Raw genomic sequence first — 141,414 nt, 5'->3', positions numbered from 1 at the left:
GGATCAACCGCTTCTACTCCCTTGGTGGTGGTAAGAACCCCACTTCCCTGGGGCTCTCCACCCAGCTCCATAGCTCCCTTCATCATCTAGACAAAGTGATTTTGGATTAAACTCCTGTGGATGCCCAAGGCTGCCCCCAACCTCAGGGTGTCAAGAAGAGACTCCCCACCCTCCCCAAAACCAAGCCAGTGCATCAACCATGAGCATACCTGGGTAATCGCAGTGATGGATTCTCCTCTTCTCCAGCTCAGGGTTGTTGCGTCTATTGTATTTTGGGGGCTGCATGACAATGTGCCCTTGGGAGAGGGTCCCAAGGCCGTTGGGGACTGGGGGGACCTGCGATGACTGGACCAACTTCAGTCCAAAAGTGGCTTCATAGGATGGTGGGGGAGAGATGGTGTTGATGAGCTCGGGTTGATTTTCTGGGCTGCCAGGCTGTGAGTTGGGGGGTGAAGGGGGCAGGTTCACCCCTGGAGCAGGGTAGAACTGCCCTGAGATGTTGAAGTTTCCCTGTCCTTGGGAGATATGTGGGTACTGCTTAACTGGCCCTCCTGGCTGGACAGGTCTGTGGACCACACTGGACATGGTGTTACCTGTGGACATGGTGACACCACTGAGACTGTTGATGGCTGTGGTGCTGTTGGAGGAGGATGTCAGAGTGGTAATGTCAGCACTTCCATTGCCAAGGGGCATCTGGTAAAGATGGGATTGCTGTGGATTGGTGGATAAGGGGATCTCAGAGGGCATCTCCTGCTTGATGAAGATGTTGTTCACTGCCACTGACTGGGGCATGCTGAAGACACTGGTGAAGTCGGGCAGGGTCTGTGTGGGGCCGGAGGCAGAAGAGCAGGGCTGGGCGAAGCTGGTGCCAGGCTCTGTTTTGATCTGTGGGAATGGTGTCATGGGTTTGGGTGGCCGGTAAAGTCCAGTGCGCAGGTGCGTTGTGTCTGGCAGAATCACGTTGATGTTCACGCTGTACGGTGTAGAAGTGGGCTTCTCTGTGGAGAAGAACTCATCCACCACTGAGGCACTCTCCCGCCGGTACTTCTTGTCTGGTATCATTGGGATGGGAGGCACCTCGTTTGAAAGGTACTTATCCATTTCGGACCGTGCCTGTGGCAAAAAATACAGACAAGACAACTTGTGAAGAGTGGCCTTGACACACTGGTGGTGGGAGTCCAACGTTCAACAAGTACCTAAGCCAGCAGGAAATGGAGAGAGCAGCAAGAAGAGCCCAAGAGGCACAGGCTGCCGTGATTTAGCTTCAGTCTCTGACTCAGGCACAGGCTCCCCAGGAGTGAGTCACTGTCCTCTGTCCCACTTCCCTCCTACCTATCTGCACTGATAACAGAGGGCAAGCTAGGCAGAGGATGCAGTTATAAGAGAAATATAGCCTGATAAAGAAGAGCCAAGCTTTGGGTACAAAGCTTTGGTCACACAAACAGGAGAAAGGAACACTAGAAATGGGATGAAGTCAGAAACTCTGCTCCCGTCAGCCTCACGCTTTGGGCACGTTGGATCTGCAGCCCACCTTGGACACGCTGACTCTGCTCTCCTTTAAACTCAACAGCCTGAGATGTATTGCATTTTATTCTCGCTCAATATCTTTAATTGACTGAGAATATTCTAGGACGATATCTTTAATTCATTGAGAATAATTTGGGCTATACCCCAAGAAATCTAAGTGACGTTGCCACTAATTCAGTGGACTGTGAGCCTGAAATGGAAACTGCCAGACGTACCATCACTGTCTTCTCTTGGGAAAGTGTCTCAGCCCTCACCTAACCTTTGGTTTAGTTGTAGTTTTGTAGAGCTGTTTTTACAAGCCTGGGTCCTCCCAGCTAACAGGACCTCTAGCTCAGACAATCACCGCTTGCCAGGTTTCTTCTCCTGGTTCATGTCTGATGTGGCATCCGACTGGATCCAGGCCCGATAATTCAGCAACCTGATGGAGCAATCCGCTAGGAAATTCATCCCCTGGCATTTGATGACTCAAGTTCTGCTCCTTGTGGTTAAAGATACCAGCGCTAATGCTCTTCCATAAAGCTACAGCCTTTAATTATGTGGTTATCCATGTGTCAAGCTCATTGCAAAGCCCTCGTAGACTCATTCATATGTAGAGGAGCTGGCAAAACCACCGGGTTTCCCTGGCAGGGCCTACGGTGCACTTCAGGAGAGCAAGCTGATCTCACCCCACACCCTGCACGCTTGAGCCACGGGTTTTACAGCTCTGAACTATGTCACCGGAGTGCAATGGGCCAAAGTCATCCCTGCTGCAACTTCATTGCTCTTAACAAAGCTGGACGGGACCCAAGAGATTTCCTCGCCCTTTCCAGCAAAACATATCACCTGTGCTTCCAGCTAATTCAAAGAGCCTTTGCACCTCTGCAAGCCATACTGGCAACGCATGGGTAAGCTGGCTTCCACCCAAACACAGGTACGTGCCACAAATACAGCCTCTTCTACACGGGTAGGAGCTCTGAGCAGCTGGACTTGGAAGTGCTAGGCTGCACTGGGACCGCGTTTTCTACGCTGTGCTCGCTGCACTGCTGTGTGTACACACTGTGCTGTAAATCCCGTCCGTCCCCATCCAATGTGCAGGCCCTGAAAAGTCCCTGCCCTCATTAAAGCAAGCCATGTGTTGTCACTAGAAGCTCACCTTTGTGTCACATCCTCACCTAACCTCTTCTGCTCAAGTGTTGCCTCCAGCAACAGCCCCGGCCACGCTGCAGGGACCCTGGAGTATACCCTAAAGCTAAGGCACCAGCGGGAGGCAGGGAAGAGCGTCAGAGACCCTCAACCCAGTCTCCACAGGCCGGTCCAAAGCCCCGATTTTCCTCCATGCTCCCCCCTGCAGTGTCCACCTTGGGTTCCTGCCCAAGAACCACGCCAAAGCTTTGGAGCCGAACCCCGGGTGCTGCTGCCCTGTGCACCCGACGCTGGGATTTCACTGTCACCCTTGGGAGTCAGCTTGCTGGAGGCAGCGCCGGAGGCTGCGAATGCCGGACATACCTGAGCAATGAAATGTCCCACTTGCCAGGAGCGGGGGCAGGGGGAAGGTGCTGGACGCCTTTTTACTTCTGCACTTCCCTTATCTCTGGCATTTAACTTTCTCACCTTGAGTTCCCAAGGGAAGGTCTCACTCCCCACAACTCCAGTGGGTCCTTACATGGCAGGTGACCAGGCAGGTATATTAAAGGTAGGAAGGCGTGGAGGGCCCTAATTTCAGATCCAAAACCTGCATTCTCAGCCAGAGTTGTCCCCCCCGTCCACTGCCTGCCCCTGCTCTTCGGTGTCCCCCAGCCTCCTTTGCCCTCGCAACCACCCCTACCTGCACAGAAAAGTCTGATAAAGCCCGATAAATCCACTGCTGACCCTGAGCAGCCCCAGGGTCCTGGGCAAAGGGGGTGTTAAGGGGCAGTTGGTCAGCAGAGCAAAAGCCATGGGCTTTCACCAGACTGCAGAGGATACCAACTCTGCTCATAGCTCCAGCCCCACCGGTGTGTGCAGGATGGGGACCGTGAGGGTTCTCCCCCCGCTGGAATCCAGACTGTCATAATGCTGCTGATTGTGTCACGGGTTCCACACCCCCCCAGAGTCCCAGCATCCTCCCAAGAGGGAGAAAGGGGCGCTTTTTGCTTGTTTGTGGTCCAGAAATGCCTAGCAACCCTAGTCCGCTCCGGCACTGCTCGTGATGGGTGCTGACACCTACTACCTACACACCTCCCAGCCAATGCTCTACCACAGAATCACAGAATGGTTTGGGTGGGAAGGGATCTTAAAGATCATCTCATTCCCACCCCCTGCCCTGGGCAGGGACACCTCCCACCAGCCCAGGTTGCTCCAAGCCCCGTCCAACCTGGCCTTGAACCCCTCCAGGGATGGGGCAGCCACAGCTTCTCTGGGCAACCTGGGCCAGGGGCTCACCACCCTCACAGCAAAGAGTTTCTTCCTCAGATCTCGTCTAAATCTTCCAGTTCAAAACCCTTTCCCCTCGTCTCATGGCTCCCCTCCCTGCTCCAGAGTCCCTCCCCAGCTTTCCTGGAGCCCCTTTAGGGACTGGCAGGGGCTGGAAGGTCTCCCCGGAGCCTTCTCTTCTCCAGGCTGAACCCCCCCAGCTCTCTCAGCCTGTCCCCACAGCAGAGGGGCTCCAGCCCTCCCAGCAGCTCCGGGGCCTCCTCCGGCCCCGCTCCGACAGCTCCGTGTCCTTCTGCTGTTGGTGCCTCAGAGCTGCAGTACTCCGGGGGGGTCTCACAATCCCAGACCAACTCCTCAGCCCACTGGGATGACTAAGTGCTGACATGTCTGGGAGGGATCCAACCCAAGTGTCCTGCATGCAGGTGACTCTACCTCTGGCTGTCACTCACGGCTCCTTTCACTGTTGGTGGGCATCCAGCTAATGGAGCCATGGAGGAGATAGCTACATGGGCACCCAGGTGGCTTGCAGAGATGGAGACACCACGAGCGGGAGGAATGCACCCCAGCTGGGGGGGAGCGGGAGGAGGGAGCGGAGGTGCTGCCATCTCCTCTCCTGTGGATCTGGGCAGCCTGCACTGGGGCTGGCTGGGGGGGCACAGCCCCCAGCACAGTCTCTCGGGGGCTTTAGAGGTACCTCTCACCAGCGGGGACAGGAGCGCGCAGAGGGAGGGATGAGGAAAGTGCTTCACCTCAAGAATGAGCGGCGGCATCCGCTGTTCCATCCTCATGGGGTGCAGCTGTGGGGCAGACAGGGATGGGTTAGTGGGGTTGCCACCCCCCGCCGGCCTCCCCAACCACCCCCGGCCATGGCGGGCCTCTCCCACCCTCTCCCCAGCCCCTCACGGCCTCCAGGACCTCAAGCTGCCCATCCCGTCAGCATACAGGTCCCCACCGCCACCACTCCTCCCATCCAGACGTGCCTTGACATCGCCATCTCTCTGTTCACTAACAGGGATTTTATTTTAATTATTTTTTGTTTTTTCTTTCCTGTTTAACACCTCCTGTCCCAGAGTGGGGTGGGAGGAGGGACAGAGCAGCCCTCTGTGGGGATGAGCAGGGGCTCGGTTCCCAGCTCACACCAACCAGTCTCTGGTTTTATGTCTTAATCCTCGCCAAGAGGCAGAGCGGGATCTGCCGTGGCCTTTGGAGCTTCCCCAAGGAGGACAGCCCCTTGGAGAACCCGGGCAGAAGCTCGGCTCAGCTGCCAGGTTTGGTGAACTCTGGGCTTCTCACAGGGAAAGAAACACAGAGCTTTCCAGAGGAGGCTTTGAGGCACGGCGCAAAGACCTTCAGAGATTTCCAGCCCAGTCAAACCAGTATGTTCTCCCAGTTCCCATGGGGCTTCCATCTACAAAGGCTACCTTAGGGTAGGCAAAAACGTTCATGCTGCGTCCTCGGAACAGTCTGGAAACCACCAGAGCAGGCAATGAAGGGCTGAGCCCCTATCACTCACTCACTCACTCACTCAAGTCATGCATGAGGGGTTTTTTGGTGCAGACCTGGGGCTGGGACTGTGCCGAGCCCCAGGCACCTTCCCCCTGGAACGGGCACCCACCACGAGGTGCTGTGATAGCCAGGAGACACCATGCTCAGCTGCACGACCAGGGCCTCAGGCGCAACTCCTCTCCCCCGCCTAACATCTAACAAGCTCCCCATGCCACAGGCCATGGTGTCTGCAAGAGCAAGGATAGGAGAAGCTTTCTCCAGGAGGAGCCTCAGCCATCCACCAGAGCCTGGAGAGACCATGCTTCCCGGCAGAAGCGTGGCAGCACCACAGGCTATATCCAGCCCCTCTGAGGCGAAGCTCTCAGCATCACACCACTGCCAGGCTCCTACAAAAAGGGGACTTGGGGAAATCCCGCCTCCTCAGACACCCCCGGCCAGCCCAAGGACCTTCTCTGCAGTTTACCTTCAGCTAGCCCATTCCTGTGCTTAGCAATCTCCAAGGTGGAAAGACTTTGCCAGGACTTAAATCTCCTTTATCTTTTCCCCCACACACTATAGCATGCTTGCAAATGTCCTGTATGCCTCTCTTCTCCTGCCTCCATTCCCCCCAGCTTCCCACAGAGGGCTGAGGGCTCTTCTCAGATCTCTCGCCCAGACCTGGATCCTTTCTCCAAGGTCAGGGCCCAAAACAGGCCACAGTCCTCCAGCACCAAGTAAGTTTAAAAAGAAGGTTTATCTCCAAATCCCAAAAAAGTATTTATTTGCCTTCTGTGGGTTCAGCATCCGCCTGTGCCCCATTCTCATTCCACATCCTTCTCCTGCAGCTGCTCCTGCTCACTTCCAGTGTGCCCATTTTCTCCTCCACAACCACCAGGTTTCACCCTAACCTCTGCCATTTCTCCAGTTCAACAAACTTGTGGTAAAGCCTTTTCTCACCCTCTTAGTCTGGGGTCACACACACATTGTCGGGCTGGTCAGTCAGACCAGCAAGGGCTAGAAACCAGCCCAAGCTTCCCTCTCTTTCAAAGAAAGCCAGCAAAACCAACACAATGGACTCAGCTTCTCCATTTTTGGGGTGTTCATATTCTGGGAGTTGCATCTAAATGGAGGATGTTCCTTGTGAGGCCACAATAGACCACAGAGACACACAGCCTTGATAGGACAGGTACAAACAGGCTGGCGATGCTGAGAGCTGCCATCCCTGGGGAGCCACTGGTCTCCACATGGTCTTCATGCCTGGAAGCATGAGGAGATGCTTAAACATGGAATCTCCAGGTCAGAGCTACAAGGGTTTGGGGGCTGAAAGTTGTGTCACATCACCCCATCAGCTGGAAGAAACAGCTGCAGAAGCACCTGCATACTTCTGCCAAGCTCCTTCGCAGGTAATGCTTGAGCCTACAAGGGGTGGTGCAGCTGCTGGATCCCTCATTTGGGGGTCAACCACACGAGGAGAGCGACAAAACCCTCTGCTCTGCCAGCCATCTGCATTCAAGACCTGCCATGGTAAGCAGCACAAATACGAAGGAGGCAATTGAGGGCAAAGCAGGCCCCACTAGGAGGAAGCCCCATAGACACTGGGTCTCTGCAGATTCCTTGGCCAGCCCCAAGCGGGTCCTGGCTGCAGCCCTGCCTGGGGCAGCTCCAGAGAGGGCAGCTGAGGACACTTCAGTGGGCTCACAGGAGACAGCAATGACTTGGAATGATCAGCCACAAGCTGTCTGCCAGCCACAAGCAGGGAATTAACCATTTTCTTCCCTTTTTGAGAAGGACTGGAGTCATCTTGTAGCCAGGGAGCTCGGTTCACCTCCATACCGCAAGAGATACCCACCGACTCTTGATGGAAAAAGCCGCCAGGGCCTTCTAGCTGACAGGCGACTACGTCTTTAGTGGGTTCAGTGGCCCAGTTTCCCCTATAGTCACTAGCAATGCCATTGCTGCAACAGCTGGAGATGAGGATGAGATACAAGGTCTGGAGGTGGGCATGCCCCAGACTCCACCAGCTGCATCAACGAGGGCTCCAGGAGGAGTCATAGGTCAGTAACTCAGGCAGAGAGTGAGCAACGGGGAGGTACAGGCAACGCAGACATCAACAAGACTTCTCTGATTTTAGAGGTGTCCAAACTGGGATCTTTGGTTTGGCGAGGAAGGGAAAGCCAATCAGAAAAGCCTGTCATGCAATAAAAGCACTGACCTCCTGTGGTATTTTCCCCTCAAAAATAGTGTCTATTTCTGACCATGGAGAAGGGTCTTTTCAACTTGCCAGAGAAAAGACTGACAAAAAAAACACCAAGCAGGAAAAGGAAAGGGTTTAGAAAGAGCACTCTGTCCTCTCCAGACAAGGCCACGGGACACCAGTTTGTGTCACTGGACCATCAGGACCGTGTTACGCTCAGCACTGGCACATCCAAACCTGGGACCTGGCGATCGACATTCCCTGGATGCCGAGATAACCTCAGCAGCCTCTGAAAGAGCACCCAGCACTGTGAAATCATCAAAAACCCAACCCTGAAGCCAGTCGCTCACTGAACAAAGCAGACCACGAAGCCCTGCTTCCCCCAGCTCTCCCCTGAGTGGATTCTCCTGTGGCTAATAGGCACGGCCACGGGTCTCCCCCCTCTACCATCTGCCAATTTTCATAAATCCTGCGGGAACATCCTGCCTTGGAGACCTCTATCTCTCTTTCAGATGTTGTCAAAGGCAGGGTGAGGCGTTATCAGGACATCGATTAATGCACGCAGAGTCCAAGACAAACATTTCTTGGGAGGATGCAGAAGAAACCGGCACTTGAGGCAACCGTGCCACTTTGCCGGCGATTAACCACGAGCATCGTTAGAAGAGCGCCAGGCACTGCAGGCTGTCGAGGCAGGAGGCGGGTCATGTCTTTCCCATGATTAAACGCTTTCTAATCTGAAGTTGATAAATAACAAACCGCCATAGAAACATCAGATGTTGTCACCACACGGGCAGCAGCAGAGAACAAGGAGAGAAATCAATGTTTGCTAAACAGGCAACGAGCTCGTAAAGTTGGCAGAGGGAGCGGTTGAGAGGGGGAAAGGGCTCGGGGGGAGAAGTTTCTTCAGTACTTGGCAGGTTCCAGCCCTGCCTGGCCACAGTTTCCCCCCCATCCCGCTCTGCAATGCTGGGGGGGTATCGAGCCCCCCCTTCACGGCTGGGTCTCCAGCTCCTGCTCAGATCCCAGCCGTGATGCTGGACGGGTCCCCACTGTGAAGAGCATTTTGGGGAGAGGGGTGCAAGCAAAATGCCAGCTTCACCACGGCAGGTCAGCCAGCGGCTCAACCCTGCCAGGTGGGGGTTCAAGGGATGGGGGGACGGCAGGGCACCCCCTCCAGCTGCAAGGGAGGGTCCTCTTCTCGGGGCGAGGGACCCTCCCCAAGCACAGGCATGTGTGGGACAACGGTTGCACCCGTTTTCTGGGCCCTGGGATTACGCGGAACAGCCTTTTTCTCATACGTGCACCTGCACGAAACTCCAACCTCCAAGGGAATCAGCAAACAATGGGGAGGATAATCATCAATCAAAAGCCATGGCAAGTACCTGGCAGTACCCCTTTAAAGGCACATGTTATAAATAGACCGTATTTATATACAGATTTGGTTCAATATCAGCATTTATTGTCTCCTAGTTAAATATTGACTTGAGTAAATATTTGTTTCTCTGATCATTTGGTTTTGATATTGACCTCGATCGACGTTATTTTCTGTTTGTTCCTCAAGTCTTCTGGAACTCTCTGCAAAACGGGATTAGCAAAGAAACCCCCGGGACTCTTCCTTTCAAGTACACACGGGGCCAAATGTTTCCCTGCTGTAAATAACAAAGCTCCATCGCAGGCAGCCAAGCCCAACTCCGTGCTTGCCGAGGTGGGCGCTGGGCTGCAGAAGACCCCGGGTGGACTCCTCTGCTTGCTCTGTCTCAAAGAGGTTAGGAGGAACTCCAAGAAACTAGTGCTGCCCTCGAAGCATTCAGCATGGCGTGCAGTGGGGCAAGATCCACCTTCACTAGCTTTGGCCACCTGGAAAGTGGGCATCTAAGCTGAAGTCTCTGTGCAAGTTCTCTTGATAGAAGTCCTTGGAGAAGACTGCCTGAGATGATCTATCCCACCTATCCCACCAGCTTTCCATCTTGAAGCTTTGACATTTTGCAAGAGCAGCGCCTGAACAAGGCCACAAAAATAAACCATGTTTCTGCCAGGAGCTCATGGATGGCCCAGGGGCTGAGCCACACTGCTCTGGAGGGTTATTCTGGTGCTCTTTTCTGCCCTTGTGTTTGACCGACCCAAGGTAATTATCACCTCTCCAAAACTAGGAATTGCCTTAAGGCCAAGAGTCACCATCAAGGCAGATGTGGGCAGCTGGGAGGCTGGCTGGCCTCTGGCTGAGCCAGTAGGCAACAACATTTCCAGCAGACTTGCTGACTCTGTTTGCTATTCCTTTCCTCCGACAACTGATAAAGACTCACTCAAAGGCAATCTACCTTGGTTATTTATTGCAGAAATCATGCCACTACAGTCAGCAATCCCAAAGGCCAAAGAAACCAGGAAGAACACCCTCATCCAACTCCAAGGTCAAGTGCCTGGAAGAGGAGCAGTTTGGAGCAGCCAGGCTTCAGCGGGTTTTAAGACAGCAAGCAGAAACCTTTCCAAAAATAAAGCCATAAATGGACTGAAAAATAACCGTCAGGGTAGACCTTGGAGAAAGCTCTGGCCCAGCTGCACCATCTCTCGGCCGTACTGAACACAGTGGCCATTCAGGCCATCTGGCCTTAGGCAGGTCTGGATGAGGGTGGGGGTGTCCCAGGTTGACATCAGAGTAGCTCCAAGTTGGTTTCCGCTTTTGCAGAACTACCACGCACAACCTCGGCACTGGAAGGAGCCCAAAGGCAGGTGGGGAAACGAGGACAGCCGTCTGTCCTCACCCATTGCTCCCCGCTCTGCACGGGCAGGAGGGCATCTCTCTCAAAGCGTGGGAGAGGAAGACATGAGGACTTGATGGAGTCACGCCTTCGTACACAGCTTTCTATTCCTGAGCTGTTCTTGCTCAGCGAAGGCTGGGGTCAAGCCCATCAAAGCCAACTGGAGGTTTTCCGTCAAGCTAAGTGGGCACACACTGTTGGAGGCAGGAGGCTGAGCTGGGTAGGACTTTTGGTGTGAGCTGGTACAGCCATTTGGATGGTTTGTCTGGAAAGATGAAACCACCTAATGTTGTTTCAACTCCTGGAAGATCAGGAGGCTTGGAGCTACCTCAGCCCCAGCCAAAACATGCAGCAGCTCAAGTGTTCCCCCGGTTTATGCATTGCACACAATCAAAAGTTGAATTTGGACAGCCATGCAGCCCCTGCTGGTACCATCAACTAGAAGCAGGCCCACCTGCCGCTCCATTTCTCCTTCTCGGTTGCAGCCTCTGCTCCAGCACACCGTCTCCCCTGAATCTGAGAGGACGGAGGCTCTCAGATGTCACCATTCCCCAGGATGACCTGGACAATTTTATCCACCTGTTTCTAGCTGTTGCTGGGCTTGTCCTTGAGCCTTCCAGCTCCCCTCTGGTTACATGCCACCCATCCTGAACTGAGTGTGACATGGGGGAGGCTGTTAGAGCTCGCAAGGAGCTTCCCCAGCTGCGTTAGGGGTGGGATTCATTCTGCCTCACTCAAACCATCTAAAAGCTCACACTCATCACCTCGCCTCCTCCGATCAGAAGCACATTCCCAGGGCAGGGTCTGACAAAGGCGGAGTGAGTCATCCACTGCTTGCTGGGGCTTGCGAAGTCCTCCTGGCATTCAGCAAGGGATGAAACAGGCCAAGAAGCCTGTTCTTCCCAGTACAAAGTGTAAGGCAGACCCATTACCCCGTGCACGACTGGGAAAAGCAAGGTCAGGTTTCACGTGCGGACAGCAAATCCCACCGCCCCTGTGGCCCTCCACTTCCTCGCCAAACCAGTTAGCAAAACAAAACAAAACAAAACAAACCCTAAGGCAGACAAAAACATTGTGTCTGAACCAGTAGGTCTTTGGGCCAACTCCCTTCTTGCAAGCTCGCACAGCACCTGGCACAGTACAAGGCCAAGAAGATACAGCCCGAATCAAGGGCCGAGGGGGAAGTTGGAGCAGGTCCACCTGCTGCAGCCCCTTCTGCCACGCCGCCCTATGTATTTCCTAGCATCTGTGCTGCTCGGAGGGTCCTTCTCTCGGCCTGAGAGCAGAAAGCCTCAAAGAGTTTCCTCAAGATCCGTTTCCTCCACTTAAACTTTCTCTTTCCACATTTTCCCTGTGTAGAAATTGGTTGATGGTTGGACTCGATGATCTGAAAGGTCCCTTCCAACCTAGGCAATTCTATGATTCTAAACGAATTGCCAATTGCTGTTAATTAAGGGCGACTGATGATGGCACGGGCTGATAACGGGCAATTGACAGTTCCCCTGGAGAAGCACCGAGCCCTGGAGAAGCTCCAGCCAGAGAATTTTGGAGCCTGGGGTTTGCCAGGCCCTGGGAAACATGAGGGCTGTGACGCTCGTGTCTCAGAGGAGATGTCAGTCAGCCAAGATAATGATTTTGAGTTCTCCCAAAGCCACGGTGCAGAACCACAAAAACATCAGATGTTGGAAGTTGCTCAGAATGAAAAGTTACATTCTAAAACATCAGCACTTTGAACGACCAGGGTTGGGAAGGGGAGATGCCCCAAATTTTTCCATTCAATTTAACAAACTTGGGTCATTTCCACATTTTAGAGAACACCATCAAACCCTCTATTCCTAAGAAGGGGTTTCAGTTGAATATATTCAGCCACCCCTGGGTTCAGCTCCCTAAACTGTCCCTGAGGAGCAGCAAAAAGGAAAAGGATAATTCTGTACAGGCAGCACTAAAACCATGGGCTGAATTGGCTGGTGGGTAGGTACCCACATACCTCCGCCCTCTCCAGGATGGGTTTGGATTCATGAAAGAAATTGCCTTAGATGTGATAGACGTGATAACCGGTGGATAATATCATTTTCTCCTCCAAGTGATAAGTACCTGCATTTTCAGACCAGCTATACTGGGACCAATTTCTTGCCATTCTCTTCTCCTGCTTGTACTGGAAACACTACAAAGAGCAAGGTCATTAACTGCATTTTAATACTTGCAAATCCTGTCCTTGGTGGAAACTGGAAGGTCCCCATCACATTTAAAAAAAAAATAAATAAATTAAAAATAATAATTTTCAAAGAATTCTCCAAGCATTTCTGAACTTTAATGAAAGATTCTTTGTTTGAGTTTCAACCTGAGCTTGGAAGGGGCTGAACCTCTTTGATGTGGTAAACAGCCCATGGGGGTTTTTTGAGAGTTTTCATGCTAGCTCAAGTTCTGAGAACATCTGAATTGTAAACACGAGTTATCCAATCCCCAAACACCAACCGTACCCTGTGACTCATGTAATTCACCAATGGAGCGCAAGAAAAGCAAATATTCTAATCAAGGGGCTCAGCTAACAAGACGGTCGTAAGTGTGATTATTTGCAGTGGATGGGTTAGATAAAAGAACTCACTGGACCAGGGAACGAGAACAAAATAGCGTAGGTAGCTGACCAAACAGGTTTGAGAGGGGAAAAATTCACAGTTGATGATGCACCAGCCAGAAATGCGCTACCCTAGACCTTCGTGAGTAATTTCAGATGACTGTGTTTGCTTCCCACAGACCGTTCAGGAAGAGCGATAAAGGGAAATCCGTTGCATTTATTATGGAGTCGGAGTCCCCTGCTCATTTCCTCCCTCAAATACCTGTGTTTTCAGTGTTCAGGGGAGAAAAAAAAAAAAAAAAAAAGGAAAACCAAAAGCCAACAACATGGGTTTCTAGCTAATTTGCAACCCCTCCCATGACGGCGAGAGGAAAACAGGTCCCAGCGAGGGCTGCGCGGGAGGACAAGGAGCAGCACACCTGTAATCTCCTTCTTTCTCGGCGCTGCCCCTTTCCCTCGCTCCCCACCGTGCCCGGCCAAACTTCCCCCCCACCCCCCCCCAGCAGAACAATCAGCCTTTGTACCACCCGGACAAAGCCATTGTGCTCCAACCAGCTCAAAGTTCGGCCAAGCCGTTCCATCCTACACCTCGGCGGCGGCTTCCAGCAGCGCCTGCGTGCGCACCCGCGCACACACACACACGCACGCACGCGGGCAAGCCTGCGGGTTTGGGGGAATAAAAAAAAAAAAAAATAAAATAACAAACACGGTGGCCGAGATCCCCAAATTCCCTGGTCTCTGGCTCACCGGTAGCACTGGTGTTGTCCAAAGCCTGCTGAGCAGTGGCAAGCTCCCCACTGCCTTCGGACCCGCTCCCACACCAGGATCTGGTCTGCAATGAGCCCCCCACCTTCCCCCCCGACACAGGGCTGTGGTGGGGAGTGTCCTGCCTGGGCACTGTCCCTGAGGGACTTCCCACAAGAGTAGAGGGACAAATTCATCCTTTCTGGGGGCTCCAGCTCAATTTCCAGTGGCCCTGCAGACACCTGCCAGACAGAAAGCCCATCGGACTTGCAAATCTGCGGGCCGGGCCTGAAAGCGTCAGGCTCCTGCTGATCCCAAAGCAAAACAGCCTGAAAGGATCCCTCCCTCGTGAGATCCCTCTAGAGCCACCAGCTGCCATCCCACCACCTTGGCTTGTGCTGAGAGGGATCAAGTGAGCCCGTTCCTCCTTGCCCAGCCTTTAACTCCACGTCTCTGCGTCACCAAACTCTTCCTGCACGCCCCTCGAGCCTGCTGGCCCGCTTTGAAAATGAATTTTGCACACTTCTGCGGGACGCATGGACATTTTTGAACCCTTCTGCAAAGCCGGGAGGATCCCAGAGGACAGAACTTCTCAGCCACCCAAGAGGGAGTGAAGGACCGCGACTTCAGACTGCCCACAAAAGCACCTGACGTGGACGGAGCAGCTCAGAAAGAGGAAGAAGGGGCTGAGTCACGGAGCCCTGGGCAGGTCACACCATCCCGCTCCATTTCCCCGCCTGCCTGCGCCGTTGTGGATGCGGGATGCTGGGGGGGGCCTGGGCCTAGCTCCCTGCTCAGCTGGTGGAGCAAAGGATGGGTGAGGACCGAGGGCGGCACACGCGGCTGCTGCCAGCGTCGTGAATCGCGGCTCCTCCGACACGTGGCGCTGCAAAGCCTGCGCCGTCCCCTTGCACTGTCACCCACCGGCAGAGATGGGCAGGGGAACACCTTCACCTTGCAACACCGTGAGCTCAAAGCCTGTCCTCAAACACCGGCACAGCCTTGAAAACTGTCACTACCCCGCTGAGCTCGTGCCTGTGGTGTCCCCATACCTGGGGCCACGTTCAGACCTTCTCCTCCTGCGCACAAGGAGGACCCCAGGAGAGGACAGAATATTTTCAGTCCCCTCTGAGCACAAAAGGAGTGACTTTAAACCCCAGTAAGATGCCCGGGCTCGGCCACCCCCATCCACAACAAGCTGTCAACATCTCATTGCAGGCCCAGAGCAAAAATCAAAAGCTGCCATCTCCCCTTTCCCCCAGAAAAGCTGAATTCGTTCATTGCATGCAACCCTCAACAGTGCAAGGAAATGAATCACTCCTTGACAGCTGTGCTATGGACTTGTACAGCTCCGCTAACAAATAAAGTGGAGCGGGACTCCTTCCTGGCCCCGGTACAAACCACATCTGTATGAACAAGACCCTTCACCCTGGTTCCAACTGAGCTGTGCAAGATGCTGGACCACCAGGGAGCCGGAAAGCCCATCCCTGGTCCAAGAGAGAGCCACCATCGAGTCACCAACCTGGCACAGCCACATTCATGACAAGGACATGGCCAAAGGGGCTCAGACCCATGAGATGCAGGACACAGCACGCAGGACCCCGCAGGGACAGAGCAGGACTGAAACAGCTCCTGCATTGTCCAGAAAGCTGGAGCACACCTAAAAATGCTTGGGCCGGCTTCTCCTGTGATACCAGAAGCAAAATCCTTGTCAGAATAAAGCCAGAGGAACACCACAGCACCTATGTCCACTCCGTTGAGTGAGTCTGTGAAATGCCATTCTTGGTACTGAGGATCTGAAGCTGTCGGGGAACAGCACCATCCTGATACCATCTAATCTCTTCAAGCACCTCCCAGATGCTGGAGCTCTTTTCTTCCTGCGTGAGCCCCCCACCCAGCCCTTGGGCAGGGCAGGAGGGAGGTGCACCAAGCACAGGGTTGAGAAACTGCCTGTGGGGTAGGACCTGGGCTTAGAGGACACAAGGGGAGCCGTTTGATTCCCATTTCTCAGCTTGCAGCAGTAGAGACCACCCAAGGAAAGGGAGGCAATGGAGGACGAGCTGCCTCGGGGCTATCCCCAGCCACTCTCACCAGGATCTGCCTCGTCACCCATGACAGCCTCTGTCCCCTCTGGGTGCTCACCAGCCTCAACACAACTGCCCTTGGGGCTCCTGATACAGGTAGGCAAGGGGTTAAACCAGGGGACAGGCTGTGGGTTTTGTCCATCTCTTCCCAGCAGCTTCTTCCCCAGGTCCTGACCTCACTCAACGCTGCCGCAAACCCAGGTGACCTCCAACATCAGACGGCAGCTCTGAATTCGTGGCCGGTATAACCCATTGAGGCAGGAACTGCCTTCCCCGAATCCTCGAGGACAGGCGATGGCGGGGCCGACACCCCCGATAGCCCCCATTCTCCCCACCGTTTAATTGTAGCCAACCCAACCATGGAGATGACCCTGGGCCACCCCTTCCACCTCACCAGCACCTGGTGCTCCTCACAACTGCAAGAAGGCCCATTAGGAGCCAGCTCCTGTCCTGCACGTGTTGGGCAGGGGAAGTGCCATCTCCTTCCCAACCATGCTGGCAACCTTCCTTCTAGAAACAGTTCCAGGACTGTGGAAACCTGGGTCTGTTCTCACCATCTCACTTTCCGACAGGTCTCACAAGAGGGCAAGGATCGGGCTTGCACCACTGAAGACCACACTTACACCCAAGAGAGACCATGGCATGAAGCCACGTGTGGCGCCAGGAGGCTCAGGAGTGATGGGGACTTAGAGGACTTGGCAGTGGGGTAGCTCATCTACCATGAGGTCAAGCCCAGCCCAGAGGGACACAGTCACCCGTCTGACAAGCAGCAGATGACCCCAGGAGGGCTCCCGAACAACAAGGTGCCTGGGAGCTGCTTCAGCTCATCAGACCTGGAGAACAAAGCGCAGCAAGGTGGGAGCAGCAGATGAACCCTGGTGGTCCCCAAGTCCCCTTGCTCATCGGGGGGTGCCTGACAGCCACACAAAGGGAACGTCTCCCCCTCTTCCAAAGTGCTTCCCTGGACGTGCTGTGCTTTTGATTTCATTTATTGTTATTTTTTACCCTTCCTTCTAGCACCGACCTCTTGAGATTTAAAGGGGAAAATTCTGTTTCTGGCCGTTTCTGTTTCAAATCAGAAAGGAAAAGTGCTTTTCTCTCGCAAATCCTTTTCCCTCCTCTTGTCTCTTTTTGTTTGTTTTTTTTTTTTTTTTTTAATTTGGGGCAGGGCGGCTGGAAAGGCAGAGAAAAGGGAAAAACTAAGCGTAAACTCCACAAAGGCTCTATTTCCAGCTGACTCGGATCGAATAAAATTTTCGACAGCAAATAGCCCCCACCTTCTACTCTTGTTTGAAAAGCGATTTGTGGAGGGAGGAGGGGGCGGGGGGGGGGGGGGACTTTGCAACCATCAAGATAAAGAGATTAACTGCAGAGTTCGCTCCTTTCTTTGCCGGAGACTCAGGTGGGGAGAGCTGGAGCAGCGGGAAATGCCCCATGGGCGATAGCCAGAGCTCTGACAGGTCACAGCCTTTTCCATAACTCTTGTCAAACTGCTCCGATAAACACCCTCCCGGCGCAAAGGCTTTCCCGGACCTGCAGCCATCCAGCTTTTCCACCCTCCAGCTACAGCGGCTTCTTCAGCAGCTCTTCTACAACGAGCCCGGCCTTTGACATGCCTTAACAGAAGGGGGGCCATCACATGGAAAACTGCTCCATGGGAGATGTGGGGTCCAGCCCTGGGCTCTCGGGGTTTTGCCACCCGTCACGCTTCGCCCCGGGTGGGTTTGCAAAGTTCTGCCGTGGCTGTTGGGGGCTGAGGGGGTGATGCAGGGAGCATGGGTGAGCTGGTGGAGCTCCAGCCGCCATCCCAGGGACCCCATTGTCCATAAAGGGACACAGGATGGTCTTATGGCAAAGGGGTGACGTCTCTGATCAGGCCACCCTTGGCTGCCTCCACCCCAGAGCAAACCAGCAGTGGGGTGGCATTGCCCCAGGGACCAAACTGGGGTGAGACACCCCTCTTCCCTTTGAAGGGCAGCAAGGAGGGTGTCGTGGCATGAAGGGGTTTCCAACCATGGGTGGGTTCTCCATCCCCACGTCCCCCACGAGGAGGACAAGGTGTGGCACGGGGCTGGCCACTGTCATGGCCAAGGTGTTGGGCAAGCACCAGCCCCACAGCCTAATCCCACCCAGCAGCCAGGGCTACAAAGGCGGAGAGAAAGCAAACCTTGCCCTCCCCCCAGACCAAACAGGGACCTGCCACCCTTTCCTACCAGGGACAGGCCCTAGAGATAACCCACACCTTTCTGAAGAGCCACCAGCCGACCCTCCGACTTCAGATAACCTCCGGCAGACCCGGGGTTATGGGGAGAGGCAGCGAGCCGGGACCACCGCAGGGGAAGGAGGAAGGTCCTGCATGGCCCTCTCCCCCAGGTTTTGACCCCCACATCCACGACCACCACTCGCGGACGCTGTGGATGCCAGATCGCCGGGGCGTCACATGGAAATACAGCAATGGGGACGCTGCCTTCATCTCACCACCTCCCTCTGAAGGACGGAGCCCCAAAACCGGCCCTTGGGACATCAGTGCCGCGGGGAGAGGGGAAGAGGGCAGTGGAGACAGCCCGCTCCACGCCAAACCGTGGCCGCCCACCATGGGGGTGCCCTCCCAGGGGTCCCAACCGGGACCAGGGGGTCCCTGCGGGGCGGCCGTGGAGCGAGGGGCCGGAGCCGCCCTCCCGTCCCAATCAAAATGGCGCTGGGGACGTGGGGCGCGGGGTTAATCATTAGCCACCGGCAGTGCTGGGCACCCCAGCTCGCCCCATTCCTCCAGGGGGAAAAGGGACTGAAGCGGCAGCAGCGGGGTGGGGGCAGGCCTGGATCACCCCCTTTTCCCACCAGGAAAAGCAGCTGAAGGCTCTTGGTGGTGGGACGAGGGGTCCGTCACCCAAAACACAGGCGAGGAGCCCTGCGTGGGGTGGGCAGCAGGGCCTGAACCTGCTTCTGCCATGGCCCATGGGTGGGTGACCAAAAGTGCCCCAAATCTGCTTATCAGGGTCTTTATCTCCGTGGTGCGAGGGGGGGATGCCGCCGCCGGGGAATTTCAAGGAGCATTCCTTCCCCGCCATGGCGGCGGAAAAAAATAAATATAATAAAATGGAATAGAACAGAAGGTCCTGTTCCCCCCCACACACCCTGCCATCACACACAGACACAGCCGTCCCGTTGCCCATGTCTTCCCCAGGGAGCCGGCGGCGGTGCAGAGCCCCTCGCACCCCCTCGCCTGCCAGCCCCGGGGGAGAGGGACCGAGCCCCGGCTCGTGGGGAGCCAGCAGCACCCGGGATCTCCCCCCAAAACGGGCGATGGGGCGTTCCGAAGAAAGGCAGGAGAAAGAAACAGAGAAAAGAGAAACAAAAAAAAAAAAAAAAAATGAAACCCAACACGCCCATGAGAAAATCCGGCGGAGGGGGAAGCACGAGCGTACAAAGCGACGGAGGTGTTTTAGCAAAGAGCGGAAAAACAAAGCAGAATTAAGTCGAAAATCCACCTTTGCCTTTGCAGGAGGCATCGAGAGCCTCCCGGCACCCGAACGGGCGAAGCTGGCCCCGTCCCGCGGCCCCCCGGCCAAGCGCCGGCCCCCGCCTTACCTGCGCCAGGTCGGGTGGGTTTTCCAGGGGCCGGGCGGGGGGTTTGATGTCCTCAAAGACGGGGGGGTCTTCGCCGGGTTCCCCCGACATGCTGACGGGCTTCAGGGGCGTAAACGCCGAGGCGTCCTCGGGGAGCGGGGTGCGCAGCACCAGCCCGCTGCTCATTCCTCCCGCGCCCCTCGCGCCCGCTCCCCCGGGGACGGGAAACAAACCGTATTTAAAAATAATATTAAAAAAAAAAAAAGGGTTGGGGAGGGGGGGGATAAAGGAAGAGGAGGGGAAAAAAAGAGAAAAAAGAGGCAGAGGCGAGCCGGAGCGAGTTGCTAATCCTGGAGGCCAGGTGCCGGGTCGCGGGAAGGCTTTACCTGGCTGCGGGAGGAGGAACGCCAACCTGGAAGCCAACCTGGAAGCGGCGGCGAGGCCGTGCCGAGCCAATCAGGCTCCCGCCGACAGCCCCACCGGCAGCTCCCGCGGGCCACCGGCCCATAAAAGGGTGACCGGGAGCTTCGTCGTCAGCCATGCTCTGCCACGGCACATCGGATCCCGCCGGGACGCAGGGACTCGGTCCCACCGGTGCCACCCCGAGCCCGGACCCTCCGCCGGGGCTGGAGCCCACCTGCGAGGCTGGGGAAGGGCCGAAACAACCCGCGGTGGGGAAACGCTCTCCCAAATCGAGCCCCCTGCACTGAAAACAAGGGGGTTATTTTAGATTTTTAAAGCAATGGCTTTTTTTTTTTTTTTTTTTTTTAAATGAGAAAATGCCGTTTTCCCAGGGATGGTTGAATTTTGCATGAAAACAGATTTTTAGAGACAAGGAGATTCCTGCTCGCTCGCACTTCTCGTTCCCAGGGGAGAAAAAGGGAAGGATCAAAAATAAGTAGATTAAGTGAAGGGGAAAAGGGATAAACTTTGTAAAAAAAACAAAAACCAACAACAAAGGAAAAGTTTAAAAGGTGCAGCTACGAGGGCACAGTGCTTTCCAGCTCGGCTTCTACGGAGAAATCAAGCGACTGTGTTTGGGTTTCTCTTTTTTTTTTTTTTTGGGGGGGGGGGGGGGGGGAGGGGCTGGGGGGAAAGGAGTGTAAAAAGCCAGAGCAACAAGGGAATAAAAATCACCTTTCTGGGAGAAAAAGAAAAAAGAAAAAAAAAACAAAAAAAAAGCCATTTCTTTTCCCGACACATCAGCCCCAACTGTCCCCAGCACCCTCCCGAGGAGCCGCACCGCGTCAGGCCAAGCGAGACCCCGGTCGCAGGGTCTTCTCTCCCCCTCCCCGCTCCTCCACCCCAAACCAGCCCCGAGACCTCCCTTCCCCACTTTCTGGTGCCTCGGGGGCAGGATCCCCCATAGGCCGTGCCCTTGCCGGGGGGGCTGCTTCTGTCACCCCCTTCCAGGACAATCCTGGCACCTTCAGCGGACTTGGGGACCACAGAAACTGGGGGGGGGGGGCTAAGGCTGCTTGACCTCCCCTGGGCAAAGGGAAGGGAGCGGAGCTCCTGCCAGGGAAGCGGAAAGCCCCTTCCCATGGGGTCGCTGCCACCCTGATGAGTGGGGGCGGGGGCCATGGGGACTTCCCAGCAGCCACACACATGGTCGAAGCTCGTGATCGTTCAATCAATGCCAGGAGCCATGGCCGGCGAGTCCTGGTGCCTCGCCGCCAGCGTTCCCCCATGCCGCATCCAAGCCAGGGTCCGAAAAGCATCAGCTGGGGGCTGAGCATCCCAGAGAGCGGGGCCAGGGGTGATGGCTCCAAAGCGCCGCTGGGAAAACACCTTCCCCGAGGGTGCCAGGTCTACGGAGTTGGCATAAAACATCCTCCAGTGGTGAGAAAACTTTGCCCCGAGCAGGATGAGGCCCTTAATAAACACAGGGAGAGCAGTGCGGGATAGGGATCAGCCAGGTTTTAACAACTTCTGGCAGCATAAACATGCAACGGATATGCCACATGAACAGTTTATATCCATGCAAGACTTTGGACCAACGTCCAGGTCCTTCCGAGGAGCCGCTTGTGCTGAACACGGGGAAGTTCAGCCCTCGTGGCGGGGGGACGGGGCAGTCAGAAATGCTGAGCCCCTGGAAAAGCAAAGAAGGGGGAACAGCTCAGGCTTTGCCAGGAGCATCTTCCCCGTGTGGCTTTGCTTTCCAGGGAAGCCGTGCCGCTGCTGGAGCAGATCCCTGGGACAGGATGGGCTCCTAAGGTGATGCCGGGGAGATGGAGGACACCTCCACCAAGCCTTGCAGAGCCACGCGTGGAAACCAAAACCCGCCAGGCAACAACCGCTTGCTGGTGGCAGCGCAGGGTGGGGGTCCTGGGTGCGAGGGGCACCGGCAGCAGGGATGCCCCGTGCGAAGGCAGGCGTGGGGCTGGCTCTGCAGCGCCTTCTTTCCGTCTTTGGAGGAGTTGGTCACAACAACTGGACCCCGTCGTGGAAAGCAGTTAGACAATAATGAACCTCACACTCCTCATACAGCCTTGAGGAACGCTCGGGTATGTTGTTATGAAATATAAGAAGTTTGGAGAGAAAACACTAGAGTTAATACCTGATGAAAGCCTAGCTGCTGAACTTATTCGATATTCAGGTGCAAATTTAGGTATTAGGCACAGGGGACAATTCTGGTTCTATTTATCTGCTTAGAATTTGGGGATAATAGCCTATGGAACCTGGATAAGAATTGCTGCATGTAGACCACTGAATGCACCCATTCGTTCATCCTTACCCGAGCACTGTCACAGACCAAGGAGGAGGAGATCAAGAACTCCATCTAGATCTCCTAGAAGCAGCAGGTAGTTCAAAGTCCCCACGCAGAAGGTCTCCTTCTCCCAAAAAGCAATCAGCCCACCTTACACATCCTTAAGGAATTTGGACAACTCTGTCACAACCCTGAATCAAAATTTAATAAGGACTGGAAAATTCCTCTGTTTCCTTCTTGTCATCTAGAAGAAAATTGTAAACGAGCCATACCAGGTAGAAGGTGGGCCCTACTGCTACCTGCACACTTATATGTATCTAGGGCGACTTATTTCCCATTTTTTTGGGCCTTCAAAAATAAATATGAGGTATCATTACTACGTCTGGTCATAGCCATATAATCTTTTTGAGTCTGGTATTGAAAAGGCAGTAGTAAGTCCTGGGAATGTTTGGGGAAAAATCTACGTTTGGGAGCGTAGCTTACGGCCTACGGATGGGAGGCACAACGGGGCACTCAGCCCCTCAACTTCACACCACAAAAAAATGGGTATCAACATCCACAAAGATACCAAGGAACTATTCCCAAGATTCCATCTCAGGAATGGGAACAGGCCAGAAGATGGCACCTCAGGGATACCTGGGTGCCTGATGAATCCCATGAACTTGGACTTGACCAGGGCAAGGACCCAACTGGTACAAGATGCAGCAAAGGTCCGTACTGGACTAAAGATGAGAGAACCTCCTCCAGCACCACCTCAACCGCAAGTACCTCCAGAGCAACCACCCCCACCCGTAGGGAACTGCCCGGGAACAGGGCGGGTGTTCCGGGATGCCCTAGCACAAGAAGCGGGTTTGGGATCTCAAGATTCTTTACAGGTTCCGGATCCGGCAGCATCCCGGAAACTGAAGCAAGAAATGGGAGACGCAAGAAACAAGGAGGAATCACAAGCAGCGATCAACGCAGCAAATGTGGCACGGGTAAAGGTAAAGCAGAGACCCCCAAGGAGTTCCCCGTCACAAAATGAGTCTGTAAGGCCTGTTGTCGCATCCAGGAACGGTTTGTCCTTACCAGCCTCTGGACCGGCATCCCACAGTGCCGTCCTCAGCGATACCACACCAGGAGAGAGGGTCTGCACACGCAGAACGCACACCCATCACGGTAGGATCAGAAGGGTCCCCGTGGCTGCTCGTGTTATTAACAGGGGTCCCGGGGGCTGCTTTCTTGGGGACAAAAATCCTAGAAACGCTACGAGCGGTGGGCTTCTCTCTGTTTTCAAGGAAACCCCATAAAGTGTCCTGGCCTGAGTTTGCTTGCCCAGACCTCAGGGCATTGCCCCGGTTATTGCCCCGAGGAGTCTCCGGGGCATCATTGGGTGCTTTTCATCCCATTTCTTTTATTCCTAACGCTGCTTGCTGTGGTACTGTTGGGGTACCAGCATTACGAGGGTTCTACACCTGCACGTCCCCCTCTGCCCGATGGGGATTTTCCCAGAGAATCACACCTCAGATCAGGGCTGCAAAAAACCCCAGAGTCGCACAAACAGCGAACCCTGTTGCTGTTCCAAAACTACGAGTGGGACTGACTCGTGGTGTTGCTGCACCCCACGATCACGGCATTCAGGAAGCTTCCCATGGGGATTGCCCTCAGCCCCTTTCTCTTGTCTTTATTGTCTACATTACTTCTTCAGTATCACGGGGGGGGGGGGGGGGGGCGGCACATAAAAGCCTTCTTCATGCAGCGTTCTGTCGTCTTGTTCATCATTTTTTGTCACCGGGAGTAAGTACAGGTAAAGATAAATGAAAGTTTTCAGGAAAATATTTATATTTTCTTGGTTGCCAAGTGGGAAGTCTTGGAATTTTACCTAGTGATGATAAAACGTATAAATCAAGAGAGTTACTTTACTTTTCTCTCCATCCCGTCGCCAGCGCGTGGGCTGGCAGCAATGGGGCGGGATGAGCCCGGCTGCTGGACACGGGACACGTGCAGAGACCAGCCTGGCCATGGCTTCCCGCGGCGGAGCAGCTTCTCCTTTCGGGAACAGACCGAAGCCTCCGCAGCGCCCTTATCTGCCGCCAGCCCCACGGGAAGGGGAATGGCCTTGAGTCTCTCACCGCCGCCGGGCACTTTGCTCCCTCTGCCCCACCGCAGCCTCCAAGGAACCAGGTGTACCCCGAGCGGCGCTGGTCTAAGGTCCCGTTTTGTCGCCACGTGCCACACGACGAGGACAGCACGTCTTGCATGAGCGAGATAACAGCGATAACAGCAGCTGTCCCACGACCCAGCTACACAACCCACTTTCCTCCTGCCGTTCCTTAGGTACGGAATCCTCCCCGGTGGGTGTCGTGGGTTAACCCCAGCTGGCAACCAGGACCCCGCAGCCACTGGCTCGCATCCCCCCAGCGGGATGGGGGAGAGAATCAGAAGAGTAGAAGTGAGGAAAAAACTCATGGGTTGAGTTAAAGACAATTTAATAGGTAGGGCAAAAGCCGCACACGCAAACAAAGCAGAACAAGGAATTCATTCCCTGCTTCCCGTGGGCAGGCGGGTGTTCAGCCATCCCCAGGAAAGCCGGGCTCCATCGTGCATAACGGTGACTTGGGAAGACAAACGCCATAACTCCGAATGTCCCTCCCCTTCCTTCTTCTTCCCCAGCTTTACGTACTGCCCATGACATCGTACGGAGTATCCCTTTGGTCAGTTGGGGTCAGCTGCTGTGTCTCCTCCCAATTCCTTGTGCCCCTGAGCCCACTCGCTGGCCGGGGGGTGTGAGGAGCAGAAGCAGCCTTGGGAGCTCAGCAACAGCCAAAGCCACCAGTGCCAATCGCACCATTCCCATCCCAAACCCAAAGCACAGCGCTACACCAGCTGCTGGCCAAAAAGTTAACTCCATCCCAGCTGAAACCACGGCAGCGGAGCAGAGCTGACACCGAGATGCTGAAGGGGGTTTGGGGAAGGGAGACCCTGTCAGGAGGGTGAGGGAGGGTCCGTGGTGGAGCCAAAAGGGCCTCTCAAACCAAGGGCCGTAGCTGAAGCCTCCTCTTTGCAACGCAAAGGGGGGGATGGGGCTCGCTGGTTGTCAGTGGGGAAGAGCTGGGGAGACAGACCCTGACCCCCCGCCCAGCACTGGGTGGGGATCGAGCACTGGGGTCCATGGGGATGGTGAGGAAGGACACCCAGGTCCTCCTCCCCGCAGCAAGCAGAGGCTGCAGGAGCCAGGAGGTAAAGCCCTGGGCTGAGTTACAGAAACTTGAGCTAAAAGGCAAGAAAGGCTCCAAACTTTGAGGAAATCTGGATGAGCTTGAGCAATGAATCTTGGCTCCCACCTCCCAAACCAGCCCAGGCACTGCTGGCAGCCAGAGGCACCCCCAGCTGGTCCCCAGCAGCGCTGGCTGAGCCCCAGGGGCTGACAGCCACCCTCAGACCTCACCAGTTGGTGGGGACCAGCCACCACTGGGTTGGGTCACATGGAGCCCCAGGAGCCACCCGCCATGGGTGACAGCCCAGCATGACGGCCTTGATCCCATCCCTGGCTGGGATGCAGCACGTGCCACCAAGGAGGAGGTGGCAGGCATGTGGGGCAGGGGAAGGGGGGACCAGACCCTGGCTGTGGGGTCGCTGAGCTTTGCTTTCCTCCTGGTACAGTCACCAAATTCCTCCACCCACCCCCCAAAGCGATGGCTGGAGCACTGACCTCTCGCCGCGCCGTGGTGGACATCCCCAGGTCCGCTCTGAATCTGCCTCCCTGGGACAAGACCACACCAGATTGGGGCCAGGAGCCACTGGCTCAGGCTCCGTGCTGGTTGGGAGCCTTATGGGCTAGCCAGGGGAGGGACGGGGACACACACACACACACAGCTTGTCTTTCACCAGGACCAGGAGACAAAGGTCCGCAAAGCTGCCGCAGCAATCCGCCAACCCGCTCCCCCCATCGAAACCCAAAACCACCTATTTTTTTGTCTTTTCCTTTCTCCTCCTTGGGAGGTTTCCAGCCATCAAATCCTTCCTGGGAGTCCTTCAAAGGGAAAGCGGCCACCCCATCCACTTGCTAAACCAGTCTGAGCGGTGCCGGGCTGGCAGGCGGGAGAGGCCCCCGGCACCCCCCTGCCTGCCGCAAACCGGGAGAGGACCCAGAAACCGGCCGGAGGGACCTTGGGTGACCCCGGAGCAAGGAGACGGATGAGCATCACACCCCACGGGACAAAGGCATTGCCACCCCATTGCACGCCCCAGGCGGGTGGAGATGCCGCCAGCCAAGTGGGGACACCCCCCTGGCAGGTTGCAGTCCCCCATCGCTCCTGCACGGGGGGGAAGCAATTTTAGGATTGCTAAATTTTTCAGCCTGGCCATGACATAAGGGGAAAAGGCAGCTGGGTGATGGGGAAAGAGCCCCGAGGAGGCCCCCAGTTGGGTGGTGCTGGAGCACGGGGAGGTATCGCACCCCCGGGCAGGGACATCCAGCAGCTACCCCAGGCCTTCTTGGGAGAGGAGGAGGGCGGTGAGGAAGCAGAAGGGGCCGAGGTACGTTTGCAGGACAAATGGCCGGGTGGAAGGGGAAGATTTCTGCCTTCCTCCCCCCAAAAACCCAGCTTGGACCTTTGCCAAACCCAGAAAACAACCCGGGGCGGGGGTTCCCTGTGCTCCCACCTGGGCTGCAGGGATGGACCTGGGGGTCCTGCGTTGGGGTCTGTCCCACCAGCCCCACACGAAGTGGGAATAAACCCAACCCAAGGGAGGCACAATATAGACAGAGGGGTTTCAGCTGTCTGCCCTCCCCGAGCCCCACCTGGAAGAGCGATGCCCAAGAAATAAAGGCAATTTCCAGAGGTGCGGCAAAGCCCAGGCCTGTCCCAACAGCACAGGGGACCCCCCCAGCACCCACCGAGGGAAAAGCCCAGCTACGAGCACAACCCCAGCCAGCCACCAAGGAATCCACCCAGAGGACACGGTGCTGGGTGACCCCCTGCCCACGGGGTCCTTGACGAAGCTCAGGCACTTTCCTCAAGGAAGGGGGTGGCACAGACGTTCCTGGGCTCCACCTTGCTCTCGGCCTGGGCACAAGTAGAGGCAAAGGTGAGATCTCAGGGGTGTTGGCTGGACATCACAAAGACACTGGAGGCTCTCAGACAGGTGGACAAGTTACCTGGGGGTGTCACAGGGTCAAGATTCTGTCCTCCAAAACAGGTCCTGGACAGCTTCTGGGTGAAGAAGCTTTGCCAACCACTGCGGGCAGCCTCACCATGGAGGTCACGAGAGGTATGTCCCCACGCGTGGGGCATGGTGAGGGTCAGCAGCTCCCATGGGAGTGACAACCCAGGGGGCAGGCCCAGGTTCACGGGGATGCGGCAAGACCAAGGTCAAGCTGAGGAGCCAGTAGAGTCCATCACTGCAGTGGAGCTGAGATGGGTACAACAGCTCAGAGAAGAGCTGGAGACCCCAGCCTGAGCTTAAATGGGCTCCTGGGCCCGTGGGTGTGGGGTGGAGGTCTCGGGTGAGGCTGTTTACAGCAATTAAAGCCAATTAACACCCTCAGGGCTTTACAAGGAGAGCGGGCTGGGAGGAAACAGAGCTTGGACCTCATGAGATGGTGATGCCAAGTCCTGGGCAGGGGTTAGCACCCTGCTGCCTTTTTGGCAGGACCTCAGGGTCTTCTTTAACCACAGGGCGATGCCCGTGCTGGAGACAGGACTAACATCTGTCTGATGCAGGACCTTGTGTGACGCCCACATGCACAACCCCACAACTTTGTGCTTCCTCCCAAGACCTGGGGGCTTCACCCCACCTTCCCACCACCCACCCCAGCCTACGCCGACAGCTCCCCCCACCCCCACGGCAGTGCCCTGCTAAGGGACCGGGGAACACTGAGGTCCAGCATCACAGAAGGTTTCCTAGAGGCAGGAGAAAGGATGAAGGGGGTGAAATCGGAGCTGGATGGAGCACGGGGGTCCCACAAAGGGGTGGGGTGGGGGGTCTGAGGGCTCCCCGAGCTCATCCGTCAGTGGTGACGAGGCGAGCGGGACCGGGCAGGAGGGATGTTTGCGCAGGGGCTGGAGCGTTTGCCCCGTCCCCGTAATGACACTCAGGCCATCACGGACCGGCCGACCACATGTGGGAGAGGCAAAGTGGGACAGAAAGACGGACAGATGGAGGGACAGAGGGACAGGCAGCTGGCGGCTCGTTCGGTGGCGGTGCAAGGGCAGGGCTGGCTTGGCAAGGTCCAAGAGCATCACCCCAGACACTGTCCCTGGGCCACCATGGGCTGGGGGAAGCAGCTCTGCACAGACTGGGGGGGGTGGGGGCGGCAGAGGGACAGGGGACAACCCCGTTCTCCCCCCTCGGGTCACCAGGGTAAATGTTTACAGCTCCCGGGGCCCGGCAGCGGCTCCTTGGGGACATTGCAAAACCCAGAGCACGTTCACAGGGAGCTGTAGCAGGTCTGGGTCAGCCTCCTCCTCCTCTTCCTCCTCCTCCTCCTGCCAGCCCACATCCACCACCCCACAGGGCTGTCAGGAAAACACGGGGAATGGGGCCGGACAGGGGAAAAAACAGGGAAAAAGACATTTTGCCCCAAAACCGCGTTCCCACCAATGTGAGCTCAGCCAGCTGAGAGAAGCAGCTGACATCGTTTTCCTCCCTGGGGGTACGACACAGCTGGGATGGGGCACATGGGGACACCCTGGGGCTACGTGCCACCCATTTGCAGCCGGAGCTGTCTCTGTCATCAGTGTGGCGAGTTTCTCCCCTGCCAGGTCTCAGCACCCCTTTCTGGGTGCGAGCTCTGTCTCGGCCACCGTCACCGCCAGCATCCCTGCACGGGGACACGGTTTCCCTTCGTTAACTTGGGAAACAAGCGCGTTTGGGGACGGGCCGAGGGGCCTGCGGGGCTGGAGGCCACTCTCAGCCCGGTGGCCACTCCTGGGCCGCTGCCGGTCTCGCCGTGACGGAGCTGCGGAGCCGAAGCCAAGCGGTTCCAGGCCACCATCCAGTGGAGGGTTTTCATGGACACGAAGGTGCTTTTTTCCTGGGGAAACAGCGCCTCGGTGCCGCCAGAGCTCTGCCACTGGACACCATCGCCGTGTGTCCCCTCGCACAGCCACCTCCCAGCGTCCCGTTCAGGTCTGGGGACAAAGCGCTTAAGGTTTGACACGCAAAGGGCAAAACCTCACACAACACCATCGCCAGGGTGTTTTTCTTGGACAAAAAAGTGCCTGTTCTTGTTGCTTTTTGCAATTTGTTCCTCCATGGGTGAAGCCAAGCAGCTGGCGGGAAGCAGCTTGTCCCCCCCCCCCGGCCGCTCCCACCGTGGTGGCTCTGGAGCATCGTGTCACCCAGCGCGGTCCATGGGCGCCACCGGCTGCACAAGCGCTGCGTGCAGGTGGAACACAGCACGGCGCCCGGGCCGCCAGCAGGACCCAAGGCGGTATTTTGGGATGCCCACCCCCTCACCTGCAGCATTGCCTGGTCACCCCCTGGGGGACAGCAAAGGGCACCCCACGGGGGTCACTACCGTGGGTGGGAGGGAGGTGCCCCCCGCCTGTGGCACCCTCCCACAGGCAGCGTGTGACTGCAGCCACCACCACGGCAGAGACCAGGGTCCCGGGGTGCCAGCCCTGGGGGTGCTAAGCAGGCCATGGGGGCACGGGGAGCCCCCACCGGCAGAGGGACCCCAGGGCGCTGGCGGGTGGCCAGGAGGGGGGAGCCCCAGCAGGGCCACCCGAGGGAGTGCCCCATAACCAGACCTGGAGGTGGGGAACAGGAGGGTCCTCGGGGCACGGCCTTGGGTACCAGCACCCCCAAAGGGCCAGCACAGAGCCCAAGTGCCCCCCAAGGCCTGCAGTGCTCCCAGAGCGCCCCCCAGCACCCAAGGGCCTCCATATACCAAGGCACAGGGTGCCAGCACACCCAAAGCCCCCCCCTCAGCAGCTGGCAGAGGGTGCCAGCACCCCCAAAGGGCCACCCAGAGACCCCAAAGGGCACCCCCAGTCTCTAGCACAGGGTGCCTGCACACCCACCCCCCACCCTGAGTGCCAGCATCCCCAAAGGGCCACCTCGAGCCCCCAAAGGGCACCCCCAGCCCCTGGCAGAGGGTGACAGCACCCCCAAATTGCCACCCTGAGACCCCAAGGGGTACCCCCAGTCTCTAGCATAAGGTGTTGGCACCCCCAAAGCACCCCCCTGAGTCCCCAAAGCCCCCCCTCAAGCCCTGACACAGGCTGCCAGCACCCCTAAAGACTCCTGAGCCCCCAAAGGACCCCCACAGGCCCTGGCAGAGGGTGATGGCACCCCCAAAGGACCTCTTGAGTCCCCACAGCCCCCTCAATCCCTGACACAGGCTGCCAGCACCCCTAAAGAGTCCTGAAACCCCTAAATCTGCCCCCCAGCCCCCGGCAGCACCCCAAAAAAGCCCCCCCAGCCCCTGAAGGACTACCCCCAGCTCTGGCACAGGGTGCCAGCACCCCCAAAGGGCCTCCTCGAGCCCCGGGACGGACCCCCATTGCCCCCCAGCCCACCCCCAGCTGCTGCCAGCCCATCAGGAGCCAGGGGCACTGATCCTGACCCTCCCGGGATGCCGAGAGATTGTCAGAAAACCTTCGCCTGCTCCCAGGCATTGGGGCGCATTCATCCAAACTCCTCTACAAGTCATTTTTCCCTTTAAAATGTGACTTTTAACGAGCCGCTGAGCCAACTGATGGCAGCAGGAGCCACGGTGGGACGGGAGAGCATCGGGGGGGGGGGGTTAGCCCCTCTCCCTGCCTGGGGCAGTGGGGGACCACCACCCCCCTTCATTGACCCCTCGGGGTGGGGGGGTTCATCCCCCTTCTCCACCTCGGGGGTCCGGGGTGCCGCAGCGGTGGATGCGGGGCTGGCCTCGAGGGGAGCCCCCCCCTCACAGGGGTCACTGCTGGAGCCAAAAGCCGGCCGAGACGCCGCAGAGTGTCCCGCTGGGGACATTTAAAAGGAAGGAAAAGCCACTTTTTTTTCCCACAGCTCTGAAATCTCTTCCGTTCCTGGGAAAGGGGAGATTATTAAACCAAAAGCGGCCGTTCTGCCCTGCTCAGCCCCTCTCCTTGGCACGGAAGAGGCAGGAGAGGCCCCGCTGCGCTGCGCCCCTCTCCCTGCCCCACCGCTGCGGCCAAGCAGAGACACACACGGAGGGAAATCATCGACTTCCAACATTGTTCCTGCGTAGAAAAAATGTCAAACAGTTTCGTATAAATATCACAGCTCCAGAGTTTAAAATTGCATGTTGGTGGGGTTGGGTTTGGTTTGGTTTTTTTGAACAAAATGGAAAACAGAAATACACCCCCCCAGCTGGGGGCGTAGGGAAGAGCAGGAGGGCAAGGTGGGGTCCCCGGCGGTCGGGTCCCCAAAGCCTCAGGGGAACAGAGTGGCCCCCAGACCCCTGGGGCGTTCACAGCCTCCCCCTCGGGGGTTTCTCGCCTTCTCTGGGCCAGGGTGTCCCCGGAGGGGTGGGGGCCATGCCGGGTGGAGGAAGGACACGGGGTGCAGCCCTGGGAGAAGCCGATCAGCTGGAGCACAGCCTTGGGAGAGGGGACACGCGGTGGGATGGGGACACACGCACAGACCTCGCTGGAATCACAATCTTTTAGGTTGGAAAAGAGCCTTAAGATCTTTAAGTCCAACCTCAAACCTCATGCTGCCATGTCCACCACTAAACCACGTCCCTCAGCGCCACGTCTACACGTCCTTAGATACCTCCAGGGATGGTGACTCCACCACTTCCCTGGGCAGCCTCTTCCAATGCTTGACAACCCTTTTAGGAAAGAAATGTTTCCTAATGTCCATCCTAAACCTCCCCTGGTGCAACTTGAGGCCGTTTCCTCTTGTCCCATGGCTTGTTCCTTGGGAGAAGAGCCCGACCCCCCCTGGCTGCCCCCTCCTTTCAGGGAGCTGTAGAGAACGAGAAGGTCTCCCCTCAGCCTCCTCTTCTCCAGGCTAAACACCCCCAGCTCCCTCAGCTGCTCCTCACCAGACTTGTGCTCCAGACCCCTCACCAGCTCCGGTGCCCTTCCCTGGACACACTCCAGCCCCTCAATGGCTTTTTTGTGGTGAGGGACCCAAAACTGGACACAGCACTCAAGGTGGGGCCTCACCAGTGCCCAGTACAGGGGGACGGTCACTGCCCCAGTCCTGCTGGCCACACTGTTCCTGATACAAGCCAGGATGCTGTTGGCCTTCTTGGCCACCTGGGCACACTGCTGGCTCATATTCAGCCAGATGTCAACCAACACCCCCATATCCTTTTCCGCGGGGCAGCTCTCCAGCCACTCTGCCCCCAGCCGGTGGCATTCATGGAGCTGGTGTGGCCCAAGTGCAGGACCCAGCACTTGGCCGTGTTGAACCTCACACCAGTGGCCTCAGTCCATGGATCCAGCCTGTCCAGATCCTTCTGCAGAGCCATCCTGCCCTCAGGCAGACCAACACTCCTGCCCAGCTTGCTGTCCTCTGCAAACTTGCTGAGGGTGGAATCAATCCCCTCACCCCAGATCACTGATGAAGACACTAAACAGAGCTGGCCCCGGCACAGAGCCCTGGGGAACACCAGCTGTGACTGGCCACCAAGGGGACTCAACCCCGGCCATGCCCAGCCCCAAGAGGGCCAGGGGCAACGCGGGGCTGGGGCCAAGCTCTGCCCCATGAAACACCTCAGCCGATGGATGGAAAGCAGAGGAAAAGGCATTTCCCAAACATTTGGCAGAGTTACTCCTAGGGGAGAGGGGTCTTTGTCCCCCCAGGCCCTCTCCACACTGGTTCCTCCTCCCCAGGCCCAAAGGCATGGGCTCAACAGGAGCTTTCGGGAAGCTCCCCCCACACCCAACCGGCCCCACAGGGACTGGGCGGGGACAGGGGTGTCACAGCTCCCCATCACCCTCCCTACCACCCCACAGCCGCGAAGCTCCAACCCCGAATCTTGACACCCTCCCACCGTGACAGTGGGGATGCCCCTACAGGTGGCGTGGGGGGTTGGCTGGAAGAGGGGCACTCCTCCAAAATAAAAATTACAATTAAAAAGAAAAGCGTGTGGGCACAGTCTGCCTTTTTAACTTAGAAATGGTTGAACTGTCCCATAGTCTTCAATAAAAACAGAGAGCTGGCGGCCCCCGCCCTCCCCACCCCGTCCCGCCCCCCTTAAAACTCCGTAAAATCACAGTTCCACGTTCCGCAAAGTTTCCTTTTTTCGGTGGTGGTGGTGGTCTTGTTTGGGGGGTTGCTGTTGGGTTGCTGTTTTGCCCCCCCTTCTTGCTTTTTCTGTTCTCCCTGGCCCTCCTGCGAGCCCCCGGCTCCTCCCATGCAGCCCAGCACATGCCGAGGGATGCAGAGAGGTAACGTGCCGGGGTCCCTTCTCCCGCAGGGACAGAGACACTGTGGCAGCAGCTTTCTGGAGAGGAAAGAGGCCAACAGCTATTGCTTGGGGGTGATGGCAGAGCACCCCCCTGCCTCTCTCCTTGCCGTGGCTCCCAGATTGTGTCCACAGGGACTGGGAGGGGACAGGGGACTGCAAGCACACGAGATGGAGATGGGCAAGAGGCTGAAGAGGCAAACGTGCAGGTCCGGAGGCCGCTGCTGGGTGAATCCTGGGCGAGGAGTCAAGGAGGAGCCTCCAGATGTTGCGAGCAGGGAGAAGCCCAGGAAAAACAAGAAACGGGTGCAAGGGAGAAGGAGGACCAGTCTGGAAACCATCTTTTGACATTTTGCATCGGTGGGGCTCCTGGAGCAGCCACAGTTCGCTCACCGCCGGGAGAGCTCAGCCTCTCCACTCCTGCAGTCCCTCCGCCAAGCGTGGGGGGGATGCACCCCCGTTTTCCACCGCCGTCCCCCCACCCTGATCCCAGCCAGGTGCCCCAGGGACTGGGGCTCCTCACATCATGATGTGCCGCCGGCGGTGCAGGGCCAAGTGGTCGGAGCGGGAGAAGCTGCGGTCGCAGTCCGAGCAGCGGAAGGGCTTGATGCCCGTGTGCTTGCGGAAGTGCCGGGTCAGCTCGTCGGAGCGGGCGAACTTCCAGGTGCAGCCTTCCCAGGTGCATTTGTAGGGCTTCTCGCCTGCGCAGGAGGAGCAGAGAGGGGTCAGCAGAAATTTCCACCACGCGCCGTACAGAAAAAAACAAGACCGGGTTTCTTGGCTGCAGCGAGATGGCCAGGGCCAGGGGAAGCCCTCAGCATCTCCATGCCAGCCCTCTCACACCTCGGCGGTCCATGGGCGCCACCGGCTGCACAAGCGCTGCGTGCAGGGGGGACGCAGCACGGCACCCAGACAGCCAGCAGGACCCAAGGCGGTATTTTGGGATGCCCACCCCCTCACCTGCAGTATTGCCTGGTCACCCCCTGGGAGACAGCAAAGGGCACCCCACAGGGGTCACTACCGTGGGTGGGAGGGAGGTGCCCCCCGCCTGTGGCACCCTCCCACAGGCAGCGTGTGACTGCAGTCACCACCACGGCAGAGACCAGGGTCCCGGGGTGCCAGCCCTGGGGGTGCTAAGCAGGCCATGGGGGCACGGGGAGCCCCCACCGGCAGAGGGACCCCAGGGCGCTGGCGGGTGGCCAGGAGGGGGGAGCCCCAGCAGGGCCACCCGAGGGAGTGCCCCATAACCAGACCTGGAGGTGGGGAACAGGAGGGTCCTCGGGGCACGGCCTTGGGTACCAGCACCCCCAAAGGGCCAGCACAGAGCCCAAGTGCCCCCCAAGGCCTGCAGTGCTCCCAGAGCGCCCCCCAGCACCCAAGGGCCTCCATATACCAAGGCACAGGGTGCCAGCACACCCAAAGGACGCCTCCAGGCCCTGGCAGAGGGTGATGGCACACCCAAAGGGCCCCACTGAGTCCCCAAAGGCCCCCCCAGCCCCTGACACAGGCTGCCAGCACCCCTACATACTCCTGATGCCCCAAAGGCTACTCCTCCAGCCCCTGGCAGCACCCTCAAAGAGCCTCCCCAAGCCCACAAAGGATGCCCCTAGGTCTGCCACAAGGTGCCAGCATCCCCAAAGGGTCTCCTCGAGCACCCAATGGACCCCCCCCAGCCACTGGCAGAGGGTGCCAACACCCCCAAAGGCAAACCTGAGCCCCCAAAGGATTCCCCCCATTTTTTGCAGAGAGTGCCAGCATTCCCAAAGAGCCTCCTCGAGCCCCTGAAGTGCCCCCCAGCCCTGGCAGAAGGTGCCAGCACCCCCAAAAGACACCCCCCCAAGCCCAGGGACGGACCGCCATTGCCCCCCAGCACATCCCTGGGTGCCCCCAGCCCATCGGGAGCCAGGGGCACTGATGCTGACCCTCGCAGGCAGGGGGTGCAGTGCTGGCCCCTACCTGTGTGTATCCGCCGGTGAGCTTTGAGGTGGGAGCTTTTTGTGTAGACCTTATTGCAGCCTTCGAAGTCGCACTGGTGGATGCGCCGCTTCTTCAGGTCGGGGGAATCAGCTCGCTGCCCCCGCGTCGCCGGCCTGCCGGGAGGAGGGAGGGATGGAGGGCATGGCCCCCACGCCCACGGACCCCGCAGGGCGCCCAGGGACATGGCCAGAGGAAGGGGGGTCAAGGAGGGGGACACACATCCAAGGAGACTCACTCTCTCTGGAGGTCCTGGAAAGGGGCTGGGCCGCTCTCGGAGGCACTGTCCTCACTGTCGCTGCTCATGGCCATAGGGTACATGGAGCCTGGGTCAATTTTCACTGGGGGGGGGCGGGAAAGAAGAGCTATTGAGAAACAAGGAAGAAGGGGGTGAGGCTTGTGAGCGAAGAACAGAAACACCCCACAAACAAAAAACCAAACCACCCCCGCAGCAGAGGACCAACCCTCCCCCTACTCCTGCAGCACCCCAAATGCTGCCCCCCCCCCCCCAAATAAAATATAAGTAAATTTTGGGAGATGGAGAAGCCCCCCACGCTGTCCAGTGCAGCAATACAGGGTGCACAACTTGGGGGGGTATCCCTTTCAGCTGTCTGCTCATGCTCGGAAGAGGGGAGATAGAGGGTCCCCACCCCGGATAAGGTCGGAAGCTGGGAATGTCCTGGGGAAGGGGATGGGAGGAACACGGTGGGGGGGCAGCTGAACTGAAACCAGAGCACTGGCAATGGGATGGGTGGCAGGCAGTGTCATGCCCCATGTGTCCCCTTTGAAGGCACAGGCTGGGAGGGGTCAGGGCGACTTTTGGGGACCCATCCTTTGGGTGAAGGTGGCAGATGTAGGGAGGCAGATGGTGGGTGAGGGGACAGCCCATGGTGGAACATCCCCCTTCCCCCAAAATGTCAGGGTTTCCCCTGCATGTGCCCTTACCAGACCCGGCATTCTTGCCGTCTCCCCCGATAAGGGGTACGGTGATGGCGGTGACGCCGTCGGTGGGCATGGTGGTGTAGACGACGGGGAGGGACTGGACCACCACGGGGATGGTCTGGAGGTTGCCCATCTTGCTGGGCAGGTTGACAGAGGGGATGGTGTGGATGACGTGGAGGATCTGCTGCCCTCCGCTGCCCTGCGTGGAGGCCAGGATGGAGCCGGGCGAGAGGACGGCTGGGATGGCTGAGGTGGAGCTGAGGCCGGAGGGCGAGATGGAGACAGTGGCGGGAGCGGGGAGCGGGGGAGCCACCAGCAAGGGGGAGGACTGGACTGAGGTGGGGGGCGGCGGCGGTGGGGCCGAGGCCGCTGCCACTTTGGACTTGTTGAGGGAGAGATCGACGGGCTCGGCCTGGGGCTGGCCGCAGTCGCTGGCCAGCAGCTCCTCGGGGGGCTCCGTCTTGATGTCAGACAGCAGCACCGGGGGGTCGAGGGGGCCCTCAGCCAGCAGCGCCGAAGAGCTCATGGCGGGCGTCACCTTCCCTGGGCCCTGCAAGAGACCCCGCAGCCCGTGAGGAGACCTCGGTGCGTGAGGAAACGGGGAAACTGAGGCAGGGGTGGAGTGGGCGTGTGAAGGGCTTTGGCCGGCCTCCCCCCCACAGGTGGCCACCCGGGCTCCCCGGGGCGGTACCTCAGGGCGGGGTGAGGGGACGCCGGAGGCGGCTGTCCCGGCGCAGCGGGAGAAGTCGGAGGCGCCGGGCGATGGCCGCCGGGGCCGGCCCGGCCCTCACGACGGTCCCCTCAGCGCGAGCCGAAAGCGGGAAGGGGAGGCCCCGCCCCCGCCCCGCGCGCGGGCCCCGCCCCCGGCCCCGCCCCCCGCCGCCTTTGTGCCGCCGCCCGACCCCGCCCCGCCCGCGCGCCCCGGAGGGCAGGGCGGGGCCGCGGAGGGGGCGTGGCCGCCGCGGGGCGGTGGCGGGCCCCGCCACGCTCCCCTCCCCCGCGCCTTAAAGGGGCCGCGTCGCCGTTCCGCGACCACCACCACCCCCCCCCCGCGGTGTAAGGGGAGGGGGCGGCGGCGGGTCACTCACCGCCCCGGCGGCGCGGGGGGGGCTCCTCGGCGGGTGCGCGGCGCTCATCCCCTCCGCGGGCAGGATCATGCTCCCGCCGCGCTCCGCCGGCCGGGCCGGGCCGGGCCGAGCCGAACGAGGTGTGAAGGGCCCCGCGGCTCCACCCTGGCTCGGCCCGGGGTGGAGCTCCTTAAAAGGGCCCGGCCGCCGCAGGGAGGGGCTGCGGGCACGGCCCCGCCCGGCCCCCGCGGGAGGCACCCGGGAAGGGCCCCACCCGGGACACCTTCACCCCCCACCCCCCCCCCATCCCCCCTTCGGACACCTTTCCCCCCCCCCCGGACACCTTCACACACACTCCCCGCTCCGGGATACCTCCCCCCCTCCCCCGACACGCTGCGGAACCGATGGACGCCCCCCCCCACCCCCAAAAACGTTAAGGTTCCCCCAGCACCCTCACACGGTTCCCCCTTGCTGGGGTCCCACCGGTACCTGGGCACGCGTGGGGGTGCCCGGCACGCAGACACACACACACACACCCCCCCCGAGCAGCACTTTTATCACCCCAGCACGGACACCGGCTCCCCCCGCCTCCCCGCCACGGGCCCGGACCCCCACGGGCAGGGACCCCCGGCACGTACCTGAGTGCGGGCTGAGACCTTTCCCCCCCCCACCCGAGACGGGCACTCGGAGCCCCCCACGCACACTCACACAGGCGCGGCCCGGGCCGGCCCCTCCCCGGGCACACCCAGCGCACACGCCCTGCACACACACACCCCCCCGCACACACACACGCACCCCCCCCGCACACACCCCCCCTGCGCGCACACACACACACACACCCCGCGGCAGGAGCCTCCCAGCCCTCTCATGCAACGGGGTGGGGTGGAGGGAGGGGGGGGGGACCCTAAAACACAGGCACGGCCAGGGACCGCCCCCCCCCAAGACCCACACTCAGGCAGGGACCCCCCAAAACACACACCAACCCACACTCAGACATCGCCTGGACCCCCAAAGCACCCCCAGACTGAGCCAGGGACACCCCCCACCCCCCCCAACACCCTCACATATCACCGGGACCCCCAAAGCACCCCAACACTCAAACAGGGACCCCCCCTTGACACCCTCACACACAGCCAAGGACCCCCCCAACGCACCGACACATCACCGGGACCCCAAAAGCACCAGGAACCCCCCCAGAAACCCTCACATACAACCAGGGACCCCCCAACACCTCCCCACACACATATCACTGGGGACACACCCCCCAAACACCCCCACTGCAAGCCAAGAACCCCCCCATACCCCCACACAAAGCCAGGGACACCCAAAACACACACCCCCACACTCACACATCACCAGGACCCCCATAACAACCCCCCCAAAAGCAGGGACCCCCCCAAGCACCCCCACTCTCAGCCAGGGACCCCCCACAGAGCCAAAGACACCCCCCCCGTACCCCCATATTCAGCTGGGGACCTCCCCAACACACACACTCAGCCAAGGACCCCCCCAGCACACCCCCACACAGAGCCAAGAACCCCCCCATACCCCCACACAAAGCCAGGGACCCCCAAAACACACACCCCAAAAGTAAGGACGCCACAAACACCCCCACTCTCAGCCAAGGACCCCCAAACACACCCCCCCACACACATACCCCCGGGGACCCCCCCCAGCACACCCCTCTACAGAGCCAGGGACCCCCCCCAGTACCCAGATATTCATCTGGGGACCCCCCCCAACACACACACACAACCATCGACCCCCCCAAACACCCCCATTCCGAGCCAAGAACACCCCCAATACCCCCCCACAAAGCCAGGGACCCCCAAAACACACACCCCCACACTCACACATCACCAGGACCCCCAAAACACCACCCCCCAAAAGCAGAGGCCCCCCCAAACACCCCCACTCTCACCCAAGAACCCCCCAACACACCCACACACATTCACACACCACCGGGACCCCCAAAACACCCCCCCGAGCTGTGACCCCCCCAAACACACCCACATCCAGGTACCATCCCCTCCCCGGGGACACCCCCAGACGGCCACACGACTGCTCCCCCCCCAAAAGGGGATCCCCACCCCCAGCACACACTCCCCGACCCCCCCCAGGACTCCAAGACCCGCCTCCTCACACCTGGTGGCGTCCCCACAACCAGGCCCATTTTACGAGGGGGGGCCACAAAGGAAGGGACTCCCCCCCGGGGCCCTCCCCAGCCCCGCTTTGCGGGGCGGGGGGACGACTTGCATCCCAAAGCCCCCCCGGGGCCCCTCGCTGCCCCCCCCCTTGCACCCCACTGGGCTTTCATCAGTGAACTGAATTCCTCCGTCCTCAGCCCGGGCGCAGCCGAAATCCACCCAGGCCGGGGGGGGGCTGAGGGGACCCAGCCGCCCCCCCCCCGCAAAGCCCCATGTCGTGGGGGGGTCGCTGTACACCTCCACCCCCACCGGGAATAACTAACGACCCCCCCTTTTTGCCCTAAAGTGGCTCCGGGAGGGGACGTGGGGCGCCCCCAAACCACGGCGTGACTTCGCGGGGGGGGGGGCGACAGGCGTGGGAAAACACAGGCAGCTGCCTTCCATCGGCCTGGTGTGTGTGTCCCCCCTCGGGGTCCGTGTCCCCCCCCCCCACACCGCGGGCGGGGGGGGGGGGGGGGGGGGCACACCCCGCCGCTGTCACACCCCCCCCGAGGAATTTCCTCCTCTCTCCACCCTCCGCGATGCCGGGGGGGGGGGGGGTCACCAAGAATGGGAGGGGACGGACACACGACACATTTTAGGGGTGGGGGACGACTCCCCCAAAACCAAGATGGTCCCTCGCTCCCCCCCCCCCCCCCTTTACTCCCCCTCCGGCTGGGGATGGGGGGGAGGGGGGGGCTATTTGAGACCGTGTCCGCTCCCGACTCGCTCGGCCGTGCCTGCAGGCAGCCATCTGCTCCACCCCCCCACACCCCCCCTCGGTTAACACCCCCCCCCCACCCGGTTAACCCCCCCACACCCGGACACTGCCGGGGGGGGGACACACACGCACACACGCAGACGGACACCCACGAGGAGGGTCGGGCCCTTTAAGAGCAAAGGGCGTGGGAGGGGGGGGGGAGGGGAAGGGCGGGGCTCAACGCGACGTCGCCCCACCGGCCCCCCCCCCACCCCCCTCCCATCGTTCCCCCCCCCCCACAACGGCCGTGACCTCCCAAGCTCGCACCGCCCCGGAAGCCGCCACGATGGGGGGGGGCCCAGCGGGGGGAGGGGGGGGGGAGAGGGGGAGGGAAGGGCGGGGGGGGGGCGGTTCCCGCCCCCCCCCCGCCCTTCCCTCCCCCTCTCCCCCCCCCCCTCCCCCCCCCCCACGCCGGGCCCCGCTCTCCCAATTCCCCCCCCCCCAGCAGGTCCGTTCCCACCCGTGGGCGCTGCCCCTTTAAGAACCCCACGCAAGATGGACGCGGGGCTTCGCCCCCCACACCCCACCCGCGGGTTTTCGGAGGTTGGGGGGGGGGGGGGAGGGGGAGGGGGGGGGGAGGTGTGTGTGTCCCCCCCCCCTCTCAGGACTCACTTTCCCCCGCGACTCCTCCGAGCGCATCCCCGCCGCCGCCCGACCGCCGCCGCTGCCCCCGGGGCGGTGCCGGGTGGGGCGGGTGGGGCCCCACGGGCGGGGAGGGGCGGGGCCGCGTGGGGCGGAGCTCTCCCCCCCCCTCCCCCACCCATTTTTGGGTGTGGGCACCCCCCCCCCCTCCCTTCCACCCCCCCACCCCCCCTTCATCCCTCCCACCCCCCCAAAATATAATCAAGGGGGTGCCCCGCCCTGCGGTGACATCATCAGCAGCCAATGGGCGGCTCCCCGCGCATCCGGCGTTGCCATGGAAACAGATACAGGATTTGGGGGGGGGGGTGTCCCATCCCCCCACACTCCACCCCCCACAGCCTCCCCCCCCCGTCAAATTTTAGGGGGGGGAAGGGCATGCCTGCTGGAGGGGCTGAGGCCTGGCGAACTCGTGTCAGCGATGGCTGGCCCCATTTTGGGGCCATGTCTCCCCCCCCACTCACAGGTGACGGGAAGGGGAGCGTGTGTCCCCCCCCTGCACCCACGCTCCCCCCCCACCCTCCAGGGACACGGAGCACCCCCAAAATCCCATGGCCGACCACCCGTGGGTGCCCCAGGGGGACATTCCCACAGGGGGGGACACACACCAGGCCCTGGCCACACCCCTGCCACCCACCTAACCCCCCCCCAAAATATCTGGGGGTCCCTCAGCTCCTGCCAAGGTGAGCCCCAGTCTCGGGGGGGGGGGGGGGGCCCACGGGCAAGAGCACGTGTGCTGAGTTAGCCAGGGCTCAGCTGCAGCCTGCGATGCTGGGCTGGCCAAGCCCCCCCCCCACACTGCACCCAGGGCAGAGCCAGGGTGGGGGTAACCACCCCGTGCCCCCCCCACAAACCACAGATCCCCACCCTGACCCCCACCTCAGCGTCACCAAGCTGCAAGTCCTGAAATGCCAGGGAACCCCCCCAAAAAAGAGACAGAGGATGACTTCGGGGGTCAGAGAAGGACCCCCCAGGGCAGGGGGTGACGCTGGGGGGGCCCTGCAGCTCCTGGGGGGGGCGGACACACCCCTCCCCACAGTGTCAGTGCCTCCTCCAGCAGCTCTGCCCCTAGGATGGACCCCACATTTATTTATGTTTATTTACATTTATTTACAGAGTCAACCCCTTTCCTTGGCCTCCTGCCCCCCTACCCCCGCCCCAGGAAAGGGCCCCCCCCCTCCGTGTCCCTTCTCCCAGGGGTCCCTTCAGCTTCGGGCATCTCAAGCCCCAAGGGGAAGGTCCAGCCCAGGGCCATGGGGACAGCCACCACTGCCAAACTGAAAAAGAAAAAAAAACAAACCCCGAAGTGTCTTAATTGTTATAAATTGCTGTGACAGTCCATCCGCCCCCCCAGGGAGGGGCTGGTTCTTCCCAGGTTCAGCGTTTTCCTGGAATCTTGGCCATTAACTGGGATCAAGTCTTATCGGTCATTGGCAAATTCTGGGTTTTCTGAAGGTAGTTTATGCGTCAAAGTAGGAAAAAATATTTAAACTTCAGAAGCGAATGGTACCTAGCTATTATTAAAGTAATTTCCTACCAAATTTCAGTTTTACTCAAAAGTTTCTGAATTACAGGAAAAAAAAAAAAAAGCGACAGAGTGTATTGGCCCAGTTTTGTCTTTATCTTCGTCCTTCGTTTGGCCGGGAACCTTTTTGAGAGAAAGATAGTAAATCAAAGCAAACCAGCACCCCACAGCATTTCTGCCCAAATAATTAAAATTTGGAAATTTTAAAAGCTGCTGCTTTAACGCCACCTTCGGCCACCCCCCAGGAAAGAGGAGGGCGGGTGGCAAACAGGGAAGGTCACTGGAGAAGGTGTGATGGACGCGCTGGTGGGTGCCGAGGGCCACCAGTAGCTCTCGAGTCTCTGGCGCAGCAGAACACGGGCCAGAAACATCTCCCCAGCTCCAGAAACGGCGCGCGTTGCTCTTGCCCACCCTGGGAAAAATCAAAGCGCCCCAGAAATGGGGGTGTGTTGCTGTTGGCCCCCCACCCTGAGGCGAGGAGCTTTTGTGGAGTACGTCCAGACCCCTCCTCGATGCAGTGAGCGGGCACAGCAGCTTCGTGTCACTGCTTTCAAGGTTAACCACGGGCGCCATCATCGATTCCACAAAGTAAAACCCACAGGATCTTGGCAACGCACCATCCCACCTCTCCTGCCCCATGAGCCTGACCCACCACTGCTGGCATCCTGAGGTGCCCAACGAGTCTGATCCACCACCACTGGCATCTTGAGATCCCTCATGAGCCTCATCCACCACTGTTGGCTTCTTGAGGCCCCCAACGTGCTTGATCCACCACCGTTGGCATCTTGAGGTCCACTTGGACAGAGGTGTTTATGCAAACGGCTTTGGCTCTGCACGGAGATGATCCGTTCCCACCGCTCTGTCCATGGAGCCAAGTCCCTCCATCACAGCCACAGCACCAGATTCTTCCAGCCATGGTTCCATCAAATGCCCAGTTGCTTCCCTCCCAGTGCAGGTCTCAGCCCCTTCCAGCCTGACCACTTCGTTCTTCATGTGCTGAACACTTGAGCAACCTCAAACATCAACACGGTCTTCTTCAGAAACGTATGGAAACATGGATGATAAGGTGGAAAATTGAAAGAACTATTGGATTCAAAGGGTTGAGATGAGCATTAGGAAGTCCCAGTGGTCACTGGTTATGGAGGAGGTGACTATTCCTCCTCTCTCCAGCACTTTTGAGACCACAGCTGGAGCCTGTGTCCAGTTTGGAGCTCCCGAGTACAGGAAAAGCGGGCATGGAGATACTGGAGCATGTCCAGGAGGTACAAGGAGAGGCCAAGGGCACTGGGTGAGTGCTTACCAGGAGGGTACCAGGCTCTTTGTGGAGATGGGTGGTGGTGACAGGACAAGAGGCAACAGCTCAAGCTGCAACATGGGAAGCTGCAATACATGGATTTTTATTATTCATTTTAAAGCCATGAGGGCAATCACCCATTGGAACAGTGCTCTTTGATAGAAACACCATCCTTGGAGACACTCAAGTCCCTGAGCTATCTACCCGGACCTGCCTGGAGCAGGACGACGGACGTGGAGACGGGGCCTTGCCTGCATAATGCTGTGGCAGGCCGCAATTGTTTGAGATACGGCACTGTACGATCTTAACCGCCCAAAATTATCCCTTCCCCACCTCACATATGGGGAAGATCCCTTGTCTGGCCAAAAGCATTCCCCAGAAGGTCCCTGAGGCTGTATGTGATTCAGATGCAAGATCTTCTGAACTCCAGGCCCTCCAGGATGGTGCAGATGCCTCTCATGAGGCACCTTGAAGCCACAATTAAGCAGAGCAAGGCTATTGTGAGGGAACTTGAGCTCAACCTGCAGAACCAACATCACCCACTGGAGGTGTCCGAGGAGCTCACTCCCAGGTGGAGAACAGGACCTGGTGTCCACCCCACCCAGCCACTTCTCTGGAGCCGGTGACACTACTGCTACTACGTACTGCTGAGGAGCTTTGGGAGAGCTCCAAAAGTTAAGCTGATGTGAACACAGCTCATCACGGGGTCACCCTCAAGTCGACCCTACTTGAGTGATCCACGGCAGCAAAGGAAACGGTTGGAAAAGCCATGAGCAGGGAGGCACAGCACAGATGGACACAGCAAGCCCAACCTGCCCAGACCCCTTTGGAGAGGGACAGCTGAGCTCACGGCCACCAGCCCATCTCGCCGGCCACACAGCAGCTCTACCAGGAAAGGAACAGGGCCAAGCAGGGGCCTTAATTCAGTTTCTTCATGCCAAGTGGCATCAAGTTCCTACCAGTTCCAAGAAGAAAAAAGGATGGACCTCTGCAATCTCACCAAGATTGTCCGGTTTGGCTCTTTGGGGCCAGACGTATCTTTGAGACAGCAATATCTGGAGCAGGCATCAACTTTTTTTTTTTTGGATAGCAAGAGCTGCCAGAGTCAGGTGGAAGAGTCCCCCAGAAGGTAGGGTGAGGGTGCTGGAGCCTGACCCACCAAGCCTTGTGCTGAGCGATGCCAGGGCAGGGTGGCCAGTGGCTGGAAGGATCCTGCCTGGCAGAGCTGGGGTCTGACTGACCCTCAGCTCCAAAAAAGGCCCCAAGGTTTGATTTTGGGAGAGAAACAGACAAAACACAACACCCTACTGTCGAAAAAGGGAAGGTGCTTGCCCTGAAATAAAGCCACCTGCGTATTTGGGCCCACACGGCGGGTGGTCACTTGGCAGTGTGTGCACAGAGCAGCGCCAGCAGCATCTCTGCCAGAGCAAAAGGAAAACGTTGGTTTCAAGAGCCACCCAAATTCATGTACTTTAGGAAAACAGATTTGTAGCACGAGAGAACAGCAGAACTTTAGCTCCCACCATCGTACCGCTGGTCCCGGAGAGGCTGCAGCAAGCCGGGCTACCTGCATGCAGGGTTTGGCTCCCGACCTCCTATCAAACTGCAGTTTGGTACCTCCCCATGTTTCCCCCCCTTAACATTATCCCACTTTCACACGTCAAAGTTTATCCCCCGAAGAAACACAACGGCAGCTCCTTGCAACCACGGAAGTAAGGCAGCGCTTCCCACTGTCCCGTCCTGCATCCCCGGCAGAAGAGCCGCCTGCTCCGAGAACCGGCCGCAGCAGAAGGTGCTTCAATCTGCGCTGGATCTTCTGCTCTCCTGAAGCCGTGACCGCTGCCTGTGCCCTCCAAGCAGAGCCCTTCCCAGTAATCCCTCGGAGGTGATGTTCCACAGCATACGGAGCGGCAGCGACTCATCCTCTTGCTCGGCAGTGCCGAGGCCACGCTTTGGGTGCAGAAAAACCATGAAGTTTCTCCACTGCCCGGAGTGAGAGCAGGGACCGACCTTGTCCAAGCGGTGGGGCAGCATCCGCAAGAGGAAACCGTCGTCACGTTTCAGCTTTGCTCCAGCCCAACGTCAGGGAAAAGTGAGATTTGCTGTTCCCACTCCAGGACCAGCACAGCGTTCCACACCTGCACGCACCGAAGACAAAGGCAAACCCTCCGCTGCATCTCCCGCCCATCCACAACTTCTCCAGGAACTCCGGCACCTGAATTGTTAATGGGAATCTCCGTGTGCTCCTCTCCCACGGGGATGCTGACTTGAGGATTCTCCCGGAGCACACACCCAGCCTGACCGAGCACCGACGCATCTGCTGCGAAGGCGGCGCGGGACGCGGGTGTCCCATACCCTGAAGATCCAGAGCGGATGGAGGATTCCGTGCAGACCCCACTCTCGGCTCTCCGGCCCCGATGTGCCCTTCAGCTCCCCCTTCTCACATAACAGGCTCAGAGTCTTTTTCCCCCCCGAGTACGTGTGTGGGCAGGGATACACGGGGACAGCACGATTTCCAGAATACAAAGAGCGGGGCTGTCACCACACCCTTTTTTATATAGTAATTTGATGCAGCAAGAGAGAAAAAAGGAAGAGAGATGCTGGCAAGCGTCAGCTCAGCTCCCACCCAGCAAGCCAGAGATTCCCCTAACTCACAGAGCTTTTGTTGGTTTAATGGAAACGCACACAAAAAAAATTAATTAAAAAAACACACAGTAATGGCAAATAACGTTGGTGCCAAACACCGTCCAACTGGCTCGTGGTGAACGCAACTAACACAGCTCACGCACACACCACCCGCAACTGCCACGGCCCAGGGCTCCTCCGTGCCCGCCCCAGCCCCTCCTGGCTCACCAGCACCATCCCGCCGCTCCCTCAATTGGGATCTTCCGCCCCTTTTATCTACCGAGATCTTTCCATCGCTTCGGCAAGCGTGAAGAAGTCAATGTCAGCCTGAGCGTTTCGCCCGCCGAGGGAATTAAGCCTCCGCGCAGCAAAAAAAAAAAATTATCTTAAATGAAACTCCGGAACGGCCTTCAGTCAACATCCCCCCAGTAACACGAGAGGAGAAATGCATCTGTTACGCACCCGCCTGCCAGCGCTGCCCTAGGTTTCAGGAGAAAGAAAACCCACTTTCCAAAGCTCTAGGATCTGAAATCCCTGGTAGCAAAAAATTTATTTTCATGACTGAAGACAAGGAGAAATTTATAAACGTATTCTAGCAACCAACCAATAAAACAGTAAATATTCCGATTCCTGTGACTTATATGAGATCACCCGGGAGCAAAACATCCAACACAGCTGTGCCACGTGCCACTACGACAACCAGGAGCATGACACCACGTGCACGTCACCTGTCCTTACTCCTTCCCAACCCCACATCCGCCAGGGAAGTCTCTTTGGAAGGTCCGCAGTGCATCCAGACATCCTCCGAGTGACTAGTGTCCAACGTTAAAAGGAGAAAAAATAAAGCAGCACACTCATTTCAAAGCCCAACAAAGACATCAACATTGTTAGATTCTCCTAAAAATAAGTAGTTCCAATTCATTTTTTCTCCCCCCAAAGACCGTGTGCCTTGGCCAACGTTCAGCGCATGAGCAGGCTGTGCTTTGGTCCATCCACTCTCTCCAGCTTCTCAAAGTGTTTTCTGGCGTTGCGGATGTTGATCAGCGTAGCCGCAGAAGCTGGGACGGAAAAAGGACCGGGGAGATAAAGAAAAAAAGTGAAAAGGGACATGAGTATCCAAGTCCTCAGGAGTTAAGCAGTGCCTAAAAGCAACCTCCCCGTCAGCAAGCTCTTATTTCACCCCCCCTGTTCCACAGTTGGGCAGAATTTAACGCTGGGAGGTCCGGGCCCTTCGCTGATCCCAGTGCAACAGCCAGGAAGGGTCAGAGCGAGCCACGGACAAGCAGTTTGCTCCCGGGGAGAGCCACACGAGTCACCCCGGCCACCCCTCCGCTGCTCCTCCAGCACGGTAATACCCCAGCTGGTAACTCAGCCACGGGGTTTACACAGGTTCGCCCTAATTCAGTAAAATTCCAAAGAGGAGGAGAGGAAGCACCAAGGCCGTGAGCCACAAGGCTGTCCTGGACAGTGTCTCTGAAGCACCTCAAATCCCAACAGGAGCAGTTTCAGCTGGAGCTGTGTAAACGGTTAAACAGTCACATGATGCCCGTCAGGGCTGGCGCTGCTGCTGCAGTTGCTTCTTTAAGATAAATAGACGCTACTATAATTAGAGGCCTTGCCCACCAAGACAGTCCAGGCAGCAAGAGCAAAAACTCCACTGCGATCCATCGCTGCTTCCTCTCGAAAAAAAAAAATCAGCGGGGCTGCCAGATCAGACCAGCCCAAAATAGGTTATTAGACATGACCTACTAAATCAGGTCACATCTGTTAGAGTGGTTCCCCACCGCCGCTGCCATCCTCCACCCGGCAGCAGCAAACAGCTCCGCTCTCAAAGGCGCACGGCTCTCGCCTTCCCAAAAGTCACTTTTTAACCGCCCTCCCCCCCCTTTCTGCTCAGACACAGCAGATCCCGCTCTATCGTTTAATTACGCTCATTTTTATTGCTCTGCCTGCTGTTTGTCATTTTCTAAGAGAAACAGAGTTTAAACTAGACTTATCCGGCTTTTTGTCCCTGCAAGCAAAAACAGGCCAGAGGTTCATCTTTGCTTTGACTTACGTATTGAAGGGTCTGACATAACCACCATCACGTATGTATTTGACGTAAAGATGTCAATGAAAGCAGCAAAGTTAGAGTTCCTGACCTCCATGCTCTGGAAAGAAGCTGCCAGCTTACTAAGAGGGGAGGAGGAGAAAAAAAAAAAAAAGAAAGAAAAAAGTAAATGAACTACTACTGTAACATCGCTCAAACAGCTTTTGCGCCCACAGAGGCGACATCCCAGGATCTGAGTTGTCGGTAACGAAGCAGCGCTGGAGTCCCCACTTGGCAAGCAACACCAGGCACTACAAGTCCGGTTGTTTGGGTTTTGGTGGTGGTTTGTTTGTTTTTTTTTTTTTTTTAAAAGAAAAAAACCTCTTTAACTTTAGGCTAAATGAGAAGAATATAGACCGATTTGCACATTGAATGGCGAAGGTGACTCGAGATGCACAACCCCACGACACTGTCGGTGACAAGGTGAGAGCTTGGCCACTCCGCAGGACAGTTGTGCACTGTGGGTAACCAGGAGAAATAAGTATAAACCCGAAACGCGTGGAGACGGCTCTGTAACCCATGCAGCCCCGTCTCCATCCTCGTCAGGCTCCCAACACTTGCAGATATTACCAACCGACTGCGGACCCTGGAGCCTGTTCAGAAGCCAAGCGACTCCAAAGCCAGCTTTCCACTTTTCCAGAGGGAATATTGGTAAGTAGAGCCTGCAAGCCTCTTCCTCCTGACTGCCACCAATTTATCGGCTCAGTCCTGGAACTTCCCTACCTTGCCCAGGAGAATGAGGCCCAGAAGAAAATGGTTGTTTCAAAACAAACCTCTTTCAAGCATGGGCAAAGGAGGAAGTTACAAAATATAACAATTAAGTCAGTTGTGTTTAAACACAGGGCAGTTTGACTACAGCAACTCAGCCTGAGGAGTCACAGAACTAGCATTAACTTGGAGAGCCTTCGTGCTTCTGGAGGAAGCCGAAATACCTGCTGAGGCATCTTCCCCACCTAATAATTAAACCAACTCACCTGCAACTTAGCTTGAATTGTTTAATAATGTTGCTGATTTTCTCAAATCTGTGGACATCCCGCTGTTCTTTGCATTGATAGTGAGAAATGACCTGGAAGGCAGGAGGAGAGAGAGGGCAGAGCCAGTTAGTAACCGATTTCAGCGCAGGTTTCTCGGGCTCGACAGCAATGATGGGAAACGGGTGGTGACCGGGACAGGGATTCCCTTTGCCTTTTGCTGATTGAAACTACTTGCAGCAACACTCGTGGTGCTTTCAGGGTAAAACAAGCCTCAGTAATACAATCACCAGGAGGCCTTTCACAAGCGCAGACGCAAGTATGCAAGAGACACTATTGTCCGCCTGAGGTCTGAACACTCCAACTTAGCAGCAATTCAAATCTTGATTCAAAGGAAAAGAAAGTAAAAAAAAAAAAAAAAGCAAAAGCATCACCTCAGGTAGGGGAAACACATTTGATAAATGCTGGAATAGCTTTTCCTTCCTAAGTCTATCCTGCTGCAGATTCTCAAGGGCTGAACCGGAGAAATTCCCCACTCCGTGCAGGTAGGACGCCCAGCTCCGCTCTCGGAGCCACAGCAAGCCCTTCCTCCCTCAGAAAAGCAGAACCAAGGCAGCTGGTTTCCCTGGGAGCTCTCTCTCCACCCGTGAACCGAGTCAGACCCAGGCTGCGCTAAACTGCCAGCCTTTGGAGCGGCTGCCCTCCTCTTCCTCCCGCCGAGCCATCCAGCACCAACCCTCTCTCCCTGGCCACCAAGCCCGGTAGCCTACGGATCTCTGCCCTTCACCCACATTAGCTACCGGGCCGAGAACTGCATTTACTGGGCAACGGGACACAACCAAATAGTTACATCATCTTTGTTCCCACAGAAAACCAAAACGGAATATTTTTTAAAAAGCCTCGTGCCCTGTGCTTTAAGCTCTTTAGAATTATGAAGCCAACTGCTGAAGTGTCAGACGCCCCTGAACAAGGATATTAAACTCTTTTCTACCTATGGAGCCACATTTAACAGCCTTGGGAGAACTAAGTTTTTTGGGTGGTGTTTTGTTTTTGTTTTTGTTTTTGTTTTTTTTCCCTTGAGTACCTTAAAAAGATCATCATGTGCTTCCTACTTTTTAAAGCTGCCCGATTATTCATACGAGTACAGGTTTAGCCAGATTCAAGGATTACATTCATACCAGCCTTCATTGTATGCAAGTTCGTTCCTTAACTTTCCAGAGAGGTTTTTCTGTTACTGTGATTTGAATACAATTTCAGAGTAAGATTTCACTTTGGGAGAAAAGAGTCCTGGGGGAAGTTTAAATACATGAATAAAGTGAGAAGAGTCTTTTTAAAAGTCACCATTACTCTGAAAATAAGTAGAGAATTTTTGTAGCAAAGATTGTTCTTTTTCAGTGAAAAAAAAAAAAAAAGTACTTACAATGAAAGTACTGTTACATACTGCTAAGGTGGAACTATTTATTATCTACAAAAAGTCAAAAAGCAGAACTTGCCAGAAATGGCAGGTGTTTACTTCTGAGAGGTTAAAAAGTGAGAAAAGTAATGGCTCCCTTTTCACGTTCCCTCCCTCATTTCAAAAATCAGACATCTAGCCATCAAGAACAGCACTGAAAAAAGTCAAAATCCTTCTTTCAGGTCAGCAAGAGTTACGGTGCAAAGTCTGACGAGACCAACCCAGAAACCGAGAGTACGGACAGACGAGCAGCACCGGTGGTTTTAACCGACACATTTTACCTTGCAGAGACAAGGGCCTGGGAGCAGTTACCACACAGCCGGTAACTTTGAAAGCCATTGCAATCCAACTGCTCGCGATCCTCTATCCGTACTCTGGGTTTGTAGAGCATCAGATAAAAAAATAAATTAAAAAATAATATCAAGACCAGTTAAAATACCGGGCCAGGAGGAACTGAAAAGGCTTATTTCAAGCTAAAGACGGTTCTTGCCCTGTGCAGAAAGGAATTCTCAAAAAACTCCCACGGCTGAATGGGGATATGAAACCCTCTCACAGCTTGGAAGAGGGAAATACCGATCAAGCCCTCAGTTCAACTGCTAGAAGTGGAAATTTTGGGAAGGTCCCGTGTGCCACGGAGTCACGTCAGCTACTTTCAGTATCACAAGGCCTGGATCAACGCATTCTGCCACCTGGCGCTGGCACCTCTCTTTGGGCTACTGCCACAACAGCACTTTCCAGCCAGGGGACTCCGTCCTAGGCTGGGCAGAGGAACCCGAAGGGCAGAACTGCGGTATTCACCAGGAAAGTGGCTCTCTCAAACAGAAGCACTTCATCTGCCTCGATGATCTGAGCAAAGTTCCTCAGGTTCATTTCCAGCTGCTGGACATTGGGGATCAGCTGATAGACTATACTGGACCAAGCCTGCCAATAAAGAAAGACACAACATAAGGGCTGCATTAGCACTTCTCTGCTCCATCCTCTTATTACAAAATGTGCTCAAAAACTGACTATTTGCCGTTCTGGGTGTTGACAGTCTAGGCAAGGCTGAGAAGCTTCTCCCGCCTCTGTGTCCAGTTATCTCTACTACAATGGAGACAACGAGTGGTACCCCAGACCTCTTCATGAGGTCAAGTTCTTCTCCACATCAGTCACAGGGAAACTAGAATATTATTAAACAGGCTTAAATCATCCAAATTTTAAGCTGGCAATGCTTCTATCTACTGCTCCCAGATAAACTCAACTCAAGCTTTCAGAGTTTTTTTTAAATCTTGAGCAAGGTCGATGTGCAGATGGATACTCGGCAGCTCGTCACTGATGCAAACAGAAAGCTGCAATCTGACCCAGTGAGTCAGGAATGAGCCCAGAAGGGACTGGGGACGCTGTAATGGGCACCTGTCCCCATCCAGGCTCAGGTCGTCCAGGCTCAGCTTCACCTCACTGCCCCGGGTTTGTGTCAGCGCCTGACCACACGCTTCCCCCAGGAGTGAGGGTGGATATTTGTGTCTCCCATTTACCAAGTAGCTGGTATCTACCGAACACTCCCACCATTGCACTTGCCAAGCGCCAAGTTAAAAGCCCAAGCCAAAGGTGGGAGCTCTGAAGAGCTCTGGCAGGGCTGTGTCTAGAATAGCGCAGGTCTGCTGCTGGATAAACTGCTCAGAGTAGCCAGCTAACTGATGAATGTTAGGGATGCCTGCAAGAAAACAGGGAATGCCACCACTTGGGAAGGCTGATTTCCAGAGGGAGCTGGGTAGGCGTTTTGTGAGGAGTGATGTCTGGCGTACGGTGCTGCATCAGTCTCAGCCAAACACACCATACCCTGAAGGCAGGGGAATTTGCTACGGCTTTGGACAGATTTGCCAGGACAGAGAAACCTACCACGTGAAGCCCCACTCAAGTCAAGAGAAAGAGCCAAATGGTCCTCACCTTCAGCTATTCATTGACCTTCACCAGTCATTCTTCATCAGCAACCCAGCCACTACGCTACCACCACTGCTCATTAGCTGGCAATTATAACGATCATTTGCTACCAGCGTAGCCCAGGTAGCACTCACCACTCCCACACCTGGAAGACCTCTGACACTACAGTCAAGGGTAACAACAAAAAAACCCATTCCCTCCTGAAAGCAAAGCAAATTCCCAGAAGGGTAAATGCTCGTCTTTTAACAGTGCTGCAGAGAAACACAGGAAACAATTCCCTGCTGGATAAACACAACTGGAAAATGCACAAACTCTTTCTAAAGTAGCCAGGCAAAGCGTTTCAGCAGTATTAGCACACTGACACCACAACTCCAACAAGTGGAGGGGTTTTACTTTTTCTAATTAAAACCAGGATGCTCTGATGGCATTTACAACGGCGAGTCTCCAGAAGGAGTTGCTGCAGAACTAAAAAGGGCCAGTCACTAACAAACCAGTAGCAACTAACCACTCGCCTTCCTCATGCTCTTCTTTTCCAAGAGGGAGGGGGGAAGCCAGATACGGAGAGGAACCCGTACAAACCTTGTAAAGTGTTTCATCCCAGATGGAAGTTCTAAAACAAACACATTCCAAGGGCCGGGAAAGGCGCTTCAAGTCTTCCTCACGCTCTTTAAAAATCTGGGAAATAAAAAGATTAGCAGTTGAGTGTAAATATCTCTGCCTTTGGCGTGGTTGCTGTATGGCACTTACATCATGCATTTCAAACAAGTCTCGAGTACCTACGGCGCTGGAGAAAAGACAAGAGCAGCACAGGCTGGCCAGGCCAGGCTGGCAGAAACCCCTTCCGCCGGAGCAGCAGGGACAGGCAGACGACGGCTGTCTTGCAATACATCTGACTGGGACTGAAAGCTGAAATAACTACGGGTGTTGCGGAGCAGGGGTAGAAGCAGACACGCCTGAGTGTCTCTGAAGACCTGAATTTTGACAAGGTCACAAGCAAAAAGCCCCGTCACTGAGAGCAGGACAGGAAGAAAGCACTTGAGGTTCATCAGTACGAGCAGCTCTGAGGTACGTACTTACAGAGCCTTCTCTTCTCACACCATGCTCTGCCATTAGAAGTTACAAAAAAGGGGGGAACAGCAGAAACCAGACAGCCTTGCGCCAGGCTCCTACAGAAGAGCTAAAAAAGCAGCAGGACTTGCACCAACGCGCCTTCGCAGCGGAAGACACAACGACCACCTTCTCCTCAGCTTACTGTTTGTATGAACATTTAGGAACATTAACCGATCCCCATGAAATGCTGCGTAGCCCAACACTTACCACTTGGGTCCTGGGACACCAAAGGCTTCAGTGAGATTTACAGAGATAGTGATTTGGCCCAGTATTTGCATGTCCTTCAAGTAGCACATACGTTAAAACAGATCTTGACTGGTGTGCAATGATACACATTGAAAGCACATCTGAAGAAAGGCCCCTCTTCTGCCTACCCCTCACTTCAGGGCCTCGCTACATCTGCACAAGTATGTAAAACCAGCATTTGTCCACCAGTCCCAAAACAAAGATGGACAGGACAGTATCGAGAAGATTTTAGACTCATGCTTCAGTGTGGAGGGAAGGCAGACGGAAGTGAGGAAAAGCTCCTTGAATGAACCCTATGAACAAGCTCTTTGAGCTATTTCTGCACCGAGCTGGAGGGCAGAACTCAAACTGGAAGAGGAGGATCACGACATTCAGGCAGCATGAGTGATGTGAAGCCAGCCTGTGATGTGGAAGAAGCCCATCTGTGCAGGGAGGTCAGGGGGTGGTTTCAGCCACAGGACCTCGCACGGCCTCCTTTGCAGCTGCCCAGGCACATGCTCACCAGGAATCCTAAGAAAGTTTAAGACGACTTCTTACTTTGGACAAAAGCTAACAGCCTAAAGGGGCCTCCAAACTTGCTGCAAGCCAGGGATGTGCTGGTCTAACCCACAGAGCTGATTCTTCTTTTGGTATCAGGCGTTGGTTGCTTTTCAGTCCAAGCTGATAAAGCAAAGCTGGTAGGAACTCAACATCTTCCAAGCTCCCTTCAACCTTTCAAAAGCTCCAAAAAGAACAGAACACACCAAACATCTCTGAAAGGTTGATCCCCAGCCTTTGCTGGGGCAGAGGAGTGCTAAAGAGGTGATGTCTGGGCAGGCAGGCCACAGTGTTCTCTGACGGAGAATCAGTCAGAGATTGATCAATCCATAGAATCAACCCATAGAAACCACCTTCTGGGTAATGGGGAAAGTTTCAGCTCTTGTTTTTGGGGTTTTTTTTGGGTTATGTTTTAGAACAGAGCCTATACTGGACTGAAAGCAGCAGCTAACGAGAAACCAACCATCACTGTCACCACCACCATCCGCAAAGTCATCCAAACGGCGAGCAGTGAATTTAAGGTCACTGGATTTCTTGAAAGAAATTCTTTCCTTCTACGTCCCTCTCAGTTCAACCTCCCTTCTGGAGCCAAGGTCTGGTGAAAGTACTAGAATTGGTGCTATAAAATAAAAGGCTTAGAGTGGTTGTCACTAAAAATCACGAGTTCTGTTTTCTACTAGATTATATGCAAGAGATAGTGATGACATACAATTTAGAAGAAGCAGAAAAAGCTTAGAGGGCTTTGACAATTCTTAATATCCGAGAAACCCTTCTAGGAACAGTGCTGACGGGGCTGTACTTGAAGCAGGAAATCGCAATGCTAGCACAGTCAAAAGATGTTCTATTTGAAAGCATTTCTATGGCAACTATCAGCCTCTCACCAAATCCCGCTGATCCTCCTGCACCAAGTCCATCTTGTGCACTAAACAAAAGATCTTTGCATCAGGAGAGTTCTGAAGAATTGCCTCCAAGCATGACTGGTAGTAGTGCATGTCCTTCTCCAGTTCACGGCTCTCTACATCAAAGACATAGATGAGGACTTCTACGTTGCGGAAGATGTTGTCCCGCTGACTGGTGAAGTAGTTCTCCATAAATGTGTCCTGTCTGAGGAGCAGAGCAACAAAGCAAAGAGACTCCCGTTAATTAGAGCAACCAGGTCCTGCTTAGCGTTGTCAGGAAAGGTGCTACATGTAAAATACCTCCTGCGAGAAAGGCAAGGTTTGCGTTTTGAGCTAGAGACGCCACCGGAGGAGTCTAGACAAGAGCCCCACAGGTGGCTACATTCCCCCTGACATCAGGCTCCCTAAGCATTTCCAAGCCAAGTTGGATGCTGCTGAAGAGCTCACCAGCCCCACAGGAAGCTGAAGCTTCCCTCCTGTCACAGCTGCCTGCTCAGGGTCCTCTGCAAACGGAGCTACATTGCATCTGGACCCACTGGCTTTTGGAGAGTTGGATATAAAAGAGCTGCGTCAGCAGAAGCTAAAACATAACCAAAACCATCAGTGTGGCCTCTTCTTACAGGATTTAAATCTCCCTGAGCTTTTGCTGAACACGGCTCAGACAACGCATGAGGCCACGAGCGCTGCTGAAGCTTAGCGAAGTTGCACGGCTCTGCTGAGGCTCTGCCAGCGCAAAAGCGTTCTTCAAAAAGCTGCTTCCAGGAGCCACAGGATCACTGTCAGCCTTCAGCGTCGCTTCTCAGCACACACCCACTTTGGATCAAGCTGGTGATAAGCAACTCTGAAACCAGCGTCACCTCCTGCCACCTCAGGAGAAAGTCCAGGTGAAGGGCTCAGGCTTTGTACCAGCAGAAGAAAGCAGCCAGCGAGGGAAGGGTGGACCTACGCACGGCTCCTTTCATGTAGGGATAACTCAAGAGACAGCGTAATCGTGCCAACCCCTTCCACCCACCTCCACACACATTCTATTCCCTTCATACACAAGCAACATACTCATCCCTCCGGGGCAGGAGGGCCTCTGTTACCTCCCCAGCGCTATTCCCCAGAGCTAACCCCCAACGGTTTCAAAAGCAGAAGAACAAACAGTACCTACCCTCCGCAGTCCCACAGGTTTAATACCAGGTTTCCTAGAAATCTAACATGGGAGTGCTCCACATCAACTGGAAAGAGACAACAGGAGTTTACTGACTGTACCACGCGCCCAGATCAGAGCTACCTGCGCGGGCAGCCGAAAATGTCATTCTTTGTAACACAGCCCACAATTTGTAAAATCCCATCTGAACAACACTGTAGCTGAAGACACTACGGAGAAAGACAGTTCCCAAAGGAATTCAAGCCTTCCTACTCTCTACCCAGGACACTATTCTCCTGAGAAGCACAGCAGGTGGTTCCTCTTTAACAACATGTTCTGTGATCTTTGTGATATTTTAAGAACGACGCTAGTTCCAGCACACTCCGCAAGGCCTTAAGCAAGCCTTAAAAATAAATCAGTAACACAAAGACTGTAAACTTTATGAAGAGGCCAAGTTTACAGCAAAGAAGAAACGTACACCAATGCGTGACACTAAGTCCTCGCAGGTGCTTCCCAATGAGGAGCATTAGATCCTGACAATTCAGAGGAATCACTTGCTGCTTTTTCAGATCAGTGGCTTTGGAAAAAAAAAAGAGGCAGAAGACACTAATTAAGCCTAATGCATCATCCTGCCAAACCCACGGGCGCACAGCAAGATCGCTGCATCTCCCACTGCGCTACTGATCAGCTGGCTAACAACCAGAAAGCTTCACCAACAAGGAGGACCACAAGGAAGCTCTGAACACTCCTCCAATAACTGGTGGAGCTGCAGCAGAGGCTGCTTCCTGATAAAAAAAAAAAAAAAAAAAAAAAAAAAAAAAAAAAAAAAGAGTGAAGGATAAAAGTTCAACAATAAAGCAGCAAAAGTGAACCCAGCGCTGCCTTCCCTTTCACTCTGGCTTCCTACCCGCCCTCAGCTGAACGCAGGAGTGAAGCTCCCTGCGAGGTGTGGCCGCTGGAGGACCAGCAGACACCCACCTACCCCAGAGCGGAGGAGAGGCAGGGATTGCTGGAGGGAGCAGCCTCGCCCCTTTAATGAAGGGGCTTTGAGCCCTGAGAATTTGCAGTTCAAACAAGAGAAGTCTTACTTGTGGCACCCAGGCGCCGTGTGTCCCTGGCGATGTAGTTTGCAAAGATAATGGACCTCATGCTGGTTTTCCCAGACCCACTTTTACCCATCAGCAGCACCTGGGAAGAAGAAAAAAAAAATAAAGAAAGAATTAGCTACCACAGAATGCCAAGTCCTCCGTGGCTGTCTCTGGGTTAACGTCCTCCTGCCAAAGCCACCAAAACACAGGGCCAACATACTTGAGATGTGAATGCATCAGAAGAGAGGCAAAGAAGAGCACCACGCCTGGGAAAGGAGGAGACAGACATCCTCACCTCCTTGCTACGCACAGCCACTGAACGGTGGTCAGACCGAAAACCTCTCCACCTTGTTTGCATTCTTGAATTATGCCCCCCACCCTCTCAGCCATCCCTGCCCTTCCACGTACCACGTTCCTCGTCCTTCATCCCGCTGCTGAGTGCCCAGGAGGAAGGGCAGCAGCCCACCGCCACTGCCCACCAACCCCCTTTTCCCAGCGCACACTGGCAGAGGGCTCCTGGAGCTCACAACTGGCACTCGGGGAAGGGCAGGAGCTGCTCCCGAAGCTGCCTCCCCCATCCCCATCCCCTCACACCTGCATGCCTTCTAAACGCACCTGTGCCACAGGTGAAGGTGTGATGTTTTAGATGACAGCAAAGGACTTTGCCAAGACAAAAGAACAGCTCAAGGCCTTAAAGCCAGGCTGGAAGCAATCCCCAAAACAATCCCTCGCTCACTCACCACTGGGATTTTACACCCATTACTTCTCTCCTAATCTCACTCTTTTCCTTCTTGTAACATGATTTGGTTTCTCTTCCCTGACAGAAGTGAAATACGAGTTATATTTCAAGTCTCGTGTGTCAGAAGACCAGCAAAAAGTTAAAAGCAGTTGGGACAGCCCCGTTCAAGCGCACCAGGCTATCGTGCAGGGGAGACACCTGCCTCCAGAGTCCTGTTTGCAGATCATCACGCCAAAGGAGAGGTAACCATTCTGTGATTCTCTAACACCTTTGTAGACAAAACACTAGGGGATGATTTGGCGGGGCGGGGAAGAGGGGAGGCCGTCACACAAGGCAAGACTCTACATTGTGATCTAAAAATAAAAATTAAAAAAAAAAAAAACCAACAGTGACAGCTAACCCAGACTTGCTCACAAAACAGCTGTTAAACAAGTTCCGGTTACAGAGTCAAATTCAGCCTTTGGCAACAGCTCTGAAAATGTATCATCAAAGATAGGTTTAACGAGAGTGCAACTGGCTTGAGCGCCTGCCCAGCCCACGCCAGTGCCAGACGCTGGGAAGGCGCTCGCTCGACTCCCACCCTCACTCCGCAACTGCACGGCAACAGCTGCCAGACTCTCAGGGCAAAACAGGAGAGGCAGAATCGCACCATCCTGCTCGCACAAGTCACCCTTCTGAGAGCAACTGCAACGTTTCACAGGCTGGCGAGTGCCCTTTCCAAAAAGAAGCTGACCACACGCCTCAGTGATTCAGTAAAGAGGACTTTTCCTGAGAGGCAGGCTGGTCAGGTCACACCTTACAGCCTTTCTGGAGCAAACCCCCAGAAAGCTACTTTCTCTTTTCCCCTGAGCTACGCACAGAGAGAGAGAACATCAATATCTCTTATTTCATACTGCCTGCAGAAAAAGCACATGCAGAAACTCAATACGGCTCCAAGGCACAGCCCAAGGCAACCTACCAGCAAACCCAGTTCCCAAGTTTTAGACTGCGGAGGCCTTTCAAAGGGCTCAGACACCAACACGTAGGGCCCGGCAGGAAACCCAATCCTACCACACCACAGACAGGCAGCCATATAGTCTCTACACAGATGCTTTAATGGCTTTGAATATGCTTACTGCTGGAATATCCCCCCCGATCCTCAGTAAAAGCATTACTCCTTCCCTGTGTGTTAAGTTTCATCCTCCCAGAAGCCCCCACTTAATCACGGGCTCCTCACGCGAGTTTCTGTCACACAGCAGAAGGGTCTCCCCATGGGTCAGCGGAGTGGGTTGGATCGTTCCTCTTCTCTCGCACTGCCGGAGGCCAGCAGCAGGCAGAGGGTTTTGCAACGCGTACCAGAGACACTCACGCAGCCGTTATCGCGGACAGCTCTGCGGTGAGCCTGCCCTGCCACGAATGCCAGCAAATACACTCAAACCCAATATTGATTTCTAGCACTTTAGGCAAAGGATGCATCTGCTCACTCCGAGCGCCTTAGGAGGCACCTGACAGCCACAGAGCACAGTGAGGTACAGATGCAGACACACAGAGACATCAGGAAATGCAGGTGGGGAAGGAAAACCCAACTGCAAAGGATTCTCCTTTCCTTTCTTACCTTTTTCTTCATGGCTGTGCTTGGCATCACCCACCTACGAGAAAAGACCATCTTCTTACATTGCTCTATTCTGTTACAGGCTTCACTCCCCCACCCAAATCCCACCCGCAGAAGCACCCTGCAAAAGGGGAAGCGCTCCCACACCGACACAATTCCCCCCAGCCTCCGCCAGGCGCCTGACAGCTCCTGCTCCAGACGGCGGGGGGAGAGTCCAGCAGAAGCCCTCCCCGCTGCCAGAAAAGCCTCCAAGGCGCCCGTGATGGTCAACGCTCCCCTAAATACAGGGCCGACGCAGGCCTAAGCCGAGCCAGCGCTAGAAGGCGGCGAGAGACACTGGCTGGGCTCTCCCGGCACAGAGCTGCCAGGGCCGCCCTCACCCCCAGCCCCTTCCCCGTCCCCCCGGGATGCTCCGGAGGCCGCACCCAGCGACCCAGAGACCCGCCCCCCGCCCCGGGCCGGTGCCTCCGCCCGCCCCCCGGCCTCCCCCAGCCCCACCAGGCCCAGCTCGTCCAGCGCCGCCCCCCCGCCGCTACCTCTAGCCGCGATAGGCGCCTCCCGGCCCGGCTGGGCAGTGCCCGCGGGCGGCGGAGCTCGGCGGGTCGAACCGCCCACCGCCCCAGCTCCGGGATAGGCCTCAAAGCCGCGGCCTGGCGTGATGCCGCCGCCCCGCCGGGGTCTCGCCGCGCCCGGGGACCCCCCGCCCCGCCCCCCCCCAGCGGCGCTCACGAGACCCAGCGCTCGGCGGCCGCCGCCGGTCACGTGAGCACCTCCACCCCGCCCTCTCCCACGCGCCCCCCTCCTCCCGTCATGTGATGCGGGGCGGGGCGAAGGGGGCGGTGGCGACGCACCGGCCGCCATCTTGGGTACGGGCAGCACATTTCTGGCAGGCGCGGCGCCATGGCGGGGGTGGGGGATAAGGCGGAGTTATAGGGTTGTCTAACACAGTCATACCCAACACCTCCCATATGGTCTAGCGGTTAGGATTCCTGGTTTTCACCCAGGCGGCCCGGGTTCGACTCCCGGTATGGGAAGTTCTAATTTTTCCTCGCCTGGGAGCGGACAGAGCCGCCGTCTTTGTTAAGAGTCCGTTCAGAGTCCCTTGACTTTCTCTCACCGCATTTTTGCACCTTTGCGACCACGTTTCCCGGAGCCTCCTGAAGCTCCACCGCTGTAGACCCCCGCTCCCGCCTCCGCTTCAAATGTTCGACTACATCGGACGAGGGAGCGCCTCGCTGAACACGGGTTAATTGCCTTTTTCTCTAATGCGGGCGAGAAAACTGCTGCTCGCGCCCCACAGCCTGTTTTAAACCCTCCACCGAGCATCGCGCTGGGGCTGTACTGCAACTCTAGCAGCGGGAAGCTGCTAAAGATACACACACGTAAAAATACATACGTGTATACATAAATGTGCGCCTATGGCCAGCCATATACCAAGAAAACCCCTCAGCAACACCGGCTCCGTGCAACAACGTCTCCACTAGCAGACCGCGGGGGGGCGGAAGGCGGGAGAGCGCCCCGCGCGCTGCGCCGCCACTCTGCGCATGCGCGTGACACCGCCCCTAGATAAATTCGGCGGGCGGCGCGCGCTCCTTCAGAGACGTTGGAGCTGGGGGCGTTGGGGGTTTCTTGCTGTGGGGACAGGCTGAGAGAGCTGGGGGGGTTCAGCCTGGAGAAGAGAAGGCTCCAGGGAGACCTTCCAGCCCCTGCCAGTCCCTAAAGGGGCTCCAGGAAAGCTGGGGAGGGACTCTGGAGCAGGGAGGGGAGCCATGGGACGAGGGGGAATGGATTAAAACTTAAAGAGGGGAGATTGAGATGAGATCTGGGGAAGAAGCTCTTTGCTGTGAGGGGGGTGAGCCCCTGGCCCAGGTTGCCCAGAGAAGCTGTGGCTGCCCCATCCCTGGAGGGGTTCAAGGCCAGGTTGGGACGGGGCTTGGAGCCACCTGGGCTGGTGGGAGGTGTCCCTGCCCAGGGCAGGGGGTGCCACTGGGTGGCCTTTAAGGTCCCTTCCAACCCAAACCATTCTGTGATTTTATGTAAGAACAAGTACAAATGTGGTAATTCTGTAGTCTCAGGGCAGATAGATAAGAATGAAAATCTGTTCCATGTCAATTTTGATTGAAGTCAATACAGGTTGTGGAACCTGATCATGATCCTGGTGCAAACTCCCCTGTGCCCCTGTACAGGCTGACAGAATACCTGACAAAGAATGATCCCATAATCACAGTCAATATTGGAGTTTCCTTGTCAAGGCTGCAGTTTTTGTAACGTGTTTGTGTTACTCCCACATGCTGTTCAAATGGCAACACATGCCATGCTGATGCGCTCTAAGAATTGAATTAAAATCAACTAGTTGGCAACTTCTGAGGCAAAGGAACAGAACTGCTGTCCCAACGACAGTAAGTAATGCAGTATGGGGATCTGCTCCCAAGTCCAAAATAGTCATTGCCCTTTGAAGTGATTTAAAAGGAGCTCTGCAATCAGAGCTGTCAGGTTTCAGAGGAAGAAGCACGCTGACTCTAGGAATGGTTGAGATGAATCAGGCCAGCTTCTGGGTACTGTAAGCTGAAGGAAACTTGGAGCTCTGCACCAGATCTAGGGGCAGAGTGTGGGTCCTGCATCAGGAGAGGGGTCACAGCATATTGCCGTGCTGAAAGGGTTTAGAAGTGAGGAGAGAAACCAGCCGGGCCCGAGCTCCAGCGCTGCAGGAGTCCTCCTCTCACAATGGGAATGAAGATAATAGGAATTTACCTCGGGTAACTCGGGACAGCACCAGTAACAAACGCCTCATTCAGCGTCTGTACGTCAAACAGGATACAGAGAACTAAAAACAGCTCGGAGGAGACAGCTGGCAGCGCAGCCTGGAGTTCTGAGAGGGAAGAATGCCTGCAGCAGCCCAAAAGATGAATCTCTTAACCCGGAGAAGATGGGTTAGCCAGGAGAAGAGGTGCAGTCTTTCGTCTTAGACATCTTCAGGGCCAGGATTGTTGCTGCTAGATTAAATAACTGTCTGTCTAAAAGCCTACATTAGACAATTCTACATATTTAAATCAGGTGCTTTTTTAAAAAGAACTGGTAAAAAAATACCTAGCTTATTCCTCATAAGCTGAAGCTTTTAGTTCAAGGCTTGATTTCCTCAAAAAAAAAAAAAAAAGGAAGGGGGGAAAAAAAAGGTTGTCTTACATGAAAAATAGAATCTTTGATCTTTGTCAAGAATTTACTTCTGTCTTTCAAATTTATGCAGGAATGGATCTTTGAATATTTGAGAGTATCAGAGAGGGGAGGCACGGAATACATTGTTTTTTCTCTCTAGATACAGAAATTTAAATTTTCTCCCAACAGGCACAGCTGCACGAAGCCCTCCACTGATATTATGCTGTAGCTCTACACTTCCTTTTGCACCAGAATTCTGCTGCCAGGCTGATGCAGCTCCCCCAGCCGGAGAACGGACTGCTGAAATGGATGGTTCAAATGCAAAAGGAACATCCCAATCCCAGAATCAAGACAATTGTTTTAACATCTCAAAACAGTAAAGGTAACGTCTCAAAGGGGGCTCTGTGTGTGATATATCTTAAGAAAGTATTTCAGCCTACCAGGACAAACAGAGTATCAAAATTATTTAGTGTACAGTCTCCCAGGAGGACTCTTGGTACTCCCTGGGGAAGGTCAGCGCTCGCCCTCTCCCTCCTGCCCTGAGATACCTGGAACACTTTGGTTATTGACTGCTCTTACGTGCCTCCTTGTGACAGCGCACCAGCCTTAGCAGTACCTTCACAGCGCTGGTCTGTATTGACTTGGGAAGGTGTTTCCTTTTTTTCTTCATAAATAAAGGTGGCTCCTGGCAAGAACATCTGTGAAGAGAAGCCCCACAGTGTCATGTGCAATGAGAATGTTCTGTCCAGACCCCATTATGAAGAGTGGATACACAGCTACAAAATACAGAGAGGAAAGACAGGGCTGATGGACTGAAAGACAATCTGCGCTGGTAAGCTAAAGGCGTATGTCCTCATGGGTTTGAAAGCTACAGCAGTTGTTGCAGCCAGTTTCAGCTGAATGAACCCTGTAGAGAAGACATTAGCAGATACATTAGTGGGAAGAAAAGCACACTGCTGCTAAATCGGTGAATGTAGCAGCTAGGGCAGCTGAGGCAGAAAGCAATCCCGTTAGAGTCAAGGAGGATTTCCACGTGTGCAGTGTGTGCAATGTAATGGACGTTTAGCCAGTGAAGGGACTAGTTTCTTGGATACTGGATAAAAAGCGTCCACACAGCAGACAAAAGGGTTTTCCAAAGAGGGTAAATGACAGCTGAAGAGACCAGTTTCTAAGACAGACAACACCCAACTACCTGTGTTTATTGCAGAGTTGCTGAGGTTGGAAGGGACTTTGAGACTGCCTAGTGCCACCACCCTGCTCACAGCGAGGTCACCTAGAGCAGGTTCTCCAGGACTGCATCCAGTTGGGTTTTGAGTATCTCCAAGCATGTCCCACAACCTTTCTGGGCATCCTGTTGCAGTGCTTGATCACACTCACTATGGGTTTTTTGTTCAAGTGGCAATTCCTGTATTTCAAATTGTGTCCGCTACTTTTCCTTTCGCTAGGCACCACTCTGAAGAGTCTGGATCCATCTTTAGTCTGAGCAGCAGGTGTTCATACACACCGAGATTCCTCCTGGAGCTGTCTCTTCTCCAGGCTAAACAGTCCCAGCTCTCAGACTCTGCTGGTACGACAGACACTTAATATCTTCGTGGCCCTTTGCTGGACTCATGTCACTATGTCCCTGTCTTACCGTGGGGAGCCTAGACACCTCCAGGCGTCTCCCCAGTGCTCATCACCTCCCCGGACATGCTGGCAACGATTCTTAATGCAGCCTCTTGGCTGCCTTTGCTGCAAGGGCATGTTCCTGGCCCAGGGCTAGCGTCTAGCAGCAGCCCCAGGCCCTCTGCAAAGCTGCTTTCCAGCTGGTCAGCCCCAGCAGGTACTGGTGCCTGGGGTTATTCCAATTTACAAACTGGAATGGTACACAGTAAGTAACAGGCTGGTAGACTGCTAGGAGATTCCACTCCCTTCTCCTTAGGCGAGTAAGCTGAATTATTATTAGTTTAATTTAAAAAGCAGAAATTGTACAGTCAAAATACTTTGACATTTTTCACTCTGGCAAAATGACCCTTATCTATTTAACAGTGTTGGAATGCAACTGATTGCCCCAGAGATTTTAGGCTTTTACGCTTTAAGCTTTTTTTTAAGCTTTAAGCCTTTTTTTCACATTATTTAAGGCTTTTAAGAGCCAACACAGACATGAAGAATGGTTTTACATGTCTCCTTTTAAGACGGGGAAAGATGTAAAGAAAACAGCCACCCCACCTCCTTTTTATATTTGCTCAGTTCAAACATCTCGTACAACAGCCTTGTCAGACCCTGAACCTGGAATCGGAGAGCTCTGTGGTTTTGTCTGGCTCCGGGGTATATTCATTTGACACTCTCACAAAAGAGACTGCAGTGGCAGCTGCGACAATGACTCTGCGTTCTGTAACAACGTGCCAAGGTCCACCTTTGCCGTGGGAATTCAGCAGCGTTTCAGCTCTTCATTTCTCTTGCTGAACTCTCAGATATCCTAATTAAGCAGAAAAAGTTAAAAGTGTGATTAGTTGTGAAATGGCATGTGAGCGAGCCTCTTTGCCAAATTTGTTCTGAAAAGTACTATGCTGGTTAGCAGTTGGTGGAAAGTCATAACACATTATTTTGCATAACCACTGTTCCAAGCTGCTGCTACTGGATAGCTGTTCGCTATTCATTGTAAAATATGTTTTTTCTCCCCCCTGCCCCCTTCCTGCTGTACACCTCCCCTATTTTTAAAGCGTATTTTCAAAGAAAAATGTGCAGATTATTCTGATAAAATCCTTCTAATTCCCGGATATCGTAATAGGAGAGAAACTTGCCTGAAATTTTGGAAGGGAGTAAGTTAATCACCGAACTGCACGATACCAGCATTCACGTACTGCCAGCACTTAAATCTGAACTATCGTTATTTATGAAGTGCCTTCTGCTACACAGATTCTGTACGTTGTACACTCAAGTTATTAATGCTAGAAGCTTTATTGGCAAAACTTTCACTTGAACAATCCAAAAGGCTCTAAAGCTATAAAAATTACAGCTCAGGGCCTGTACAGAAATAACACCACCACTCCATGAGACAATCTGCAAGCACTGAACGAGCAATCACACTTCTTGGGACTTTCAACCTCTTGCTTTTACGGTTGTTACGCACTGTAAATCGCCCAAAGAGATCTAGCTGCGCCATTTCCTTGACAGCCTGCCCCCGTTTTTGTATTGAGCACTAAGGGCTGTTTGCACAGAGACACAACACGATGATACCAGTACTCTGATCATCTTCCGCAGTAGTACAGGAAACCAGCTAGGAAGACTTGCTCAGTTCCAGAAATATCTGGACTTTTCTAATTGTGATCCCAGCCTAAGTGCCTTTACCATTAGAAAAAGACTAAATTAGCTTCATTGCCTACCTATTGTTAAGTTGGCTTCGTCATTGCTGCAGCTGTTGCACTTAAACAAATCAGTGACTCCACAGAATTGTCATCATTGATCAGTCCCCACCTTCTTCAAACTGAGCTGCCAAAACTTAAAACCATTTTGTCTAAAAGTGAGAACTTCCTGCTCTTCAGGGTAAAAAAGCAGCCTGCGATTCACTGTTCTCTGGTAAAACTCGTATTACATGCTCAAGCAAACGACAAGATATTTTCTTCCAAGGGGTCTGACCACTGTATTGCCTTCACTGCAGGCTCTTTTTGCAGGCATTCACTCTTCTCCTTTGGCTGCAGGTCCTTCCGTGGACATAGGCAAAGATGTTGTCTTCACGCTCCACTGGAAGGGCCTTCCCAGCATCGCCTGCAAGTACCTTATGGGTGACATCGAAAAGGTAGAAGTTTGGTACCACCCCGAGCTGCCAAGATTAAGACAAACTGCTCTAAGTAGAACGGATTTGCACAGAAACCACAGACCTTTTCATACAGGCACAAAGGTAATTGGGTATTGATAACTATCCATGTCAAAGGAAATAAGATACCTTTGGAGCTAATGCAATTTTGTTTTAAAAAAAGAAGTAGACAGGCAGCCCTCCCTTCTCCCCCCGCCCCGAACCTAATCAAAGGGCATCAATAAATCCCATTTAAATGAACGGGAACACCGTGCACTGCGCAGCTCTCCGTCTTTAGAAAAACCCAAGCTGTAGGTTAACAGTAAAACTCCCCGAAGCAGCCGAGGTGGGCGGAAGAGGCAATTTCTTTGTGCCTGTAGGGAAACAGCTGCCTCTCCTCGCTCCAGTGGCACCCAGAGTCACTCAGTCGGTGAACCACAGCATTACCAGAAGCGTTTCCAATACAGTGAGGGACCAATGCAAGAGGAGAATCACTCAGAGGATGTAACAAGAAAAAAATACCCTGCACAAAGGCGTGAACTGACCCATCACACCCAGGGGGTGGCTCAAGGCCACATGGATTGCAAAGCCCATTTCCACAGCGTGAATTCTTATGTTCTTATTGAATATATCACCGCTTGTGAAGTGTGGTACACGACAGTAATGCTTTTCTCCAGGGCGTGAGCCCGGAATAAGGGAGAGAGGAAAAAAAACCATACACAGAAGACAAATATGAATAGAAGCCATTTGGAACTCAGCCACTCAGCCATTCTTCTCAATTTACTGCCCGTGAAGTCACAGATTGAGAATTCTGTACATTTATTTTCCCAGAAGCCTGACACCAGGCTGCAACACATACCAGCGGAAAGCACCGCACAGCTGCCTCGGCCTGTGAATTACTGGCGTTGGAGCAGCGGTGCTGGCCGGCGGGCTCAGAGCATCAGAGCAGCACGATAAAGCAGCTCACGGTTCTGGAAGTGGGCACAAAGGAGCCTGTTTTGCAGCTGTGAGCTGAGATCTCACTAACCAGCCGCTGCAGAGACCGGCAGCTGTACAGTGGCTTCCCTACAACACCAAGGAGCTGGGTGCTGATTAAATACTGTGTTTGGAGCATGGGATGACTCACCTGAACACACATCTTCAACCAAACGCTCGTGACGTAGTGGAGATCTAGTGTGCTTGTCAGGTTTGCTGCAGATAGGCTGTTCCAGCTGCCGTATTTGGCAGGTGACAGACACCCTATAAGAAAATAAATAAAGCAAAAAGTACAAAATTTGAAATAAACACATCAGAGAGAGTCTCACAGAGTTTCACTGCACCTCTCCCCCACCACCTTTTGAAGTGTGTGTCTCTACTTGTAGCTCTGTCATCACACACAGACTTGAGAGGCTGGTAACAGATGGTGCTCGTTAAACTGGAATGAAATTGTAACACTGAAGTTTAACAATCCCAAAGGGATTTGCCACAGGGACATTATGATAAACCAAAAGGGAGAAGTAAAATACTTTTGAAAGGTGTTGAGAGCTTTCAACCACTTCATGCTATCCTACCTCAGCCGCACCTTCACTCCGTCCCCTGGACCGAGCGCACGTCTGCGTTCAGCTGGTTACGGAAATCCACCTCCATTAGGCTCAATTTGTATCTGGACTCAGGGCTGATCCCCGCTCAGCCCGGAGGGCAAAGTTAATGCCCTGCCAAACTGCTTAGTTCAGTATTTTCCAAGAATATCTGGATGTCCTACAGCTGCGCATAAAACTCAAGCTGACAGAAAAGGAAGGCTCTTTGCTGAGAACTCCTGTCACTTTTCATATTGAACTGCTTTGTAGTCTCTGTGTAATCCACTTACCAGCTTTGTTGTTTTACGTCCCGTCTCTAATTACCTACAACAATCATGCAGTATGTGGAGGGAAAAAAAATAAATCAATGAATGGTTAGATGTGTTTGCACAGAGTGTCTTGTAAGATGTATCCTCAAGCTCCGTGCTGAGATCTCCCCTTCTATTCTTGGCTTTATTTTGGAAGCCAGACGTTGCCTTTGCTTTGTAAGTGATGCAGTCCGTCTCCCATACTAAGGCTTTGCTCTTCTCAGATTCTCGGCTGCAATCACACTTCTGTTTTCTGCAACATTCCTTTCTTATCTTCCACTTTGAAGGCAACGATTACCAAATCCTTTCTAAAACCTGTCAGGATTACGCAGCGCAAGTGGTCAAACTGTTAATGAGCTTGCAGGGCTCTGAATGCCAACTGGGATGCTGAGCCTCTCTGCATTAGCTCACAGATGCGCATTTAGCTCTAAATCAATACAATACACGCACTCTGTGGCAAGAACAGGAGTTACTCCTCCTCTCACCATGTAACTGGCCTGGGAAACGGGAGGAGTCTAACAGCCTGTGCCAGACAGCAGGCAAAACACAGCAGGAGCACAAACGGCAGCGATTTCGGGAAGCTCATCTCACACGCACCCCCATGGATAAATCACAGCTTGAAGCAGCTCTTGCTCTTTCCGTTTACCCAGCTGAGCCAGGGAGGCTCCTCCAGCCAGTGATTTTTCCCAGGATTCTCACAGCCTGGTGGGTGAGACCACCCCAACTCCCGCACATTAGAGGTGATTTTGGCCAGGGGTCACCACGGCCACTTGAGTTACGCCCCTCCTCCTACTGCTGCCTCTGAGCTCTACAACACAGACCGAATCACAGCCCGAAACACCCAAGCAGCCACCGCTCTCACATTCCTCAACTCCATCTGTTCTGGTAAAGCCACAACTGGCATCAGCACAACTCTGGCCTCTTTTCACGTGCTTTCTCTCAACCAAGATTTTTAACCCAGAAGTGGCGACGCTTTCGCTTACCCCTCCTGAAGACCAAGAAAGCTCTCAGGTAGCTCCCCCTCAGACAGCCCCGCAAGCTACACTGGTGAAGACAAATTCACTTCAGATTATTTTAGCTCTTCTTTCAAGTAAAAAAGAAGACATTGTGTGCTCTAACAATCTCTTTCACCTTGGGAGACCAAACATCTTTAAGCACTTACACCTTCCAAAAGGTTTGCTTAATACAATATTTTTATTCTTTAGCAGGAATCCATAAGGCAGAGCCTTTTGGTTCATTGGTCCGCCAGAACCATTCCTCCAAGGAATTTCAAAAGCCATTGCTGAGACTGGTGGAACTCATCGCTCCCCGTTTCCCCTCATTGTTTTGTCCCCCTGTGGTTTTACTTCACTGTTAGAACTGGCTTTCACCCAGGCTCCAAGGCCAGGACAGCTGCAGCCTGTAAAGAAAACTCTTTGGTGCAGCAAAGCAACGCACAAGCCACAAGTTCCAAAAAAATAAAAGCTGTGCCGTGAGCAAGGGAGATGACAAAATGCAACGCCTGAACTCGCTGCGCTCACCAGACACCTCCCCTATTCTGTATCACATGCCCAGCCCACCAGCATACCCTCTGTCCCCACTCCGCAACAAAATACACAGGAAAGGAGAAAAAAGTATATTAAGCATTAGACAAGACAAGGTGAAGATGCACCTGAAAGCAGAAATCACGTTATTCCGCCTTAAACACCTTGAAACTACTGGGGGAGGAAACATGGGCTGAAGAAATGTGGCGGTGCCAAACTTGTGGGGAAATACAGGGAAAACAGAGCCAGGGACAACACTGTCATGACTGTGGTGTCAGCGGGATTCAACTACACATGGTACAGCAGCGACTCCAGAAACGCCTGTAGATTTTCTACCACTGAAATCTCTACAGGGGTAATTCACTAGGCAGCGCCCCCCCTCCCAAAACACACAAAAGCCCCCAACTCTGACCACCTAAGCAACACATTCTGTCTAACTTCTGTCGTGAGCTGCAATTCCCAGCCCCCAGAAACACCACTTACCATGAATTCTGCTTCATGTTTCGGCAGCAGCTGCCACCACACGGACCTTTTCTTCAGTTGTTCTATAACCCGATGCAAAAATTTTGGATAGGAACAGCAACAGCACCAAAAAAAAGGAAATAAAATTACTTTACAAATAACAGGAATCTCACCTGTTTACCAAATAATGGCTCACATATGTACCATCCACCGCTGTAAGTATATAGATTTTCTTCTACATGAAATATAACCAAGGGAAAGGATTACAACAACTGAGAGGAAAAAACTACCTGCTGTCAGCTTGCTCTTGTTACAAATTAGAACATTTTCCTCTGTTTGAAGATGACGTTTCAAGGTATTAACTTGCAGGAACAACATGAAAAATGTGAGATTTCCTTAGGATTTACCCAGTCACCCCAGAGAGACCGCAAACCACCCGAGGGCGTTTGGGGTGTTTGTTTCTCTTCCAAAGGGTTGTGCGATGAGACACTTAGTTTGACTTCAATCACTGCTTTATTCAGCTATTTGTTGCAATTAGAGGCTGTAAAATTATACAAAATTGGGGGTGGGGTGGAGACGGATGAGAGTAAATAGACAAAATATTTCTGCAAAAAGAACAAAACGTAAAATACACAGACAGAAGTGACCGCAACTCTTTACACTGAGCATGCTGGTCCCAGAGAACTGGATAAATAAAACGAAGTGTAAAAAGCAGCAGTACCAGCCTGAGATGACGTCATTTAAAGCCAGGCACCCTTCCGCCGGCAAGGCCGGGGGCGCCGCGAGCCTGTGGGGGTGAGCGGGATGGGAAACTGGGCTGCGCCGGGACGGACGAGGCTCCGTCCCCCCGCGCCGGGGGGACACCGAGCCCGCCGGACGTTCACCCAACCGCTGCTCGTCCCTGGGTTCTTCTTGTCGGCGACCATCTGAGCTCTGGGGAAAAAACGTGATCTTTAGGTACAAACATCCCCTTCCCCCAAACAGAAAGTAGGAGCACGGCCCGGCATGTCAGACAGCGCCCACAGGCGCCCCGCGGCGCCGCTGCTCTGAGGGTAAAACACGCCTTTACAGGGGATGTGTGGGCCTGCGGGCTCCCGCTCCCGGCTCCCCGCCCTCCCGCCGAGCCCTCCCCAGCCCCGCGGGCAGACCCCGCCTCGCCGCCCCCCGAGCCCCGGCCCCGAACCGCCTCCGAGCCCCCACTGGCGCTCCCGCTCCCTCACCCAAGCCGCCATGACAGCCCGACCAGCCGGAAGTGGCGTCACAGCGCTTCCGGTGGCGACATCAGCGCGCCGCCCGTCACTTCTGTCCTGCCGCCTGCGCGCTGTTGCCGTTGCCGCCGCCGCCTGGCGGCGCCGCCCCGCGGGGTCTCTGGGGAGGCCGGTGGGGCCGGGCCGGGCCGGCCTGTGTGGGCCGTCGGAGGCCGCCGCAAGGACGCACGGCGCATGCGTGAAGCGCGCGGCTCGCTGGCGCCCCCTGCCGGCCGGCCCGCGCACACCCCGCCCTGACGCATGCGCTGGGGCCGGGCCCTGGGGCCGCAGCCGGGCCCTTCCCCCGGCACCGGGCACCGCCGGCCGGGCCCCTTCCCCCGGCACCCAACTGGCCGCGGGCCCCGCTCCAAGGGCCCCGCCAGCCCCCAGGGCTGCCCCCAGCAGCGACCCCGGCCTCCCCTCAGCCGCCCCCTGTTGACGGTGGCGCCTCGATGTTGTCAGTGGTAGATTCATTTCTGGAAAGTGCTTAAGGAATACGTTACAAGATCTCCCTCCGTTACAGAAAAGGGAGTTTTTTCAGCATCTTTTGGTGCGCAAAGGGATGAGGGGTGGTGGGGACGGCAACCAGATTTTATTTTCTTTCAAAACCTGCCGCAGGTGGAAGGTGCTGCTCTCGCTGTGGCAGGTCGGGCACAGCAGCGCACTGCGGAACGTGTAATCGGGGCACAAAGGTAAAAATTCAGGGTGAGGAATAGCCTGAGAAAAGAAAAGCAGCAGGAAAAGCCAAGGAGGACGCTGAGGGGCTGTGGGAGCCCCGGCCCGGCTGGAAGGAACAGCCTGGGCTTTAGGCACGGCCTCGGGGATGGAGAAATGTGTTCCTCCAGCCCACAGCAGAACAGGTGCTTCTAATCACCACCTTTAATTACCGAAACTGGTGTCAAAGCAGAAGGGACTAGAGGTGTCTACCTATAGCACAGCACACTATGGAGCATCTGCAAAGTTAAAAAAACTCCACAAAAAAATTGAACAACAATAAAAAGCCCTGAGAACGAATGTAAAGGAAACTTGGCTTCAGGAAGAGCGATGTGGCTCTGAGGAAGGTGGAGTGGATCCATCAGTCACAGTCGCAGCTTGGGAACGTGCTCTGCCGACACGGCAGCGGCCTCGGCGCTTCTGGCTGGCTGGGCAGGGTGATCCTCCCAGGAAGGACAACGCGGAGAGGAGCTGCCTGATCCAGCAGTAGGGTTGGGTTCATTTTAGTTGTTTTCTTTAAGGCAAGCGTTCAAGTACAGAAGGAATCGGGTGTCAAAAAGCACTAGGTTGGAAACAGAGGGAAGATGAAGTGCTGTCCCTCTTCTAGGCAGTGAAAGATTGAGAGAACTATGGGATAAGCATGTGTATAATGCACCTTTTATGATGAACTACCATGACTGAAGTGAAACAGCAAATTGTAAGCAAACAAAGGGAGAAGCAGAAAGACATGGGTCTAACTCAAAGATGCCTCCACCTCCACACAAGAGAAATCCTGTTTCGCTAAGCATAAATGTCCTTCCTCTTGTTATTGTCTACGGTGGTTTACAGATCACCAGCATCGCTGTATGTAACAAAACATATAGAGAGAGAAATAACTTTATGGACCTACAAAATATTATATTTTTGAGCTCTAGGAGAAGCTCAGGCAAATCACATAAGTCTACCAACGCTTTCCACAGCACACTGTACTTAGGCAGACGGTATCCCCCTCGATGTAGCTTTTCAGCGCGGGCACCAGCAGGACGGCACCTGCATCCACCCGTGCCTTGGAAGAGCAGAAAATTACCCTCAGTGGAAGCCAGAGGTCCCTCAATTACCGGCATTGCAAAGCGCTGGGAGTACATGATGATATTCACTCATCAAGTTGATGACAGAGGTTTTTGCTACTGAGGCGATGACGAGTAAATGGTCGAAAAATGTGCAACTACAGTGTTCCTGTCCTGGGGAAAACAGCAGCAGCCATCAGTCCCTGCGAGGACGTCGGCTGATCTAAGGAGCGTTTTTCTGAGTCAGGGAAAAGCAGAGGCAGCGGCTCCACTGAAGGGAATGCGCTGTGAAGCTGAAAACCCTGCTCCACACAAAGGAGCTGGCTGTTCTGCACGGCCGGTCAGAGCTGGACTCGGGTGCATAACAGCAGCATGTCAAAAGTGGCATTCAGTGATTTTTAATGAAAACAACCACCTTTCAGTGATGCATCAGGTGTTGTAGGACTGTTTTTGTCCAGTTATTGTGCTGCGAGCGCTGCAGGCTGCGGTGTTATTGTGTGCTACCACACGGTTGCTGGTCTATGTGTGACCCCGAGTCTCTGCCATCGCACAGCTGGTGTTGTAGCTGGATAAGCAGTAACTCATGAGAGCGAAATCCAGAGCATAAAACCACGTAACACACCGGTTGTAACAGCCCTTTGCCCCCAGAGTACAAATAATACTGGAACCTGCTGAATTCAAGGAAACCTCTGGAGCAACTTACAGCCTAATATTAATAATACTGGAGGCAGAAACTGTCTGGAGAAGCCGGAACAGCAGAGAAAGGTGCTCCAGGAAGAGGAGCACTGGGGACCTGTTGCCCTGACCCCCATTACTGGCAGTACGAATAACAGCACGCCTCCTCGCCACGAGAAACGGGGTTTCTCCGGTTTGGAGAGACGAAGGCAGCTGTCAGTTGGATCCATTTGATTTTACTACTTCAGTCAGTTTACCTTTCTGTCTTCTCTTGGAGTTACAAACGTTGTCTCTTTTCCTTTTCACACATGCAATCTGATAACAAAACAAAACAGAAACAGTGAAAGCAAAGCTAAGCCGGGAACAGTTCGCAATCTCCACGTGGTTGGAATGGCTTATTCATCCCCCTGTGCTAGCGTGAGGAGAGAGAAATAACAAACGATTGTTACCCAGTTACCCAGGCGGGGACACCTCCTTCTGGAGGGGTTTCTGGTGATATCAAGGGGCCCCTCAACTGCGCTCCTTTATTTTATCCAGTTCATTAGGTATTATTCAGAAGAACCTGTTCACCCATCCTCTCTCATGTCACCTGCCACCAGTTGTTGTTGTTGGTTCCATCTCTATAGCAAATGGATAAACTTTGCATTTAATTTAAATGAGCTACTGTAACATTTAAGCATAATTTTTTTACCACCGTCTTTTTCTTTTTTGTTTTCCTTAAAGGAAAGGTCTTAGTACACCACTTGCTGTAATGCATTGCAGCCAAAACTTTCTGGAAACGGTAGACGTAGTGTTTAAGCTTTGGTTATTAGGTAGGGAGTCCCCTAATACCTCACTATACCATCATCCGTTGGAGTTTTGTTCTGGGTCAATCATGTTATTGCTTGCAATAATTCTAATGGGAAGAAAGGGAAATGTGTGTGTGATTCACTACTAGGCATTATTCAGCACTTGGTAAACATCCAGCACACGGCTCTTTCCTTGCTTCTCGGGAGCACTGGCGTGAGGCACCGCGAATCAACATTTTGGGGATGAGAATTTCATTCATCCAGCCCGTCCCCGGTCATCAGAACCCGCTTCGTGCAAAGCAGAGCAGCTTGAGAGCCCGAGCCTCAGAACCTGCCCAGCTGCCGGGTATGTTCATTTGGAAACCATCGGCCTAAATCAGCCTCCACGGAGGAGAAAAGCAGCGCTGAGCTCTGCCCCGGCCTGCGTTGCCGTGCCAAGTCATCGTGCTCCAAAAAAACAACTGGAGGAGACCCAGCCCTTCCGTAACAGTCTGGTGAGGGCTATCAGGAATCCGGTATTTATATCTTGCAGCAGAAGGAAGTGGTGGAAGAGTGAGGATTCGGAAAACGTGCAGGACATAAAATCGCATGTTCTTTTAGAGGGTGGTGGCACCACACTCGCCCACGGAACGCAGCTTCTTAATGACATTCTTAGGTGTCATTGAGACAAGCCCCTCAGCGAGGGCTGGGTGGCATCAGTTGTGTCATTTTATAGAAAAAATAGGTCAGATCTATTCCTGTGACTCACACTTATTTCTAAAAAATACAGGCTTGGTTATCGAGGGTTCAAGTTCCACCTTCTTTGCTGAGGAACAAAAGACTATCAGACAAATCCATAAGGTTTTCCTGGCTGAAAAATCATAGAATCACAGAATGGTTTGGGTGGGAAGGGACCTTACAGGCCACCCAGTGGCACCCCCTGCCCTGGGCAGGGACACCTCCCACCAGCCCAGGTGGCTCCAAGCCCCGTCCAACCTGGCCTTGAAGTGAAAAATGCACACTCTTACCTGTGTAAGTGCTGTGCTGTGCCACGGTAAACCCTGGGAAAATCGGGCATTAATGGCGAGAAATTGTCTGTAAAATATTCCCTGACGTGCTGGGTTATGTTAGCACGCATCGGCCGAAACAGGTCTTCAGGCCGTGGCTGCAGCGTCACATTACCAGGGTATGAAGATATCAGTGTATCGCTTTGTCCAAGCAAACTTTCAAGCTAAAAAGCCCCTTTGGTGTTTCCCCTCCCATCAAAAAAAAACAAAAGACCCCCAAACAGGATTAGTTGCATCAGTCAGGATTATTCTTAGAAAATCGCATTCAGGGCATTTGTGTCTTAACAAGTTTGGGTGAAATCAGAAACTAATGAATTCAGCGAGTTTTGCTACTGGCATTCTCCCCTCCTCCCCCCCACATTCCCCTGAGGGAAAAGCTCCGTATAGGCACCGGATCCTGCGGAGACACAGTGCTGTGGTTACATCCCTGTGCTCAGCAGCCGTCACTCCTCTCTTTATATATGCACACGTATTTGGAGCCAAAAAGGGTGACTGAACTCGCACAAAGAAAAAGCTTCTCTGGCTTTTGTATTTTCTTGTGCCGACACACGCGTCCATAGGCCCTGCAGAAAGCACTCTGAGCGTTTCTGGGCTATTGCTCATTACAGCAAGTATTAAAAAGAAAAAAAAAAAAGAAAAAAAAAACCCAACCCAAACTGTCAGACACAAGAAATATTTGCCTCGGCCCAGTATCGGCGTTGCGGCAGGAGAGGATGGGATTAATGGCTGCTGGCAGGCTGCGCGGCTCAGCTGAAGCAAGTGCTGCGGGAAGACGGAGGGCTCCAGCAGGCCCAGAGACATAGCGCGCAGCAGATGCCTTTGCTCTGGGTTCTCTTTCTCTCCCCTGGTGTGATAACGATCCTGATTTATTAGCGAAGATACAGCAGCACCCTCTTCCCAAGCGGTGTGCTGTCTCTGCAGCCTGCCTGGGTTCTTATTAATACTCTTCATCCCTCCCCTTTCAGAACGAGCAACAGTACGAGGCGGAGGAGAAGCTGTTGCCTAGAGATCAGACCGTGACGTTGATACCCAGGCCATGCTGTTTTGCCAAGCATTGTTAACCAAACCCGTGCGATTTGGGCGTGGATTATTTGGTTGTAAGCAGGTTTATAGGGTGGCAGTATTAAAACAGGCAGGAAGGACACACGGCATCGGTATTCCTTCGCACGCAGGCACGATCGGTTCAGGTTTGTGATCTGCACGCTTTAAGGTGCAGCAGTTTTCACATCCCGGGCTCACTGTAAAAGTGTGAAATATTTTCCAGAATCAGATTTGGATTTTAAACTTTGGCTTTCCTAGCAGTATTGTTTTGCTTCTCCCATCCTTTGGTGAATCCCAGCCAGCCGTGGGCTGCTGTCTGGAACCGAAGTGTTGCACGACATTCAGGACCAGTGACAAACCCTGCCGTGCGGCCAGCTCGCTCGGCTTTCGGCACGCGGCAGCGTGTACACCAACAGCACCCGGCTTCTAAACTGCACTGTTTGCATCCAGCACTTCGCACACACAGGATGAGCCTGTAACACAAATGACAGCGCCCCGTCTCCCGCTCCTTTATGTAATCTCTGCCTCCACACAAACTCGCGGCGGAACAGGCTCCAAAGGGACGCCCCAGTCACTCAGGACTTGCATCTTGCTCTCCGGCCATGGGCTAAATCAAACCCTGAGGCACAGAACACGTGTCGGGTGATGCAGACCGGCTCCCTCTCGTCTGGTGCAAAGCTAATCTTGCTGATTTTCTGGGCAGGATCCCTGGCATCCCTCCGGTCTGTCACTAAGCATCAAGCCCAGGCCCGTGAACCAGCCAAGCTTTAGCATCGTGAAGTTACCAAAGGATAATCCAAAGCATCACCCAAAATGCCTCTTCTGTCGGACAAATCCAGTTCTACATCCGTATACCCCGTTCTTAATGTTCTTACCCTGGGCCAAGTTTAGGCTGGTGGAGCCTTTCTTGAGGAAAGCAGGGTGACGGCTGGCATCTGACAAGGGAGACAGAGCCCGAGAGCATCCAAGCTGAACAGCGACTTGATCTCCACCGGCGGAAGCTCCTTCCCAGGCACGAACCACTCGGGATTCATTCACGTCACTGGGTAAGATTTTGGTTTCGGGTATATTTAAGCTAATTGCTTGCTCTGGCAGTGCGTTTCTCTCACTAAGCTCAGGTTGTTAAAGGTCTGGAATGAAATTTAGATGCAGCTTTTGTAGACAGCTCATTATGAGAAAACAAGAAGTACAAGGACGCTGAGCCATTTGAAAGTTGGGAAAAGCAGGCACATTTTTACTAAATTATTAATTGTAATTACTAAATATACACACCGTCCTAAGCGCAGGGCGCTAGCCCAGACTTTTGTTGAAGAAAAGCTGCCTGGGTGGGACAGCAGGATGGAGGCCACATAGCAACCCCCACCCGCAGTGCAACAGAACACACACCTGAAAGCTCCTTCTGGAGCACCTACAAAAGGCGTCACGAGCTGCAGGTATCCCGCAGACACGCGCTGGGACCCCCTGCCTCCACAGGGATCTCGCTGCGACCAGCCATTTTTGTCAGCTCGAGATTTTTTCAGCTCGAGAATGTCAGCGCATTCTTTGTGGGACTGCGCCTCGAAACTGCTGGGGAGCAAAAGGCGATGTGAGATCCTGCTTCCCGAGCGACGTGTCACCGCGAGAAAACACCACGCAACTGCTCTGGGCCCTGCACGCACTGCCAGCAAGCTCCAGGTGGAATTCAAGATGTTCCCTTTTCATCCGTAAAGCACCGAGTTCGTTAGCAGCAGTGGCTGCCCTTTCCCTGCGCCAAAACGCTGCAGCTGAGAGCAGAGAGAGAGAAATGAGTTTGGGGCATTGTTGGTGTGAGGAGGAGGGAGCTGATGGCAGAGAATTCTTCATGGAGCTGCCGCAGCCCTCCGATTCCTAGCCAAGTTGGCTAAAGCCAAAAGGTAATAGTCTCTACGTGTGCTGAAATACTCATCAATATTTCATCGGTTGTAGGAAAGTATGGCCCAAGGGAAAAAAAAAAAAGTAAGTATTCCAACACCAACATTGGGTTGATACAAAAATACAAAAGCTGTTATGTATTTTAATGTATGGCACAGGCCTTTCCACACTTGCAGAACTTAACTGTCACCGCTTAAATCACAACTACATTTGCACTGTTGTTAAAGTTGGGCCAGAGCCCTACCTCTGAGTCTTAAATTGTCTCACGTCCAAACCGTTCAGGGTGCAAACACGCCTTAGAGCACTCCCAGCCTCAACATTGCTGGAGCTGAACAGGCCTGTAGTGGCTGCCACATTGGGAAGCTGCCTGGATGCAGAGCGAACAGGTATGTAACGATGTTCCTTAGCTCCAAATGTCTATTTAAAGACTGTCCCTGTTCTAGAGGGTTTTGGCTTCTTTGTACTTTCTCCGCCTCCACCCATTTCTCCCTGTCTAACCATGCCCTGTCTCTAACGGGAAGGAATTTTCTCCGCTGTCAAAGTCCCTTCTTTTGTCCTTATGCTAAACCTTCATTATTGCGTTATTCTCTGCCGATGCGCTTGTCTCCAGACCCGCACTCTGCCTGCTACCCACATCACCCAGCTGCTAATCCCCACCGGTCCCAATTCACCGTCCCACTCACAATTGCGCTCTGGGCGTCCGTCGCGAGCTGCTCGGTGCCGTCAGACCCCGCAGCCGCCTGGCCCCGGCTCCTGCTGGCCCCCGGGCAGTTTGAGCTCTCGCTATGCAGCATCGGAGTCCAGTGAGACGCACCCCGTGTCGCAGGCCAGGCGTGATGCAGAGTGTCGGCGTTCTGGTGCAGGTCTCCGCGCGGTCTCGGAGGAGTGGGAAATGCCGGGGAGCTCCGGAGCACTCCCAGCTCTCCCAGCCTCACTCTCCCAGCTGGCAGAAGGGGAAGCAGGAGGCATCTAGAGGGAATTTGGGAGGACGGAAGGGAGGGAAGAACAGGGCAATGAGATGGCAGAACTGAACCCAGTGAAAGGCAGAACCTTCCCTGTTCTCTAACATGCAGCTATTTAAAAAAAAGGGGGGGGAGTCATTACATTCCCCAATGCCCAAACTCCTTCCCACGCAGCAAGACACCTGCTTCAGAGGGACACCCCTGGGACGAGTCCAAAGAGGCTACTCCTGCCTACACTGGCTGTGGCCAAAGTATATTTTTAAACAAATTGCAAGAAACTGTTGTTCATTCACAATTTTTTTTTTTTCATTAACAGGCAAGAGAAAATAAGCGTTCATCTGTCTAAGGGGAAGAAAAGCTGGTAATAAACTGTCCCATTAAAACAAATTACCTGGATCTGCTCTCCAAAGCTGGCAGCCCAGCAGTGTTTAAGTCTCCTATCTGCCCGTGCTTGGCTTGTTATTTCATTACGACAGAGATAGGGATGACAATCTAATTACATTGAAATGTGAATCTGGGCTTGGAACAGCACATCCCATACATGACCCAGGAGATACTGAGGGAAGAAAGAGTTTCTAGCATGGAAAGAGACAGCCACTTTCATTTATTAATGGTTTTTCAAACAAGGGACGTCTTGGAACCTGTTGAGGAGAGATATACCCGAACCGTAGCGACTGTGTCTAACGGGGTTGTGTGTAAAGCACTCAACTGACCACGAGCCAAGGAGAGAATCAAAGGTTTGACCTTCTTCAGTCCTGCTGCCTGCCTCGATCATGGTCTCGTTCCTGAGCAGATGGAGAGGAACACACGTCTCCGAACTACCTCGTGACTGGGAAAAGGTGCCTTTTTCTCTCCACTATCATTACCTGTCGATGCCTCAAAAACAGTAAGGCCTTAAACAAGGTGTTTAGTTAAAGTAACATGCCCTCGTTATTGAAACGGGGGCAAACAGAGCGCTGAGCAGCCAGCGGGTACAGCAGCAATCCTCTGTCACCTCCATCCTCCTTTCCACGGTTAGACCACAGTCACTCCCGTTAGAAGTGCAAGAACCATGAAAGCCTCCAGGGAGCCTCCTGCACAGTCTGTTAAATGCAGCTGCTCCAAAGTCTCAGCCCATCCCACGGCTGCAGTGGCGGCTTCCCTGCCCGCAGCACCCCTGCTGCCCGCAGAAAACAGGAGGGAGAAGATCTCCTCTCTGCCAGCCCTTACCTGGGCAGTGCTCACGCTGCCCAGGTGCCACCTCGCTGCCGGCAGTCTGCTGCTTACCTCCGGTCCTTGTCGTCCCTCTCCTCTGTTTGAGCACCGCGCAAGTCTTCTGCCGTGCTTGACTCCGGGTTCGTTATGGGGAGACAGCTACTTACACCAGCGCCGGCGCTGCCAAGGGCTAACAGAATAAACCTGATGTGCGCAAGCCCGGGCTGAAGTGAGAGGAAGACAGCTAAGGCTCAGGATACTGGAAGTTATGTTTAAAAATAAGAAACAAAAGCAAAGCCTTTCCTGTCAGCTCTTACAGTGCTTCAGGAGAACCAAACGTTTCCCTGGGCAATAGGAGACGAAGGGGTGTTTCTTACGGCAGCGCTCCCACGTTGGCGGGAGGCAGCCCTGTAACCAGCTCTTGGTGTTACCTTTGGGGATGTCAAGGCCTGAGGGAGCTGAACAGCTTAAAAGTCACTTTCTGATTCTTTGCACCATCAGATTCCTCTCCGACTCGGGGCCGAGGTACACTGAGAAGAGATCACAGAAGACAGTTTGATTTCCTGAAGCTATTGGTGAACCTGCCCTGTTGATTAGCGGAGATGCAATATCCCAAACCGCAAAGTTGGTTCAGTTTTCCAGCGTTAAATTCCCCCTCCCTTTTTTTTTTTAAATAGGAAAAAGGTAAGCTGAACACTACTCCAGCACCATTTCAAGTCTGTCTGTCCCAGGCTGGCAATCCTCTTAGCATTTACTGTCACGCCAGGAAAAGGATTTGACACATTCTATATAGGAAATGTATTTTTATGGCCAGGTAAAGAGCTGATAGCTGTTTGTCCCCTCGAAGATCCAGGCAAGCATTCGCGGCTCTGAGAAACCACCTTCTCGATTCCAGTCACAGCCATGCCAGACCGGAGCCCGCATCTATGTCGAAACATGTTTTCAGCTTCTGATTGAGACGGAAAGGCGCTGGGTCGCATTCGGCTGGATGTACGACTAAGGAGCCACACTGGGCCAGCAGCTACAGAAAGGCGTTAGGAGGGAGGACTGGAACCAAATTAATCTTTCCAAGAAATTAGCTTCCCGTCTTCTAATCAAAACTGGATTCAAGCCTTTGGGCTGGAAAAGGATCACGCTAATACATTTCTCACCCCTCTCACTTTTGAATAATTTCTAACCTCCAGATGAGGTGAAGGGTCTGACGGAAGCGGCGTTGTGCCATCGCAGAACTGACCCGCGCACAGCCATCGGACCTTCCCCCACTGCGACCCAGCTCCAGCCCGTTTGCAGGCGGGGGAGCAGGAAGAGGGAAAAGAAGTAGGTAAAAAAGTTACATGAGAACCATCACAGTCGGACACAGACTCGCGAAGCAGGCAGGGTTCAAGTCACATTTATTGCTGTTTGGGGCAGGACTCTCAGGCGGCCGTTAGCAAAGCCCTGAGTACGCCGATACTTTGAACGGGAGACTTCAGACAGAATTTTTTGAATGTTTAGATACAAAACGTGCCATCACCGCAAACGCACAACCACTTGCTCCCGACCCAGCTCCGACGCTTGCGTGACCTCTGCTTCTTTTTTAGGGGGTGGAGAGGGGGGGCTGGGTTTCCAAGAAATGTGGGATGCAAAAGGAGTCCCGTTATTCCGAGATTGTACTGGGATAATTTCCAATGACCTTTAACCTTTTCAGACCAAGGGACTTACGTCTGCTTACACTAACAATAAATTTTGATCTCGGTCTCCGGTTTGGCAAATTAGGAATCTGAAATCCGAATTACTCTAACGAAAAGCAAAATGTTTGTTGATGCAGTTTGTGGTCGGAGCCTGGCCATTGAAGCCAGTGGAGCCCCAGTGCCCTGCGCAAAGGAACTTCCGCGGTAGAGTAAAGGCGAATTAAGGGGAGGCAGCTTCCAGCTCAGCTGAGGAGCGCAAAGGACCAAAATGCCTGTTTCTAGTACATAAGAGCTGCGATTACAAGCTCATTATTTAAGCAGTGTACTTCTGATGTTTAATCTTCCTGGGTTCATTCAGACACTTGTAAATCTTTCTGAAAGGATCCTCAAAAACTCGGCAGGCCTGAGTAATTTTGAATATTTTATTCTACGTTCCTCGGAACAGATTTAAATAAATTACATTATAACCTCTGTATTTTAATAATTGTAAAACCTGCAGGGAAAGAAGTAAAACCACTTCCCACTTAATATGAGTTTACCAACATAATCCATAACGTTTAAAAAAAACCAACACCAATAAACCCATGCAAACACTCTCCCCCTTGATTTTGAGAACAATTTACGTTTCTTAGCATAGCTTTTTTTCTGATTTAGCAAGGTAATGATATGGAGATGAAATCAGCAGAAATACTACAATAACATTATTTTCTGTGTTGTTTATGAGCTAATGGCTTGAGGCTGTGAAACAGCTTTTATGTCGGGCAAGATGGAGCCTGGCTTCCAAGCAGGGAAAAGCACAATGTCGTTCATCAGATTAAGCAGCTCCTACCTGCTAGTGAGGTATTCAGCTCCTTATTTATTCTTCTTCCAGGAACTTTGTTTCCTTGTATTATAGTTGGTACCCTTGTGGTCAATGAAATCCGCCACACTTAACCCTCCTGCTAGGTTCTTTCTTCTCGCCATTATCCTGCCCAGCAATTTAGTTCTTTCTTAGGCAATAAATTGCTATAGAATTAAATTAGTATTTCTGTAGAAATTAGTCATAGAGTACAGGTAATATTATATGGGGCCTGATTAAAATATTCTTCTGAACAGAGCACGACAGCTATATTCAACTCAATAAAAGCGATATAGTTCTCTTCAGTCTCTTGGGGCCAAATTCTATTACCTGAGTGTACAACTAGAATGATTGTGCTGGCCCCGGAGCTGCTGGGAGGGCTGGAGCCCCTCTGCTGTGGGGACAGGCTGAGAGAGCTGGGGGGGTTCAGCCTGGAGAAGAGAAGGCTCCAGGGAGACCTTCCAGCCCCTGCCAGTCCCTAAAGGGGCTCCAGGAAAGCTGGGGAGGGACTCTGGAGCAGGGAGGGGAGCCATGGGACAAGAGGGAAGGGTTTTCCACTGAAAGAGGGGAGATTGAGATGAGATCTGGGGAAGAAACTCTTTGCTGTGAGGGCGGTGAGCCCCTGGCCCAGGTTGCCCAGAGAAGCTGTGGCTGCCCCATCCCTGGAGGGGTTCAAGGCCAGGTTGGACGGGGCTTGGAGCAACCTGGGCTGGTGGGAGGTGTCCCTGCCCAGGGCAGGGGGTGCCACTGGGTGGCCTTTAAGGTCCCTTCCCACCCAAACCATTCTGTGATTCTATGATTCCACTGAAATCCCTACATGTTTTACTCTTAAGAATTACTCTAAAGAATATGCATTTGCATTAGTCTCATTGTTAATTCTGAGATTCAGTGGGACTTGTCCAACCCTTGCTAATGTCGCAAAATGTCTCAAAAACATAACAAAATAAACCAGCTCTTTCATTTCTAGGAATTGCACATCTTTTTCTTCTTTACTAGTACGATCGCACTGACCTGACGGCCGGTACTTCAGTTTTAGCTTTAACCCCCCGAGCCTGAAAGCTGGCCCACAATGGCTGAAGGGCTGTTATTAAACAACCAGCAGTAACTAAAGGAACGCATCTGTCTCCCGGGAAGATGCTGGGTTTGAAATAAAGGCGGTGGGAGAGGAAGAGGCACACAAAGCAGTGGCTCCGTTCACCACGGCTGTGGTGTGGTCAGGCTGCTGCCCCCCAGCAAACATGGTGACCTTTTATCTTGTGCTGTGACGTGAAGGTCTCTCCCGCTCCCCGATGCTGCAGACTAAGGGATCTACCAGTCTTCTGCGTGCTTCTAAAACTCTTCTATCAACAGGGGTGAACTCTGAAGGTTTACAATTACTAGCGGGACCCAGAGGCCTGGCCATAAGGAATTACTGCAATTTTGCTGTTTCCATGGCACTGTGACAAGGGGAATATAGAGTTAAGATTTAAGGGGGTGAGAACAGACTTCTCATATCTCAATGGTTTACTCACCTAAGAGTGACCACAGCCCACGGCCACCTGGCACCAGGATCCCAAATCCAGCAGTTCTTGGGCAGTCCCGGAATGGAGATTCACTTGTGCAACACCTATAAACTGATGCGTTTGTACCGTCTGTTAGCTTTGTTCTCCAGGAAAAGTAAAACCCCAAATTGTTTCACTGGGTGATGAAAATCAGCACTGAATGAGACACAAATGAGGAATTGAGGAATGTAATAGAACTGCAGATTTAATTGTCCAGGGAACTGCCTGAAGTGTAATGGGAAGCAGGTTCCAGGTAAGCGTCCGCAGCACGCTGGAATACATCCCTGCTTTTCTTAAACAATGATGCCCTGCATATCTCACACCTTACTCTTACACAACTGCCACCTCACACAACCATATTAAATAACTTGGTTACTTAAATGTGGGTTTGGAGCAGATTTATTTTCTCTCTTTTTGCATATTTTCATTGTATTTCTCTGCAATGACCAGACAATAATGATAAAAGGTTTGTGACTGTGTCCGAGAGGAAAGAAAAGGAGTCTGTGATTATTTCCCCATTTTTCCTAAAAGGGGATGTCTGCGTCGCTTCTTAACCCTTGCAAGCAACCCCAAAATATATTTAGGCAGAAGCAAGTCAAAGTGAAGGCTATAAATAGCTTCCATTTCAAACATATGAAATGATAAACTGGAAAAAATAATGATTTGCCAAAAGATAATTAAGATATATAACCCTCTGTCAGAAAAAGAAAAAAAAAATGAGTAGGATGTAGTAAAAATATCACGAGAAGGTTCCAGTATGGTATTCTTTCTGTTCCCTCCTAATATGGGGACAAAGACTCCTTGAGAGACATCAGCTCTGTATTCAAATTAAAAACAACAGCTGCTCCCTTCTGTAACACAGCCATTAAATTAATAACTACGCAGGGGGCAGGGGTGCAAGAAAGCCCCCAAGCTCACGCCAGGACTTGACTTGCCAACAACGTCCCAGTGGCAAATAGTGACGCTGAGTCAGATGCGAAATGGATCTGCGCAAGCGACACAGGGCAGCGAAGAGCCTGGTGACGAACGGCGACAGCAAAGAGCCTGGTGACGAACGGCGCCGTGCTCCGCGCTGCTTGCTCTGCCTGGCAGGCGAGGGCTGGGCAAGGTCTCCAGAGGAACAGCCCACCTTTGGGGGTCCACGACAAGGACAGATCGAGTATCACCAATAGCTTTAATAATAGGACATACCTAGAATGTGCTGAGAAGTATTTCTGCTTCAACACTGCTTTTGTTGCCGAACAGTAAAACCAGAGTCCAGACCAACTTAAGGTGACCCCCATAAAACCTGAGAGGGGACAAAAAAATAAATCAGCTACCTGATTCTTCTCCTTGTCACCAGCAGTGGTTAATCTGCATTTTATGGTCATTCATCATCTTAAAAGTACAAGCACACAGCTGAAAACGAAAACATTACTGCAAATTGCCACCTGCCCACTAACTCGTGTAAGGAAGTGCATCTTCACTCTTAGCCCATCGCACGATGTTCTCTCACCACGGGAGCGGACTGAAAACCTGCACAGGAACTGCTGCTGCCGCTCACTCCACAGGAGATCATTTGCTAAGGCACTTCATTTCTCCTGATCACACACTAATATATTGGTTTAGTTTCCCTTTGTATTTATAGTTTGCCTCGCTTCTTGGCTTTTCAGGCACCGGTCCAGTATTACCTTGCTCGGTTCATGTTTTGCACATAAATAAGGCAATATTTTAACCTTTCCATCCCCTTTCAACCCATTTTTGGTCTACCAAAATAGACTTCAGCCTGGCCCGCTTCCAGTACAATCTTTAATCAGGGAGTTGAACTGCGTCCTGCAGAAAAATCCACGATAAGTATGTTACGTACAACCTTCAGGAGAAAACTTATGATTTAAGGTTATTTCATGGCACATTTTCTTAGCTTCAGAAGAGCTAGATTTACCTGGACAACTTTAACCTTCCACCTAAGTGAAGAATGAGCTGAAGTCCTTTCCTCTGGTTTGATTTATTGGGTGGTTTTTAGCCTGGTGTGTGGTGAGAGACAGGATTTCCTGAGCGCAGAGTAGCTTCAGGACAGGAGATCAGGACAGACCGAGCCCTTTTGAGCATCTCGACACCAGCGGAATTCTCGTTGGTAAACGGACCTGTAAATAAGGTGTGAAGAGACCAGTTTGTCTGCAGTTCTGCAGAGCAAGAGCACCAAGAGAGCTGGAAATGGTTTACATTTCCAGAGGACTTCATACCCATAGAAACAACCCCCTCAACCCCTCCAATATCCTTCAGCCGCTCCTTCACCATGCCGACAGACCCGCCTGGACTCTCCTGGTTTAATTCTTGCTGTCAGTGGTGCACATAATGATGTACAGTTTAAAACAGTGACACTGGAATATTTAGGTCTTTGAAAATAAGCTTAACATTAAAGAAGCTTTTCAGAGTATGCCACAAACGGTGGTTTCTGAAAACTTGTAAAAACATGAGCATTCCCCAGAATTCAGGGGACCCCAGAAGGTTAAATTAGCAAAACCGAACCCAGAAACTGAAGTGGCTGAAAACAGCAAGGAAAATAAACAACCAGCATTTCACCTTTCAGTCCAAGAGATGGAGACAAATAGGATACGCACAAATATGACCTTTGAAGTGAAGTTATGCAGACACTTCCACTCAGCTCGGTGAGTACGCCAAGAAGAAAACTGTACAGAAAGAAAAGTTTTGGCCATTTCTATTTTTAGGCTGGGAAGTTTATCAATGCTAGTTACTCCTGATCCTAAATGTGATCCATCAAGACTGAAACAGACCAAAACCTGTTGGTTTGAGCTAGCAGTCTTGTACTCTAGTACACGCACTCAATAAATTAACATTTCGGAGACATGGTAATTCTACTGTCTCCTAATTTCCGAGTTCTTGGCCTTAAAATACTAGCATTTCTTTCAAATTCCTTGCACTGACCTGTAAGTATAAGTGACCTTAATCCGATGGGTTATGGTGTTGGATGGTGATCAGCTAAACTCATTCTTAGGTTTATTTACTTCCAAAAATAAAGTCTGGTCTGTACCTGGTTTTATTTGTTGCCAGAAACAGAACAAAACCAGGGCTCCTGAATGCTTTTGTGAATCTTGCTCCCATCCAACACGTTCCCTGGCCACCTAAGGACAAAAGGCAGTGCTGACCCTGGCAGCCTTCGCTGCAGTGACGGAACCGTCCTGCCCTCCCCACACCCCCGAGGCAGGCAATGCTTCTCCCACCCCAACTACCCGGAGTGCTGGGGCTCGCTGAAGCACTGACGCGCTCTCTAATGTGCTAAACGTGTTCTAAATAATACCGGTGCGTTCGCATGTCATCCTGAATTGTTGCCAGTTTTGATTCTCTTACGAGATGATATTTAATCTCTCTGCCACTCGTACTTTTTCTCGGTGCTACCTTTCAGAGCTTCTGAACAATTTTACGGATGTTTAGCTTAAATTTTTTCTGCCTTAGCTTCAGGTCATCCTTCTCTGTCCTATCACCAGATGAAATGGATTACGCTATCCCACAGGAAAGGAATTAAGAAAGGAAGGGATATGCACTAGGTTACCTTGAAGACAGTCAGAGCCTCCGGTTATGTCTCCTCAGAGAAATCTCTTTCCTAAATTATATAAATGTAGTTGTCACTGTCATTCTGTTGCCAAAGTCTTTATTCCAATGCCCTCAAAGACAGAACCGGTCCAACAAATAGCACGGTTTATTATTGATCACCAGTGATTAAGTTGCTTTGAATAGCACAAGAGTGCTAATTTTCTCTCAAGAGTTTCACATTCTCTAACCTAAACAGTCACATCCTTGGGCTTCAAAAGAAAGTTTGGGCTGCTTCAAGAGAAAATTCTCCTAAGGATTGAAGCTGAGACTCTCATTACCATCTCCACGAACACCAGCTTCTCCCTAGCACGCTCAGAGCAGCAAGAAAGAGAAGAGGACGTCTTTTACAAGACGGATGACCCAATCAAGAAAAACTAATCTGAGCCTGATGCTACAAGTCCTTGTATAAAGGACAGAGAGCAACTAATCGGAGCAGAGACGCTGCAAAGCTGCCGACAATTTATTTCTCTCAGAGCTCATACTGCGGGGATACGTACTTCAGAGCTGTATCTTCCAGTAAGGAGAGAAGTATGAAAGACAGAGCTAATCCAATTGGCAATGAAAATAAATGCCGAGTAAACAACCTCACAGAATGTATAAGGCTTCTGAAAAGAGCCACAAATGAAGGGGCCTCATTGCTGTTCTCCCGAAAAATCAACTGGTTGTAGCAGAAGGATGGCAAGAAGAAGAGGGCCTTAAAAGAAGCCCTAATCCTGAGAAAATGGATCGAGTTGCAACTCAAACAGCTGAATGAGAAAGAAGTTATGGATTCTTTACTTGCATCAGATGATAAGGGAATTTCATACATTTTTTTACCCTAAGGAAAAAATGAGGCTCAGCAACCTCATTTGAACATATAAACAAAATCATTTGTTACAAACAGCGTGAGATCTACCTTATCAGGGTTTCAAGAAGTTGAAAAACTCCTCCTGATTGTTTTAGGATGAGATTAAGACTATCTAAATACCCCTCAGGTTTGTATTTGATGCAATCGTGACAGTTAAATCCCACAGAGGACTCCGAAACCTGATGCTCTGTGCAGCCCTGTCCTCGGAGGGACTTTACAGCCAGTCAGTTGTCCCTGGATCTCCTGCTGATGCAGCGTCCTGGCGTGCAGCCCTGTCTCAGGCACACGAGGTCCAGAGAGAGACGTGAAGACACATTGCTGGTGGGTCGCACAGCCCATCTCAAGTTGGTGAACCAGACCAAAGCAAGAACCCCCAAACTACCTTCTGATACCACATAGGGCCCCTCCGCAGCCAGCGGGGAGAGGATGGTGCCTCCCTTCCACGCGCTGGATCCCCCGTCGGTGGTAACCAATTCTGTCCGCAGACTGGAGAGGAAATTCCTTCTGAGGACGGTTCTGATGCCTAAATCATGTGCCTCAATCAAGTTGTCTGAATCTCAGCATATGAGGTCAGGAGATGAGAGCCCTGTCCTTCCATGGACTGAGAACTGCACAAGAGCTGGAAAGGCGAGGGGCTTTCAGGAACAGACTGTTGCGGAGAGCGCAGAGCAGGCTCTCGGAGGGATTAACTGTCATAGCTCCTCTGAAGCCGCTGGAGCGATGACAAGTGACTGACCATTTACCTCAGAGAGAACATCTATAGTTCTATGAACAGGACAAAAGAGATGTGTAAATGTGGCCTGTGTCAGACACACAGGTACCTCCGTAATGGTTCTCTACAAGAGCCCTCAAAAGGCAGGTGGATACTCTTAGAGACCGGAGAAAGGATGAGATGAGGCTCTTGCTATAACCCCCTGCAGCAATTCCCATCTTCCTACATCCAAAACTACCTGAAGAAAACAGAACCATAGGATTCCACGCTCTGGACGCAGCTTTTTGTGCTGCCTGCCAGTCCCACTGCTTACATAAATGTGCAAAACTGGCCAGAAAATTCATCTTCCAGCCAGCAGAAGGGCTACATTTTTGCCGGTGCTATCCCTCTTTTAATTCTGTGAATAGAATAGGAAAATATGAAATTCCTTTCTAGAACTGTGAAATCAAATGAAAATTCTTCCCATCAATTCCAGCAAACCCAGGATTTACCCTTAGAAGTGCTTAAAAAGCATGCAGGGTCTTTGTCCGTACACTGGATTGGATTTTCAGTTACTGAATGTAAGGTCTCTTATTAAGAAAGCAGGACATCCTCTGATAGCGTGTTCATGAAATATTCAGTTTATGACACAAAAGTAATACAAATCCGTAATGGTTCATGTGAGAACCACGACAGACAGTGATTACTATTAAATCAGTACTATTATTACTGAGACTAATAAACAAATAGTGTTTAGAATCAAAAGAAAACAATGAATTTTCGTAAGATGCTATTTAAGGGAAAATAGGCAATTTCTACATATGCCTTCTCCAGATAGGCCAGTCTGGCGGCAGGTGCTCTTGTCCCATACGCCTGTGGATTGGTAACGTTTGTATTATTATTCTGTGTGTCTGTAACTATCCTGCCACTTCCAAAATAGATCCATTTCTTTTTTTCTTTTTACACTGATACGAGCTTACAAGCTCCTTCTTCCTAGTTAAAATGAAACACAACCCTCATATGTTCTTTGATGTGATGCCCCAAACCAAGCTACAAGTTTGCATGCTAAAACAAAAAACATCGAACAGTAAGAAACTGTCCTGAGCCGGTTACCGACACTGACGTATTTGGTCATGAAGGCTCCAAAGCTGTTGATTTCCCCAACTGCAGCTCAGCCGATCCAGGTATCTCCAGCCAAGAACTCTTCTCAGCGGTAGAACCTGCCTTGCTCAGAGGACCCTGCCAAGGTGTACTAGTCATTAGAGAAATGCCCCGCTTTTGCAAAACCACCGTTTAACTTAGTCCAATAAATGACATATATTTAGCAATTGTTAAATAGGTATAAAAACCGCCAGGTCCAAGGTCAACCGAGGAAGAAGAGACAGTAACTCAGGAGGAGGGCTGGGACGGGCTCAGGGAAGGACACGGTGCCCGGGGCTGAGCTGGACCCACAGGGCTCCTGCACCACGGGGGGGGCAGGCGAGATGGATCAGAGCCCTCAGGGCCCGACACAGGTCTGAGGGGTTATTTGTAAGTCCAGTCGCTTCATCTAAGCCTTTACCTTGGAACGTGTGGGAAGAATTTTCCCACGTGTTGTAGCTACGTCTAAAATGTACTGGGGGAGAAGAATGAAAAGAAACGGTGCAAGCCGAGGTCTGGGGATCAGGACATCCAAGTTCCAAACCCAAACTGGACACAGACTTTACCACCTCCTTGGGGGGAAAAAGACATCTGGAGGAATTTCGAACCTTCACAAATAGATGTTTGTCAGGGCTTCACTAACACTACTAACAGCCCCTATGCCCACGCTCCTCTCGCTCCCACAGGTACCAGTTCACAACAGTGCCCAGATGAAATAACCATTTCAATTTTTTTTTTGTTTTACCGCTTTGCCTTGATATTGCATCTCAGAAAAAGCTCCATGCAATTTTCTTAGGTGTTTTACTCTCTGCACTTCAGCCCTTTCGCGGCAGCTCTGAAAGAGGGATCGCCGAGCCGGTGTTTCTCAGCTCCTAAGGAAAGCACAAAGAGCGACAGAGACGCTCATAGAAATAGGTCTCCCAAAACCAACAGGCATAAAGAACAAACTGAAATTTGGCTCTCGACAGACATATATCTAAAACAAGGACTGGTGAGATGAAAGGACAAAATGATGAGTGAAAGAGAATCTCCAGGGCCTTGTCCTCCTTTTATTTATGCCATCCCAAGACATTCCAGACAACAACGTTACACTGATAGAAAAAAGCCAAGTTTTTGTTTTCTTTGTGATTGTATGTGTCAGGCAAAGGGATGAGTTGTATACAAGAAATGTACAATTCTGCCTGAAATAGCCCATTTTCTTGCCTTTGAACAAGGCTGCAAGGTATTCGTTTAAGAGAAAAAAAGAATCACCAACTTCTGTTTATTAAAACAAAAAATGTTCAGCATCTTGGGACTGTAATGAGAACAAGAGGTTTATTAGCAAGCCTATTTTCTACTCAACAGTCTAACTAGTTTCCTGCTGCGCTGCTTCCCTAATAGGCCTGTGGATTAAATGCAAAGTTTCCTCTACTAAATGAGACTTCAGACTAATGCTGGAAAAGACGATGTATTTCGATGAAGAGAAAGGGTTTTTTTTAAAAAAAGTTGTTGTTTAAGCCCTTTGCTGCCCTCTGGTCCCCCTGGAGAATTCAGAGCCAGAAACAAAGACACAGAGAAACAGACTAAATCACTGGAGGCTGCGCTGGAACTTTCTCTGCGTATTTTGAAGACTGACATGGACAAAGCGGCGGTACGAGCGGCACACGAGAGGCCAACAGCAGAGTAAGTGCTGCAGCAAGTGCTATTAACTCCTTCTTCCTCCTGATACCAATCGAGCTCTGCCAGCCTTTTCGGGCTTTTATCAGACCCGGTATTTCATTTGCTTCCATAGACACTTGCCTTCTGCTTTTCCTCCTCCTCTCTTCTATTGCCTCTACAAATCTACAGGCTTTCATCTTGATGTTCTGCGGTTTGCCCCCCTCGACGCTCTGCCACTTCCCTGCTGTTCTCCCTTCACGCAGCCCAAATCTCTCTAGAGAAGTCTCGCACGCTCCATTTCTGTCTGGCACACCCATATTGGATTGCCTCACTTTCTCTCTTGGCAATGCCAAACCTCAGACCCACAAATAGTCCCCGGCATCATAATACCTATCGATAAAAGAATTTGTGCCACAAAACTATTAAGTGATTTTCATGACAGCTGAACCCGTAACTCCTGACTGTTGCCTGCAGGAACTATATGGATAAGATGGATGAAATATTAAGGTAAGTTTTAAAGAAAAGCTGTTGTGAACTGCACAGACTGCAGACTTTTCTATGCGGTATCACAATTAAGGGAGCTCCTCTCCAATTTTTTCCCATTTTGCTTTCTTAGTTGTACACGGCGCTGCTTGGCCAGGGAGGGGGTCCACCAACATCAAATTCGGCTTTTCCCAAAGTGGCAGAACACGTGCCATTGACTCTGCAGCTCCAGAAGACCGTTCCACAGACTCCTCCAAACAGCCACTGCAGGGAAAACAAACAGTTTACATCAATATACTCTGGAAAATGTTTGGTTTGATTACTGCTACTACTAGCAAGGAATTAATTCCAGGCTAACCCCTGGAATCGAGACACAGCTCCCTCTTTCTCTTTGCGCTCATATTCCTTTTTATGCCCTTATCATCCTAAAAACTCTCCTTGTGACTGTGCACCGAGAGCAAGGATTAAAGTTGCTTTCTGTGATGGTCTTTAAATCCGCCTCCGAAGCGCTGCTGCCCAGAGCAGACTCTGCCGCCCCGCAGACACAAACTCTCTCTCTGGTGGAGCCAGACACTTGGCTGCAGTGGGATTTTCAGCTCCCTCCTACATCAGCACCAAACTCCGAGACAAATCAGGGAACAGAGGGCATTCTTCCCCTTTACCTCTACCACAGCAATCGTTGTACGGCCAGTAAAATGTAACACCCAACATTTGTACCATCACAAAGATGAAGGGTTTTTGCTTACAGCCCGCAGAAGAGACCTGCTTTTTGTCTCTCCTGCTTCTGTCGCGTTTTCAGTCTGTGTAATGTGTCTCCTTAATTCAACACAATGCGATGAAAACGATACTAAGACAAATGCCATGGAGAAATCCTAAACCAGCCTGTGAACCAGCGGTGGCCCACACTGGCTGTACAGCAAAAGGACCATTATAAACTTCTATATTACTATTTCAGCCATAATTGGGGAAAAATTTTGTTGCATTTGAAGTTCCTGGAAGGGTTTGCTGCTTTCAGTGACCACAGTTTCAGCCCAGCGAGAGCTGACCTAAATCTAGAGTAAGGTGTAGAGAAGGAAACAGATTAAGATTCTAGTCTCAACTCCATCACGGATTTTCTTCATTAGTTCTGGTAAATCACTTTCATTTTTATTACTTCTACTTCCCATTCTCCATCTGCGAGATAAGCATCAGCTCTTTTTCACAAGGCACTGCAAGGCTTTTTTTTTTTTTTAATGTAAAATACAATGACACCTTCTGAGGGAAGACGGACAGACAATTGAATATATTTTCTTTCAGGAAAACAGCTTTAAAGAGCCAGAAAAATCTCTCTTTATGCCCACATGAAACGTTTCCTTTAGCTGAAAACCTACGTAGACTTTAGAACAGGCTGCAATGTGTGCTTAGATCTGCCAAGAAAGTCCTGGACAAACGAGAGTTTCAGATTCGAGTACTAATTTTCAAAGATTTTGCTTTTAAAGACAAAGTCCGTATTAGTCATTACAGGGCCTTTACTTTACCCGCATCATGAATAACACAAAGAAAGGCTGAAAAGACTAATTTCAAGATTATCTGCAGAGTTGTTTTTTTCTAAAAACTTATTGGAAATTTAGAGAGGAAGAATAATCGAGCGTATCCATTTCTCCTGAGGGGTCTGAATCCATGGCAAGGAAAGCAAGAGTTGCGTTGAACCTGGTATTTTCCCAGGGAGAGCAGTACGGATTTCACATGTCGTATAGAAAGGGAGGAACCCAAGGTCACTGTCCGCAGTTAGGAACTTGGATGTGGGAATAAGAGCTGGTTTCCATGCAGTTATTTTACCTGGTCTCTGTAAAACTATTAATCAACTTCAAAAGGTTGATTAATCAATGTAGAGACTGTTGAGAGAAGGATACATAAGAACTTATAAATTATTTTGAGGCTAGAAGCTGGTGTGAATAATCAGGCAATTCCAGGAATGGTGAAGATGAACCAAATCTGTCTTCACAGCACTTGAGAAAAGAGAGAAGTACAAGACGTACTCGCAGCCACCATCACAAAACACTAAGAGCTCGCTGTAAATTGAATTTCTCTTGGGGAAGTGTCACAACAACTTCATGAAGCTCAAGTTGAAGGCGACTGTCAGAAAGGCTGAGTGGGGTAGAAGCCATCGAAAATAACGCTCCTAATCCTTTACCTAGGTCTTGATATATCCAGATTTGGACTACAAGCTGCACTGGTGCTGTGGAAGTGCAGCGGTACCTTTCCCATATCCTTCATTTTCCCACCAGGAGAGCACAGCAAAGTCACCCATTTTCCTTTATTCCCCCTCAGAGCACGTCCATACCCACTGCGGTCAAGAAGTACTCAATCGTGGCACCAACTCCAACCTCGAATTTATTTTTCTAGCCTGCTCGTAGGCAGCAGTCTTCAGCAAAGGGAACAAAAGGATTTCTTAAGCCCCGCTTTCCCTCCGCCTCCTCTCTGATAAGAGCACAGACCACAGCCATACTGGACCCATACACCAGATTTCCTCTGGCCACTGGGCAGCTATGGGGAGTACTGGGTACAGCCACCACGCTTGGCCATCTAACCACTTCTTTCCTTAGAACCAAGCTGTATTTGGGTGACGTATTTAAATTCCTCTCAATTTTGGAACAGACTTGGTGGGGGCGTTGGAAATCTTTTCCTAAATCCTGAGTGAGGAATACACTAGCACAGCAATTAGGGCTCAGTTTTCCACTGGAGTAGGCTTGTTATAAATTTCCTAGCAAAGTTATTGTTTAGGTGACTAAATCTAGTCTGCATGGGAAAGCTGACAGATATTTCTCGTCACACAGGTCTGTCAGTAGTTTACCATTTCAGAACCATTTCCTTCCAGTTCTCCTTTATGGTCTCAGATATGGAGAGCTCCTGTCAAAACACAGTTCTGCCAACGCACTTTATCCAGATTTACAGCGTTAGCTACGCTGTAATCCCCCGCCCAAACACTCACTGGGCAGCGCACTTCCATCCACACAACTCCTGTCTTTGCCTGTCCACTTCTTGAGCCACCCCAGAGCTCTGCAGTTCCATTTTAGTCCCTATTTGGACTATGCAATTTATTCCAGGAGCAAAGATCTTGCACGCAGAAAGCCAGGTGTGTCCATTTGGCAGGATTCAGGAACTGATGTGGACTGAGGCTGGAACGGGATCTCCCAAATGAGCTGGACCTTGGACTTGCAGCCCCAACACTGAAAAGCCAGTGCTGTCCCTAAAAATAAGGGTTCTTCACCCGGTGTGTGGAAGCCAATCAACACACTGAGTCAAGATATTTGTCTTTATTTCAATTCTGCAGAACAGGCTGCCGGGCATCTGAGAGAGCCATGTTAGGAAATGCACAGGGTCTTTTACACAAAAAGATAACGAAGGAAAATCATATCAAAATAGCTGATTGGTCACTTGTAATTATAAAACAAAACCTCATTTGTGCATGTCCCAATTTCTGTCTGGGTCATTGCACTAAGGTGGTCTTACATTTACGTGTAAAATCTCCTCCTAGAGGTGTGATTTTCAGTATTAAAATTATCTAAGGTAACTAGAGGTTATACCTTCATCCTGTCAGCTACCACTAGGTTACTATTTAACTTGCTATTCTGTTGGGGCTCCACTTGGAACAACGGCCAGATCCAGGATTGGATTATTTATGTTTACGGGCTTTTTGTTTTAGGGACTTTCCATTCCTGTTGCTATGGTTTCAGAGTAGGCCATCACGGTTGCTCAATTTTGTGGATTTTTAACTCTCTTTGACATCACTAGGGCTCTAGCACGCTGCCCATGAGCTGCTCTCTACCTGTTGATAGAATCACAGAATCATAGAATGGTTTGGGTGGGAAGGGATCTTAAACATCACCTCATTCCCACCCCCTGCCCTGGGCAGGGACACCTCCCACCAGCCCAGGTTGCTCCAAGCCCCGTCCAACCTGGCCTTGAACCCCTCCAGGGATGGGGCAGCCACAGCTTCTCTGGGCAACCTGGGACAGGGGCTCACCGCCCTCACAGCAAAGAGTTTCTTCCCCAGATCTCATCTAAATCTTCCAGTTCAAAACCCTTCCCCCTCGTCCCATGGCTCCCCTCCCTCATACTGTCACACTCACTAGAAGCACTGACTATCAATCCCTGCTTCACAAGAACATGTCCTCCTGGATCCAGCCTTCAGAGAAGACCCTCAAGGACTTCTTCTCAAGGAGGTTGTTGCTTCCATCCTACCGTGGAATGAGCATTTCTCCCCACACAAGCCATTGCAGCTCAAACCTCTCCACACACCCAATACCAAGGCCGGTATCTGGCGCGGTTGGCCCTGCAATATTCCATCCAACCCATCAGAGCTCATTTTCCATCTCATTGTTCCGGGGGCTGGCCCCCCCGCCAACTCATCTCCGATGGTTCGGCAGCACCAGCTCCCCTGGGGGGCACTTTGTTTTCAAACGTCTCTCTCCAGCCTTACACAACACCAAGCTCTGTCATAAAGCCAGCGCGCAGAGGAAGATTTCTCTGCCTGCCCGCCACAAACGAGCAGCAGGCGTGTCTGGGTCTGAAAGGAGATGCCAGCGTCGTCTGCCTGCCCTCGTAAGCATCTCTGCTCGGGCTGACAGTCCCGGATCCTGGCACGCGGAATGAATCAAAATATCCTTCCTATAGAGGGAAAATCCTTGGTGGAAATACAAGCTTCTATTTTTACTCTCCCTGTGTTGAACACTAAGTAAACACACAGGAGGTCAAATCAGCTGGAGTTGTTCTTAAACGTGTTTTCCCTCTCCTTTCCACCCTCTACCTCCTTTTCACCGTATCTTTTCTTGTAGTGTATTAATAGTAGTGTAAGAAATACTGTACATCTGTTACCTGTTTCTCCTGCTCCCCTCCTCTGCATGAACAGGCAGACATGCCACGTTGTACGGAGGAGCAGGCACCACGCAGAAATGTTTTCAGCTTCAGGTACCTTAAAAAGGAAAGGAGACAAGTTTAGGGCAGTTAAGTCTGGAAGCACACTGCGTCCCCTTAAAACAGTCCAAAGAATATAATGATTCATAAAATGTGTGCACAGGGAATATTGCTTGAAGTTGGAAAGTAAAGTAACAAGTTTCCACTCTTCCAAAAAGAAAGAAAAAAAAAAAAGAAAAAGATTACAAAAAATTGAGAATACATACAGTGTTTTCTTGCCTTGCTAGAAGCTTATGGCAGATTGCTGTAAATGCCATATTAGCGTTCCACCTGTGATAAGAAATATGCTCTTTTCTTGAAATGCAGTAGGAAAACCTACTTTCCATGAGTTAAGATGTGAAAGGCCTGAGATGCTAAAGTAAAGGAACAGTTACATGTCTCACCAGCAGAGCATGCTTCGGGCTTCATTACACACTGAATACAAATGCAAAATATGCAATGTAGAATTTAAAAGGAATCTCTTTAAGATAATAGGATCCCTCCTTTATCAGATTCTTTACCGTGTTTCAGGTCTTGAATGGTCTCAGTGTGGTGCATCTTCTTGGTTTGATGCCGATGTGAAAAGAAATGGATTTAAATACCAAATCTGGGACTAGACATTAACTTTCCCAGATTTCTAAGACTTTAAAAACTTGACCTGGATTTTCTGAAGAGCACCTCAGATGGGGTCTTAGCCTGAAAAATCAAGATAAGAGAGACCAAAAGAATGACCAGCAGGCTAAGACTCCTAATTACAACCCTGTAATCGATTGTATCCGTAGCCTTAGGCAACTACTTTCAGCCCTTTGCAGTCTGACGGTGGAGGAGGAGGAAGGACCAATAAGCAGCAGTACAGAGGCATTTTGATGTGCATTATAACTTGCCATTTCATGTGGAGAGAATAGTCAGTGAGCCCTGATGGACTGGTTAAGTTTAAAGTACTACAGAAATCTCAATATCCACTCTAAATCCCCTGCAGTCCATTGTCTTCCTGATCCGTATCCTTAAGCAGTATGCTCAAAAGTAGAATTTCTTCTGTGGCTGCCATTCTCCTCTTCCTATATATGAAACGAGAAAAAGCATGCCAAATGAACAGGGGTTAAAAAAAACCAACAGCAAAAACATACAAAAGTGCACTATCAGCATCACTAAGCACAGCCTAATTGGTAAAGACCTTCCAGAAGCAGTCAAAACTAAATCTGTGCTTTGAAACAAGAATAAAATTGTCTGCTTAACCAGTTATCGATCCCGTTTCTTTAAACTAATTACTTAAGCTATTTATTCATCCTGATCCTGGCAGCAAAAAATAAAAAGGAAATTATATGTCATCGTAACTGGTAACAGACATCCTTAAACTTCCTCCTCCCCATTCCCATCCTCAGGAAAGCCTGGCATTGCATCCATGCTCCTCTTCTCTCCCTTCCCTTCTGCTTCCCCAGGCAAGCCCCGTCCTGACTCCTTCGCTCTAGGTACAGTGCTGCTGAGCAGCTCATCAACCTCAGCGCGTGCCTTTACTCCCTTTGTAGCAAACTACATGCGCTGCATAATTTATGGCTTAAACATCTTTAAAAGTAGACAACCAGCGATGAGAAGTCTAGCTTCCCTTGGTTGTATTTTGTAACATCTTTAGCAGAACACGACGACACAAATAATTCTGACAAGCTTTCTTCTACTTTCTTCTACTGTTAGCAGGTTATAGCTAACAAAAAAGCATCACACTGTAAGATTTAGATATTCTTGAGAACACATTTGTCCCCAGCACAATAACACCACCAGCCCTGGGGCTTCCGTTAGCAGCTCAGCATGGTGCTGGGAGCCCCTGGGCTCAGCCCTGCTCGTGATCCAGCAGAGACTACAGGGTAAGCTTCAAATACAGGAAAGACCCCCGAGCTTATGTACATAAATCCCTCTAAAATACCTCAATATTTGACTCACCACTTGCATAGACAGCACTAAGGTGTCTGAAGTACACAGAACCACCTTACGGCTGTAAAAAAAGTAAGTCCTACTGAAAACTTTACGTGCTCACCTACTTTTCAGCGGTGGGAATATACTTCTGTCCTGAAATTGGCACCACTTCGCTCCCCAAAATCGGTTCGTATTAAGATTGCTGTGCCCAGGATGAATGCGGTCATTTGAAGAACTGGGAACAAAGAAAATGCTGCAGCTCCAAGACAGTCTTAGGTTTTCAGATGGAAATGCAGGTGGCCTCACCTAGATGGTCTCTGTTCGTACACAGACACGCACACACACGTCTATCAGCCCCTTGGAGAACACTGAACTGCTTGACGTGGGGAGGCTGCAAATGCTTTTTAATTAAACCCTCAGGTGAAGACACTGTTCAGATATGAGCTGTTCATACAGAACATCAAGCACAAGAGACTGACTTTTAGAGGAGGGACCCTGGAGGTCATTCTTGGAGTGTGCAAACCATCTCAGAAACTACTGAATCACTGAAAGATTGAGTGCGGTATTTCCAGATTCCTTGATTGCTTCCGCTTATACCTAAGCATGACCTCATCCTCCTGTTACGAGACTCAGATGTGATCAATTATTTTCACAGATGTGCCCCTAGGTGTCTGATACGGTGGAACACATGATGCAAAACACAGTGATGCATCAGACCCTGGGGTAGAAGTCAGCTGGCTCCGTAGTGCTGGCATTTGAGTTACAGGATAATATTATTTTAGATTGCTTTTGTGAAGTACAGTTTCAAACCCTATCTGAATGTGAAATAATCAGATATTTAATATTTTGACATGTCTGTGACCACCTTTGACTACTCTATCTACAATGACTGAAAAGATTTTGAATCCACCTGCTGCCAAAAATACCACTTACTGCTGCTCGGCCTCGCGCAGCATCTCTCCTTGCAATTTGCTGTCCCCGTTCAAGACACCTTAAACAACCCGGCAGTCCCACGGAGCCCTGCTGCAAACACGGACCTTCACCAGTTCTGTTCCAGCTTGGCCACCTTAGAAAATTCAGGTTCAAGAGAGAACTGTGCTCACTTGACAGTCACACAGACAGGTGACGTGCAACTGCCGATTTTAGTCCATAAAAATCATTCTCTCCTGGGAAGTCCGTAGCAAGAGCTTCAAGCAGTCAGTTAACCTTGCCAGGGCTCTGGGATATTCTTGAGGGTTTTTCTGAATGTTGATTGATAACTGTAATGGCTTGTACAATGCACGTACACCTGCTTTCCTTCTCTGGCTCGTTCTCTGAACGTTGATTTCTCTAAAGCAGGGGGATGCCAGCTAGACAGAGTTCAACAACCCTGCACGTTGTGCACTGAAACACAAGCCTGAGAGGAACAGGGAACAAACGTTCTGCATTTGCTGTCCTTCTTCAAGCCTTACCAAGCCAACAGGAAAGGATTCTTATTTCAATTATCATGCCGTTGCGTATCACAAGATTATTCTCTTCCATGGTGATGTCAGGTGCACTCACCGTTGCTTTCCAGCATCAGCACCTTGTCAGGGAGATGATCCCTGTCTAATGGATCTCATGAGTTTGCATTTTCACCTTGTATTTAACTTTCAACCCTTCATTTACCTACTACTCCTTGCTGTAACCCCAGGCCATGTAATTGCCACAAGAGCTGTAGTCTTAGATTTAGCAGCAGCGTATCTAGAAACACAGTTTACTACAATGCCTCGTGTTTGCCATGTATGAAACAATCATCTCAGACCGTATCTTTAAACATTCCAGCAATTCTAAAACATGATGCTAGCATATACAAACACTTTTTCATCCACAGAACTCAAAGCATCTCACAGATGTATTACCACCATAACTATTTTTTTCCGCAGAAAGGGTAATATTTAATGTACAGAGAAAAGACTCTTAATTAAATTCTTGTATTAGAATTGAAGGAGACAACACAGCAGCAGCCATCCAACTGTATGTGCTCTGACAACAATGTGGCTTCGGGACTCCGCCTAAAAGTTGTTCAGCGGCAACAAGAAATCAAGTTCCCAGCACTGTGCAAGAAGTGTGACAGCCAAATAAAGTAACTAACTTGTTCAAGATCAATCCAGAAATCAGCTTCAGTGCTGGGAACGGATCATACTTTGTCTGCTCTCCTGCTCTTTACTTTATTCGCTGACCCCCGTGCCTCCTCCATGAACAGCCTGTCTCTCCTTTGTCTTCATATCCTCCCAGTTCTTTACTCCCTCGCCGTACCCTCCCAGCTTGCCCTCGAGGCAAATGATGCACGTTGAGCAATTTTAACCACCTCTCCAAGTCAGTCCTTAGCCGTTTTTGTTAATCACTTTGACATGGAGGCAACAGAATTGAATGTAAATCCTGTGACTCCAAGTTTTCTGCAATTTAGAGTGATGGAGACTTGGCGGCACCCAAGTGATGACTCCTCCACCCCGCGCTCCCTGTGGGGCAGGGCAGGCAGCGCGGTCCCTCTGTCCCACACCGCCTGACACAGCTCCCATATAACCGAGATACTAATTACTAGTTTGTGCATAGTTTTGTCCTCCTGTACACCGAGCCCTCTGTTGCAGGAATACGTAACCCCAAATCAAAGCCAAAAGCTCCCATATGAAGACAGTCGGGGAGATTAGCATGACTTCCTGCAGCTCTGTTGATGGCATTAAAAATTAATTCATCTCAGTATATCAGCAAAGCTTGCCACAGACACTGAGGAATGCACTCTGCTCTGCTCCGTATGAGCCTTATTTTAGACTTATACCTGAGAAGAGAGCTGACCCACAGCAGACAATTCAAATTCCCGTTCTATATGGACGGATTTTTTTTGGCTGTCATCTACAGGCCAGTCCAGCTGCAGATCCCAGAAATGACGCGTTCACAGATGCTTCATTATAACACCTGGGAAGAAATCAGCAAGAGGTTTACAAAACATCTCAGCGAGAAGCTGCCCCTGCCTGTCAGTCTCATGATAAAAGGAGACCTAGGAAGTTCAAATGCAAAAAAAATTGGCTTTGGAGACTCACCGGCTTGCAGTGTCCTGCAATATATCCGGAGGCAACAAACCATGTCAAGATGAGTTCAAAGTGTGCAAGAGCCAAAGTGATCTGCAGACAAAAATCAATACAGGCAAACCTGCGTTGAGTAGCTACAGGAGAAATTAGCAAAGATCAGTACCTTAATGAAGAGAATCTTTCGAGAAAGAGGAGAATGAATTGTATTTATTATGCTTCACACTGCCTTTTGAGGCAGAGCTTGCCTAGCAGGGGTGCTGTATTTCCCAGATTTCCCCATAATGTCTGTGATTTGTGAAACATCAAGTAGCTGCATTGATAAATTCTTTGATGGAAGTCAGCTTTGCAAAAGTAAATGCATGCAACTAGTGTAAAGCAGAAGAAAAATGTAACGGACCATGATAGGGCAAGAAAAACAGCTCAGAACAAGATGCGAAGCCTGTAAAAGCAGGTTGTGTTAACAACAACCACGTTGAAAAGATTATGATAACATCTGCCAAGAATTTTGTCTGCCCGGGCAACCCTTCAAGCTCATGGTATTTGTGCAGAGCAGAGAGAGGGTGCCTTTATGGATGTTTATGTGTTCAGAGCAAAACAAAAGGGGAAAAGAGGAAGGAAACACTTTCCAGCTTCGGAAAGCTACATTGGAAAGGGACTATGGTGTTCCCTTAATAAAAAACATAAAAAAGCTGGTTTTACTCAGCTGCTGAAACCCTGTCCTCAATTTCAAAGCCTGATGTTATCTGGGGAGACAGAATGCCATTATCCTGCACGCGCTTTTGCCAGAACCCGCCACCTCTGGAGTGAATTGTGCCAGCGGTGTCACAAATGAGCCGCCGTCGCCACTGATGACATCTAGACAGAGCAACAGATACCGGAGCCTGGACCACTGCCTCTTGCAGGTCTCCTCCTTTGGGATACTCTTTCTTTCTCCCCCGTGCAAACCACATTCCCATTAGACTCGGGAGACGAACCGGGACTTCAAACACACTAAGAGTGACAAAGCTTCCCCCAAACACATACACACATCGTAAGTTTTTCAGTGTTTTCCAACCAGCAGACATTTGGCTAATTTTATTCAGTCAAAATGTTTTTGCTCAGAAGTGCCTTGATGGACGCTTTCTGTGGAAGAAATAACCCAGATTGAAGCCGCCAAAGCAAAACTACTGGCAGCCTTGTCCCAGCCTTCCTCTCTTTTACCACCAGCACAGAAACTTTCTTGATAGAAGCGCCTGGGTTTCCAGCTCTGCTGCATCCAGCTGGTATCCAACACCCCTGTGCAGATCGCCTAGCTTGAATTAAATATGAAACACAACAAAACTATCCCACCTTTTGCTTAGCTTTTAATCCCCTTCCACTCCATAAAATGGTCAGGGTGCGCCAGTCATAAAAAAAGATATAAAAATCCTAATAACCCGCAGCGTTTCTTCTCCAGAGGGGAATTCATTGTACACTCCCAGCCTACTCTTTGCCATTAGCCTTGTGATAGCATCCACCGAGCCCAGCAAGGGCAAGGTCTAAGCTACGTGGTAAAAACCAGACAACGCTGTTCACTACCTTGTTGTTCGCTCCCCAAGGCCTGAGCGTGATGAGGTTCGTTTTCTCTTCTGGGCTCCTTTGTTCCTCTGTACAGTCACATCTGTCCTGGCTTCACAGCTATTCCTTCAGCTGACGGATGAAGCAGACAGTGTCTGGGACGCAGAGGATCCCCCAGGATGCAGAGGGAGTGCCTGGGGTGGTGGCAGGAGGTGATGGGGGGACTTCGCTGACACATTTGCTCCGAGAAAGCATTCCTACAGCCTTTTTTTCTCTGCAAGGCTCTCCCCGTTTCACTCTTTGCAGCACCCCTTCCTTTAATTTTCAGCAGGAAGAATCCATTCCAGAAGTGCCTTTTATTTACTTCATTCAGAGCAGTCCAAGACACGGTGTTAAAAAGCACCACTTCCCTTCTTTCACCTGGGCGCCTGGCAGAACCTGTTGGCAGCGTACCAAACCCACGGAGAATTTCTAACTTGGCCATATCCGTACTGTACAGCAAAGACGACGGGAGTCCATATTCCCAATGTAGAAAGCAGAAGAAATTCTGCGTCATCTTGTTTTGAACTGGACAGAAAGGAACGCGCTGCTTTCCCTTCCTCAGCCCTTTGCGAGATGAAATACTGACACTTTCCCATAGGGCATAATCCCTCCTGAAATCCTGCCAAGGATTCTGGACTGACAGACATTAAGCCTGGGAGGAATTTCCACAGAGGCCACATCCAAAAGTTACAACACTAAAAAAATACTCTAATAAAGTGACATATTGGTACCCAGGCAATCACATACAAGAGTGCTGCATGGTGGCAAGTCCCAGACACTGTGCACCACCCTAATGCATGCGATCGAAGAAGAGTGAAGGACAAACATTTACACCATTTACACCTCTTTTGTGACCACGAAGACCAAACCTACGACCAAATTGCTGAGAGATGGATGTTCAAAGGAGACGAATTTCAACAAACAGCTGAGACTAAAGGATTTTCCAGCACCAGCTTTCTCCCGCTGTATCCACCTCCCTTCCTAAGTGAACTCGGCAGCCTGCGCCCAGCTCTCTGCTGCTGCAGCTGCCCCACCATCAGCACCCGTGCTCGCGAGTTTACGGCTACATCTGTGTCCTCCCAGTAGATACACCTTGTTGCTTGGGGCAAAACCATCTCAGCCCACACCCCTCTCACCACTGAGCAGCAACAGTTCAAAATGAACAAAGCATCATCTCTCCGGTGGTGTCCTTTGTCACCTTGATACGCACTCGCAGCAGAGCCACCCTGGGCACGAGGGGGGCTGTTCACATCCAGCCGGGACGAGCCATCACTTACCCAGCCCCCTCATACATTTCTTTTCCTGCCAGCATTAAAATTGTCAGATTGGCATTTTCAGCATGAGTCTGCCAAGATGAACTTGAACTACACAGGCATCTGTCTTCTACGCATCAGTATGAGTCTTCTTTCATTGCTTCCAGGGTTGTTAATCCTCCTCCTCTGGGACTGCACCAGGACGGTCCTTTTTTCTTGATAATCGGACTGTCAAACGGGATTCTAGAAGGACAGAACAGTTCATTTTCCTTACTTCTTTATAATTAGGAATTCAGTCCCATCAGAGCAGAAAAGGGACAGACAAGAGTTCAAGGACAATTCTGGCATTTTTTTAATGGCCTTCATAGGTGATTGTTAATCAGAAGTCCATTTCAGAACTTATAATTAAGAGGAATCCTAAAGATAAAGGTAGCGAACGTTAAAAGAAGGATCCAGAGGGGGTAGGAGAGAGAAAGAAGAATCCCCTCACAGTAAGCAGCTAACACAGAACTGTTCAGCCAGCCAAAAATGGGGGACTCATAACACGGCAGAGGCACAGGACAAACTTCAGAGGGCCAAAGGCTTACAGAAGGAACGGTTACCTTCAGTGTCCCTTCAGCCACAAGACTTGTGTCCCACGAGCAACATAAATCCCAGCAGAACTAGACTGGGGTATAAAAAACAGGCACGGACATAAATCATTGCAATGCCTCGCACTGTCTTGACTCGAGTGTAGCACAATCAGTGGCACGCATGGAACAAGAAGAGAAGAAAGAAGGTAATTCCTGCTCTGCCAATCTTTTTTCCCCCCATCTACACTGCTCATACAAATTTTAATGAAATGCAGCCACTTCTACAAAACACAGAACACGAACAACTGGGATTTTTTGACATGAGGAAGGGAAAACACAGGGGACTTCCAGTTTCACTACAAGACACCAAAACTAGATCTATCAAACAGCTATGTCTGCAGGAAGTGAAAGACCATAATTTACCATCCCACCTGAAAAACAATTTTCAGCAGTATAAGGCTGCTAGCAGCAAGTGTCTCGCTGGTTTATTGGTAAATCACAAGAGAGAGCATCTTCAGCTGAAGCATCAATGCCAGGCAATGATTTCTACATAATCCTGTGCTCACAGCCTTGGAAAATTGCCTGGGTGTCCCAGCAGAATCAAACAAGATAAAGAGAGAGTGATTCAAGTAATGAGTAATAACAAGGCCTGGAAAAGACTGCCTGCTTAGAGACAAATGTGATATTTGCAGTAATTAATAAATGTGACAAGACAGAAAGGAGCTGACAGTAAAGTATGAACAGGTTACAGTTCGGATCTGATGCAGTTTCAAGTTTCCATTCCCAATTTGGAAGTTCTGAATTTTATTTTTTTAATTGTTTTTAAAAGTTAATTCAGGGCTCAGCTTTTCATGTCACCAGAGGCGAAGAGGATTTGGGGTTAGAATTCAGCATTCGGTCTGACAAAACTCACCTACTAGAAAATATTCATTGCAGGGTGAGGTTTGATTGAATCCTCCAATAAGAAAAGTCATTCATTCTGAGAACAACTTCTCTCTAAGCAGCAAATTGGAGTAGTCTAAGACTAGTTTTCTGTTTTCATTGTCGGGGCAGTTTCGCAAGACCCGTGTTCATTAGCGGTCCCTAATAATCCCTGCAGGACCTGTAACCAGACGTATGTGGGAGAGTGAAACATAGTACCGGTCCCGAGGAGCATTCCTGAACTTCATTTTTTATTATTACAATTCACCTAGAAACTTGAACCATGACAAAGCCATCCCTGGGACAGACAGCGTATAAACTGTCCTCAGAAAGGAATCCCCTGCTCCGAAGGTGTTATAACCTCCTAAGTGAAGCATAAGAGAGGAATGAGAGATGATTGTTCAGGACCACAAACCAGCTCAGCAACACGACTGGGACCCAAACCTGAGTTTTTCTGGCTCCCAGGCTGCAGTTCCATCAGCCAGCTCAAAGGAACGCAGCACGGATATCTTCACTCGTGGAATCTAACCGTACATCGCCCAGCTCAGGCTCTTCAGCATCAGCCAGCGAAACTAAGCATACCCCGAGATAAATGCCACCCCCGCCGCATCCTGGCACGACAGCAGGGACGGAAGATGCACCCAAGGCGCTGGTTGCTCGATAGGTGGCTGTGGTGAAGAACAATCCGTGGCTGGGGCTTGCGGATCCATCCACGTGGGGATGCTGAGGCCACACAAAGCCAGCAGCGCCAGCTCCGGGTGACATCGCCATGGCTCTGGGTGACATGGAGAAGAGGAGGGCACCGGGGGCCCTCCCGTCCTCTTCCTGTATCTACACAATCAGGCCGCGATCCCCCCTCTGTTTTTATCCTGGTGACAGAAGGTGAAAGCTTGCTATTCCCAGCCACATTTATTTATCACTTTACTCCGGTCTCCATGGAAACAAGCCATGATATTACTGGCTGCAACCGGGAGGTCGGGAGGTCTGCAGAAGCTGCTGGGAGCCAGTGGCACAGCGCAGAACAAATGCTAAAACTAGAAAAGTGTAATTTCTCTGCAAAGAGCAATGAAGTAAGTGGCAGGAGAGTTGAAAAGCACTAAATGTGAGAGGCTTGAACTTAATACCACTTCAATTATTTAACAAGATTGTCTCGTCTATGTATTTGGATGAGTATGATCAAACCTCGGGACCGCTGAGGTCGTCTCATCACCGCACACAGACAGTGCTGGCATATTGTATCTCTGCACCCACTGGGCACCTTTCAATTGCTTTTTATCAGCCTTCTCTAGAAAAGACGAACAAGGAAAAAAAAACCCAAAGCCAGACACTCAGAGCTGAGATTGATCCTACAGAAATCAAGGACATCGGGTCAGTCCAGACTTGGCTCTAAACAAATAAACACAGAAGAGAGTAATAACGCGGGGATGTAGGTGGTAGGCACATGCCATGCAAGGCTGCATCTGCAGTTGGGGACAGTTTTGCCAGGGACCGGAGCCAGATTGTATGATTAGTTCAGTACCGTCAAACTCTCATGAGCTGTTTAAATGTCTAAATTGTGAAGAACGTGAAATGTCTTCCCTTATCCATTTTGTAAGCTAGAGAAACATTAAGTTAAAACACATCTTTCAGACCAGGACCACAGGAGTAGGCAGGAGACACTGGTCTGTCCCACCTCCAGTATTTTATGTTTCACTCACAGAATGTCCATCATCCACTGCCCAGGAGAGATGCACACAGCAGATCTTCTGTCTTTACACCCACCCGATATCCCTTGCTCGTACCTGATAGTAACCGCAAATGCAACAATCTCCTAACGAAATTCCTTGACACAGCTTGCGTACATCTCAGACCCAACTTCCTAAGGAAGCCTGGGAGAACTCTCTAGGAAGGGTGGCACACAGCAGCCTGTTACAATTTGTAAGAACCATAGACTCTGTTTTCATGGCCAGAGAAAACCATTTGAATCATTTCATCCAATCTATAACAAAGAGCATAAACTATATCCTTAGTACAACCTCTTGTCTGATGGACAGAGTCGAATCTAGAAGGTGAGCCCAACCAAAAACCCTGGTTATAAGAAATAATTGCAATGCCCCGACAGGGTTTCCTGCAGTTCATCACTGGCATAATTAAAAATGAGAACCCTACCTCCAGTCTTGCTTCAGCTCAAGTTATGTTACGCATTTGCCACGCTGAAGAGCAAAACCAGATTTGTTCCCCGTGCATAGACTGTCATGAAGTCACTCAGAACCTCTGCTTGCTAAACTCAGTACATTCAGTTTCTGGAGTCTTCTGGTAGAAGTCCAAAAACCAACTGATGGAAAAATTTGCTGCTGTATGTCACAGAATAAACATATGACAGTGGTGGGTATCTTAAATATGTATTTGTTCATTTTGCCTTTGCTTCAGACAGGCCATTCCCACTGCACTAAATTGCAAAGATTTTTCCACAAGTACCTAGTAAACACCTGAATTCTCTGAGACGGAAAATTGTTAGTGATCTCACAGTAGACTGAAAAGACTCTGAATCTTTAATAACCAGGTCTTTAAGAAAGGACAGATTATTTTCAAGTACTGAAGTGCCAAGTTATTCAAAGTTTTCAGCTGCTACAGAGTCAGCAGTGGTCCCAAAAGCTCACAGAAGGTGCCAGAGAACCTTTCGTGAGGCTGCCTATGAGCCATGAATTTTTATTTTTTCATAGTTTAATTTGGAATAACATGCAAAACTTGCAGGACGCATGTGTAGCGTCAGTGCAAAGTGGCTTGTTTATTTGTTTTCTGGCCAAAAAGCAACAGGTGCTACTACTGAGAATGTCCTGAACACAAAGAATTGCAAATGAAGTCTACTTCACAAAGAGTCTGGGTACAGATTTTCAAAAGCAGCTTTGATATATTTGCAAATTCTGCGTAGGCATGCTGGTGAGCATCACCAGCGCTTCCAACACAGGCACGTGCAAACTGCTGTAACTGTCGCCATAAGGGGTTCTGTGGGGCCAGGCATCATCCTGCCAGCAGCAGTTGTACCCAGGCACTGCCCGCAGCAGAAGTATTATTTAGAGTTGTTCAAGCAGAAGTCACACACTTGCTTTTGAAATTCTGGCCCAAAAGGTAAACTGGAAAAGTCGATATCCATCAGCTTATTTTTAAGAATCTAAAATCCAGACTGCTATAAAGAACAACTGATTTGCTCTTCAGTTTACACAGAAGCTGCTGTAGCAAGTATTCATCTGACAGAGCACATTACACCGTGTGTATGTGATCGAACGTACATTCAAAGGACATCATCCCTTTGGGAAAGTCCTGCAGAGTTTAGGAAGAAATACAAATCTACTGACCGTTTTAAATTATGCTCAAGAGCCCTGTGCCAGAGGAGATTTACATCAGCTTTGTACCTCGTCCGTCTCACACCAAACTGTACTACGCGCTCGTGGCGGAGGCAAGCCAGTGAGGCTGTAACATAAATATGCCCAGAGGCAGCACATCCATATTGCCCTACCGAAAAGAAAGAACAAAGAAAGAAATCGGAACTAATTAGTACTGTAATGTGTCTGGGGCTAGATTTAGCGTCATGCAACAACCACGGGCAGCAGAGGAATGAAGAAAAATGGAGCCAATTTGTGGCTCGGTATTTATTAGCATTTAGATAATATGTCCCATCCATCATATACAAGGCATGTTCCAAAAGTACCAGTGCTCCTGCGTCCTGAGTGCCCAGAACCCTTGTAAATCGCCTTCCTCGGATCTTGCAGAGAAGAAAACACATTCATCTGGATACAACCGCTGGCCAAAGACATTTTTTTCCTTGTGATGGAAATAAAGACTGATGATACAAAGGAGTCATAAAAGTAAGAGGCTGCAGATTAAGACAGAAGGAACCCACTCCTTCCCACTGACGTACATCTGTGACTTACAAGCTGCCAAGCACAGCCATGGGATTATAGGACTCAAATCCCAGTTGACATTGACAGAGACAATTTGAAAGCATTTAAAAATCTTCAGCCAAGTTGGTTGCTCCATTACCCAGCCGTTATTTAGTAGGGCAGAGAAAGGGAACCTTGAGACTACAGAAAAGGGCCTGCAGGGGTTCCAGAAAGGAAAACATTAAACATGACAGTAAAAAAGTTTGATTCCTCTCTTTATCCAGAAGATAAATAACCGCGGACAGCAGCAGATTTAGACAGGTCTGAAGAACAGATCCGTTTCCAGATGTTGCAACCACCCACTCCTGCAGGCGCTGCAGACAAGCAGTCTGGAATGAATCTCGTCTGTGCCATTTAAATCACAGTTTAATTTCTACAGGGCCATCTCTTTGCAAAGAATGGGTTCTTACCATCATTTACTGCTCAGTGTAGAGAAGGAGGCAGCGGCAGAGGCTCACGGCTTCCCTGCAATCTTGGAAAGCATGTTCTTTTCCTCTGTTTTTCAAGTTTATTCCCCAGGCATTCCAAGACCAGACTCCCAGAAATCTCATCAATTTTTGACTCAATAAAACCCTAAGTAAGTGGCTGAAATTAAAGATATAGAAAATTAAGCATACACTTAGGCACTTTGACAAATCAAGGCCTATAAAAATTAAACACCAAATGAATCTTTTCATGTAGATTTCTGCTTTGCTAAAGTTTTAATGAGTTTTGACCTTTCATCCCACTTCAGCATGGGAGACACATTAAAAAATCTTACATAATTTCCAGGAAAAATAACTTCTTGCCTATCTTTCTTTAAGAAAATTAATTGTTCTGGGTCCTAAGCAGTTGTCAGCTTGAAAACAGTCAGGCTGTGCAGTATCTGAGCAGCTGTCAACTAAAAACAAACAAAAGAAAACAAAGCAACCCATTTCATAATGAGCATCTATCTATAATGATTACAAATTATTAATGTTGGTTAATTTATTAACATAACAGTGACATTGGACTTGGTATTCCTAGCACAGACATGTAATGTCTCCAGTTATTTGTTTGCGTATTTGCATAATCTTTGACAGCACAGTCAGGTTAGACGATCCATTCCTGAGAAAAATGGCAATTCCTGGGCTGTTAGCAGCGGATACAAAGACCCAATAACGGTGACAGGAGAATTAACTCACAAAACATATTTGACAAATAGATGAGCTTCAAACTCTCCAGTGGCTCAGGACTATAATGAGGAAGGAGGTTAGTAAATAGGAACATTTTAATTCAGGAACAATGACATGCAATTAGTATCAGCGCCATACAGCCACGTACCCTGAAAACAATTAGGATATGCTGAACGAGCAGTTATGTTTACTGAGATTTCTGTGCCAGCAAATATTGGGGATAAAAGTATGCTTAAAATAGCAGGAAAGAGCAGTTCCATATAACTGTTTCTTTAACGTTCAGTATCTCCCCTTTTTCTCCCCCCCACGTGCATGCACGCCCATCTGAATATATTGTAAAGGCAGTGATACAGCTGCGGTGCACCGCACCTTCATGGGCTTCATTCATTTGCACGTCTACCCCATAAATCACCTCACCACCACATTTTGAGTTCTTTAAAGGGATTTTAAATGTCAAAAATGCATCTAAGATAAACACTTCTGCATTCCTAGGCCGAAAGCCACCACAGCCTTGGAAGAGGCAGAAATTAACCTGGAGGCTAATGAGGGGCTCAGCTCATACCTCCCATAAAGCAGACCTGGGTCTGACAGCCCTCGTCCCCTCGTCTCCCATCCCCGCCACCCCGCAGCCCCCGGGATGGCAGCGTCACCTCCCCGGTGTCACCTCTCTGCTGACACAGCCGGTCGTTCAGAAAAGTCTTCATTCCCTTCCAGTTTCCCTCCCAAATGTCTCACCTCTGGGATGGAACGTGCTGGCTGTTTAGCATGTAACAGCTTGAAAGAGGAAACTAAAGGAGAATCCTCTACCTGAAATGAATCTGAGTCTTGGGGTGGTGCAATGTAGTAACTCACCCTGGAATACGGCCAAGGCCCCGGAATTAAAATACCCTCGCAAAATGTGCCACCTCATCCTTTAAGAAGTACAAATGATCACTATCTATCTTGATTGCCAGCATTATCTGAAGGACACCAGTTCCTCCCAGGAGAGACAGGAGTAAAGGCTGCTAGAAAGTCAATCATGAATGCTACTCCTCAAAGCCCACACTCAATGGTCTGGTATGAACTGGTAGGACCCAGTCTGTTTTTCTAAACTTGTCATAAATAACGTATTACCTGTGGCAGTGTGGCAGTGATCCCGATCCTCTCCTCCTCTGGCCAACATCCTGTACAGTTCTGTTCTTGCCTGTTGGATTATCCAAAAAACTCAGCCAAACTCATGGCTGAACTGTTATATCTTAAATTTGGCTCCTGGATAAAACGCTGTTTGTCACTTGACAGCCTCGGATCTTGCAACTGCTACAGCAAAGTATGAGAGAGTAAGTCTCCCGCTAGAACACAAACTGAGCCTGACAGGAAAGGGCTTTCTGGGGGATAAACAACTCTCCAATTGCTCAGCTGCTGCACCTCCCGTTAGTTGACTGGAACAGAACCACGCCACAGATGGAACAGGGAGGAGAAGGCTGGCTGACTCCTTCAGTCTAGTCCCCAGACAGATACAGGTGCAGTCACACCAGAAATAGGAAGTATATTGAAAGAAATATGAGAAATTCAACACACGCAGGTATATCCAGTGTTCAGGGGTATGCAAGTAATGATACAGCCACACATAAATCTAACGTATGAGCCTCTTCTCCAAGCGTAGCCACCCCACATTATGGGATTAAAATACAATGGGTAGATGGCATTTCATGCGCTGTACTGGAACCCACCTGTGCACTGCCATCAAACCAATAGCTGGACTTTTTTTAAAGTCAGAAAACCTCTACGGAACCCAAGCAGCAGCCAAAACGGAGGAACCAAATGACTAATGACATACCCATTGCCAGTGAGAGCCCATATTGGAGGGGGTACGTGGGAATGAGACATGAGGGCTCTTTTCCATTCTAAATACTCCTGAAAGCTCAATAAATTAGTACCATTACCTGTGGCAGCAGCAGCAAGGTGACACACATTGGTGGTGACTGGTACAGGGAGGTAGAAGTGTGTCCAATCTGACAGAGCAGAGGAGGAGGAGAGACAACAACTGCTGCTGCCTCCACTGTTTCAGCTGCTGCCTCTTCTTCCTGCCTTACCCTTTGCGTTCGCTCTTTCTGAATAGATTTCTGCATTGTTGTTGCTTCTGGCTCAGCGTCTGCCTTCTGCTAATGTTTCCACTTTGGTGATGACACAGCCTCCACGTCTGCACCTGGGGCTCCACAGTCTCTCCGCATGCCCCTGGCTCCACACTCGCAGCCACCCACACTGCTGCCAGGCAGGAACGTGTATCCTGGTGTGACGAATCCTACAAGATGGGCAAAGTGCAAGAGGGAGGCAAAACTTTCAGGGTATCTGTCCCTGGGGAGGCTGATCTGTGCAAGCCAGAACATGAAAAAGAGCATATAAATCTAAAGTGGTTTGCATTTTGTTTGAAAATGCTAAAACCCGTCATGGTCCCCACACTTGCTTGCCCACAGCTGCTTTGCTCATAGCTCCAGGCAAGGCAAGACTGAGCCTAAGGATCTCATTTGCTCATTGATCCGGGGCTGCGTCCTTCCCGAAAGACCCAACACCCAACATGGGCTATGTGGAAATGCCATGAGGGCCGGTGGAATCCATCGTGCTCAGCCTGGTCTGGCCACGCCGAGAGCAGGTCCCAGCTTTAACCATGCCGATCAGCAGCATTCACCCAAAGGCTCTCCCTCGACGTGCCCCAAAGTGCACCAAAAGCTGTGCTTGAGCGCAGGTTTGAGTGCGAACAGTGTGATACAGGGGACTTGGGACTCGAGCACTGATGCAGGCTCACACCCAAAATATCGCATAGATTTACCTGTTGCCTCTGATGGGAACCCAAGCCTAAATACGGGAAAATCTTCTTTTTCCTTTATGATGAATATGCGTAAATTTGTATCTTCCTGTGCAAAAAGTCACATCATGGACATGTAATCACGAAAACCACCGTACAACTTTATTGTATGTACAGAAATCTCATATGGTGAATCAGTCTTTCTAAAATGTAAGTAGTGCACATTGAAGAAACCTGACAGGCACCTCATGTGAGCAGCCTGGTCTAGTGGGAGGTGTCCCTGCCATGGCAGGGGGTTGGAAGTAGATGATCTTTAAGGTCCCTTCCAACCAGAACCATTCTACAATTCTATGATTTAAATTACCGGCTGGCACTGAACTGTATACCCGCTGCACTGCTGAGCCAATGTCAGGTTCATAGTATCCATCCTACTTCTATTTCTATTTCTATTCAACAGGAGTCACAGATTATTATTTGAAGGAAGGTTCATGGTTCTTCCTGAATTATTGTACCTTTACCGGCGCACGAGCAAAAGTGCAGCTCACAGGAATGAGCGGTGAAAAGAGCATGAAAGGCTCCATTAGGGAATGCAGGAGTCACTCAAGGTCCTCTCAAGATTAACAGCATTTTTATGGAGATTAAGTTGCCCGCCTTTCTGCTGATGCTTTCAATAGGAAGCTGCAGTCACTTGACTTAAAATTAAATGAAGCTACTTATATGCATAAAGTTAACCAACCACTTAATTAGTTTCCTAGTCAGTCTTTTTTTGTAAAATGAAAGACAGGGCGGCATTCATGTTCATTTCTCTCTCAATTAAAACCTTTTTTTTTAACGGATGGACTGATACTTTGCTCTCTACTCACAGGGAAGGGATCTGGTCGGTCTCTGTACGGAAGCATGCTGTCCTCTAAAAGAAACTGAATGTTCATCGAAATCACACCATATTTTAAAATGCCTCTCTGAGCATCTCATTTCTTAGCTAACAGCTGCTTGCACCGTGGGTAGACACAGCGCGCTCTTGCACCTCAGCACATTCCTTCCAGTGATGAAGTGACAAAATAACAAGAAGAGAGACATCAAAAGGAAAATGGACGAAGACAACGCCTGTGCAGGGTCTTGCTGAAGTGGAAATCAGTTGTCTCATATGCTTTGTTAAGAGATGGCATCCCTACCATTTTACACCTCTTCCTTTCCTGAGTTACCTTGTCTCTCGTAATACACTTCCCAGCTAACGCCGGCACCTCCCCTGTCCCAAGGGCACCTGCCCAAGGCCGGTCACCCAGAGCGTCGACATGTGTTTACATTCCTCAGACCTGTCGGATCTCTCAGGCTGGCTTGGCTCTTTGCTGATTTTCTGGACTGCATCATCTTGAGAAATAACAATACCTAGGGGCTGGCGTCTGGGCATGGCTTTGCCTTTTGATGGAGGGAGAAAAAAATCCTGAAAAGCAGGGTTTGCCAAGGAGCCTTCCATCGGAGCAAACCCACATTTGGGCTGATTAACAGGCTGGGTTTAGACCTGTTCTAGCTTTGTGCAATGTTACCCTTCCTGCACCAGCACACCAGCATTCTGCTAATCATGCCACAACCTTCTCTCATGAAATCAAATGACTTTACTACATCATGTCACCGTCCAGTCTTGGCTGGGCAGATGAGTGAACGCCAGCGCTACGATGGTGTGAGGATGAAGCGCCTCATTGTAGGGACCCGTCCTAACGCTTTGTCAGGGCTCACTGGCAATTGAGAAACCAATATCTCTCGGGGCTGAAAGGCTGCAGTCGTGATTCTTGTCAAGGAGAAGGAGACAAACGTGAGACATTGCTTTGAACTCGTTTCTCTCCTGAGGTCTCAGCTGTAGCTCTGGCAGGATGACAGTGGAGAGACGCTTGCAATGTGTGCAGACATTTCCATAGCTGTGGCTGCTGCCTTACATCAGGACATGTCAAGGCGCGGTTATGTTATTTCTGTTCTCAGAGGCAGAGGAATCAGGGGTTTTCAGAACCTCTACGACTGCTCATCTTCAATGCTTTCATTACGCTTTTCATCGCAGAGTGAAAAAACAGTGATTTTCTCTATTTCCCCCCTCCCACCGCAAATATCCATAGTCATAGCAGGGAACTGCATGAAAATCAGTGTTCTTTCCACAGACAGTAAGTAAGGACAGTATGAAGCAGGCTGCTTGCTTCCTGAGAAAGTACCATCAATTCATTACATGAAGCTCCAACCTGCACGAATTCTCTCTTTACTATTTTTATCTGCTTTCTGATTGAACTTTACCTTTAAGATATTCATGACTATCATTAATTACCAGATTCCCCCGCAAATATCTGGGAACGTATCTCAGTTCTGAGAGATTGCCCTAACACAGTCAAGGGAAACATTCTTTTAAGATTTTTAAAGAGCAGCCCTGGGCAGCCCATGAGCGCGGAAGTCTCCCATAACGTTCCACTAAGCAGGCAGAGGAATAAGCAACCTAAGAGACCCTTGCCCACACATTGCCAGCCTTTCTTCTTAATCTTTATCTTCCTTTGTCATCCTGCTACGTTCTTATTTCTCCACTGGATTGTGAAAACTTCCAAAGACATGGATGGGAAGTAAGAATCAAGGGATATCTCATCTTGCAGGCAAAGTGATGGGTAACCAGACTCTTAAGCCCAGATCCTAATGCTGAAAGCTCCTTTACACTTCAAAATAAAGACCAGTGGTCCTGGATTAGTTTGAAGAGAAGCAGATTTAAAAATTTAAAACAAAAAAAGCAACCAAGCAGAGGCTTAGGCTGAGATCCCAATTACTTGCCTCAACTAGACAGCCTGGTCCTTCTGCTGAGCTTAATGCAAGTACTCCTTACAGTGCAGCACGCAGAGAATAACCAGGCACTAGTTAGGTTGCAATCTGGGTTACAGGTATGGTGAAATGAGGATAAGATGAGGCAGTAACACTTACCCTGTAATTAAGGTTAAATGCTAATGGCATTCTCACGTGCACTGTGACTGCAGCAAGCAGCGCTCAGTCCATGTCGGGCCATGGCAGACCGCGATGGAGCAGCAGGTGCTTTGTACCTCGATGGCTGCCTGAAAGAAGAAACATTTAATCGCAAATAAAATCAAAAGTCATCTTTCCTCTTTCTACTATTTTAGAGCACCGTGCAAGTTCTGCAAGAAGTATGTACGGGAAAAGTTTAACATGTCTCTTGTGTCACGACTTGTGCTGGCTGAAGATAATAGGCAGAGATGCCACATCCATCTGGTCCCAGGTTTCCGTGTGGGATGGACACGGTCAGGCAGAGGCTGATGCAGACGTCTGTGTCGCTTTTCTGATAAGATCTGACAAGATTAACGAGATCCAGGAATCACTCCTCACGGTGAAAGATCAGAAATGGCTTCGTTTCACTCTTGAATCCTGACAGGAAAAATCGTGTACGGAGTGAGAGTGGCGTATCAGAATGGGAGGAGGAAAGAGGAAAATAAAAAGGCAGGGGGAAAAGCTAATTACAATCTGCGGCCAATTTGAAACACTTCTCTTGGATGGACTCGTTATCAACACTGCGATCAGGCATTTCACCTGTCATGTAGTGCGTGATAAACAGCGATATTGTGTTATTAACATATTGCCATCTAGTATCTATTAACACTTGTTAACGCTCCTTTCCAGGCCAGGAGAACCCTCCCCGTGGTAGTATTTTCCCCTCTATCTGCATCTTCTTTTCTTCCTTTTTTTTGCTTCTGTGGCCAGACGGGAATCAAACAGTGAGAGCTTCTTGCTAACTCCTTTTGACATCTCTGATAAGGTTATCTGGGATCCTAATGGCACATCCTAAACTTAGATTCAAAAGCAGAAAAATCACTAATGGGCTCCTGTGAGCAGAGGAGATTCTACTCTTTTTAAGGCTTTAAAGCTCCCTGCCGTGGATTGAGCCAGTTTGGTCTTCTGACACGGAAAAGCTGTCAATCATCTCAGTCAGTGCCCTCACTAAGCACGGCATTTCACAAGCCCCATGACCCAACCAGTCAAGACACGGCAACAAGTGGCTTAGATCTGTGTGGCGTTATTAGGGATAGAGATGGGAGCCTACGCGCTCTCAGACGTCGGCTGGTTTTTTTCCCCTACTCTTCACCTTTGCCTGAAAGGGAATGTATCAACAAAGGGAAACTTCAGCAAGAGTTTAATCAAAGCTTCAGACAAAAAGGGTAGAAGTCTGTCCGTGTTTGTTAAAAGGCTGAGAAAACTTTAAGGTCCGTTGTCTGACCGTGGTAGCACTCATTATACTACATTCTGAACTCATTACTAGGCTAAAATGAAGGGCCCGTTTCTACAAAGTGCAGAGCTGGGAAGAGAAGAGAATGAGTCCCAAGGACTCTTCCATAAATCAGATGTCCTTGCTTGCCACTTGCTTTGTCGCTCCACACACATGGCCTTTCCCTGCACGGTCCCGTGTTGCTCTAGTTGCGTTTGGCTCTTCGCACAGCAAGGACACGCTCCATCTCTGTTTTCTGTCTGCAGAGATGATCATCAAATGAAAGGCAAAGGTGCTTCTGAGGGAGTGTCTGTAAGGCTCAAAGGGAGACGGTTGGCTTTCTCAAACTGGTGTTGAAGTAGAGAAAAAGAAGACAATCCTCAGAAGCAAAGTTTCTTTGACTTCTGTTCCTACCCTTCAGGTGGGAGCGGGACTGGCCAACAACACCGAAGAAGGATGAGCTCGGACTTCCATCCCCGTGAAGGCTACTGTCCTGCACAGTGGCTGGTTCCCACTTCCACTCGGGACTTGCATACGTGACACAAGAAGTAGAACAGAACTGCAGCTATTCTGAAGGACTTCCTGGACCTTCTTAGTGGCAATAGGAAGTATGTGACCAGTCTCAGACCAGCGTGTAGTGACCAAAGTTGCCAGACACATGTCATACTGTGTGTGTCAGTGTTCAGGACTGCCCCGTTCCCATGTCCAGTGTAGCATGGACAGTGGATACGGAGGATTTCTGACACGGAGGATTTTTACAGAGGGTATTTGTAAAAGCCAGTTGTTCTTGTTAGTCGTGATGGGGAGGGGAGCAAGAGAGGACAGTGGAAAATGAAGAGGCCACTAACTTGAGAAATACTAAAATTGCAAGCAAATAACTATGAGGAAATAAAAGCTAAACAAAAAAAAAAATGTATCTTTCAGGGTCTGATGAATTCCTGCCTGTGAATCTGACTGAATCTACTTAAAGGATGAAATTTCAGCCAGGATTTCCAAAGTTTGTTGGAGCTCCTTCAGCTTACACCATTTGTAAATATGCATCTGAAAGACTGGAAATGCCCAGCCCAGAAGTAATTGCACAGCAAATGTCCTTATTATGAGCAAAACTGGTTAATTGAGGAGACCAACATCTCTGAGCTCACCTACACGATGCAACCTTGCTAGTAAATAAAAGAAAGTCATACCTCCTCTGCTAGACTTGTGGAAACCTGTAGGACAGGTCGCATCCTATGTTACACACGCTGGCATTCCCGGCAGCCTTCGTCTCTACGAGCAGTTCACTGTAACGGAAAAAACAAGTGGAAAGCAATTGCCACATTCAGTTTCTACATTCTATTAACAAAGTAAATTAACAATACATAAAGCTGGCAACAGTATCTAACCTCAAGAAAGGAGTCCTCTGGAAAAAGATGTGATCATGTAATTAAGAGGTATATCATAATGTAAATGGGCAAAGGGGCTAATTAACTTCACAAAATCAACCTCCATTCTGCTATTTTCTGATTGTGGAGTTCTTCAATTTGCAGCCTTTATATTAGTTTAATGTAACTTTTTGTATACAATAAGGAGCTTTCTTATTAGCTGTGACTTGTCTATTCTCTCACCTGCACGCCTGCCTGGATTGAGTCACAGCACAATGAGTCTCCTGCCTCCTGAAGTCACGTAATTATCTCAGGATCTTAAATTAAAAAATAGGACTCTTGTAAAGCTCTCTGTTCTGAAGAAAAGTGTGAGTAGGCGAATCCAGTGCAGCCCAGTGTGTTTGTGTCTGTGGAGAGCCTGAAACAATAGTTTTGAGAGATAGCAAATGTCATGTGTATCCTAATAGAAAACTAATTATTCCGGCAACTCGTTCAACACCATCCCAGTAGGGAACTCTGTCACCCCAGTGGATATTTATGGGAGCAAGTACTTGGAGAAATCTTGCGGATGACCCTAACTGTTATTACTTCTGTTTCTTCTAAAGATAAATCTCCTTGATCTTTCTGGGAGAATAAACGATCCCCGTGCTCAGCAGCACTTAGGTCCCTGCTGTAATCCCCGGGCCTGCTCTTCTCAGTCTGGATTCCCAGCTGCCATCTGCGGATCCGTGTCCTGGCTCTTCTGTCTTTGCTTCATGCTCAGGGGATGCAACGGGGCTGAGAAACTACTTGAACTCCTGCACGTGACCTGCGCCTATTTGCAAACGAGGACGCAACTAATGGCAGTGTGCTTTGGTCGCTTCTACCTCCAGAACAGTCCTTGGGAGCATCAGTACAGAGCAGCACTGAGAGCAAAGAGCCCCAGAGAGACAGGCTGCCGATCGGAGAGGTGCAGTTATTTTTAAGCCATCTCTCACATACAGGCAGTTCATGTTTACGGAATATGGCACAGGATGTATCTTAAAACCAAAGCATCTCTCCAGCTGTGCATATCCAGGACAAAGCTGAGGTGAATGATACCCTCTAACTTCCTTCCAGAGCCATTTCAGTGGCAATCAGAGGAAACAATTCCTAGACAAACAGTTCATATCAAATTTATAAGCCTTCCCTTGGCGAGGAAACATTCATTTCCCCTCCTACCTGTCATTCTTCTTCATTTATTGAATCAATAAGGCATGAAATTTGGCAGGCTTTAAGTGAAAAAGGAGCTGTTCATATCAAACAGAGCCTAGACAGATAAAAAAAATCAAACTGTTAGAATCACGATTCAGTTAATAGGAGTAAAAGTAAATAGAATCAAAATGTAAATGAACATTACATCACCACTGGCATTTAAGTTCATTTTCAAATACAGAATTAGAAACAGATTTCATTTGCTGAAACTTGCTGTGTTGATACAGACAGAGCTGCTTTGGGGGACACAGGTCTGAACGTTTCGTCTGTAGCTTCTGGTCCCCAAACCAGCCACAGCTGGAGATTCTTCCTGGACAAGAAAGGGGGAGGAGGGATTACGCAGAGGGGGCAAATCCCTACTTTTTGGTCACACAGGTAGCTAAGAGGTTAGGAGGAATACGATTAAGTTCCTGCTTCCCTGCCCTTTGTAAACTGTTGCAACCCAACAGCCAGTATGTCCAAGCCACCTAGCCCCTTCTGGATGGTGTCTGAATTTACATACCCAGTTACAGCTTCTACTCTTCCAGGCCCTCCACCAGCTCAGACGAGAGACCCGTTACTGCCACGCATTTACATCATGGAGTCCCATCTGTCCATGGATCTGCCGAGCGTCATTTCCCCGAAACTGCTAGCAGGAGGGCACTGCCCTGTCTATGGGACCATCCTCGTTTAATCCAAGGCAGCCAGGAGGTCTGCTGCTGGGTGAGAAAATTCCAAACAGGTGGTGAGATGATACACTTCTGTCTGAGGAGGCAACTGAGCATGACACCGCCATGCCCTGCTTCCGGGGCTCACGGAGGACTTCTTGCTTGGCTTGCCTCTCTGCAGCCTGAAAGTTCTTCCTCTCTTACCTCTGGAGATCATTGTTCACACTCCTATGTTTTCCTCGTTACATGAGGAAAGAAATTGCTGGCAGTTACTCTAAGCTAACATTATCAGTAGGTCACAGCAGCTTCTCTGGGTGTCTTCAAGCTTCAAGGGCGTTTTTCAAAGCTACCAGTCCCTGTTCTGTGCTCTGACTTCCAGCCTGATGAGTATAATTTTCCTCTACTCAAAGGCAAGCTATTCTGTTCAACTACAAGCATGGGGTCCATCATTTAGATGAAGATGCAGTGATTATATTTGAGTCTGGTTCTTTTGAGCGTGACTGTGTCCCACACTGCCTGTTAAAGAGCAAAGTTTAATGCTACTCTCACTCACACTAATCCTTTTGTGTGATGTCACATTACACATTCGCTTCTACAACTGTTTTTGTAGCTCAAGGTCTTAACTTGCATCTTCCAGCTTCGACTGCCTTGGAAATTGCATTACATTCAACAGGGAAGATTTCTTCTTCCTTCCTAACACACACAGAGAATTAATTTTTTATCCCACTGGAATTACAATACTTGCACATTTTTTTTCTTGGGGACACACCTTTGCTCGAGGATTTTTCAAGTTTAGGCGGACATGGCATGAGAATAATAATAATAATAATAAACCTGCAGACCAACCCCACACAGATCCTACAACTCTGTCCAACCCTTTTACTCGCCTTTATTTTGCCTGGATGGTTTTATTAGCATATTAGCAGCGAGCCACGCTGTGAGCAGCAGGAAGGTCTTGTTTATTGCTAGCTTGTTTGAAGACAAGCAGAGCATATAATCCCAATGAGGTGGGATCTAATTATTAAGGTTTTAATGAAAAAACACGATGATGAGATGTTGTATAAGATACGGACACCACATGTGAGAAACTGAGACCTTGCTGGCTCCACTGTTATTCATATAGAATCCACATACTTTCGTTGAAATACAAGACTAATTTTAATCAACCTCATATTCTGATCAATTGTCTTTGAAATTGTACAGCTCACTGTGATGACTGGGGAACACCTGCGTATAAGTTGTTGATCTCTACCAATACAGAGACTTGTTCCTCGCACCCCACAGCTGGTAAGACCAGTTTTTAAGCTCATTCTTGAAGAGTAGGAGACAAATTCCATTGTAGGGTTCACCTCAAATGGCAGATACACATCAAGAGGTTTCTATTTACTGTTCTAAATGGACATGTTTCCTCAGGAGCAGTAATCTGGTTTGTGTTCACTAGCGTCAGTTGAATTCACTCAACATCAAGCAGATTAAAGGTGAAAGCATATAATTTAATTCTAGCACAGAAAAAGGTTAGGCTCTTAATAATTAAGTGAGAAAGAAGATTACAAAAAGAGGAAAATAAACCAAAATGTAATTTTAGCATGAAGTTTCTTTCCCAGCTGTCATCTCAAAGCCCTGAGGTACGCATTAGCCACACCAACTCAAGGCACAATTTACAAACTGAAAATACACCTTGAGTACTATCTCTTCGAGTAAGACCTTAAAGCTGGTGCACCTGGATGCCTCCATCCACCACACCTCCACACAGTAGCAACCTGCTCCATTTCTTCTCTGGTCTCTTGCTCAAAATGGCATTACCACCCACTTATAGTGTTAATCTCACTCATCTTTCCATCTGTTGGGGCAGAATGGCCCTTCCTCTTCAGGACGGTTGGGGTGAAACTCCTCTGAGTTTACGATTCAGTGGCACTCTTCCACTAGTGGATTTCTTCTGGCTTAAATGGCCTTTTGGCAGACCACAACTTTTTAAGGACTGTCATGATATAAATCACAAAAAGCACAACTCTGATCACATTATTCAACAATTCCACTAATCTCACATGACAGTTTTGTCAATGTTGGAGACCAGCAGGACCTAGGTTTTTCAGGCAGACTGGAGGTTAAAACATTATTAAGGCAGATGACAAAGCAGGCTTTTTGAGATGCTTTGTCCAAGCCTTTTCTCTCTCCTTTGGTCGCTTTTATGAGCTCATGCCATCACATTACTCTGTCACGGACTTGGATCCCATGGATCAAAACCCTTTGCTTATGAAAGGCTACTACCTGGAAAACTTAATCTTCATCTTGGGGAAAGCAAGTGTCTATCAGAAGCAAGAGTTCTAGGAAATGACGCGCTAGATGAGCTCACAGCTCATCTCCAGCATCTTCTCCAGACGCTTGCCTCAAGCATCCTGTCTCCAGCAATGGAGCAGTGACGAATGCTTCAGAAGTCAAAATATTTTTAATAATCTACTTATTAAGACAAATAACATCTAAGCCCTAACCAGCAATAATCACCATGTGTTATCCTCGGGAGGAGGCTGTTCTGCCTTGGTGCTGGATGCCTCCTTCTGTGATCATTGTCGTCCTTCACCACATCTTTTGATTTTGCTGCCTGATTTAACAGCTATCTTTGTATCTCTCTCTGTGGAATAATGCTCGAGCCATTGAATTTTTTTGACTTATGGATACTGCACATCACAGAGAGGAGCAAAACGATCACTACGTGTCCCTGAATTCAGACCAACCTCTTTGGATACTGAGAGTTACACCATGACTGCAGATGAGCAGCAGAAATTGTTAATAGGCAGGATTTACGGGCAGCTAACAGCTATGTAACCTAACAGTTAGTGAGGCAAGGACCCACTGGTAACACATCATGGAACTAATAAATTATTATTATAAAGGCAAGCAATAAAATTGATTTCCATATGGAATTTTTTCTGACTTTGATATTCCTAATGTCACTCTCCTGAATCACTCTGAGCTGGAGAGTCGAATTTTACAGCTTTGGAAAATCCACATTTGTGATGACATGAAGGGAATCACTCTCTGTTTAAAGTTCCTTCAGCATGTTTGGGTATAATTTAGTTTGTAACACAGTGATATTAATACACAATTACTGAATCCCGAGAGATCTTAAAGAAAAACTACTTACTCCCAAATCCTTCCTGTGGAAAGAGGAATAAACCACCTCATTGCAAGAAAGGCTCCTGACAGTTGAAGGAAGGTAAATTCATCCAAAGCAGACTTCAGAAAAATTTGAAAAAGTCAATAGTGCCTCTTCCCTTTTGATGAAGAAAATTCGGAGCAACTATATTTAGGTTCATAACCGGAAAACAACATTCTGTTTCCTGAAAAAGAGCTGTGTCCATGAAGACCTACCTGAGGTCTAATGTAATACAGGGTCAATGCTGTTATTGGGTGTCTCTGATCTCCACCTCCCTGAATAGATCTTTTCTGACCAAGAATTCTATTAAAAGATCAGTTGAATGCTGCTTTCAGCCTGAAATCATTATCTTGTTGCAAAGGATCTGAGACCTCAAAACTGAAGATTCTTCCTTTCTTATCCACCCACACGCACACACATGCACGAGTTCTGGTGTCGTAGGAAGCTTTTATCACTGGCGGGCTTCTCGCTTCATTTGAGATCGCTCAGTCGTTCCTTCCGTTTGTTTCCCTAAGAATTGTCACTTTACTGTGGAAGAGTGTCAGCTTTGCAAAGCAAAGCCCTAGGAGGCAGGAGATGGGAGGGAGGGAGTGGGGAAAAAGGTAAACCTCATTACAGCAAACCCCAAACATCTGCATTCAGATTTAAGTGAGCAGTGACACGAAGCAATTTAAATCTCAACTGCTGAGCCCTCATGATGCGTATTTAGCAGCACAACAGGCACAGACCACCCCGGACGCTGCAGCAAACAGAGCCAGCATCACTGCAAGTGGGACCACGCAGATGGGCACGCAGGTTTCTGCAGGCGCTTTGGCGGACAGAATAAAGGCAGCCCCAGCAATCTGGAAAGCAGAAGCAAGGAAAAGCGCTGGGGACCTCTGCAAACACAAGCCGTAATTTCAGACAGAGGCTTAAGAAAGGCTTTGCCAGCTCCTTCAGAGCCTGAATCTTGGTGTTTGTCTCCTTTGCTTCTATATTAAGGCACAAATAAATGGTTTTCCATCCCCCACTGTAAATTCAGTAAATTACTAAGTGGCTTATCTGGCAGTCGCGGTGTTATGTTCCTGCCGCCAGCCGAGGAGCGGTCTGTGCTCCCGGCCACCCAGCTCCAGAGGGAGCCCCACAGGCACATTCATAATGACACGGCTGGTGATGAGAGGCCCTGGGTCTCCTGAGTACAACGTGCCCATTTGCTTTTAACGATGAATAATTTGTTCGGGGAAGAAAGAGGAAGTTGAGAAGCCTGGTTTTATAGGAGCTTTCTGCAGCACTTGGTAAGCTGCAAAATGCCTTGGGTTTGGAAACCAGCTTCTACAAGCACAGACACAGTTATCCCTTTGCAAGGTGCTTGACGTGCTCCGGTCCTGGGGAGTTTGAGGGAAGACAGGGAGAATTATGTAGCTTTAAACATGGTGCCTCTTATAATATAGGTATTTTGTGTCATTTTAGGTAATAAAGAGTTAAAGTTGAGTACACACAAAGCCTCCGCGGGCAGCTAAATTAGATTTCATAGAATCATAGAATGGTTCGGGTTGGAAGGGACCTTAAAGCCCACCCAGTGGCACCCCCTGCCCTGGGCAGGGACACCTCCCACCAGCCCAGGTTGCTCCAAGCCCCGTCCAACCTGGCCTTGAACCCCTCCAGGGATGGGGCAGCCACAGCTTCTCTGGGCAACCTGGGCCAGGGGCTCACCACCCTCACAGCAAAGAGTTTCTTCCTCAGATCTCACCTCAATCTCCCCTCTTTCAGTTTAAAACCCTTCCCCCTCGTCATATCATTACACTCCCTGATAAAGAGTCCCTTCCAACTTCTCCTTCTCCTCTTCTCCTTCTCTTCTCCTTCTTCTCATCTCCATTCGAGATTCACTAGACATTCAAATTATTTCGTCGGGACTGGGGCTGGTATCAGAGCCGCTAGGGTTTGAAACACAGTTCTTCAATGTGGCAAGAGGAGGGGAGAGGGCTCCCTGCCTCTCATTTGCAAGAACCAAGAACGACAGAGGAAAAGGATGTTAATTTAGCATCTTACTGAAGAAAGGATGGCACACTGGAATTTAATTGTGCCCGATATGGCAGATAGAATATTATTTTTTTAACAGGAAAAGCTTAAACATTTCACAAAATATGCATTCTCTATGATTATTTGTAAAGCATCAGAGATGCGCTTGGCAATTTACTGACGGAAACATTGGCAGGTCTCTGCCTCAAGGAATCTATAATTAGAGTATAGGAAGGGACGATGGGTAAGCGTGTATGGGAGGACAGGGACACAACAGAGAAAGATCATGAAGAGCTTTAGATATTATTTTCTAGATTTTTTTGGGTTATTTTCATTTAAATGTGATATATTTTAAATCTAGGACTAAGAACTGATTGAACTTCAGATTTTTTGCTCCACAAACTTTCTTCTGTCCCAAACTGAAACAGAAAACTGAAGTTTTGAAATTCCTCATGAAATAAATACATGCGAGAAAGGCGATCTGTAACAGCCTCGTTGATCGGCCTTACTTTCCTAGCTGGAAGCATTTCTTTCCAGTTTTATAATTCTGAAAAAAGTTACACTGACACCAAGAAGTGAGAAACCAGTCTAACATTGCCAGCATGAAACTCACCCACAACACAAAGGTCTTGAATGTCTGAATGTTTGTTTGTTGAACATTTTGTGTAAGTAGATGTTCCTGTGAAGTGGTCTGGTGTGGCTAAATGAACAGTTTCTAATGGAAAACAGCTTTTGCAGAAATCTTTCAACCAAATCCAACACTAAGACCATGGAAGAATAAGGGGGTAGAATCAAAGAGAAAATACTGGACATAGGGAAGTGGTTTTCATTACAGTAAAAAATGAAGGAAAAAAAGATTACTCGAGAGCAAGTACCCCTTAAGAGAGGCCAAGGGAGCCAGGAGAGCTCTGCTTTTTGCCAGTATTTGAAGAGAAGTCATAACCAAAGCAACTTCCTTAGCAGATGAGAAAGCGAGGACCCGACGTGCGGGACATGAGACTGCAAAGGCAGCTCCGTGAGAGCACTACTGTGGTGCTAAGCCCCCAAAACCCCTCTGCGTGCAAGAGCCATGAGGGCCGGCCACTTTCATCAGGGCACTGCCGTGGCACGGAAGGGTGGCCAGCTGCGAAGCAGGGGGGTTGGCATTTCATCAGCCCCTTTAAAATACCAGAGGAGCAGAAATTCACTGGTTCTGCCGTCAGAGGAGGGCCCAAAGAGAAATGCCAAACGGATGACGCAGTGCAGTGCTGCATCTGGGGATGAGTGGGCCCCTCAGCTCAGCCCCTGCTGAGAAAAATCTGTCCCCAAATTCAGGGAGTCCCAAAATTACTAAATCCAAGGGATTTAAGAATAACTAAATCCCCTGGGAGCCAGACATAAACGGCGCTTCCTAAAGGATACCACTGGCCTGGAGACATTAACAACTTCTGATTCCCAGCAGCATGTGGGAAAACTGAGCGGTCAACAAATTTCCAGATCATTTCAAGTCTATTAATACAGTTCTGAAGCACAAAGCTTTCCCTCAAACCCATCATTGGGATTTGGAAGTCTCTAGCCGTGTCTTGCACATGAGTGAGTCACTCTGTATTTTCCTTCCGCCTAAGAAACAATCTGACTACGCAGGAACGAGAAAGGCAAAACAACTTCTGATCTTGCACCTAGATGCTCAGTAGAAAATAACCTGGGTTAAGCACTCATTTGATTTGCAGCCACAGGAATAAGCCCTTGGGTGGCCCAATGTCACTACTGGGGAAGGGGAAAGGTGCCCAGTTCCAGGCAGCGATGACAAATGCAGTCACACAAACACATCGGGTAGATCAGTAAATGTACCCTGCCACAGATCAATTAAACCCTTCCTGAATGAGATGAAGGGAACCTCCCCGTGGAGAATAAATACAGAATGGCTGTGAGGTACTAATGGGAGAGAACTGCAGTTGTACGGCAAGTGCAAGAAATCATGAGAAAATATATGGAGAAAGCTGGAGCAAGGGTGAGGAGAAAGGGAAGGAGTATTTGGGCAATCGTAACGAGCCCAGCCTTTCTATAGAACTGGGCTCACTCTCTTTGCTCAGTGTGCTAAACCTCTTAAATCTCCACATTTTCTCTCCTATCCCTCTGCCCTCCGGTCATCACTGTGGAAGGTCTGGCTGCAAGGGGAAGGGACTGTTACCAAGAGGACGGAAGAAGGAACTGGGAAAATATTTAGCTCCCTGACTCTGGATAAAGCTAACGAAGACCTTCTAAAGCACAGAAGAAAAATATCTCTGAATAAAGTCTATGTTTTGCTACCTTTCATCCAGTGATCTCAAGCCACTTTTTATATACACATCACTACATTCAGCCTCCTGACACCTCTGTAAAGGCAGGCAAGGCAGGCTAGGAACAAAGCAGCAGCCAGCAGCCACAAGTCCTGACATTGGCCCTGTGCTGTAATCAGCAAAGTGCCCCTTTCCCAGCCTCGGGAACACTAATGGAGTATCCGGAAACCTGGAAAGTGGCAATGAATTACTCTCAGCAGGGTAAACTGTGTGTCTGCAGAGAAAGAATTGTGTTCTGCACCATTCAAAATACAAACAGCATCAAGTCAAAGGTTGGCAGGTGGCTGTTTCCCTTGGAGCTGTAATTAATATTATCTGAGCAATGCAGAGAGACCCGGAGAGTGCCAGGTGTCTCCTCTCGGCAGCCATCTGCGAACACACAGGACACTGGTGCTGCTGTGAGGAGCCTTTCCCACGAACCAGGAAACAGCAAAGTTAAGAAGAAGAGGAAACCAGATAACCTTAAGGAGCACCAGTTAATAGTCTGATCCCTTAGTGTGTCTCTAAGCGTGGAAGGTGCCAGTAACAGTGACCAACAATCAAACTTGACCTTTCAGCATCTGCTACCATTTAACACTCTTTCTGTAGAGGGCCGATAGCTGCTGTTTGTAAGGATGTGCTGAACGGTCCTCATGCCACCAAAGAAACATAATCAGCAGAAGATCTCCCACTGGGAGGTTGGGGGGTACCACCACTGGCGAAATTTCCAGTAGGATTTCTCATCAGGCCGAGGGCTCTTCCTCTGCTGTTCTTACAGCTGCAGAGGAAGCCACTGGTTGCCTTCAACACTTCCATTATTTTCCCTCTTTTCTGCCCTAAACACACCAGAGCACTCCTTCATATCTGGTCCACTGAGGATCACATCTCCTGGAAATGGCTCGGCCTCTTCCATTAAGCTGAATTCAAACCACCTCTCTGCAGACTTCGGTGGCGCCTATGTTAAGGAGAACAAATGTGCTTCAGAGTATACAGCAAAGGAGAGAGGTAGGAGACCTCTTCAGATTGCTTATCATCTCTGCCTGCCTCGGGGGTGCTTTCTGCCTTCCTCTGCTGATTGTACGGAGACAAGGGCTGGTACTGCAGGACAACTAGAGATCTGCGCCCATGGGCGCCGCGGTGGGACTACGTCGCAGGCTTCGCTGGAACAGCAGAAAGCCCTCTTTAATGCAGTGACTGCAAACTTGTTTTGCAGAGATAGGAAGAACCACAGAATACTACGTTACTGTCTCAGATAAAAGCAAACAGATCAAAAGTGACAACGTTCTGCACGTCTCATACTACCAAGCTGGGCTCCTGCTTTGTGCTGCCTGAGTAAACAAGCTGTGTATAAAAGGCCCATTTTGACACCACGCTGGTTTGCCCTACAACAAAGTGCTTGAAGAGGAACCAAAAGGCTTTTAACTTACCTCTCAATGTGTCTGCATTGTTTGTGCCTTCCTGTTGCTACCGTCTACAGCAGTTCAGGGAGTGATTCGCCTTCCTCTGAAACTCCTGCTTTCAGTTCCACTTATTTGCTCTGTGGATATAACGATGTAATCCTGCTAATGGCCGGTTTGCAATGAGACTCACTGGAATTATTTACTTTTCTTAGGACCTTTGGAACACCTTTCACAAGCTTCAACTTCTACCTCCTCTTCCCACCGAGCAATAACTTGCTAATGCATGACTGAAGAAAAATACTTTTCATATGGGATCAGACTTAAAAGGCCCCGGAGAGCAAAAGTATCGATCTTGTGAACCATCGGCATTCAGGATTTCTACCAACTACAGCAAGCAGTGCTCAGCACCTCCTGAGACCAGACTCCAAGATTAATCAGCAACAGCAACAACAAAACCCTTTACAAAAATGAGAATATTGTGCTCAGCTATCTTGGGGCTGGAAGACACAAGTTCTGCAAATTCCATGACTGGACCTTGACTATAATTAACTTGTTCTTCTCCCTTCACTGGTTTTTCCCCTTCCCTTACGTCTTTAAGTCACGACTCATTGAGCTTTGGCCTAAATTCCAAATCAATAAAGCTTCTTCTAGTACTTCTCTGTGGTCTAGTAAAGTTCAGATGTAGCAAAATAAAGTCAAATTCCTAGGACTGATATCTTCTTCTGTTTAAAGAAGAAAAACAACTATTTTAATCATGTCTGATTTCCCTTTTCTGCAAAGAGCTGGTATTTGGCAGGACCTATGATGCGAGGAAGCACCAAGTGAACAAAAAGATTAACTTTATATAGCTTCCCATCCTCTTCTCTTCTGTGTTCTTTCCATTAATCAGAAGTGAGTGGAAAATGTAAATATTGGTCTAGCTACTGTTTCTACGCTTTCCTGCAACCTCCTACATTTTCCATAGTGCAAGTTGTGCATCAGTAGAGCTGACCTTAATCTGGATGTGATCCTAAACTTTCCCGGAGCTCTAGAATATTCATCGCAGCAAGCAAGGAAACTATTTTTCAAGGAATCAGTGAATAAAGGGACACAGTAAGTGTTCTCTTTTCTAGATGGGACTGAATGGTTTGTGGATGCCATCATACCAATTCACTCACAGCTTCCAGTTAAGAATTCCAGTTATACTGGTTCAGGCTTATTCTTCGCACATGCTCCTACCATCCTTTCGGTGCAACAAGGATACACCTTTCCTCACGGGCAGCATCACAAAGACAGCAAGTACCGTTCTGCCCGACCACGGATCCATCGCAACGCAAACTTCAACTCCCTGCCCAACACCATCCTCTTCTGAGAGGGACGAGGATGCCCTGACACAGCCAGTGCCATGCCCAGGCCACAGAGCCCTCAGCCAGTTGTTAAAGCAGGGTGTTAAAGCAGGTTTGATGCCATTAAGATCTTCTCTATGCAAGTGGTCAAGCCGCCTGTTGTTTAGCACTCGTGCTACACTGTACATGGTTTAGAGCAGATGGCTCTTATTAGAGAGCCAGAAGCTCTGTAGCACGCATTCCTAATATCCCTGCCTTCATACTTGTTAAAACCATTAATTCTAACTTCATGCAACAACAAATTATGTAGGACAGCTGTGCTGGCAGCATAGTAATTTGTGTCAACCCCCTATGGTCACATTGAAAAAAGTGATCTAGGAACGCATATGCCAAAAGAAAAGACAGTGATTTTCTATTGGCACGTTCTAATGAAGGTATCATTAACGTGGCCAGTGATTGGTATCATCTGGGTGGAACAAAAGGAGCAGCACTTCTGCTGCCTTTCATTCCTGTTGTCAGGATTCTGCAATCAGATCTCAATAATGTCAATTTGCTGGCAGCATTAGTGCTGTTCAAAATGCCCCCCCTGAACTCTTAAAGCACCTTGTATTTAGCCGTGTTCTTCCAGGGTGCAGCAACGAGAGGAAAATATGTATTACTGCTGATCGGATAATGAGACTTTCCTGGATTATGACTGTCATTCCATGCTTCAGGCTTCAGCAGGTGCCATTTCACCATGTGCTTCTTTCTGTAAGCCAGCTCTTGGGAAGCAGAGAGGTCACTGACTATTATTGGCAAAATGCGAGTTGTTTCACTTCGAGCTCAAACCTACGCACGCTGCACAACCAGGCCTGTTACAGACATTGTCCTCGGCGCAATCTGGACTGTCTGCTTTTCCAGAACAGGCTCCCAAAGACCCAAAATATCATACATCCACTCCACTGGTAAAAGAGGCAAATTGAAAAAGGCAAATGGTGTCTTCAGCAATGTCATGCATTTTAGACATGCTACAGAATGTCAGTGCAATTCATGATCTCAAATGCACTGGGGTTGTTACGCATCTACCTAAGCAGTCAGGTAATTTCACCAAACAGATAGGAAAAGTTTGGTTGTCCTCTCATTTTAGCTGTGTAAATTAGGAGGGATTCTGTTGGATATGCACTGTTCTAAAAACCTTGTGAAAGGAGAATGTAGCCCTGGAATTTTTCTTTGCATCAAAGAAATTCATAGCAGCTTGTGCCCAACTACCCTCTCTCCTGAGCTCCCCAGGCCTGGCCGTAGGAAGGGCTGTGGCCCAGTGGTGGTGTTTTCGTATGCTGTGATGGGAGAAGGTTTCTAGCACATTCTGGCCTGCAGCAACGTGTTCAGTCTTCAGCTTACCCTAGAGACACCCCCAAAAACCAGGGTCACCAGGAGTGGGCTGCATTATCTGACACAGGTAATTAGGAATCAAATCTCCCTGTGGATCCCCATATCCAGTCCTCTTACTCACAGGGTACTCACGCAATACCTAACTCTAAGGAGTTAACGGAGTATCTGCTTTCTTCTTCTTCACAGATGACAGGGCATAAAACACTTCCCTTGCCCTGCAGCAACTCCATCTCTACACTAAAAATCCCAAAGCAACACCTTCAACATACCACAGGAAGACAGACATAAGCGGATGTTGCAAGTTTACTCATATCTTGGGTGCCATATGCTATACGGGAATATTTTGGGCTTTTCCGAAAAAGCGTTGGTTTTCTACTTTTTTAATGTGTGTGAGGAAGTGTCTACCACCAAGTAACGTTGCTCCATTGAGCTGGAAGCAACAGGTTCAAGTATTCCTGGAGAATAAACAATTTGGTCTAGGTGGGGTATTATATCACTTGTTCTATTTCCCTGTGACACCACAGGCACCCAGCGCCAGCTCTGACGCCGCAACATGAAAGATGTGCTGGAGGAAACCTGATGAGTTAAAACCCATTAAAACCATGTCACTTTCCATTACGTTGGGTGGGATTCCAGACCGCGCAATCACATGTAAGACAGAGTGAGAAGCCGTGCAGCGCTGCAGCCTAATGCAGAGCGACAAAAATACGAAACTCCCCAAAACAGATTTCAGGCAGTCGCTGGTTGGAAGGGGGAGTGGAGGAAGGTGGTAATTAGCAGATCTGCGGCTCACCACGGACTCGGTGTTCAGCTGTCACTCACCCACTCATGCGCTCCTGGGAATTGGCGGAAGACAATCCCGTCTCTTGGAGATAGCAGCCCTCCACGGAATGTGCAAACGGGCATCTGTGGAGGAAACTCTTCCGCTTCGCTGTTCCTGCAAAAGCAGAGGACTCCTCGTCCCCAGCCGACCAACTCAGACCTGCTCAGCGTCAGGGCAGAATTCTCCTCATAGTTATAAATCTGAATCCCAACCAAAGATCATGTCGGATTTCCCCATCAGGGTGCGGAGCGTCCCTGGAGAGTTAATATCACATCAGCTGACAATTGCCTGCTGGACTGATTTTCAAATTGCTACACTTTGACTCTATCCTTTAATTTTTTCACTAAATTTAGTACTAGTGAGAGAACTGAATAGTTGATCCAACTCTGCTATCTCTATTGTACCAGTTATTCACAGAATACACACAAGTGACAGTAATTCTGTCACTCTCTTCTTTGCCTCGCTACTCTTACATCGTTTAGATAAGGAATGCCTCCTTCCCCAAACTAAAGTGGAAGCCCAGGTTTCGCTCTTATTTAGCTGTAGTCTTCTTTCCTAACATAGGAAATGTCAGTTCACCTTCAGCGATGATGGAAGACTGTGTGTGGATTTTAAGAGGGCTATCTGAAACCTTCCAAACTTATCTGTTAAATACCAACAAGTAATCCCAAAACTTGAAAGATGAGTCTCTACAGTCTACATCTGGATTCCTACTTTACTTAAAAAGGGGGGCCTCAAAGTATTTCCTCATCTTTGAAATACCTATGTGCATACAAGTACGCGCATACTGTCATGCAAATGCAATATATTTGAATGTAACACAGTTTTTTCAGTAAAAACTCTGTAAATAATCTTTTTATGTGGTGCAAAGAGGAGTCCCCATTTTTAATTACACATTCTCTCCGCAGCAGTGATTCAGAGATACACACAGGTCTCCAGTCCCCTTTCATACTTTCCGATTCTTGACTAATAAGCAGGACAATACATCTCATGGGCAAGAAAGCTTTTGTAGCTAGAGTAAATCAAAGGCTTGGGAGTGAGCAGCACAATATCTTGGTGCAATGGATGTTGTTGCAGCATTACCAAAACTTGTGGCTCTAATCCCAAGTGTCATATCCTGCATTATTCCTTAATTCCCAGCACCCTGAATTAGAAAGAAGTTTTAATCATTGTAAAATAAATCCCCAAACCATGAACTGAGAATGAATTAAAGGCTTGGAAATCATCAAAAAGATACAGGTGTATTTTTGAAAATCTAATGAATTTTAAGTTGGCCTCAAGGTTTGTGAAAGGCTGGTGCTCTGGGGATACAAGGAGGTGGAGGAAGGGGGCAGAGACCCAGCAGAGCCCCTCTGAAGGGTATGACAGGGAGGCTGATGTCATTCCCATGTTACGTGAAATGCCGGGAAAATAAATGGAATAGTTTAATACTCAATCTCCCAGCCTAGAGCAGGAGAGCGAGACAGCACCTACCTGGGAACACTAGAGGGAGCAAAGACAAGGAAGCAGATGAAGAGGAACGAAGGCAGGAAAGGAAAAGCCACAACAGTTTCTGATGCAGCTTTGAAGAGGAGAAGGAGGGAAAGGAAGGGTCTGTGTTTCTTGTGCCTTGAGCATTGTCTCAAATTTACTGAGTGTAGAAACAAAAGGATGGTCCTTTCTGAACGTGCACGACAGAAAGGGACCAGCTGGCTCCTCATTTTGCACATTATCGCTAAGGAGTCAGGTTCTTCAGGTCAAACTGAGTCCTCGCTCACAGGTAAGCACGTTACTGGGGATGGCTTTGCCCAGTTCAGCTGCTCTCCTGGAAGGGCTGGATCTGTCTCTCAGTGCGCTGGGCAGACACCGCTCGACAGATCCATCCTGTCTGGTTCTTCCCTTTCATCGTTGGACTGGAACTGCCTTCACCCACCCAAGCTAGTTCCAGGCTTTCTCACTGGTTTCCTCCAGTCAAAATACAAACAGCTATATATCCCAACCGTGCTTCTCTTTAAATAATCAGAATATGACAGAGCTGCTCCTTCCACAGTTTAATTCTCTCCCTTTAGAAGTTATCAGAAGTTATTAGCACTTCAGGAGTCATTTTGCAGCTTTGCGCTTTGATCCTCTGCTTCCGCAAGTCAGTTCCCCACCGAGCTGCTTCATAACTTGTTTAATAGTTAATTTGTTTGGACATCATTAAAAGTATTAAGGCTCCAGGCAACGAGGACACGCCAATTACTGTGTCAAGTGATTTAATTCTGAGGGGGGCCGCAGGAAGCAGTAGTTTAAACCGCTTAAAGGCTTGTACCTCTTGCCCCTGCGGAATACAAAGAGAAAGCGATCTGCTCAGAAACCCTGCCGATCTCGGTTCAAAGAGGTGCTCTTCTACATCATTTATTTTGGGTGCTCAGCAGATGCTGAGACATGAACTGTGCATGTGAAATACCAGCTTAAGCGGCTCTGTCATGATGAAGCCTGCCTGAGCTTCTAATAAAACTTAAAACCACTACAACAGAAGGTTGCAAAAACAGCCTTCTGAGAAGTGGCATTTTGACAGGATTTTTTTAAGCCATTCACTTTTGTTTGCTGGAGCTTTCCTTGCAAAGTACTGGATCTGCATCCCAACGCGCTGCAGTTCTATATAAAATTTCTCAGTGTCACTTAGAAAGTCAAAAATATTCTGAAAAAGCAGGTATCCAGACTTGTCTATTCTAGGTATGTTCTCCTGGCATTTAACAGCTAAAGCCTTTGGAAAGGCTTTACGCCAGTCTTAGCTATACCTTATCATAGTAATATATTTTTTAATTATTATTAGCAGTAGAAGTAGTAATTAATAATAATGTAATATACTACATATTAACAGCTATCTATTAGTTACACCCCACACCCTTTCAGGGAGGTGACACTTACACCAGCCAATTGTGTCCTTTTGTAGAAATCTTAACCCAATTTCCCAGCTGTCCACAGGCTCCTGTTGCCGGTACTAATTCTACCTTTAGTAGAACTGTGCCACTTGGCAATATTAAAGTCAGCAAAACTCTCAAGTATAGGTTCATTTTTTAGGTTTAAAAATGCATACACTAGGGAATCCTCCTAAGGTCAGCCCTGAACCAGCACCGCTTTGCTGAGACAGGATTGCAGTCTCCCTTGCTGGCAAAGAGCTCCAAGGCGAATGAAACTGCACCAGGAAAACTGTACTTCGTACAAATGTAATAAAACTATCTGCTTGAGGAAAACACGCATCACAAAAAGACGAGATTTGCTGACATATGGGCTTTGGCATCGCACATCTTTTCCTGCTCTTGAATGACACAGTTATCAGAAATCTACCGTGCAGACCCGACTTTAGCTACACTGGTAAATCCACTATTTTTCCAGCACAAATGCAACTGCGTAAGAATTTCTACTGGCAAAAATTAAAAAAATAAAAAAATCACATCATGTAGTGACATGGTACACAAATACCACTTTCAAGTTAGCTCCACGGAATAGCTATACAAAAGACATTGACAGGTTTTGAGTGGAGAGTTCAGGCATCCAGAAAATACAGGAGCATCTGGTGTGTGGATCAGTAGGAACAAAGCTCTTCAGAATAAAACCGAAAAGGGGAGAAACGCTAGGGTCTGCAAAATATAACAAGTGATAGATGCACAAATGAGCCACCAGAACTTTTCACGAGTTAACACCACTAGCTCAGGTGCGAAGTTACTTTTCTTTTCCCCCAAGGATGAGGAAACAGAATTGTGAATACACAGACGGAGACACACGCAAACACCTGAACTCAAAGGTTTCTGCACATGTAAGGTACACACATCTAGCACTTGGGAATAAAAACCCATTAAAGCTTCATATCTAAACAGCAACACAGAAGTTTTAGACCAACTGTTGGGGAAAAAAAAAACCACAACAAACAAACCAGAAATGGATCAAAACCTTGTCACACTTGCTGTGTTTCCCAGGGTGACAGGTACTGCTGGGGAAAGGGAACTGGAAATTTACTGCTGCCACACACTACACACCATGTAGCAGACCTGGGGCAACTGGCCAGGAATTCTACTTTAACTGGGCTCATTTATCACACGGCAGAAGGAGCACGTAGATTCAGTGTGGAGATCAAACTGGAATGCAGGACTCGGACGTCCTCCCATCACTCTCTTACGAACGAACACCCAGGTTTAGCCCAAACACTCTGGATTTGTACATCTCCCTTAGGTGCTCGTCTGCACATGTCCCTCTACACCTGTCCCACGGAGAACAACTTCTGAAGCCATTGGCCAATTCAAACCCAATTTCAGAAAGGCTCAGAGAAAATCTCGTTTCATGAAGAAAAGAGGCTGGATGGAGCAGAGAGACAGTGACGGTCTCCTTACAGCAACCTCTTGCAGAAAAGAGGCTTTTGACTAAGAGAACGAAATCAGTGTCAGCTCATTTGCCGTACACCCGATGACTCACGCGAGAGGGGGATGAAAATGCACCCCTTGTCTTAAAAAATACCCACAGAAATGCGGTGTACAAGTATATCGTAACTTACACGACCTTGAGTAAAATACGGCACTGCTAAGAAAATCTGATAAAACAGCAGTATGATCTCATCGTGTACTTTACATCTGTTTCCAAAGTCCCATTTGGAGCCCTAAGCCAATACCTCTTCTCTGGTGGTCAAATTCAACATTAATTCCACTTGTGGAATAAGGCAAAACAGGGAAAATATGGTTAAGAACTACTGTGATGGAATGCTGCTGGCAGAACCTGAAGCATGCAGCTCCCATTCAGAGCCTTTCCTGATGACTTACAAGTAACTTACAAATTTCTTTTAAACACCCACTGAAACCAGCCCAGAAACTATTCACAGCCCAGGATAATATCTCTTCCTAAAAAAGCCATGCTCTTTTTTGATATATATGTGCATTTATCATAACAAGGTAGCACATGAAATCTGTGAGTTTCCAAAACTCATCTCTCTGGCCGTATTTTCTCTTCCCTCCAGCTACAATTCCCGTCCCGGGGTATGAAGCGAGCACTGAGTCTTCTGCAGCAATCTAGCATCGACTTCCCAAATCACAGTTCCAAAGGCAAGAGATTCACTTTGGCAAAAGCACAGGAAACATCCCACACTGCTCAAAGAACACCTTAAAAAGCATATGTATGTAGTATTTGTTACACGTAACGCACCAAGCTGTGTAATGATCACTCAGTTCTCATCCCTTTCTAATAGAAGTTGTCTCAATGATATCACCATCATCTTGCCTGGTTAAAAACTGCTTCCAGGATATATCTTAGATGATGAAACACATCCTACAAGAAGATAAACCTTCAACCCAACACATTTAGCTACACAGACAGCTGTGTACTGGGCAAACCACTCCTCCTGACTCCTCCCGCTCCTCACCAACTTGTACTCCACTGCCGAGAGCAACCCTGGCTTAGCTCTTTCACCACTGATCACCCATTATTAAATGGGAGATTCATAAAAAAATCCTAAACCGCTAGTCATTGATTTTTATGCCTTACTACAGTATTA

General features: G+C 50.6%; 3 protein-coding genes, 3 long non-coding RNA genes and 1 other non-coding gene across 33 annotated transcripts in view; 1 reads left to right on the top strand and 6 right to left on the bottom strand.

Moving 5' to 3' along the window:
- LOC128915156 (Krueppel-like factor 5) overlaps positions 1-19,509 on the bottom strand; it is a 25,891-nt gene extending 6,382 nt beyond the window's left edge. Inside the window, exons 1-3 of one of the 2 annotated variants that reach the window (XM_054215134.1) lie at positions 19,345-19,509; positions 4,668-4,715; positions 210-1,113 (exon numbers count right to left, since the gene is read on the bottom strand). In XM_054215134.1, coding sequence (XP_054071109.1) covers positions 210-1,113; positions 4,668-4,715; positions 19,345-19,509 — 1,117 coding nt within the window. The remainder of the gene's footprint in view (positions 1-209; positions 1,114-4,667; positions 4,716-19,344) is intronic. The other variant, XM_054215136.1, reaches the window with a different exon arrangement.
- An 11,662-nt stretch (positions 19,510-31,171) lies between these two features.
- Positions 31,172-41,011, bottom strand: KLF8 (KLF transcription factor 8). Of its 4 annotated transcripts, none has more exons than XM_054215137.1 (5): positions 37,397-37,540; positions 36,312-36,858; positions 35,605-35,707; positions 35,349-35,482; positions 31,172-34,093 (listed from the first exon to the last, which is right to left on the bottom strand). In XM_054215137.1, the coding sequence occupies exons 1-5, from the start codon at positions 37,463-37,465 to the stop codon at positions 33,912-33,914; spliced, it is 1,035 nt and encodes a 344-aa protein (XP_054071112.1). In that variant the 5' UTR covers positions 37,466-37,540; the 3' UTR covers positions 31,172-33,911. The 4 variants fall into 4 exon arrangements, with proteins under 4 accessions (XP_054071112.1, XP_054071114.1, XP_054071115.1 ...); XM_054215139.1 differs by lacking the exon at positions 37,397-37,540 and adding an exon at positions 40,934-41,011 and having other exon boundaries at positions 31,176-34,093; positions 35,605-35,731; XM_054215140.1 differs by lacking the exon at positions 37,397-37,540 and adding an exon at positions 38,014-38,077 and having other exon boundaries at positions 31,176-34,093; positions 35,605-35,731.
- A 5,912-nt stretch (positions 41,012-46,923) lies between these two features.
- LOC128914560 (ras-related GTP-binding protein A) lies at positions 46,924-60,894 on the bottom strand. Of its 2 annotated transcripts, XM_054213699.1 has the most exons (10): positions 60,716-60,893; positions 60,183-60,216; positions 57,850-57,949; positions 56,783-56,849; positions 55,612-55,834; positions 53,417-53,512; positions 51,716-51,838; positions 49,468-49,559; positions 48,461-48,576; positions 46,924-47,462 (listed from the first exon to the last, which is right to left on the bottom strand). In XM_054213699.1, exons 2-10 carry the CDS (start codon positions 60,207-60,209, stop codon positions 47,365-47,367), a joined length of 942 nt encoding a protein of 313 aa, XP_054069674.1. In that variant the 5' UTR covers positions 60,210-60,216; positions 60,716-60,893; the 3' UTR covers positions 46,924-47,364. The 2 variants fall into 2 exon arrangements, with proteins under 2 accessions (XP_054069674.1, XP_054069675.1); XM_054213700.1 differs by lacking the exon at positions 51,716-51,838 and having other exon boundaries at positions 60,716-60,894.
- Positions 60,895-61,141: 247 nt separating this feature from the next.
- TRNAE-UUC (transfer RNA glutamic acid (anticodon UUC)) lies at positions 61,142-61,213 on the top strand. The gene has a single exon. It is a non-coding gene; the product is annotated as a tRNA-Glu (tRNA).
- Positions 61,214-63,795: 2,582 nt separating this feature from the next.
- Positions 63,796-72,326, bottom strand: LOC128914561 (uncharacterized). 21 transcript variants are annotated; one of them, XR_008468362.1, is made up of 7 exons: positions 72,177-72,326; positions 70,978-71,889; positions 69,955-70,370; positions 68,954-68,987; positions 68,234-68,346; positions 66,698-67,134; positions 64,498-65,790 (listed from the first exon to the last, which is right to left on the bottom strand). It is a non-coding gene; the product is annotated as an uncharacterized LOC128914561 (long non-coding RNA). The 21 variants fall into 21 exon arrangements; XR_008468363.1 differs by having other exon boundaries at positions 69,955-70,015; positions 72,177-72,325; XR_008468349.1 differs by adding an exon at positions 63,796-64,108 and having other exon boundaries at positions 64,525-65,790; positions 68,234-70,370.
- A 1,367-nt stretch (positions 72,327-73,693) lies between these two features.
- Positions 73,694-112,814, bottom strand: LOC128914767 (uncharacterized). Of its 2 annotated transcripts, none has more exons than XR_008468427.1 (10): positions 112,543-112,814; positions 103,901-103,981; positions 100,963-103,775; positions 99,455-99,991; positions 98,856-98,952; positions 86,800-94,262; positions 85,579-85,764; positions 80,087-82,089; positions 78,389-78,643; positions 73,694-74,953 (listed from the first exon to the last, which is right to left on the bottom strand). It is a non-coding gene; the product is annotated as an uncharacterized LOC128914767 (long non-coding RNA). The 2 variants fall into 2 exon arrangements; XR_008468426.1 differs by lacking the exon at positions 112,543-112,814 and adding an exon at positions 105,446-109,912.
- Positions 112,815-113,955: 1,141 nt separating this feature from the next.
- On the bottom strand, positions 113,956-133,292 carry LOC128914768 (uncharacterized). Its single transcript, XR_008468428.1, has 6 exons — positions 132,420-133,292; positions 123,399-123,591; positions 122,864-122,951; positions 121,487-121,582; positions 119,012-119,139; positions 113,956-115,567 (listed from the first exon to the last, which is right to left on the bottom strand). It is a non-coding gene; the product is annotated as an uncharacterized LOC128914768 (long non-coding RNA).
- Positions 133,293-141,414: the final 8,122 nt, after the last annotated feature.

This window comes from Rissa tridactyla, chromosome 9, assembly GCF_028500815.1.
Source record: "Rissa tridactyla isolate bRisTri1 chromosome 9, bRisTri1.patW.cur.20221130, whole genome shotgun sequence".
In the NCBI taxonomy this organism is placed as follows: domain Eukaryota; kingdom Metazoa; phylum Chordata; class Aves; order Charadriiformes; family Laridae; genus Rissa; species Rissa tridactyla.
This window is presented reverse-complemented; position numbering and strand designations above follow the sequence as displayed.

Coding starts and splice junctions, on each gene's coding strand:
- KLF8 (XM_054215138.1), bottom strand. CDS start 37,465: ATGATCCTGCCCGCGGAGGGGATGAGCGCCGCGCACCCGCCGAGGAGC. Junction 35,732..36,311: donor CGGCAAGAATGCCGGGTCTG/GTAAGGGCACAT, acceptor GTTTCTCAATAG/CTCTTCTTTCCCGCCCCCCC. Junction 35,483..35,604: donor TTCCAGGACCTCCAGAGAGA/GTGAGTCTCCTT, acceptor TCCTCCCGGCAG/GCCGGCGACGCGGGGGCAGC.
- LOC128914560 (XM_054213699.1), bottom strand. CDS start 60,209: ATGCCAAGCACAGCCATGAAGAAAAAG. Junction 56,850..57,849: donor ACGGCGCCTGGGTGCCACAA/GTAAGACTTCTC, acceptor GTCTCTTTCCAG/TTGATGTGGAGCACTCCCAT. Junction 53,513..55,611: donor AGGAGGATCAGCGGGATTTG/GTGAGAGGCTGA, acceptor TTTATTTCCCAG/ATTTTTAAAGAGCGTGAGGA.